The sequence below is a fragment of the Rattus norvegicus genome, chromosome 1 (genome assembly GCF_036323735.1).
Source record: "Rattus norvegicus strain BN/NHsdMcwi chromosome 1, GRCr8, whole genome shotgun sequence".
NCBI lineage: Eukaryota > Metazoa > Chordata > Mammalia > Rodentia > Muridae > Rattus > Rattus norvegicus.
The window spans coordinates 88,155,828-88,292,658 of NC_086019.1; the positions used below are offsets into that span (position 1 = coordinate 88,155,828).

At 52.9% G+C, this 136,831-nt stretch overlaps 8 protein-coding genes and 1 non-coding gene across 24 annotated transcripts in view; 6 read left to right on the plus strand and 3 right to left on the minus strand.

Moving 5' to 3' along the window:
• Ppp1r13l (protein phosphatase 1, regulatory subunit 13 like) overlaps positions 1-2,887 on the plus strand; it is a 19,715-nt gene extending 16,828 nt beyond the window's left edge. For 4 of the 6 annotated variants that reach the window (XM_063274161.1, XM_063274155.1, XM_063274166.1 and 1 more), the window contains one exon: positions 1,827-2,887. In XM_063274161.1, coding sequence (XP_063130231.1) covers positions 1,827-2,095 — 269 coding nt within the window. In that variant the 3' untranslated portion in view covers positions 2,096-2,887. The remainder of the gene's footprint in view (positions 1-1,826) is intronic. The other 2 variants (XM_006228495.4, NM_001427130.1) reach the window with 1 other exon arrangement.
• A 2,627-nt stretch (positions 2,888-5,514) lies between these two features.
• Positions 5,515-19,275, plus strand: Ercc2 (ERCC excision repair 2, TFIIH core complex helicase subunit). The gene is made up of 23 exons (NM_001172809.1): positions 5,515-5,549; positions 5,765-5,864; positions 8,453-8,530; positions 8,606-8,668; positions 8,807-8,920; positions 10,077-10,193; positions 10,281-10,397; positions 10,706-10,829; positions 10,929-11,025; positions 11,112-11,245; positions 11,323-11,491; positions 11,945-12,063; positions 13,683-13,752; positions 13,830-13,899; positions 13,982-14,083; positions 15,149-15,212; positions 15,566-15,687; positions 16,671-16,763; positions 16,848-16,920; positions 17,096-17,166; positions 17,332-17,475; positions 17,600-17,743; positions 17,948-19,275. Exons 1-23 carry the CDS (start codon positions 5,545-5,547, stop codon positions 18,038-18,040), a joined length of 2,283 nt encoding a protein of 760 aa, NP_001166280.1. The 5' UTR covers positions 5,515-5,544; the 3' UTR covers positions 18,041-19,275.
• Mir343 (microRNA 343) lies at positions 10,627-10,719 on the plus strand. The gene has a single exon (NR_031787.1). It is a non-coding gene; the product is annotated as a microRNA 343 (primary transcript).
• Positions 18,015-27,979, minus strand: Klc3 (kinesin light chain 3). 4 transcript variants are annotated; one of them, NM_138520.2, is made up of 13 exons: positions 27,567-27,595; positions 22,829-23,094; positions 21,583-21,813; positions 21,019-21,088; positions 20,493-20,712; positions 20,077-20,164; positions 19,878-19,979; positions 19,379-19,552; positions 18,977-19,067; positions 18,854-18,894; positions 18,664-18,770; positions 18,475-18,538; positions 18,015-18,313 (listed from the first exon to the last, which is right to left on the minus strand). In NM_138520.2, exons 2-13 carry the CDS (start codon positions 23,084-23,086, stop codon positions 18,242-18,244), a joined length of 1,518 nt encoding a protein of 505 aa, NP_612529.2. In that variant the 5' UTR covers positions 23,087-23,094; positions 27,567-27,595; the 3' UTR covers positions 18,015-18,241. The 4 variants fall into 4 exon arrangements, with proteins under 4 accessions (NP_612529.2, XP_006228440.2, XP_063133820.1 ...); XM_006228378.5 differs by lacking the exon at positions 27,567-27,595 and adding an exon at positions 27,832-27,979 and having other exon boundaries at positions 18,102-18,313; XM_063277750.1 differs by lacking the exon at positions 27,567-27,595 and adding an exon at positions 27,832-27,978 and having other exon boundaries at positions 18,102-18,894.
• A 5,575-nt stretch (positions 27,980-33,554) lies between these two features.
• On the plus strand, positions 33,555-43,890 carry Ckm (creatine kinase, M-type). Of its 2 annotated transcripts, NM_012530.2 has the most exons (8): positions 33,634-33,710; positions 36,984-37,195; positions 37,666-37,820; positions 38,284-38,416; positions 39,696-39,867; positions 41,234-41,357; positions 42,034-42,223; positions 43,516-43,890. In NM_012530.2, exons 2-8 carry the CDS (start codon positions 37,003-37,005, stop codon positions 43,692-43,694), a joined length of 1,146 nt encoding a protein of 381 aa, NP_036662.1. In that variant the 5' UTR covers positions 33,634-33,710; positions 36,984-37,002; the 3' UTR covers positions 43,695-43,890. The 2 variants fall into 2 exon arrangements, with proteins under 2 accessions (XP_017444265.1, NP_036662.1); XM_017588776.3 differs by lacking the exon at positions 36,984-37,195 and having other exon boundaries at positions 33,555-33,710.
• A 3,634-nt stretch (positions 43,891-47,524) lies between these two features.
• Mark4 (microtubule affinity regulating kinase 4) lies at positions 47,525-84,031 on the minus strand. Of its 3 annotated transcripts, XM_006228472.5 has the most exons (19): positions 83,882-84,031; positions 80,652-81,221; positions 74,184-74,384; positions 71,203-71,256; positions 71,020-71,068; positions 70,525-70,590; positions 67,261-67,331; positions 65,283-65,339; positions 62,951-63,187; positions 58,304-58,423; positions 57,845-57,944; positions 57,096-57,205; positions 56,836-56,995; positions 55,635-55,852; positions 54,313-54,416; positions 51,616-51,894; positions 51,403-51,482; positions 50,407-50,451; positions 47,525-48,836 (listed from the first exon to the last, which is right to left on the minus strand). In XM_006228472.5, the coding sequence occupies exons 2-19, from the start codon at positions 80,700-80,702 to the stop codon at positions 48,772-48,774; spliced, it is 2,067 nt and encodes a 688-aa protein (XP_006228534.1). In that variant the 5' UTR covers positions 80,703-81,221; positions 83,882-84,031; the 3' UTR covers positions 47,525-48,771. The 3 variants fall into 3 exon arrangements, with proteins under 3 accessions (XP_006228534.1, XP_063129714.1, NP_001178000.1); XM_063273644.1 differs by lacking the exon at positions 51,403-51,482 and having other exon boundaries at positions 83,882-84,030; NM_001191071.1 differs by lacking the exons at positions 51,403-51,482; positions 83,882-84,031 and having other exon boundaries at positions 47,566-48,836; positions 80,652-80,726.
• Positions 84,032-85,956: 1,925 nt separating this feature from the next.
• Exoc3l2 (exocyst complex component 3-like 2) lies at positions 85,957-117,525 on the plus strand. Its single transcript, XM_039100835.2, has 12 exons — positions 85,957-86,101; positions 91,537-92,073; positions 95,958-96,549; positions 100,628-100,739; positions 102,016-102,117; positions 102,208-102,308; positions 103,219-103,329; positions 106,424-106,559; positions 109,865-109,987; positions 110,390-110,545; positions 112,337-112,458; positions 115,725-117,525. The coding sequence occupies exons 2-12, from the start codon at positions 91,554-91,556 to the stop codon at positions 116,014-116,016; spliced, it is 2,367 nt and encodes a 788-aa protein (XP_038956763.1). The 5' UTR covers positions 85,957-86,101; positions 91,537-91,553; the 3' UTR covers positions 116,017-117,525.
• A 10,511-nt stretch (positions 117,526-128,036) lies between these two features.
• Bloc1s3 (biogenesis of lysosomal organelles complex-1, subunit 3) lies at positions 128,037-130,417 on the minus strand. Of its 2 annotated transcripts, none has more exons than NM_001401248.1 (2): positions 130,343-130,411; positions 128,037-129,519 (listed from the first exon to the last, which is right to left on the minus strand). In NM_001401248.1, the coding sequence occupies exon 2, from the start codon at positions 129,508-129,510 to the stop codon at positions 128,923-128,925; it is 588 nt and encodes a 195-aa protein (NP_001388177.1). In that variant the 5' UTR covers positions 129,511-129,519; positions 130,343-130,411; the 3' UTR covers positions 128,037-128,922. The 2 variants fall into 2 exon arrangements, with proteins under 2 accessions (NP_001388177.1, XP_017445491.1); XM_017590002.3 differs by having other exon boundaries at positions 128,289-129,519; positions 130,307-130,417.
• Positions 130,418-130,705: 288 nt separating this feature from the next.
• Positions 130,706-136,831, plus strand: part of Trappc6a (trafficking protein particle complex subunit 6A) — a 6,961-nt gene continuing 835 nt past the window's right edge. Inside the window, exons 1-5 of one of the 4 annotated variants that reach the window (XM_063273662.1) lie at positions 130,706-130,862; positions 135,824-135,891; positions 136,044-136,161; positions 136,573-136,656; positions 136,772-136,831. The exon at positions 136,772-136,831 is cut by the window's right edge and continues 830 nt beyond it. In XM_063273662.1, the coding sequence (XP_063129732.1) occupies positions 130,734-130,862; positions 135,824-135,891; positions 136,044-136,161; positions 136,573-136,656; positions 136,772-136,831 (459 nt within the window). In that variant the 5' untranslated portion in view covers positions 130,706-130,733. Of the gene's footprint in view, positions 130,863-135,823; positions 135,892-136,043; positions 136,162-136,572 lie in introns of all 4 variants that reach the window. The other 3 variants (NM_001109410.1, XM_063273658.1, XM_063273664.1) reach the window with 3 other exon arrangements.

Below are 136,831 nucleotides of genomic sequence, written 5' to 3' on the forward strand. Positions count from 1 at the left end.
GCTGGGGAGCTACTTAAGAGGCTGGGACACTCGTAGATATACCTGAGTTGTTGTCAGGTCTCTCCGGGCCCCAGGCTAACCTGCCGAGCTTTGCCCCAGAGGCTTGCCCATAGTTTCCACTGAACTTATGGAGAGGCAGATTGTATCATAGGTTAGCATTAGGGCTCATGGAGCAGGATTTAACATTGTATAGGTGGGGATGGGGGCCATTCCTGAGGCTGGATTGTGAGTTGGAGACCAGCTGGAGTTATGTATAAAGAACCTGTCTCCAGAGAAGGCCGTGGGGTGGACGCAGCTCAGCCATACAGTGCTTGCTTAGCAGGACTGCAGGAACTGGGTGTGGTGGTGCGCCCCTGTCATACCACAGCCTGAGAGATGGAGCCAGAAAGACCGAAAGCTCAGGGTTCTCCTTGGCCATATACCTAGCTTGAGGCCAGACTGAGATACATTAGGCCCTACCTATCTTTAAAAAAAGTTTCAAAAAAAAAAAAAAAAAGGGCTGGGGATTTAGCTCAGTGGTAGAGCGCTTGCCTACCAAGTGCAAGGCCCTGGGTTCGGTCCCCAGCTCCAAAAAAAAAAAAAAAAAAAAGAAAAAGAAAAAGAAAAAAGAAAAAAAAGTTTCTTGGGGCTGGAGAGATGGCTCAGTGGTTAAGAGCACTGACTACTCTTCCAGAGGTCCTGAGTTCAATTCCCAGTAACCACATGGTGGCTCACAACCATCTGTAATGGGATCTGATGCCCTCTTCTGGTGTGTCTGAAGACAGCTACCGTGTACTCATCATATAAATAAACAAACAAACTAACTAACTAACTAACTAAAAAAATTCCTTTTTTCAAAGAGGGAGATGAGGGTCAGGAGAGATCACTCGGCAGTAAAGAGCCCCGGCTACTCTTCCAGAGGTCCTGAGTTCAGTTCTCAGCACTGAGCTGGTGGCTCACACTCACACCTGTTTATAACTGGTTCCGTGGGATCCAATGTCCTCTTCTGGTGTGCAGATGTTCATGCAAAAAAAAAAAAAAAAAAAAACCCACCTATCTCACCTATCTACGTAAAACACAGAAATAAGCAAATCTTTCTGTTTTTGTTTTCCAAAACAGGGATTCTCTGTGTAGCCCTGGCTGTCCTAGAACTCACTTTGTAGACCAGGCTGGCCTTGAACTCAGAGATGCTCCTGCCTCTGCCTCCCGAGGTCTGGGATTAAAGTTGCCACCACATCTGGCTAATAAACAAATCATAAAGAAGAGGGAAGGGGCTGGAGAGATGGCTCAGAGGTTAAGAGCACTGACTGCTCTTCCAGAGGTCCTGAGTTCAATTCCCAGCAACCACATGGTGGCTCACAATCAGGTCTGGTGCCCTCTTCTGGCCTGCAGGTGCATACATGCAGGCAGAAAGCTGTATGATATATACATAATAAATAAATAAATGTTTAAAAAAAAAAAAAAAAAAAAAAGAAGAGGGAAAAAGAGGGGCTGGGTTGTAGTAGCGCAGGCCTTTAATTCCAGCCCTTGGGAGGCAGAGGCGGGTGGATCTCTGAGTTTGAGGGAATGTCTAGTTCCAGATTAGCCAGGGCCACATGGAGGGAGAAAAGGGGGATGGGTGACAGCCGGCCACCGAGTGAAGGTAGATTGCCCATTTTGACACACCAACAGTGCTCAAATGTTGGAGAGAGCTGGTACGAGCATCTCACGCTATCCACTGGCAGAGGCAAAGACACCGTTCCAGGTGTCTCAACTCTGCTGGAGCAGGGGCCATGCCTGACCTCATCCTCCATGTGGCTGTGTTCCTGGGCCCAGTCTGGACTACCATATTCTTCCTGTGTTTTCAGACGTCGAACAAAGCATGGGACTGATGCACAATGGCGTTGTGTATGCGCTCTGGGACTACAGCGCAGAGTTTGGGGATGAGCTGTCCTTCCGGGAGGGCGAGTCAGTCACTGTGCTGCGGAGAGACGGGCCAGAGGAGACCGACTGGTGGTGGGCTGCACTGCACGGCCAGGAAGGCTATGTGCCGCGCAACTACTTCGGGGTGAGCCCAGAGACTAACCAGTCGGAGTACCCTATTAATGGTTTGGGCCAAGTTGATCTGTTATTATAGCACTTTGGAGACTGAGACAGGAGGATTGCCAAGAGTTCAAGGCATGACAGCCACTTACAGGTTCCCGGACATCTTCCTGCTCCTTCTCTGGCTCGAGCTCATTCAGATGTTTTGATTGGTCATGGGTGTGGCTGGTAGTTAGATGGTAGCCCTCCTTCTTAGGGGTGGGATAAGCGGTGCTGGGTTGCTGGTGTCTGATAGTTCTCTTTCCTCAGCTCTTCCCTAGAGTGAAGTCTCAGCGGAGCAAAATCTAGTAGGAATGAAGGATGATCGTAAAGGAGAAAAGTGCACCGCCAGCCTGCCTTCCACCCAGACCTGCCCGATCCATCTAACTAATCTGCCGCTATTCTTCAGAGGTTCTGCCTGCACCGGAAATTCTCTGCTCAAGGGCGGCTCAAGGGAGGGCAGCCCCAGACTGAAGATTATGAAGCTGCCTTAAGCATTGGGGTGAGGTTGGGCTGGGGACATTTGGGGGCAGGAACTCCCACCCCACCCCCAACACACACACTTGCCAAATCAGATCTGGTTCTAAGTGCCTCCTACTGGCAGCAAGCCACTGCACTATCCCAGCTGAGCCTGGGAGGCTACCCACCCCTTCATTTCTCTCTGAGTCCTTTCTTCCTCTCACCTGGAAGTCCCCGTTCTTCCCAGCAGCCTCCATTTCTCCCAGAAGCCTTGGGGCCTGTGTGAGGCCCCCATCTCCCCAACCAAGTGCCTTCACACCATGTGGCTTACTGTTTATAATGACGCGGAAACTGTTTCCTTTATAAATAAAGGTCGTTTGCCCAGCAATGAGCATCACTTTGATTCTGTTCGGTCAAGATGAATACTGTCCGTGTTGGTTAGTTTTTGTCAACACAAACCTAGACAGGATAGTTCTCACAGATCCGTCTCATACATGTGTCCAATTCTTTAATTTTCTTGTTAGTTTTTTTGAGACAGGGTCTCAATATGTAGCTCTGGCTGACCTAGATCATTGCTATGTAGACCAAGAAATGTCTAGTCTCTTTGATTTTGAAACAGGATATTATGTTTGGTTTAGGCGAGCTTTAAACCTGTAGTTTGTGTCTCGGACCCTGGAGGAGCTTGAAGTGATGGATCTGTGCCACCGTGATCAGCTACTACTAATTAATTAATTAATTAATATAGAAAAAAATAAGAATAAAAAGGTCCTGTGAATAAATTTTTTTAAAGATTTATTCATTTATTATATATAAGTACACTGTAGCTGTCTTCAGACACACCAGAAGAGGGCGTTAGATCCCATTACAGATGGTTGTGAGCCACCATGTGGTTGCTGGGATTTGAACTCAGGACCTCTGGAAGAGCAGTCGGGTGCTCTTAACCGCTGAGTCATAACATTTTTTAAAGAGGGAAATAAAGAAAAATAAAAAAGTCTAGTTCCACTTCCCCCAAAGCCCATTTTTAGGGTCTTAACATGAGGTTTAAGTTTAGAGAGCAAGAGCTATGTATAACTAGCCAAGCAGTAGTGGCACACACCTTTAGTCTCAGCACTCAGGAGGCACAGGCAGGCAGATCTCTGTGAGTTCGAGGCCAGCCTGGTCTATAAACCAAGGTGCAGGACATTTGTAACATGGAATCCAAGAGCTGCGGAGATGGCTCAGCAGGTAAACACACTTGCCAAGCCTGACAGCCCTTGTTCAAGCCTCAGGAGCCAAGAAAGGATGGAGGGAAAGAAGCTATTCCTGCAGGTTGTTCTCTGACAAGCACGGAGAGTGCCCATGGAACAAATACATGAATAAAACAAGGTAATTTTAAAAAGAAAGAAAGTGGGGCTGGAGAGACAGCTCAGTGGTTAAGAGCACTGCTACTCTTGCAAAGAAAGGATCTGCATTTGATTTCCAGCCCCTGCATGGTGCCTCACAACCATCAATAGCTCCAGCACCAGGGGATCTGATGCCTTTTGACCTCTGTGGGTACCAGGTACACACTTGATGCACATACATGCATGAGGCAAAACGCACGCATCAAAAATAAAATAATTATTTTTTTTAAAAAAAAAAGAAAATAGCCAGATATTGTGGAAGCAGAGGCAGGAAGGTTTTTGTGAGTTCAAGGTCAACCTTGTGGATAGAGTAAGCTCTAGGACAGTGTCAGAACTAAATAGAGAGACTCTGTCTCAAAAAGAAAAAGAAAAGGAAGGAAGGAAGGAAGGAAGGAAGGAGCAAAGGAAGAAAGAAAAAGGTGAAGGTGACATTTGAGCAGGGATCCAGAGATAGGAAATAACGGACAGCATTGTCTAGCCTTGCTATCCTGACCCTCAGGAGTCTGAGGTGGGTGAGTCACGAGTAGGGGTGGGGGGTTGGGGGGAAGCCCAGGCTACAGAGTGAGCTCCTCCGGACCAGTTTGGGTTACATAGTGAGACAGTCTCAAAAGAGAGCAGGAGGGGGCTGGAGAGATGGCTCAGTGGTTAAGAGCAATGACTGCTCTTCCAGAGGTCCTGAGTTCAAATCCCAGCAACCACATGGTGGCTTATAACCATCTGTAATGGGATCCGATGCCCTCTTCTGGTGTGTCTGAAGGCAGTGACAGTGTACTCACATAAAATAAATAAATAAATCTTAAAAAAAAAAAAAAGAGAGCAGGAAGGGTTCATGAGAAGATTCATGAGGTAAACCGCCATTGTCTTTTGACCTGAGTTCAATTCCCACACATGGTGGAAGGAAAGAGCTGAACCAAATTCTGCAGATTTCCTCTTCCTTCCATAGGCCAGAGGTATTGGATTCCATGGAGCTAGTCCTAAAGGTGATCGATCGTAAGCTGCCTGATTTGGAGGTGGGGGGGTGGGGGCTGGAAACCCTAATCCTCTTCAAGATCAGAAAGTGCTTTTAACTACGGAGCGGTTCCTCCAGGCCCTTAATTAATGCATTTTTGTTTGTTTGTTTGTGAGCCTAAGCTTTAATATCTGAGTCATCTCTCCAGCCCATATTAATGAATGCTTAAAAAACACGTGGTAGAATCTTGCTAGAGTAAGAGTTCAATAAATAGGAGGAGCTGTTTTTAGGTTTCCTGTCTTAAGTTTGGATACCAGTATTTTATAAATCGTGCTTGTCTGGTACAATCTCGCCTTTGTAACTTAAAGGCTCCGAACAGCTTCCAATTCCTCTGTTATTTTCTCCTAAACTCTATTCCCGACTTGGACAACCAGGACAGAACCAGGAGGAGCAAACGTCAATGAACTGTAACGATTCTCTCGACATTCTACTTTCTGTGTTCTGTTCGAAGTCTTCGGCGATCCTCAGCGATGCCTTGGGCACCGCTTCTCTCCGGAGTCCGCCCTCTCACCGCTATGCGCACGCGCCAGTTTTCCGATTGGAGGAATGACGGGAAGACTCAGCCAATGGCATCGCGAGGAAGGTGGTGCTCTAGGTCACGCCCCCTCGTTGAATATTCAGGAGGCGGGCGAGTGGACGCCGGGACAAGCCGCCATGAAGTGAGATGGGGTCTCGGGAAGAGTGGTCGGCACTGCGGTGGGCGATGGGGCGGCCGGTGGGTGTAGCCGGGGCCAGGTCGCGGCGTGGAGAGGCTACGGAGACCGGTCCGGGTGGCTTCGGGGTCCGTGGCGGGGAGACGCCACGGAGGCGGGCGGGCGGCGCGGAGGCCGGGGCGGCTCGAGAGCACCAGGCACCGACGCCTCGTCGCCGCCAGGCTCAACGTGGATGGGCTGCTGGTCTACTTCCCGTACGACTACATCTACCCGGAGCAGTTCTCCTACATGCTGGAGCTCAAGCGCACGCTCGACGCCAAGGTGTGTGGTGAGGCCGTTCTCCTGGCACTCTGGTGGCTCCCGCAGGCTAACATCCTTGCTATCCCGCACCCTGAAAACCCAGGCAGGAGCATCGCTGCGAGTTTGGAGGCCAGCCGGGTCTGTACAGCGAGACTGTGTACTAAACAACAAATGTAATTAGCAGGACTAGGAGCCCAGTTGGTAGGGTCTTGCCTAGCTACCATGGATGAAACTCTGGGTTCCATTTTGGCACCGCATAAATTGAATGGGACAGTAATTACAATATGTTTGTAATTCCCGGAGCCGGGAGGCTCAGGAAAGATTTCTCGAGTTTGAAAGACAGCCTGAGTTTCATAGTGAGTTCCAGGCTAGCTAGGACTATATATAGGGAGACTGTTTCCAAAAACATTTAGCTAATAGGGGAGAGTCGGTTATAGCTCAGTTGGTAGAATACTTGCTTAGTGTGCCCAAATCCCAACACCAAATTAACACGGCATAAGATGATGCATACCTGGAACCCTAGCCCTGAGGAGGCTGAGGTGGGAGGAAAAGTGGAGGTTTGCAGCCAGTCTGGGTGAGTTCCAGGCTAGCCAGGGCTGTGTAGCCCGACCTTTAAAAAGATAAGGGCCATCAAGATGGCACAGCACTTCATCTTAGCAATCCTCCTGCCTTAGGTTCTTAGGTAGCTTGAGTGACAGGTTTTAATCACGCTGACGGGCAGAGGCTGATTGGTCTGTGTAGAGGTGTTCCTGGCAGTCACAGTAGTGGAGGGAAGGATTCCATATGTGGAGATCAGAGGGCAACTTTGTGGAGTTGGTTTTTCCTTCCACTTTTGTTTCGTTTTGGGTTTTGAGACAGGGTTTCCCTGGCTCTCCTGGAACTCAATGCATAGCCCAGGTTGACCTCAAACTCAGAGATCCACCTGACTCTGCCTCCCAAGTGCTGGGATCAAAGGCATGCACCAACACCACCCAGATATCCTCCACTTTAATGTGGGTTCTAGGGATCAAACTCAGGCTGTTAGGCTTGGTGGGAGCACCTTTACCTGCTGAGCTATTTCAACAGCCCTGAACACAAACTTATTTTTTTTTTTTTATTCTTTTTTTCAGAGCTGGGGACCAAACCCAGGGCCTTGTGCTTGCTAGGCAAGTGCTCTACCACTGAGCTAAATCCCCAACCCCAGAAACTTATTTTTTAAAAAAGTTTTTAATTATACTTACTTGGAATGTGTGTATACATGCTATGGTGTGCATGTGGAGGGTAGAGGAGTTGGTCTTGGGGATTGAACTCGGGTGATCAGGCTTGACCACAGGCGCCTTTACCAGCTAAGCCATATTGCTGGCCCACAAATGTATTCGTCCTCACAACCTTGCTCCAAGTAAGGCCTATAGAAGCAAGGATGTTGCAGTCCAGAGAGGTAAAGGTTCCTCCTGTCTGCTGCTCAGTAAACTCGTTAGCTGTGTCAGTAGGAGGGACACAGAAATAAGGTTCAGCCTGTAATCCCAGTACTCAGAAAGTGGAGGCAACAAGACTGCCAAACGTTTGCAGCCAGCCAGAGGTTCATAGTAAGTACTAGGCTAGCCAGGCCCTTGGGGTATAGGTGGGGATTAAGAATGAAAAATTTAGGGGCTGGGGATTTAGCTCAGTGGTAGAGCGCTTACCTAGGAAGCACAAGGTCCTGGGTTCGGTCCCCAGCTCCGAAAAAAAGAACCAAAAAAAAAAAAAAAAAAGAATGAAAAATTTAGGGCTTGGGGATTTAGCTCAGTGGTAGAGCGCTTGCCTAGCAAGTGCAAGGTCCTGGGTTCGGTCCCCAGCTCCGAAAAAAAAAATGAAAAATTTAGAAACATCCAGACCATGTCCAGTACAGAAGTCAGTGCTAGCAGCAGACCACTGAACTGAGAACAGGACCCCCTTGGGGGGAATTAGAAGAAGGAGATTGCAACCCCATAAGAACAACAATGCCGGGCTGGAGAGATGGCTCAGTGGTTAAGAGCACTGTCTGCTCTTCCAGAGGTCCTGAGTTCAATTCCCAGCAACCACATGGTGGCTCACAACCATCTGTAATGTGATCTTGGCGCCCTCTTCTGGAGTATATTCAGGCAGAACACTATATACACAATAAATAAACCTTAAAAAAATAAATAAATAAAAATAAAGAACAACAATGCCAACCAACTACATCTTTCAGGGACTAAACCACTACCCAAAGACTATACATGGACTGACCCAGGGCTCCAACTGCATATGTAGCAGAGAATAGCCTTGTTGGGGCACCAGTGGAAGGGGAAGCCCTTGCCAGAGTTGGACCCCCAGTTCAGGGGAATATGGGGGAGGTGGCAGTAAGGGGGATGGATGGGGAGAATACCCGTATGAGGGAGGCGGGGAGGGGATGGGGGTTTATGGATAGGAAACCGGGAAAGGGAATAACATTTGAAATGTAAGTAAAGTCCAGCAAAAAAGGAGGAGTGGGGATTGTCAGTCCTGGGGCTTTGACATCAGCTCCCTTTGCGTGTGCTGTTGTTGGGTGCTGGCACATCAGGGATGAATTCCCCAGAGTTTATGTCAATGGGGTTCTGAGAGCCCATGTCTTTTCTGTGCCCAACTTTTAGGGTCATGGAGTCCTGGAGATGCCCTCAGGCACTGGGAAGACAGTGTCCCTGTTGGCCCTGATCGTGGCCTATCAACGGGTGAGTGGCCTCCTAAGTGCCAGGAATGGGATGGGGAAGGGACTGGATGGGGCTGAGGCCACTTGTCACCCACAGGCTTATCCACTGGAGGTGACCAAACTCATCTACTGCTCACGGACCGTGCCGGAGATTGAGAAGGTGGGCAGTGCAGACAGAACCCATGCTCTGTCCCCTCCACTGGGCCTTGGTGATCCCGTCTCAGCCCTCGGTAGCCTGGTGGGCAGGAACTTGTGTTTGTCCTAAGGTCCCCACCTAATGCTCCCATCGTCTGTGCAGGTCATAGAAGAGCTTCGTAAGCTGCTCAGTTTCTACGAGCAGCAGGAGGGTGAGAAGCTGCCATTCTTAGGACTGGCTCTGAGCTCGAGAAAGAACCTGTGCATTCATCCCGAGGTGAGCCCTGGGCCACGCACCTCAGGCCCAGAGTAAACCCTTTGTCAGTGAGGCGACAGAGTGCGGCTTCCTTTTCAGTTGTTAAATCAGTGTTCATCCTTGGTGGCTAAGGGCGGCACCTGTGCCAAGATCAGAGGCTGCTCCCATGCCACATGGTATCTCAGACTCTCGCATTTGACCTTAGTAAGGGACAGGTCAAAATCTGAATGGTAGCTTACTCAAAGTCGTGGGTGTTTTTGTATACAGGCAAAAGAGGTTAATTCCATGGCAGCCTCAGGCTCTGCCTCACAGTGTCCATTATGTTTATGTGGGTAGTTCAGACCCACACACATCCCGAACCAAACGCTGCTGACCCAGTGCTTTCAGAGAAGGGCTGGCTACTCAAGGCATCTTCGTTTTCTGTTTGGGGGTTTTGCTTGTTTAGAGAGAAATTTAGGCATTTATTTCTTTAAAACCTTACATGTTTGTGTGTATGAGTGTGCATGTATGTATGTGTACATATGGGCATGGGGCAGTCAGAGGACAACTTGTGGGGGTCTGTTCTCCTTGCACTGTGTGGATCCCAGGGATTGAAATCAGGTTGTCTGGCTTGGCAGCAGCCATCCATACTCACTGAGCCATCCAGCTAGCCCTCTGGCTGGCTGGTTTTCTGGGATCTGGATTGTGCCTACGGCTTTGTGTGCTATCCTCTCGCTTCACCTGTCTGAGTAACTGGATCACAGGCCCCTGCTGCCATACCCAGCTCTCGTGGGATGATTTCAGCCAGGCTCCACCTTGACACCGATGCAACAAGTTCTTGTAACAAATATCAATCAGCCAGGCGTGGTGCTGATAATCCCAGTGCTGGCCTTAATCCCAGCACTCAGGATGCAGAGGCCGGCTGATCTCGCTGAGTTCAGTGCCAGCCTAGCCTATAAATGAGTCCAGGACAGCCAGGGCTATTACACTGAGAAACCCTGTCTTCAAACACCAAAAGCCAAACAAATAAAACAAAACAAAACAAAAAACAAATAGCAAATCAGGTGAAGGTTCCCTGTTGCCCCCAAGCCCCAGCTAACACACTACTCCTGTTGTCTGAGTTTGGAGACCCAGTTCAAATAGCTGATATGCACCCCTTCCTGTCTCTGTTTTAAATTGTCCACTAACTCCCTCCTAGGTGACACCACTGCGCTTCGGGAAGGACGTTGATGGGAAGTGTCACAGCCTGACAGCGTCATACGTGCGGGCACAGTACCAGCAGGATGCCAGCCTACCTCACTGCCGTTTCTATGAGGTACAGGGAGAGCCCAGACTGGGGAGCAGGGCTGGGGCACGACAGAGCACCTCTCCCTGACCTTGCCACCCTCTGACCTTGCCCCAGGAATTTGACACCCATGGACGCCAGGTGCCCCTCCCTGCGGGCATCTACAACCTGGATGACTTGAAGGCCCTGGGGCAGCGGCAGGGCTGGTGCCCCTACTTCCTGGCTCGATACTCGGTGAAGAGTCGTTTTGTTTTCTTCTGAGGCAGAATCTCATTTGTAGCCCAGGCTGGCCTCAAACTTGGACTAACCCTGCCTCAGGTTCCCAGCTGTTAGGGTGTAGGCATGAGACGCTGTGCCGTCCTTCTGTTGGCCCTTCTGTTTCCATCCTATTACCTCTGTGGTTTTGTGCCTTGCCTGGGTGGTCCTGTCCATCTTTCCACCCATTGCTGTGTCTGTCTTTGTGGCACCTTCATGGACCTGGAGTAGAGTGGGTGTGGCGGGGGGAGCAGGGCCCAGGGCAACCTCTCCCTCCGTGTGCCCAGATCCTGCATGCCAACGTGGTGGTTTACAGCTACCACTACCTCCTGGACCCCAAGATCGCAGACCTGGTATCCAAAGAGCTGGCCCGCAAGGCCGTTGTGGTCTTCGATGAAGCCCACAATATCGGTGAGGAGGGTATCAGGGTGTGCAGACGATGGCAGCCCTCTGTCCCCCACCCCCAAGCCTGACTGAGCCCAGCTCTCACCCCTTTTCTCTTTCTCCTAGACAATGTCTGCATCGACTCCATGAGTGTCAACCTCACCCGCAGGACTCTGGACCGTTGCCAAAGCAACTTAGACACCCTGCAGAAGACGGTGCTCAGGTGCCCTCTCCGCTCCCGCTGTTGTGTGCGCCTCAGTGGCCCTGGACCCCTGCCTCATTCCAGCTCCTGTCCCTTGTCCCCATCAGGATCAAGGAGACAGATGAGCAGCGGCTACGAGATGAGTACCGGCGCCTGGTGGAGGGCCTGCGGGAGGCCAGTGCAGCTCGGGAGACAGATGCCCACCTGGCCAACCCTGTGCTGCCCGATGAGGTGCTGCAGGGTGAGCTACACCTCACCCCACCCAGCCTCCGGCCCTCACACACTCCTCCTGTACCAACTGACTTGATCTCCCTGCAGAGGCCGTGCCAGGCTCCATCCGCACCGCCGAGCACTTCCTGGGCTTCCTGCGGCGGCTGCTGGAGTATGTCAAGTGGCGGCTGCGTGTGCAGCATGTGGTGCAGGAGAGTCCACCTGCCTTTCTGAGCGGCCTGGCCCAGCGTGTGTGCATCCAGCGCAAGCCCCTCAGGTGCGGCCTGCAGCGGGAGCCATGGGCCCATACCTTTTGCTGGTGATGGAGGGATCTGGACCATAGCTAAGGCTGTGGGTCAGGTCAGCTTTGGATGTGGAGGGAGTCTGTGGGACTGTGTGGTGGGCAGTGAGTACCACAACCACGTGTCCCTATGTTGGGGGATGAGCAGATGACATAGACTTTGTGAGCCTAAGAAAGCGTGTGGCTAGTCCTCTTTGTGTGTGGGGTGGGGCCCATGGCACTGGCTGGCCAGAAGCAGAGTGACTGTTGGCCATGAGTTTTGACAAGATACTGCAGTGAGTGGGGAGCTGTGCTCCAGCCTGGAGTGGTGACCCTGGGTGTCTTATACAGTATGGGGACAGCGTCACACAATGCCCAGATTCCCAGGGAAACATGTGGCGAGAGTTGGGCCTGTTGCTACTTCTCACTCCTGACCCCTTTGCTTCTCAGGTTCTGTGCCGAGCGCCTGCGCTCCCTGCTGCACACCCTGGAGATTGCTGATCTGGCCGACTTCTCCCCACTCACACTCCTTGCCAACTTCGCCACTCTCGTCAGCACTTATGCCAAGGGTAAGCTTCCCTCTCTACTGGGGCCCTGACAGCAGGACTCAGGAGCTCAGCTGTGTGGGACTGGGTATCAACAGGGGGATAAAGATTTGAGAATTTGAGCTGGTTTTAGGGCCTTGGGGAGCCATACCAAGCGCCTGACAGAGGAGCCTCATGTTCCGATGCTAGTGTTCAGGGGCTGCATCCGGCCGCAGGTGGAAAAGGTGCATTGGCAGGTGTGGCACTGACCAGAGGGATGCTGGGGGTCACCTCAGCATTGGCGGGTGAGGAGCCCTTGTGTGTGACTGAGGCACCAGGGGGCCATGGCAGGTTCTGGCCAAGGGATGCACTTGTCGAAGTTCATGTAGCAGGAAGGTACGGAGCCATAGACTGAGGCTGAACAGGAAAGTGGCTTGGGGGAGCTCTGGGAGGAGAAGCCAGGATGCAGAAGCATAGCACTGGACATGAAGAGCTCGCGGGAGACAGTGCACAGAGGCCTGCTCTCAGGACATTGTGGAGGCTGTCACTTGGTCTTGGGTCTGTCTGTCTCATCTCCTCTGCCCATGTGTTGTGTGTCCCCCACCCCCGCCAGCTTTACACTGAGTTTCAAGCTTATCCCTGGGGATTACTGCAGTATCCAGGAAACCAGGTCAGCTGGCATCCTGCAGCTGGGCCAACCTCAGAAGAATAGATTCCCCCCCACCCCCAACCCCATCAACCCCACTGCAGGGCAGTTGGCCTGCTTCCTTCAGCCCTCACTTAGCCCTCACTTAGCCCTTCTCTTGGCCCACCTTTGTTTTCTGCCTCCCACCATCTACAACCCACTGCAGTCGATTGAAAGCTCCTTCCCCTTCCCCCGTCTCCTGCATGCTGCATGCATCCTTAGCTCTCAGAAAGGCACCCTACCCACCCTCTGCTGGGCCTGCCCCTCCTCTATTCCAGATGTGTCTCAGGTCACTGCTCGCTAGGTAGCCGTCTCCCCTATACAAGGGAGCCCTTGTGGGTGGGACTGAGGCTGTGTTGGTCCCTGCTGTGTCCTTGGCAAGGGCTGGACACGTAAGACCTGGTCATTTGTTGCCAAGTGAAACAGAATCCATGAATGTATTCATTTGTTCAGTCAACAAATGGGCCAGGCCCAGCACTGTCGAAGCAAGAGGATCTAAAAACAGCCTCGTCCTCCCCTTCCAGGAGTCACAGCCTGGGGGAGAACGAGGAGCAAAGATGATTCCAGGTGCCTCTGGAAAGTATGGTGGTGCCAGCACCATAGCACTGGCCTCTGGGGCAGGGACTCAGTCAAGTGGAAACTGGCACAGCAGCTGGTGCAAGGGGTCCCTGCAGATCCATGGCACACCTCTGGGGTCATGGGAAGTGTGCACACTAGCAAACTCGGTTCCATGGCATGTCTCTGGTTGCTGTGTGGGGAGCAGGAGTGGGAGAAACTGGAGGACAGAGCTGCCTGGGGAGTGGGGGCTTGGTCTGTCTGTCTGCAGGGCCATGTAAGGAAGCCCCAACTCATCTGCTTCTGCACCCGAGTATCTGCATGACCCAGCTGTGCAGAAGTGGGCAGGCTGGGGCGGTTCCATCCCTGGATGGTGAGTGTCTGGGGTGATCACAGTGAGACTCCCTGGCTCCCCCTCCACCAGGCTTCACCATTATCATTGAACCCTTTGACGACAGGACCCCCACCATCACCAACCCCATTCTGCACTTCAGGTGAGATGCAGCCCTGCGTGGGTGGGACAGGCCTCGACCCTGCCCTCTGCTCTGTGTGACCCTGTATTGCCCCACAGCTGTATGGACGCCTCCTTGGCCATCAAGCCTGTGTTTGAACGCTTCCAGTCTGTCATCATCACGTCCGGGGTGAGGACTCTGTGCTGTTCCTCCATCAGGGTCCTGGTCTTTGGCCATCCTGCTGAGGTCTCCCTTGCTGTCTCTGTTACAGACACTGTCTCCACTGGACATCTACCCCAAGATCCTGGACTTCCACCCGGTTACAATGGCAACCTTCACCATGACACTGGCCCGAGTCTGCCTCTGCCCAATGGTGAGTGGGTGAGGCAGGTGAGGTCGCCTGCCTCCTGGCTTCAACTACGGCAGCCGGCTGCTCAGCTGAGGCTCAGACCTGGTGGATGCACCAAATTACTAAGTGCTGCCAACATGGGAGGGACCCTCAGGCCCCTTCCCAGCAACATGGCACTTAGACACGTGCGCGCAAAGAGTACGCTGGTGCGACGCAGGCCTGGGCAGCTGGTGTTTGGGCATCATCTTACTGAGGGTGGCTTTGTCATTTGACATCCAGCTGTTTCTTGGGTAATGAGCCTCCCTCTGAAGCCTGGGACAGAGCTGTCCCCTCAGCCTCATGACCTTTCCAGTTCAGAGCCCCACAGCTCTCTAGGCGTGTTCACCCCAGGGCCTCGAGTCACAGCAGCCAAGGGAAGCCTGGCACAGAATCACATGCCCTGGAAAACCTTACTGTGGGGAGGGCTTGTAGCTGGGTCACCTGCTTATTGAGCACAGGCGTTGTGGAGGGCCACGTCAGAGGCTGCCTGCCTGCAGGCCTCTCGTCTCTGCAGCAGGGTTGGCTGCAGAGGGTTGCTAATGGGATGTATGCTGTGGCGTGACCTGTGTCTGGAACTGCCCAAGGCTGGAATATAGCACTACTTAAAAGCACAGAAGTCCTTCCCCAGGGCTTGTTGCTGTGTGACTGTGTGAGTGGCTCATGGTTGAGCTCTAGGCATTTGTCCAAGCAGTGCCAACCATAGGCTTAGGCCACGTGACCTACTGTATCCATACAGAGACTTAGGCCATGTGATCTGCTGTCCCCGTACATAGGCTTCCCTGAACTCGGGCCTTATTTGATCCAGTGCTTGCCTATCATGCACGGGGCACTCATCTCAAATCTGGGAGAGGGGCAGGAGAACCAGGATCACCTTGGCTACACAGAACTTCAGGGGGTTGGAGAACAGCCTTCTCATGGGCTTGGGAGGATGGAGAGCCTTGGGGAGGCTCCTAATCTGAAGGCCAGCCTGGGCTACATGAGACACCATCTCAAGCAAGGGGGTTTTGACTGTCATTGTGTTTACACTGTCCTTAACTCTGACTCTTCCAGATCATTGGCCGTGGTAATGACCAGGTAGCAATCAGTTCCAAATTTGAGACCAGAGAAGATATCGGTGAGTCACCCGGAGGCTTGGTCGGGTGGGTCTCAGGTGGCCTAGGACCTGTGCCATCGCAAGACCCCAGTCTCTATGGCTAGCACAGGGGGCCTTCCCACCCTCAGCGCCCTGGGTCTCTTCATTTGGAGATCTGCACTACCACTGAGTTAAGCACATAGCACAGGGCCCCTGGGACTTTGGGCACTGGCTCCTGAGGGTCACATGGAAGAGACAACCACTCCACTTGTTTCTTGTGCTGTCATAAGTTTCATGGTCTTGATATCAGGGATGCTTGGGAGAATGAATTGGGAATATGGGTATGTGGCCTCAGTGGGAGGCAGGAGAGTCCAGTCTCTACCCTACTCTTATAGCTGTAATCCGCAACTATGGCAACCTCCTGCTGGAGATGTCTGCCGTGGTCCCTGATGGCATCGTGGCCTTCTTCACCAGCTACCAGTACATGGAAAGCACTGTAGCCTCCTGGTATGAGCAGGTAACGCCTGCCCACTGCCGCCCACACTCTCAGCTCTGCTCTTCCTGTGGCTTCACCCACTCTTTCTACTGGTGACGACATGTCACAGGGTGGGACAGTGATGCCAACAGCACCCCTACCCTGCCTGTCCCCACCACAGGGGACTATCCCACCTTTGGGGTTCGTGTGCTGCAGTGCTCCTGGGGTCACTGCAGACTACATCCTAGCAAGAAGGCTTGGTGCTAGGATGTGCAGATTCTGGAGGGCTAAGCTAGATCAGGAGCTCTCAAACCTGTGCGGTTGGATGGAGCCGTGGGGTTCTATGCCGCATGGGGATGCTCTTCTGTCTTGTGACTGCTGAGCCCAGCTTTCAGGCCTAGTTTGAGCAGGCACTGTAGACTGGGTGTGTCTCAGGCAGGGCGTGTCCCAGTGAGGGGCTGTAGAATGGTGGAGCAAGCATACGTGTAACATGTACAGGCCATTATCCCAGTCAGTCCCTGGTTCTGAGAACAGAAACCTGCCAGCCTGACTGTTGAAGCCAGAGTCTGTGTCTCTGAGACACAACAGTCTCACTGGGCTCGGTGAGATAGGGTCAGAGTTCATTTCTTCTCAAGTAAAACTCCCTCCCGTATTTAGCATCTTTGGTAGAGTGTGCTCACTGGGCTACACAGGTAACCCTGCCTGGTCTCTCTGAACCCAGAGTCTGTTCTGGTGGGCTGCCTGATTTTGTCTCTGTCCCTCGCTCACCACTGCAGTGACAGATTTGGTCTGAGGACGGCCTGGTTGGTCCTGCCGTGGTTGTCAGCAGACCCTCCACCAGTCACTTGCCACTCTGGGGCCTCTTGCCCACCTTGGGTGGTGATTGGCTCCCCACTTTAGGCTGCCAATGAGGTTGGACAGCTGGGGGCCTAGAGAAGGGTCTTCATGGAGGCCATAGCAGTGGGGCTGAAATTGGAGTGCTTGACTCTGTGTGGCTTGAGCCCTGACCTCCCTGTCACCCCCAGGGCATCCTTGAAAACATCCAGAGAAACAAACTGCTCTTCATTGAGACCCAGGATGGGGCTGAGACCAGTGTGGCCCTGGAGAAGTACCAAGAGGTGAGTGCCTGGGACAGGCAGGGGAAGGCCGGCAGCCAACAGGTGTGGGAGAGGGCTGAGAAGTGACTGTTTCCACCTCCCTAGGCATGTGAGAATGGCCGCGGGGCCATTCTGCTCTCAGTGGCTCGGGGCAAAGTATCAGAAGGGATTGACTTTGGTGAGTAGACCTGGCCGTTAGTCAAGGGGCCAGCCCACCCTACCACTGCTGCTCCCTTGGGGACCACTGGGCACACAGGGATTCTGTCCCCTTTCCACACCCTGGGGTGACCTAAGCACGTGCCTTAGCCCCAGCCAGCCCAGCGCGCACTGTAACCTTGCGTTCCTGCCCGCAGTGCACCACTATGGGCGGGCCGTGATCATGTTTGGCGTCCCCTATGTTTACACCCAGAGCCGAATTCTCAAGGTGAGTGGGGGAATCAGTGATGTCCTGGTGGTGGTGGTGGTGGTGGTGGTGGTGGTGGTGGTGGTGGTGGTGGTGGTGGTGGTGGTGGTGGTGGTGGTGGTGGTGGTGTCGTCGTCTTGTGGTGGGGAAGGGCAGGCTCTCCACCTCAACCTCCTTGTCCCCCAGGCCAGGCTAGAGTATCTGCGGGACCAGTTCCAGATCCGAGAGAATGACTTCCTCACCTTTGATGCCATGCGCCATGCAGCGCAGTGTGTGGGTCGCGCTATCAGGGGCAAGACAGACTATGGACTCATGGTCTTTGCTGACAAGGTGGGGTTCAGGGTTTTTGGGCACCCCAATCCAGCTAGCCCAACTTCTTCCTCACAGGGTACAGGGTAGTAGGCAGCCTGGGCTCCAACCTGGGGTCTAACATCCTTCCCCTCCCTCCTCACAGCGGTTTGCTCGAGCTGACAAGCGTGGGAAGCTGCCTCGATGGATCCAGGAGCATCTGACTGACTCCAACCTCAACCTGACCGTGGATGAGGGTGTACAGGTCGCCAAGTACTTCCTGCGGCAGATGGCACAGCCCTTCCACCGGGTAAGCCTGGGCCCCGCACGCTTCTCCCGCCACCAGGTGTGCACATGCTTCCTAGTCACCTCAGGCCCCATATTCAGGAGGTAAAGGACAGGTGAGAGCGCTAGTTCCCTTTTCCTAGTCTGGCCGTGTGCTCCAGCCACCGGACACTCTCAGTCACGTAGTTGGATGCGAGCTGACGCCTGTCCTTTGCCTCTGTCCCCTCAGGAGGATCAGTTGGGTCTGTCACTGCTCAGTCTGGAGCAGCTGCAGTCCGAGGAAACACTACAGCGAATTGAGCAGATTGCACAGCAGCTCTGAACACGGGACTGTGGCTCCCGGGAAGTGAGGGAAGGTCCCAGGGCCCCCGGCGAACACCCAGTGCCAGTGCACAGCCTTTAATTGCAGGGAGGATCACAGGGTCCCTCCCCATCCTCACATGCTGCCCAGGCAGGGTGCAGGGAGACCACCCACCCACCCTTCCTGATCCCTGAGAAGCTGTGACCACTGCAGCCAGTCCACTTAGCGCGGGCTCAAATCCTGCGTGCTGGCGCTGAGGGTCCGAGAGGCCTCATTCAGGTGCTGGGTTGAGAGCTGGGACAGGCACAGGTTAGAGTTCTTTTCCAGTTGACACTGGAGCCATTTCATGCCCTACCCACCAACTCACCCCTACATTGAGGCCCCAGGAGGCCGCCCCACCTTTCCCGTCTTGCTGAGCCTGCCAACAGCACCCTACTCCATCACTGGCTCCTCACCTGCATCCTGGCAGCCCTTGGACCATCGACGTTCAGCATATTGAGTGACATGGCTCTCTTCATCCTGAAGAGGAGCCCAAAAAGACAGGTGTGAGTTGGGAAGCTACAGGTCCCTGACTCTGACCAGTGTCACTGAGGCTGATGTCATGGAAGGTTCTTGGCAAGCTCCTGAGCTCACCCAGCACTCACCCTGCAGCCCCTGCCATGCTCTCCCCTCGGAGGCGGGAGACCAGCTTCTCACTTCCACGCCGGATGGACTCTCTGAGCTTAGAGAAGGAACTGCTCCTGCGTAGGACCTGGGGAGGGCACAGTGACCTGTGGCCATGGTGGAGGCCCACCCAGACCAGACCCAAAAGGACCTAAGGCACAGCCTGCTTACCTGCTGTTGTGCTTCACCTGCTGTGCCTCCCTGGGGGGCTCCTGAGGGACAGAAGGGACATGGAGGTGGGAGTGAGGAACGCCACACAGGAGGGTGTGCAGGAGGGTGCAGGGGTGGGCTCACCAAGCGGGGCAGGCAGGGCCTCCTGGCTGAGGATCTCCTTGTATAGCTCCTCTGCCTGCTGATACTTGTTCTGCTTCAGGTAGGCCGAGGCCTGCGGGGAGGGAGGGTAGGGGCAGGGCGTGGGCATCTTGTTTAGGCCTGGGAACTTCTCAGACCTGCCCGCCTTCCCCAGCATCCTGCCTCAGCTTACTACAGCGCAGAGCCAGTCCTGCATCTCTGCGCTGGTCTCCTACCTCAGTGGGTGAAATGTTTGGGGTCACCCCCCATGACCACAGTAAAATCTGACACAGGACTCTGAACTGGGGTTTGCTTCTGGTTTTTGTACTGAAGGGCCTGCAGGAGCCCGTGGTCTCTTCCCTCCCTACAGAACCCCCAGGACAGGACACACCCGACATGCCTTACCAGGTTGTTCTTGGTCTTAGCCACATTTGGGTCTTGTGGTCCCCCCAGGGCCTCGTAGATACTCAGGGCCCTTGCATAGTGCCGCTCCACATCCTGAAACTTGCCCTGGTTCTGGCACAGCAGGGCCAGGTTGTTGAGCTGCTTGGCCACATCAGGGTGGTCAGCACCCAGGACCTAGGGTACACAGAAGCCATCTGTCACATAGGGTAGCTGGTGAGATGCCACTGTCTTTCCAGGGTCCCGGGCTGGGAATATAGGAACAGAGTGGAAGTTAAGGGGGAGTGGAGATTAGTGAAGTTAGAGGTCATGGGGTACGGAGTCCGGCTAATCAGCAAAGATGTGAAAGGGTGCAGGGGTCAAAGTCAGGATTGGACTGTGAGCTCACTAAGGTCACAAGGTTGGGCGCTCTGGGCTCAAATGAGGTGGACTTGCCACCAAACGCAAGGCGTGGCAGGTAGCTTGAAGTACCAGTGATGGGGAGCAGGGCTGGGCACAGCACCTTCTCACGGATCTCCAGAGCACGCTGGCAGAGGGGTTCTGCCTCCCGGTAACGGCCACGTTTTCCGTAAAGGACTGCCAGGTTGTTGAGGGTGGCGGCCACCTGTAGGAAGACAGTTGTCGAAGGAGGAGGGCCCTGCAGCTCACCCTCCTGAGTCCATCTCCCCCCAAAACACACCCCCTCCCTGAACTCCGCTCACTGCAGGGTGTTCAGGACCCAGCGTCTGTTCCCGGATCTGCAGGGCGTCGTGAAGAAGCTCCGTGGCCTCCTTGTACTTGTTCTGGTCCCTGCAGGGCAGGGACGGAAGGCTGGGCTAAGCTGGTGTCACAGGCTGAACTGAGCCAGGAATGACTGGCATCCTTCAGGGGGCCCCCTTTCTCACACCTCTCAGGCCTCTAGCTCTGGGTCCCCACATTGCCAGCCCTGTTAAGCATCATGTCTCATGTCCCTTGCATTCTCTGGTGCCCAAATTCTAGATTCCGGCTTTCACTGCCTCTCTAGGTCTCTGTTCCTTTCACTTTCCTGTCCCCACCCTAGGTGCTTTACCTAGTCAGGGGGTTGCAGTGTCCCCCACTATCCCAGGTGGAGTCTGGCCCAATTAGCCACAGCCCTCACCTGTACACAAGTGCCAGGATGTTGAGCATGGTGGCCACGTCAGGGTGGCAGTGGCCTGAGCTCCGCTCCAGGTCCTCCAAGGCCTGGCGACACAGCGGAACTGCCACCTCATAGCGGCCCTGGCTAGCATACTGGATCACCAGGTTGTGCAGAGTCCGCAGACGAGCTGGGATCTCATAGCCACCCTGCTGCGCTGCTGCTGCTCCTGCTGCCTCAGGACCTGGGGGAGGTGGTGTAGAGTCAGCCACAGTGGGCCTCAGCCTGTACCCCACAGCCACCTCTCGGAGTATGGCCTTGTGCTGACAGGACACAGGGATTTCAGAAATCTAACCAGCCAGTGGCATGTTAGGTGCCAGAACCGAACATGACTGACTTCCAGCTTCCAATGTCCCTGCTCATCAGAGCCACTTGCTTCCCCTCCTCAGAGGCCTCAGTGTCCCTTAGGGCAAGGCTCTTGCCCCAGGCTTAGCCTATAGTCCTGCGTGGTTACCCTCTGATATCGTGCCCAGGGCTCCCACACACCCACCTTTCTTTTCCTCCTCTTCACTGGGGAAGAGAGAAGCCAGGCTGTCTCGGCGAGGCGGGGAATCCGGCCTCTGTGGTAAACAGGAAAGAGTATTTCTGAGAATGTCAAGTGTTGGAGGCTGAAGCCCTGAAGCTACATCAAGCCGGCCTGTGTAGCTTTCTGGTGTTTAGGACAGGGGCTCATTGCGTAGACTAGCTGGCCTGCCTCTGCCTTCAAAGTGCTGGGCTTAAAGGCATGCCACCATGCCTGGCTCCAGGACTGGTATATTTATGAGGCAAGAGTCTCACTACAATGTAGCCCAGGTTGGCCTAGAACTCACAGCATCCTCCCAGCCTCAGCCATAGTAGCTCTGAGCTTGACAAAGGCGTGGGATGAGAGCCTTAGAGGTTTCAGTGAGCTGGGAGAAGACCTGAAAGCCCTAGGGAGCATTGAGGGGATTTTGGAAGCTCACTTAGGTATGGGGATTTAGGGACCCCGTATGTACTTGAAGGGCTATGAGGCGATGAGTACTAAGGAAGACTCAAGGGCATCCTGGAGCTCCGTGGAGGACCCTGCCCCTGCTACCTGGCTCTCCTCGGGCGGGTCATACTGCCTCAGCTGCCCCAGGAACTGAAGGTGGCTTTTCTCCTCTTCCAGCTGGGCCACAGCCTCCTCACTGGCCCGCAGTCGCCTCTGTGTCTCCTCCAGCTCCTCTCGAAGCCATGTGTTCTCTTGGGCTAGCCTCCGTGCCTGTGCCCGTAGCCTCTGCTTCTCAGCCTCCAACACACCCACGTGTGCAGACAGGGCCAGCAGCACCTGCGGAGCACTGACCCATGAGTAGGAGTGGATTCGTCCAAGGACAGCCCCAGCCCCAGCCCAGGTTTTACATTAAGTCACACATACCCATTCTACACAGTTTCCCCCAGATTCTCAAGACACCCTGCTATGTGGCTCTGATAAAGTTAAGAGTTTCCCAGAAATTCCTGACTTCACCTAAATTACACATAGGACTAATTCCTATTCCAGCTATGAAAGCCAGCAGCACCTGCCTAACAGGAGCGTGGCTCAGTGTAGAGCCCCTGCCTAGAATCCCCCAGGGAGGGGCTGGGGGCGTGGCTCAGTGGTAGAGCCCCTGCCTAGGATCCCCCAGTGAGGGGCTGGGGGCGTGGCTCAGTGGTAGAGCCCCTGCCTAGGATCCCCCAGTGAGGGGCTGGGGGCGTGTCTCAGTGGTAGAGCCCCTGCCTAGAATCCCCCAGTGAGGGGCTGGGGGCGTGTCTCAGTGGTAGAGCCCCTGCCTAGAATCCCCCAGTGAGGGGCTGGGGGCGGGGCTCAGTGGTAGAGCCCCTGCCTAGAATCCCCCAGTGAGGGGCTGGGGGCGGGGCTCAGTGGTAGAGCCCCTGCCTAGAATCCCCCAGTGAGGGGCTGGGGGCGGGGCTCAGTGGTAGAGCCCCTGCCTAGAATCCCCCAGTGAGGGGCTAGGGGTAGGCAGGGGCCCTACCACTGAGCCACGCCCCAGCCCCTTACTAAGGTTCCATTTATAAGTAAAACCCCAAACTCCCTGCACGCCCAGGTTCAACCGGAGAATCACATCTGGTACACACAAAAGTTCATCCCTAATGCTTCTCAGGGATACAATCTCTGACCTGCAGTCCCTCTTTCTAGGCCTGTCTCCTTCAGACCTCCTACCTGACCCTGGGCCTCCCCTACCAAACCTGACTACACACACACACACACACACACACACACACACACACACACACACACACACACACCATCATCATCTCTGGTCCTCCTCCCTTCCAGACTTAAGCTCCCCCATAGCCCCGCATACCTGGGCCTCACCCAGTCCCAGCTCAATGGCCTCCAGGGAGTGGTTCACCACCTGTTGCTTCTCTTCCAGCAGTTCTACACCCGCTACAGGGCCTGGTCCAGCCAGGGCCTCCGCCAAGTGCCCAGCCAGACTATGGTGCTCGGCCCGCAGGGCCTCCAGTCCCTGTACAACCTGTCGCGTCTGCCGCACCAGCTCCTCCGGGTTCAGGCGTTCTGGGCCCAGCCCTGTGCTTCCAGGGGCTGCCACCTGCACAGACATGGCTGCTCCTGAGGGGCAGTGAGGTTGGGGGAGTCACCACCTGGGTCAGACAGACTCACAGCCTCTCTTCATTCCAGTCATCCTCTGTCCACCCATCTTGGCTAAGCTTTCTCTCTGCTCAAGCCCTTTCCATCACAGGCAGCCTTCATCGGGAATTTTCTACCTTCGTAAACCCGGAGGACAGCTCTTAACTGTGTGTGGTTAGCCAAGAGGACCAACAGATGGTTCCAGAGCTCCCTCCACCCCGCTGCACTCTGCTCACCTGGTCCAGCCCCCCCACCCAGGTCCCCAGACACCCCAGTTCAGAGCTTCCCAGCCTGCTAAGCGCCCTGGGACCGGAGGTGCCACCTCTGCCGGGCTGAGGGGCGGGGCGCTGAGGGGCGGAGCGTGTGGAGGCGGCAGGCTCCCAGTGAGATCATTCTTTGGGTGTTTTGTCAGGAACCAGTCAGGCCACTGGTGGGGGGGGGCAGAGGTGAGGGATGAGGGATGGAACCCTGAAAGCAGAGAAGCAGAGCAAAGGGCTGGGGAAAGGGTGGGTGGAGGTGTCTAGGAGGGGCCGACTGTTGGCTCGCCTCGCGCTTGGCAAAATCTTGATGGACAGACAGGACTAGGGGACCCAACCACCCCAGGGACCCAACCACCGCAGCTTGATGAGGCCGGCTGTGGCTCACAGTGTCCATGTGACCCCTGAGCACTGCTGGGGTCCACCAAATGGGTTTTTGTGTGTTTTCATGTGGGTAACCAAGTCAGAGGCTTAGAGGGGGAACCTCACCGACACACACTACTCGAGAGCACACCTCAGCAAACACACAAAACTCTCCCATCCTTCCTTCCTTCCTTTATTATTATTTTTAGACAGGGTCTCACTGTGTAGCCCAGGCTGGCTTGGAATTCACAGAAATCCACCTGTCTCTGTCTTTATCGTACCGGGACTAGAAGTATGTGTCACCTCCTAGCCTTTTAAATGGATTTTTTTTTTTTTTTTGGTTCTTTTTTTTCGGAGCTGGGGACGAACCCAGGGCCTTGCGCTTCCTAGGCAAGCGTTGTACCACTGAGCTAAATCCCCAACCCCTAAAAGGGATTTTTAATTAATTTTTTGAAGTTGGGTTTCATGTGCCCAGAGTGTCCTTAACCTTGCTATCTAGTTGAGGATGACCTTAAGCAACACACACTGCCACACTCCATTTATGGGGTGCCGGGGATGGACCCCAGGTCCTGGATATGCTAAACACACCTAGGATGGGCATTCTAAGCAAGCAGTCTTATCAACTGAGTCGCAGCCTAGGTCCTTCTTAAAGACCCAGTGGACGACAGATTCCCATCTCAGACCCAGCTCCACATACACTTTCCCTCCTTTCACACGCCCCGCCCCCACATCCTCTCCAAACACCAGGAGCATGCGTTACCTAATTAGAGACACAACACAAGAAAAGAAACAAAGAATACACAATCTCATCTTAGAAACACAAACCACACCACACTTTCTCCTTTTCAGAACACGGGTGTGGTAGCATACACTCGAAATTCTGGCACTGAAGGCTGAGGCAGGAGGATCAAAGGCCCAGTAGCTATGAACTCTGCTTTGAAAGAGAAAACCTAGGGTCTGGGGGCATGACCAGTGGTGAAGAGCCCTTACTGCTCTTGCAGAGGACGGAGCACCCACATGCTGACTTCCAACCAATTCAAGTTCCAGAGGATCTGACGCCCTCTTCTGGCCATGTGGGTATTGCACACACCTCCTGCACACACATGCTTGTAAGCAAACGCTCATGTACATAAAATAAAAATAAATCGTAGCAAGGGGTAGTGGCACGTTTTTAATCCCAACACGTGGGAGGCAGAGGCCTCTCTGAGTTCAGGCCAGCCTGGACTACAATTCGAGTTCCAGGATAGCCAGAGCTACACAGAAAAACTCTGCCTCAAAAAGAAAAAAATCTTAAAAGAAAAAGGAGACACTGGGAACACAGCTAGACAAACATTGCCAAGGCCCTGGATTCCATCCCTAATACCATAAGGGAAAAATAAAAAGTTGATGGATGGGCATATGGTACAAATCTGGGATCTGAGCTCTCAAATCGGGGTTCCAAGCCATCCTTGGCTAAACCTTCCTGTGCCGCCTCAAGCACTGGTACAGGCAGACAGCACTAGTCGAGGGCTTGTTTATTGTTTGTTTGGTTTCCAACACAGCGTTTCTCTGCGTAGCCCTAGCTGTCCTGGAACTCACTCTATAGACCCGGCTGGCCTTGAACTCAGAGATTCACCTGCCTCTACCTCCCAAGAGCTGGGATTAAAGGCATGAGCCACCTCTGTTGGGCTGAATACATGTAGTTTTTAAAGAGATAATCCTCTGCTCCACACAGAGTCCAGTGCCCACCCCACTTCCTCTGATGATTTTGGGACTGCCTGAAGCAGCGTTTTCTAAATCTCAGAGTAACAAGTAGGTGTGTGTGTGTATGCATGTGCGTGTGTATGCATGTGCGTGTGTGTGTGTGTGTGTGTGTGTGTGTGTGTGCTCCTGCAGCATTCCAGCCCAAAAAGAGACCCAACTTCAAACTCTGAAATACACTTTCTACTTTGTGAGCAGCTTTTCCAAAGGCTTTAAAAAGTCAAAACCTTGGGGTTGGGGATTTAGCTCAGTGGTAGAGCACTTGCCTAGCAAGCGCAAGGCCCTGGGTTCAGTCCCCAGCTCTGGAAAAAAAAAAAAAAAGTCAAAACCTTAATTCCAATGGTCTAACTGGGTACCACCAGGTTATGACTCTGGAGAGGAATGGTGGTCACACCTTTAAGCCCAGCAACTCAGGAGGCAGAGGCAGGAAGATTTCGTTGAGTCCAAAGCCAGCCTGGTCTACAGAGTGAGTTCTGTCTAAAAACCAAAACCAAAACAAAACCAAAAAATCATTTCAACTTCTCCCCAGATGTGGCCTCTCCCACCTGTCATCCCAATACTCAGAGTCAGAAATGGGAGGATCGGGGTTGGGGATTTAGCTCAGTGGTAGAGCGCTTGCCTAGCAAGCACAAGGCCCTGGGTTCGGTCCTCAGCTCCGGAAAAAAAAAAAAAAGAAAAGAAAAGAAATGGGAGGATCCGGTGTTCAGGGTCACTTCATCTCTACAAACAAAACCAAAACCATATATAGAGACACATAAATAAGGTCATGGTGAGAGCGTGTGGAACCCGAGTGGGCTCAACCTCACAAACCATGTAGTCAGTCTCTTTACCACACAAGCTCAGGGTGAGCCATCCTGACTCCAGTCATTCTGCCCCAGTGTGGCCAGGGTCACCACCCCATGGCACAATCTCAGACCCAAGGAAGCCTTTGCTCCATATGCAGCTTCCCACAGCTTGATACCCAGATCAACAATCATGGGACAGCCACAGCTCAGCTGCAGCCATCTGCCACTCGAGCTGTCCCCAGCATTCACAGGAGCCCCATGAGAGTTTCACCAGTCCACAGCAGGCACACAGCGTGCACGCACACACACACACCTATGCAAACCCCAGCTTGCAGACACAGTCACACTCATACCCCCCCACACACAGATCCCCACCCCAGGGATACACAACCAGAAAGTCAACAGTTAGTCAGTGACAGTCACATATCGCTGACACAATTCCACACACTCCACCCCAACTGTCACATAACACCTAGATCCAACCCCATTAGGCAGCCCATTCCCTGTCACCCATGGTCATACGTGTGAATCAGCCTCAAGTACAGAGCTGATCACAGACTCAGCATCTCAGTCGCACATGCTCAGTACTGTGCACAGTCCACATGTAACACACACACACACACACACACACACACACACACAGAGACAATTAGACAAGATCACCTACATTCACTCGGTCTGTCCCCATCAGAGTGACATGGTAACCTATCTCCCTTTTACACTCTTACACTCTTACCCACAATCTTTCTTACTTTAAAAAAGATATATAATTTACATATACATATGTATATATATGTATATATTGATACAGAGTTTCTTTAATATATAAACAGAGCTTCTCTATGTAGCCCTGGCTGTCCTGGAATTCCCTCAACCTGGCCTCAAATTCAGAAATCCATCTGCCTCTGTGCCCCCACCCCCCACCCCCAAGTGCTGTGATTAAAGGTGTGCATCATGATGCCTGGTCCTTATTTAATTTTTTTCCCTTTATGTATGGCAGAGGCACATGGAAGGTCAGAGGACAACTTGCAACTTAAGGGAGTCCATTCTTTTCTCCCACCTTGTGGATCCTGCAGACCAAACTCGAGAAATTGACAGTTTGGCAACAAGTGCTTTTACTCTCCTTGTTGGTTCTCTCCCCCTTTTCTTTTTCTTCCTCCCTTTGACACTTGTACCCACAATCCACCCTCCTGTCTCCCTTGAGTACGAAGCCTAGGCTCGCCTTCAACTCCGTTCTCCCCGCCTCAGTTTCCACAGTGTCCCTTGCCTTACTCCCTCTCTTTGCACACCCCCGCGCAGGCTCCCTCACCATGCACGTCTTGCACTCTCAGGCTGCAGCTGGGGACTCTCCAACAGCGCGCCAGCCTCTCCCCTGGCCGCGGAGACCCTGCACCGTACTTCGCGTCACAAGGCCCCGCCCCGCCCGCAGCTGTTTTTCTACCCGGCTAGGGGCGGGGCAGGGCCCCGCGGGGACCCCGAGGCTCATCCGAGCCGCCAGACCCATAGCCCCTTCTCTCCATCCCTGCGGCCCCCTCGGGAATCCCGAAGCAGCCGCCGCCGTCTCCCGTGCCCACCTGACGGCCGCCGGTCTGAACCGCCTCGCTGCGCGGAGACCCGACTGCTCCCGCTGCGAAGCCGCTGGTCCGGGAGGCTCCTGAGGGGGATGGGGCAGGGCAAGGCCACGCCCCCGCAGGTGCGCAGGCCACGCCCTCGGTCGACACACATTGAGAAATCCTCAGTCTAGGATCGGGGTGGGGCGGGGGCGGGTGGAGGCCACGCCCCTGTAGGTGCTCAGGGCACGCCCTACGCCGCTGCAGTAGGAGAAGCCTGCAGTTTAAGAACTTTTGTAAACTCTGTCTGGGGTCCTGCGAGAAGGCTCAGACAGTAAAGGTGCTTACCGCCAATCCTGAGGGGCTGAGTTCCATCCCTGAGACCCTCAGGGTGGACAGAGACGGGCTCTCACATGTTGTCTTCTGACTTCTACATGTGTACAGTCATACGTTCACACATATGAAGTAAACACATAAAAACGTAATTAAAACTTTCTTGGGTTGGGGATTTAGCTCAGTGGTAGAGCGCTTGCCTAGCAAGCGCAAGGCCTTGGGTTCGGTCCCCAGCTCCGAAAAAAAGAAAAAAGAAAAAAAGAACTTTCTTGAAGGGGCTGGAAGGATGGCTCCTAAGGTAAGAACGCTGGCTGCTTTTGCAGAGGACCCAGGTTCAATTCCCAGAACCCACACATGTTGCTCAAAATCATCTGTAACTCTAGTTCCGGGGGATTCAGCACCCTCTTCCAGGGCCTCCACAGACACAGCATGCACATAAAGATAAAAACCTCCAAAAATACTGTTTCAATAATTGCAACCTCAGAACCTTACACAACAGTTTCTTTCCGGCTGACAAGACGGTAGTAAAAACGCTATCTGCCATGCTTGAGAACCTGAGTTTCATCTCCAAGAACCAAATGGAGCCTGAAAACTGACTCCTGGGAATTGTTCAGGAGTCGTCCAAGGAGAGCCTGGCCTCCACATGCATGGATGGAACATGTGCAGACATACATGTGTGTTCGTGTATACGTACAGACATATAAACAAGAGGGGTTTGTTTATTTTGAAGATTTATTCCTTTTTTTTTTTTTTTTGGTTCTTTTTTTCGGAGCTGGGGACCGAACCCAGGGCCTTGCGCTTGCTAGGCAAGCGCTCTACCACTGAGCTAAATCCCCAACCCCGAGTGTGTGTGTATTTTTAAATTGTATTAATTCTTCCCCCTCCCTTTTTGAGGCAGGGTCTCACTGTGTATCTGAGTATGACCTCACAGTCATGAGGATTCTTAGTACCCTTAATGCTGAAAATACAGCCACTGTACCCTAGTTATCTTTATTTAACTGAGGGGGATAGTCTCCCTCTAAAGCTCAGCCGAACTCAAATTTACAATCCTACTGCTTATTCTACAACGCGTGTCTTGTGTCTCTCTGGTCATCCTCAAGGGCGAGGCCGTATCGCGGTACGATGTAGGTGCGCAGCAAATATTTACAGGGCGAACGGAAGTTTTGAAAGGTCCCTGCAGTGCGCGATGCCGCCGCCAGAGGGCAATGCGGGTCCACGGAGCCGCCTGAGCTGTGCTCACCCTCCAGAGCCCAGATGTCCTCCACCACGAAGCTCTCATTGGCTTCTCCTGTGACCCACCTCCTCCCCTCCCCAGGCTCGCAGCCTCTTGGCCTCCAGCGTCTTCTTCCCTGAACAGTCCAGGTCGCCACACTAGGGACAGGTGTCCGCCAAATTGAACTGTGAGTAACCAGTGCATAGCAACGTCCTGGAACCGGAGCGTGAATTGAATCCTAGACATAAACTCGTGTTGTAACGGTTCTAGCTATTTCTAGAATGAAGAGGAATGAAGAGGGCAGATAAGCTCCATGCCACCGCTTTGGTCTCAGGATACTAACGACGGATCTGCCGCATGTCCATCGTAAAGCAGACAGGGGCTGGTCAGGCGCACATCCCAGCTCTGTCATTTGCTGGCTGTGTGACCCCTTAGATGGAGACCAACCTCTCTGTCCTCCGGTTCCTGGTGTACAGAACCAGATTCAGGGAACCTACTCCCGGAGACCGTTATCCAGCAGTTCCTCCAAAGGTCTTTGGGTGGGTGAGATGGTTCATGGTTCAGCAGCTAAAGGCTCTTGTTGCTGGGCCTGAAAACTTGAGTTCTAGCCCTGGGACCAGCTGATGGAAGGATTGACCTTGCTAGGCATTCCCTCCGCTATGGCAAAAGGAAAATGGCTGCGCATGCGCAGGTGCCTGTGAGACCCAGACACCCTGGAGAGCCCCCCTCTCCTCATCTCCTCATCTCCTGGGCCCTGTAGCTCCCTCACCTGCCACCTTCTTCCTCATGTGACACGAGATATAGATTAGGAACAAAACTCGAGGAAGACAGCCATTGTTGCAGCACACTGCACACCCCAAAGCAGGACTGGGTTTCAGGGTACCCCTGTAACAGGGTCTAAACCAAATCCTCCATGCAAACGACTTCTGTTCATGCTCCCACCACGTGCATTTATTAGTCCATTGTATAGATGAGGACTATGCAGCCCAGAGAAGTTAGTGAGTTCTTTGAGATCACACAGCCAAAGAATGGAAGAACCCCTATGCCAGACAGCCACACCCGGAGGAGGCTCCTATGCCAGGCCACGTGAAGATGAGGAAACTGAGGCTCTGAGAGATGAAATTATTTGCGGAGACCTCAGATAAGAACATGGCAAATGCCTATAATCCCAGCAACTGGGAGACTGAGCTAGGACGATTGTCTAGGAACTTCGAGCTAGCCTGGGCTACATGGTAGGAAGACTTCAAAACAGCCGATGAGCAAAATACCGCATGGTGGGTCCTGCCTGTAGTGGTATTGCTCTGTAAACCAAGGCAGGAAGGACTCAGGTGTGAGGCCTGGGACAGCCTGAGCTAAATAGTGGTATTCCGTACAAAACAAAAAGGGCAGTTTGCGTCCCCGAATTCTCCATGACTTTCTTGAGGCCTTGGTCCCCAACCTTCTCAAGACTCTGGGCTGCTGAGTGAGCCCAGTTCCACCCTTACTAGCTCTCAGCACCCAGGAGAAGACAGTCAGGAGTGACACAGCAGACAGAGGGAGTATATGGAGACCTGGAAAGGGACTGGGGACACAGTTCAGCTTTGCCCAGAGGCCACCAAAGCTCTACACCCTCTGAGCTGCCCTATACCCCTATGATTGGCAGCTCTTCTCCTCCGAGCTGTTTGCCCTTGGGCTGGTAGCTTAACCTTTCTGTGCTCTGCCGTTGAGAGTGTTCACAGTCACAGTGTAAGCACTTGGAGCAGTACTTAGCATCAGCAGCCACACTAGCCTCCTGGTAGTTATGTCTCCTGGCAGGCAGAACCTGCTGTGAACTGGCTCATCCCAGGTCACATGATTAGCCTATGCTTGCAAACCATCCTGGAACGCTGAGTTCCCGAATTCAGCATCTCCAAAAGACAAAGGACTTAGAGCAAGGGCTGGCAAGATGGCTCAGTGAGTAAAGGTGCTTGCAGCCAAACTGACTTCAATCCTCAGGACCCACAGAGTGGAGGAAGAGAACTGATTACCACAGGATTGTCCTCTGATTTCCTCAGTGCCCCATCCCTGAAAATAAATAAATAAATAAATAAATAAATAAATAAATAAATGTAATCTTTTTAATGAAAAGAAGAGGCTGACCCAGGCATGGTGACCAGGGTCTTTAATCCTAGCACTGGGTAGGCAGAGACAGGAGGATTTCTATGAATTCAAGGCCATCCTGGTCTACAGAGAGAGTTCCAGGACAGCCAGGGCTACACAGAAACCCTATCTGGAAAGACAAACAAAATTGGATGGCCTAAGAGGGGTTCTCAGAGGGCAGCATGTGCTCCCTGGTGAGCCTCTGACATGGCCGGAGCCTGGTTCTCTCTGCCTCTAACCCTCGGGGGCTCCTATGAGCTCCTTGCCCAACAGTGTCTTCTGTGTGCCCTCCTTGGGCTGTTCCAGTCTTCCCTCAGCGTTCCTTCCTCCGGACCTTGGCACCTGCTCTTCTCTCTGCTCCCTCCCTGCACAACCGGCTCTGTCCACATCAGAGGTCACAGGAGGGGGAGGGCACCGTGTACCCTCTGTTTCCCCGGCAAGGGTTCAATAAACCAATGTTTTTCGAGACAGGGTTCCTCGGCATAGCCCTGGCTGTCCTGGAACTTGCTCTGTAAACCAGGTTGACCTTGAATTCTTGAAATCCAGTTGCTTTTACTTTCTTGGGCATCACCTTCTAAGACCCCAGGGAGGCCTTTGCTATCTGACCATGCTGGCAAGGAACATGGGGTGCCAGGATCAGAGGCTGAACATTTTAAACACTTCTTCCATTCTCTGCCCTCTAGAGCAGGCTCCCCTCACCAGCCTGGGCAGAGTGGAGTGAAGCCATGCTGACTACCTCAGACAGAATCAACGGAGGGAGCCTGGGGCAATCCTGGCTCCTCCCAGGCAGAGGAGGAAACTTCCTCCGTGTGTGTCTCACTTCCATGAATCCCTTCCTCGACCCCGAAGTCCTTGGTCACAGCTGAGGTACAAAAGGCTCCTGTCATACTATGTTCTGCTCTGGTCTGCCTTCCACAGTTTTGGGGCGACCTAGCCCCTCTCCCAAGGGATGAGAGCAGCCACCAGGGGTCTAGGCTATCCATGTAAGGAGGCAAGGCCTGGGGACATCCGAGATGCCTGGTTATAATTAACCTGGACACGTGGTTGCTCCCCCCAACACCTGCTGCCTGACCACCCCCACCCCCACCCCAGTGCCTGGGTCTTGGGCTCTGTAGACATGGAGAAGCTTGCTCTAAAAATAACTCTATCCCTGGTGGATCCAGGGCGAGGGGCAGGCTGAGGGTGGCCACGTCCCTCAGCTCCAGGTTTGTTTTCCCAAGAGTGGTTTTTCTGCTTCTGTAACTTTCTCTGTCCATTCCACTGTGGTAGGAGCAACCAGCACTGGGCTTCTGGGAGAAACTGAACCTGGTTCTCAAACTTCGGCTGCAGTCACTGTCATCCCTGCGGCTGGGTAGCTTCAGGCCCCTCTCTCTGGCTCCAGGATCCTCCCTGGGTCTGGGGCCCTTGGCCTTCACTGCAAAATTTCCCCCAGGTGCTGTAGGCTGGAGTCCTGGCTTTAAAGAACAACACTTGTCTGATATGCACGGTTCTGAGCCTATAACTGCAAAAAATGACACACAGCTTGACACTTGGGTGGCTGAGGCAGGGGGATTGCCATGATTGCAAAGCCAGACTGGGTGGCATAGTCTCAAAAAAGCAGAAACAACTAAATAACTAAAGACAGGCATATAATCCTACTCAGGAGGCCGAGGCAGGAGGATTGTCACAAATCTGAGGCCAGCCTGGACTATATAGCAGGTTCTAGGCTAGCCTTGGCTACAGATTAAGAAAGACCCTATTTCAAAAACACAAAGGAAACAAAGTGAAATGGTTCTCCCAGCTGCTGATGCTCAGCAAGTCATGAAGCTAAGGGAGGGTGCTGGCTACAATCGAGGCTGTGGGGGCTGAGGGCAGGCTGTAACAGGCTCAAGGGCCAGGGCTTATTACGTGCCTGGGACACCCAGAGTATTACTGACCCATGTTCCCGGCGGGGGGCCAGCTGTCCCCCGCCAGCTAGACTCAGCACTTGGTCTGGGAACCAGTGAGCTAGTCAGCCCCTGGGGCAGCCCATACAAGGCCATGGGGCTGGGCAAGCAGCACGCCTGGTTTCGGAGTGGGCACGGTGCCTGGGCAATGAGCTGAAAGCTCAGCTGCCCTCAGGGGCCCCTCCCTGGGGACAGCCCCTCCTGGCCAGTCACACCCTGCAGGCTCCTCTATATAACCCAGGGGCTGCAGGGGCTGCCCCCGGGTCACCACCACCTCCACAGCAAAGACAGACACTCAGGAGCCAGCCAGCCAGGTAGGGCCTGAGAGGAGTCACGGGGTGGGGGTAAGGGTGGGGTGCAGGCGTCCAAGGGTCCTCTCACCGGGTCGTGTTATGGTTGTGGATTTTGCAGCAGAAGTTGTGGGGACAAATGCCTGAGCCACCTAGGCATCAGTAGCAGCCAAGTGTCCCTTCCTTGCAAGGTAGGGTGGGCTGGGACTTTGTTCAGCAGAGTCAACTGTCCCCATACAGACAGCTGTCTCACTGGCATCTGTCAGTGGCCCTTTAACTTTGTAAGCATGTGGGTCTGTGTTGTATCTCTGTGACCTTGTGTCTCATTGTTCTGGACTTTCTCTCCTCTCCTCTCCTCTCCTCTTCTCTCTCTCTCTCTCTCTCTCTCTCTCTCTCTCTCTCTCTCTCGTTGTCAAATTTTAAGAATTATTACATTTCGTTTTGTGTGTGGAGTTGGGGGTAGACAATGTCACAGTGCACACGGGGCAGAGGTCACAGGACCACTTTGACCCTCTCGTGTGAGACTTGGGGACTCGCACCTTTACCTGATGAACTGTCTTGCAGGCTCTCCTTTGAGTCCTCTGACTGATTCTGGGATCTTGAAGGGTTGGGGCTACATGACTCAGTTTACCTGAGATCCTAGAGAATTTGTGATGAGTTCGGGGACTTGGAGGCTCTTTCTGCTTCTGCGTCCTGCTTGCCTCAGTGTCCTGTCTCCTGGGGTGCCACCAGTCTTGGAGGGGGGAGGACACAGAACCTTCTAAAGGGAGAGATCTGGGTTGGAAGCCCAGGGTGTCCTTGAGCCTTAGGGCCTGGCCGTGTGTCCTCCTGGCCACCCTAGCCCACCTGTCCCTATGCTGACTTAGTGCAAGGCGAGCCAGCAAGAAGGGAGGGACAGGTGGCAGTGGGGGGTGAGGAGCATCTAAAAATAGCCACAAAGTAGCAGCTTCAAGAGCTTTGGGTCTCTGTCCCGCCCCACCCTCTTCTCTCAGCTTGGTCCAGTCCTGATGGAGGCACAGTGCCCCACCCCCAACACACAGTCAGCGCTTCAGGGGTCTACTCGATAAAAGTTATAAAGAAAAACAATAGTAATAAAATACACATGATAGAACTGGAGAGGTGACTGGGGCAGCTTAGGGCTTGGCTCAAGCTACACACTCTCTCTCTCTCTCTATATATATATATATACATATATATATATATATATAGATAGATAGATAGATAGATAGATAGATAGATAGATAGATAGTGGGTTTCGATGGCCAGCCAGTCTAGCTCCAGGCCTGTGAGAGACCCTGCCTCAAAATAAAATAAAATATATAAAATAACAATGTTGCAGCACCTGAGGTCATCCTTTGCCACCACTGGAGTGTGCACACGTGTGCACATACACGAACCCACACGTACAAATGAGAGCATTAGCTGTCAGAATCCCTGCTGCAACCATGCTCATCAGGCATGGGCTGGAACTCAGGGATCTGCCCATCCCTCGGGGAAGCTTCAGTGTCACAGATACAAAGTCAGAGAAGCCCAGCCACAGCCTGGGGCCACAGAGCAGTGAGTGACTTAGGAGAGATGTGGGCCCTGTACACAGCCAGAGGTGGAGGGATTGGGAGCAGTGGCTAAAGCCTCCGGTCCTAATGTAGCAGGTACCTGAACGGATTTGGAGCAGAATCTTAGTGGAGCCTTTAATCCCTTTTCTCACATGTGCACATATAATCTTTACCAGGGTCCTCACTCAGAGCTTGTCGGAGTTCATTTTCTTTTTCTTTCTTTCTTTCTTTCTTTCTTTCTTTTTTTAAATAATTATTTATTATGTATACAACATTCTCCCTGCATGTATGCTTGCGTGCCAGAAGAGGGCATCGGATCCCATTACAGGTGGTTGTGAGCCACCATGTGGTTGCTGGGAATTGAACTCAGGACCTCTGGAAGAGCAGTCAGCGCTCTTAACCTCTGAGCCATCCCTCCAGCCCCGGAGTTCATTTTCAATTGGCCTGTGACAAACACCATGACCAAAGACAACTTTAAAAAGAGAAAGCATGGGGTTGGGGATTTAGCTCAGTGGTAGAGCGCTTGCCTAAGAAGTGCAAGGCCCTGAGTTCAGTCTCCAGCTCCGAAAAAAAGAACAAAAAAAAAAAAAAAAAAAAAAGAGAGAGAGAGAGAGAGAGAAAGCATTAATTCGGGGCTTACGGTTCCGGAGTGGCAGGCAGGTGGGCATGGTGCTGGAGCAGCAGCCGAGACCTCACATCTTTATCAACAACCAAGAGGCAGTGAGAGTTACTTGGGCATGGGGTGGATTTTTGAAACCTCAAAGCCCACAAGCAGTGACATGTCTCCTCCAACAAGGCCACACCTTCTAATCCTTCCCAGACAGTTCCACAGACTAGGGGTCCAAACAGTCAATGAAGTGAGTCTGTGAGGCCATTTTCATTCAAACCACCACAGACCCAAGAACAACAGCTGAATAAAATATCCATGTCATGTGCCAGGCACTGGCCAATGAGCCTTACCTGTCTTTAAACCCAGGAGGTAAGCACTGCCTCTGTGCATCTCCACTTTACAGAGAAGTAAACAGAGAAGTCAAACAGGTTCCTCAGAGACACACAGCTTAGTTTAAGTAACAAAGCCGAAATTCGAACCCAGACCCTCTGATTCCAGATCCTTGACTTCTTTTATTAATCTTATTGTTAATTTCTGGAGGCAGGGTTTCTGTAGCCCAGGCTAGCCTTGAGTTCACTGCAATCCTCCTGCCTCAGTTTCAGAGTGTTTGAATTACAAACATGGACCACCATGCCCAGCCGAGGCCTATATTCGGTTCCTCTGGGTTGAGATGGAGAATCCTGTAGCTCGGGTTGGCCCCCAGCTCTCTACGTAACTGAAGATGACCTCGAACTTTTGATACTCTGAGAGCTGGGATGACAGGCATGAGCAGCCACACCCAGACTTGCTGGGCACCAAACCCAGGGTTCTAAACTTGCTGGGCAGGCCAATGGAGCCCAGCCCCTGTCCCGTTTTTTTGTTTTTGTTTTTGTTTTTTTTAAATGTGGACTGTCCTTTCTGACTTTAGACAAAAGGTTTTGCCGTCCTTTCCCAGCTAGAGAGACTGGATCCCCAGCAGGGTCACATAGCCAGGATGTGTCCACATCAGGCAACTTGGGCTCCTGATATTTCCTCACAAGGCTGGAGTTCACAGAAGGGGACCCCCCCCCTTGTTTCAAGTCCACGGTCCGACGGACTGTAAGCCCCCAGCAACTGGGTTCTTGGGTCTGAGCTCAGCATCCTGTCTGATCGCAGGGTCCCAAAGGCCGTCACCATGCCGTTCGGCAACACCCACAACAAGTTCAAGCTGAACTACAAGTCGCAGGAGGAGTACCCAGACCTCAGCAAACACAACAACCACATGGCCAAGGTGCTGACTCCTGACCTCTACAATAAGCTTCGAGACAAGGAGACCCCATCCGGCTTCACTCTGGACGATGTCATCCAGACTGGGGTGGACAACCCGGGTGAGCCTGCAGCAGGACAGACAGACCAAAGGATTGGAGACCACTGGGCAGACAGATATCTGCCTGTTCCTGGGAGCCTCAGCTCCTTCCCCTCTCTACCTCTCTCTCCCTCTCTCTCCTTGAAAGATATGAAGATATCTAGAAACTCCTCCCTGCATGATAGGCAGGGGCTCTACCACTGAGCCACGCCCCCAGCCCCTCACTGGGGGATTCTAGGCAGGGGCTCTACCACTGAGCCACGCCCCCAGCCCCTCACTGGGGGATTCTAGGCAGGGGCTATACTTCTGAGTTTGCAGTCCGAGTCCTCTGTGGAAGTGGATTGTTTGAGTACCTGCTACAATTTGGGGTCTCCAAGGAGCTCTAATATCTTTGGCCCTGTTTACCTGGTCCCTGAAATGACCCTTTCCCCCATACTGAACACCTTCCTCCATCACAAACCTTCTAGTGCTGAACTTAGCCCCTCCCCACAGGTCACCCTTTCATCATGACGGTCGGCTGTGTGGCCGGCGATGAGGAGTCCTACACTGTTTTCAAGGACCTGTTTGACCCCATCATCCAGGACCGCCATGGTGGCTTCAAACCCACAGACAAGCATAAGACCGACCTCAACCACGAGAACCTCAAGGTTACTTGAGGTTACCCCAGGGGCAGGTGGTGGAGAGCAGAGAAGGCAGAGTCGCAGAGTAGACATGGGGATATGGGGAGACAGAGAAGACCCTTGAGACAGGATGAGATTTTTGAGTGTCCTGAGGACAGGTGGTGGGCAGTGGGTAGGGCGCAGGAAGAGCTCAGTACTAACATGGAGAATCTGGGGAAGATCCGAAAGCCTCTGGGGAGATCCTAGAAGACCTGGGGCAGATCCAGGAAGAAGTGGGCAGAACCCTCCAAGAGGACATGAGGGACACCTAGGAGGATGAGGGAGTCCCAGGAGGAAGTTAGGAGACCCCAGAGGACCCAGAGATCCCCATGAGGGGATACTCAGGAGGATTGGGGAGACCCTGAAAGAGCTGCAGTGAGAATCTTGGAAGATCTGGAGTGAGACCGGGGATGGCCAGGACTTCCTTCCCTGATACCCCAGTGCTCCCCAGGGTGGAGACGATCTGGACCCCAACTATGTGCTGAGCAGCCGCGTGCGCACTGGCCGCAGCATCAAGGGCTACACTCTGCCCCCGCACTGCTCCCGCGGAGAGCGCCGTGCTGTAGAGAAGCTGTCCGTGGAAGGTGAGATCCCAACCGCTGCACCGGGTTCAAGTTCCGGTTCCACCGGAGTTGGCCTTGGCATAAGAAGAATGGCTGCATTACCTGTGCTGTGCTGGAGGGTGGGGGGTCGGAGGGTCATAGCACACTGAGGCAACCTGGGAAGCCCTGCACTCAGCTGCCCCAAGATCTTCACACCCATTGCTGTCTCATTCACCGATTCATTGATTCAGTAAACATTACTCTGAGTGGGAAGCTGAGATTTCTCAGGTGAGGTGACACAGCCACGAATCAGGTGAGTGTGGCAGAGAACTGACAGAGGGTTATTTCTGTTAGTTGGCCTGAGCCTGGCACCCTATACTTGTAATCCCAGTACCTGGAAGGCTGAGACAGGAGGATCACCAAGAATTGAAGGGCCAGCCTTTAATCATATCCTCAAAAACAAGGAAAGAAAACAGACAATAACAGATGTTCCTAATGGCTGCAAATTTCTCTTTCTTTTCTTCCATTGAGACAGAGACTCCGTATGTAGCCTAGGCTGTCTGTCCTCCAACTAGTGATCCTCCTGTCTCAGCCTCCCAAATGCTGGGATTACAAGTATGTGCCCTTGGCTAATACAAGGTGTAAATTCTACAGTGGACAGTGGTTAATCTTTCAGAGGTAGGGAGTTGGGGGTTTTTGTTCTGGTTTTGTTTTGTCTTTCGGGGTTTTGTTTGTTTGTTTTTATTTTTTATTTTTTGCAGCATCTCTCTACATAGCCCTGGCTGCCCTAGACTCACTGTGTCGATCGAGCTGGTCTCAAAGTTAAAGAGATCCACTTGCCTCTGCCTCTGATCCCTGTAGTGGTCAATCTTTTTTTTTTTTTTTTTTTTTTTTTTCCGGAGCTGGGGATGGAACCCAGGGCCTTGCGCTTGCTAGGCAAGTGCTCTACCACTGAGCTAAATTCCCAACCTCTGTAGTGGTCAATCTTAAGCCCTCCATAATTATGTCACACATAGTGAGTTTGAGGCCAGCCTAGGCTACATGATAGGACCCAGTCTTGGTCCAGGAATCACACACTCTTGAGGGTGCACTTGGGGGAGGGTCTGCTTTATGTCCTTGGATGACATGGGGTCACAGAAGGGGGTCTCAGTAAAAGCTGGGAACGGGTCATGTGTTTGGGTTTAGACTTGGAGTTGTAGGTGGTTTGGAGACCTCTTTGATGTCTGGGTTCACAGTGTTAGGGCAAAATGGTGTGGGGTCCTCCAGCCTTGACACCTCAGTGGAAGTGAGGCTGCTGACTGCTCTCCTTGTGGCCCTTCAGCTCTCAACAGCCTGACAGGCGAGTTCAAGGGCAAATACTACCCTCTGAAGAGCATGACAGAGCAGGAGCAGCAGCAGCTCATTGATGACCACTTCCTGTTTGACAAGCCCGTGTCACCTCTGCTGCTGGCCTCAGGCATGGCCCGAGACTGGCCCGACGCCCGTGGCATCTGGTGAGTCTCTCCTTTTCCCAGCTCCTCCGGCTTCTTTCTGGCCCTCTGACCCTTCAATTGCAGGGGACAATGATCTTGCCTTCAAACCTTGCCTATCCTTGGTCAGGCATCATAGGTTAGGAAACTTGGACCAAAGAAGTAGAGTGAAATTACATTAGCCAGGACTATTGGCACAGGACTGGCAGGAGGTCCCAAGCTCGGGGCCAACCAGACTACAGTGAGTCTGAGGTCAGCTTGGTCTCAAAGTAAGAACTGAAAAGAGAGCTGGGGTGGGGCAAGGCTCAGTGGTAGAGCCCCTGCCTAGAATCCCCCTGTGAGGGGATGGGGTGTGGCTCAACTGTAGAGAATCTCCCTGGCATGCATAGTACTCAGATTTAATCCTTACTGTGGTAAATAAAATAAAATAGAACATTTATATTCCCTGAATTCAAATTCCAGCTATCACTAGGAGTATGGCCATACATCCCTGTATATCAGCTACTCGGGAGGCCTAAGCCAGGAGGGGTCCTTGATGGCAGGAACCACTCTGGTCAACAAAGGCCATCTTTATAAAATCCATTGTACAAGGCCAGGTGGTGGTGGCACACACATTTGATCTCAGCAGTCAGGATGCAGAAGCAGATGGATCTCTGAGTTTGAGGCCAGCCTGGTCTGCAGAGTGAGTTCCAGGATAGCCTGGGCTACACGGAGGAACTCTGTCCTGGAAACAACAACAAAATGCATCGTACAAAAAATACATATATGAAAATACAACAACAACAATGACAACAATAGTAATAGTAAAATAAATAAATAATAAATAAATAGATACTAAATCAGCTAGGCTGGTGGGTGGTGCATGCCTGCATTCATTATACTGCAGAGACCGAGGCAGGAGGATTACCACTTCAATGGCAGCCAAGGAATGCCCCCTCTTTCTGAATAAAAAAATCATTAAAATTGTTATATTAATGATAATTAAAAAAAACTGAACATGGTTGAACTCTGAGAACTCTGGGTTGCAAATCCGAATGGATAATCTTGGAATCCAAATGGATAAAACGTTGTCTGTAGGACCTGTGGTCACAGGAGGTAAACAAGGCCACTGTACCCCAAACTGACCTCAAACTCAAGATCTTCCTTCTTCTGGGTGCCAGGGCCACAGGCCAGTGCTTGCAAGGGGAGGAGGGAAGCTAAGCCTGAAGGTTTTGAGGGACTTGGGCACATGAAAGTCCTTATTCTCTCTGGTCTGGAGTTTTGCAGAGTTGTGACTGGGAAGCCGGTGTGCCGGAGTCTGTCCATAAAGGCTATGGACAAAGTCATGCGTTTACTTTCTTGGGCCATGGGGCTCCTGCTGACTTCTTGGCCTTGGGTCACTCCTTCTTAGGCACAACGACAACAAAAGCTTCCTGGTGTGGGTGAATGAGGAGGACCACCTTCGCGTGATCTCCATGGAGAAAGGAGGCAATATGAAGGAAGTTTTCCGCCGCTTCTGCGTGGGCCTGCAGAAGGTGGGTGTCTGCGTCTCACTGCTGATTCCTGTGTCCTGATTGCAACACCATGTTGTAAGGCCAAGCTTCTTCCAGAACCCAGCCCTGCCCTTCCAAACTCACCACACCCAGTTCCCAAGACTCCTCCCCTTCCACACTGACCAAGCCCCCAATCTCTGCCTCTTACACACTCACACACATGCGCATATACATGCATACACACTCATTCACGCACATGCATACAGACTCACACATATGCACACGCATGCATACACACTCATACACATATGAACACACATTCATACACACTCATACACACACGAACACACGCATGCATACACTCATACACGCACATGCATACAGACTCACACATATGCACACACACTCATACACACATGAACACACACAGCAAGCTCTGCCTTTTCTGACTTCACTCCCTAAGAGGGTCCTGACCATTCCCCCACCCTCACCCACTAACCCACCCTCACTTCCAATCCCCGCCCTAGCCTAAGCTTACCTTTCCGAACCCACCCGGATGCATTTTCCAAGCCCTATTCCCATCCCCAGGGTCGGAAACCAGCCCCATCTTTGCCATTGGGAGCCCCACCCCCACCTACGTCCTAACACCTGGCCCCTCAGAACCTCCCTGGCAGACTGCATTTGGAACCCAACTCCTGGTGCCCTCTCCCCTTCTCAGATTGAGGAGATCTTCAAGAAGGCTGGTCACCCCTTCATGTGGAACGAGCACCTGGGCTACGTGCTCACCTGCCCCTCCAACCTGGGCACCGGGCTGCGCGGAGGCGTGCACGTGAAGCTGGCGAACCTGAGCAAGCACCCCAAGTTTGAGGAGATTCTCACCCGCCTTCGTCTGCAGAAGCGCGGCACAGGTGCGTCCCGCCCTGCCCCGCAGCGTCCGTCCGGGGAGGGCTCTAAAGAGGAGGGGTGTCCCTGCAAGTTCCGGGGTCAAGACTAGTTGATGTGTGTTTTACATACATCCCTGATCCTCCACTGGCTCCTCAGAGTCTCCAACTGTAAATGGAATACGGCCATTCCATTCTGCAGGCTGCCACTCTCCCCCCCCCCGCCCCCCCGGAGCTGAGGACTGAACCCAGGGGCTTGCGCTTGCTAGGCAAGCGCTCTACCACTGAGCTAAATCCCCAACCCCCAGGCTGCCACTCTTAACCATAGTTTTCATTACTGCCTTCTCTCTCTCTCTCTGTCTCTCTCTCTCTCATATTTATATACATATACATACATACACGTAACAGTAAATTATATATAATATGTATAGTTTTGTTTGAGATAGAATGGGTCTCTATGTAGTCCTGAATGTCCCAGGATTCCCTATGTAGATCAAGCTGGCCTCAAACTCAAACTTACAGAGATCCTTCTGCCCTCAAACTCAAACTTACAGAGATCCTTCTGCCTCTGCCTCCTGAGTGCTGGGTTTAAAGTCATATGCCACCATACCCACACCTACTTTTCATTTCATTTCATTTCATTTCTTTTTTCTTTTCTTTTTTCTTTTTTCTTTTTTCTTTTTTCTTTTTTCTTTTTTCTTTCTTTCTTTCTTTCTTTCTTTCTTTCTCCTCCCTCTCCCCCTTCCTCTCCCCCTCCCCTCCCTTTCCTCCCCTTCCCCCCTCCTTCTCCTTCTTCTTCTCCTCCTCCAGACAGCATTTCTCTGTGTAGCTCTGGCTATCCTGGAACTCACTCTGTAGGCCAGGATGCCCTCGAACTCACAGAAGTCCTCCTGCCTCTGCCTCCCGAGTGCTGGGATTAAATATGTGCACCACCAATGCCTGGTATATATTTTTTTTTAAATTAAATTTATCTGTGTGAGAAGGGGCGCTCCCATTTCACTTGTGTGGATGTCAGAGGACAACTTTCCAAAGTCAGTTCTCGCCTTCCACCACGTGGGTCCTAGGAACTAAACCCCGGTCGTCAGGTTTAGCATTAAACTTCTTTACACACTCAGCCATTTCGCTGGCCTGTGCTATCTATAATTTCTTGTTGGACGGTTGAGCAGAGACCTCACCCTAAAGTCCAGGCATGCAGTGTCCAATAGTGAGAACCGGTGACTTGTGAACAGCGACTTTCCGAGGCGTTTGCAGTTGGGCACAAGGCGGTCCCTGCATCTCTGCTCTTGTTCAATGCCTCCGTGATGTCTGCTCCCGCGCAGGTGGCGTGGACACCGCTGCGGTGGGCGCCGTGTTCGACATCTCCAACGCCGATCGGCTGGGCTCTTCCGAGGTCGAACAGGTGCAGCTGGTGGTGGATGGCGTAAAGCTTATGGTGGAGATGGAGAAGAAGCTGGAAAAAGGCCAGTCCATCGACGACATGATCCCTGCGCAGAAGTAGGCGCCGCACAGAGCGCACCAGTCAGCGGCTTGCAGCTGGAGCCCCGCCCCCTGGAAGTCCAACCAACCGACTTTGCCCTCTGGGTTCTGGCCAATGAGAACCTGCCTCTCCGGGGCCCCGCCCGCCTGCTGGAACTCCTGCACTTGGGCGCTGCTTCCCCACGCCCTGCCTTAAATAAAAGTCCGTGGTGGTCTTAGCTTTGAGTGTACCAGCTACTGAGGGAGGGGTACCGGGGACTTCTCTCTTATGCGTCTCACTCGGCGGTCTGTCTGTTCTGTCTTCAGTCCTCTTTAGCTGCCGGGTTATTGCTGTTTTGAGACAGCCGCTCCTGTAACCGAGGATGGCCCTCAATTCCCTATGTAGCTGAGGATAGCCTTGAATTTCTAGTCCTTCTGCTTCCGCTTTCCAAGTTCTGGGATTAGAGGTGTGCGCCACCATGCTCCGCACAGATATGCACAGGTACACACACGTGTGACAGGCTAGAGGAGGGCTGTGGGTGTCTTCCTCTGTTGCTCTCAATTAATAATAATAATAATGATTATTATGATTATGATTATGATTATGATTATGATTATGATTATTATTATTATTATTTTACTGTGCACCCTGGCTGTCCTAGAACTTACTATGTAGACCAAGCTGGTCTCCAACTCATAGAGATCCACCTACTTCTGCCTACTGAATGCAGAGTCTAAGGGCGCGTGCTACCTCACCTGGCATCCACCTGTTTTGGGACAGTCTCTTCGCTGAACTTGACGCTCATTGTCTCAGCTCAGTGGAGGAACATCCAGGTCCCAGGGCCAGCCTGTTTCTGTCCACATGCTGGGGTCACAGGTGCACACAGCCATGCCTGGCATTTACTTGTATACCAACGACCCAAACTTGAGTTCTCTTGCTTGCATACAACAGGGCTGTCATCCACTCAGCCATCTCCCTTACCCCTTGTTAAACATGGGCTACCCTTATGTATTTTAGGTTGTCCTCAATCATTCTATGTAGCCCAGGCTGGCCTCAAACTTGCATTAGCCTCCCCAATCCTGGGATAGCAGGCGGATCCACCATGCCCAGCTTAGCTGGCAGTCGGTGGAGGCAGCTTCACCAAGTGAAAGACGGACCCTGCACTAACCTGATGTGTGTGGTCCCAGAACCTATGTCAAGGCAGAAGAGCCATCTCTCAAATCTGAGCTGCCTAATTTTAAAAATAGGCCACCGTTCCCATCTGTAGTTGGTGATCCTTCAAAGTCAGGGTCTCACGAAGCCCAGGTTGGCCCTCAAATACTATATAGCCAAGAAAAACCTTGAGGTTTTTTTTGTTTTTTTTTTTTTTTTTTTTTTTTTTTTTTTTTTTTTTTTTTGAAGACAGAGTCTCTCTACACAGCTGCTGTGGTCCTGGAAGCACTATGTTTAGGCTAGCCTTGAACTCACAGAGATCTGCCATTTTTGCCTCCTAAGTGCTGGGATTAAGTGCATGTGCCACCACACCTGTTTCTGACCATTTGGCGTTCATCTGGTGAATGCTGGGATTACAGATGTGTGCCACTGTGCCTGTGCTGGGGACCTAAACCAGGGCCTCCTGCATGCCAGGCTAGCCCTCCACCAAGTGAGCTTTGGATCTCTTGCTCTCCTTCCCAGCCACTCCCACGTTTGCTCCGTGTCTTTGCCAGTTTCTGCTTCCAGATGGATCACATGGGCTGGGCCATCACCAGGAAGGGATTAATTAGGGTTGGAGTCTTCTGTCCCGGGAAGGAGCCAGAGGGTGTGGGGGCTAGTTTTTGAGAGAGCAGTATGTAATGAGCCAATTACTGCCAGGTATGGAGGCTCACCCTCCCCGCTTAGCCTTAGCCTCAGCACTCAGGAGGCAGGTGCAGCTGGATCTCTGTGAGCTTAAGGCTAGCCCAGTCTACAAAGTGAGTGCCCTATATCTATAATCCAAGAACATGGGAGAATGCATGATTGGCAGTTCAAGGCCAGCCTTGGCTACATAGAGATCAGACGGGGCTATATGAAAACAAACCCAGGCACCATGACAAGTTTCTGTAACTGTGGCGAGGAGTTACGGTCAATGGGCCAGCAGAGAGAATATGGGTACACAGAAACCATCTCAACTGTCTCCACTCAAATCGTGAATCGTCAGAGGTGGGGACAGCAGCAACCTGTAACCCCGGCTCTCAGGAGGCTGAGGCAGGATAGTCAGAGACAAGCAGCAAGACCAGGTCTTAAAGATGGCTCAGTAGTTAGGTACACTTGCTGACCCAGCAGAGGACACGGGTTCAGTCCAGCACTCAAATCACAGCTCAAAGCTTTCTGGTACTCCAGCCCGAGGAGCCAACACCCTTGTCTGGCCTCCAGGGGCACCTGCATGCACAGAGCAGAAAAAACCCCAACCAACCAACCAGACTACCCACAGAGACACACAAAATAATAAATCTTCAAAAATCAAATGAAGTCATTAGAGGTCGAGAAGTTTATGTCCTGCTTTCAGTTTAACTGAGGTGCAGGGTTGTCCCCAAGAGCTTGCAGGATGACTAAGATAGATGTCAGGTGACAAAGGTGACTTGTCAGATACTGGGCACCCCTGTTTGAAGAAATCACTGCTGGTCCCAGCCCCACTTACAGCCATTACTTCAGATAGAGACTCAGAAAATGTAATCACCGTTGGTACCACAACTCCGGAGCTCCGCCCCATCCACCTGCTGCTAACCTGCCCCACCCCCTTCCTCTAGCCACCAAGCACTCATCCACTTGTTCTTTTGTTTGTTCCAGACAGGGTTTCTCTGTGTAGCCCTGGCTGTCCTAGAACTCGCTCTGTACCATCAGGCTGGCCTCAAACTCACAGGGATCCCCCTGCCTCTGCCTCCTGGGTGCTGGGATTAAAGGCGTGTGCCACCACTGCCTGCCATACCATGACTCCCTACTATCCAGCCAGCCCTCTTCTGGGATGCAGGTCCCACGAAGACAGGGCTGGGGCTGTCCTTACAGAGAATATTGTTTGCAAGTTCAAAGCTAGCCTGGGCTACAAAATGGTATGTGCCTGGTGCTTTCAAGAGTCTAAAGTCAGGCAGGTGGACGTCTGATGGGGCGAACCCAAAGCCTGCTCAGACTCTGTTCATAGCTGGTACGTTTCTATAGAAACAGTTTTTGAGGAGATGGCCATTTGTACTGGCTGGTTTTATGTGTCAACTTGACACAAGCTGGAGTTATCACAGAGAAAGGAGCCTCCCTTGAGAAAATGACTCCATGAGACCCATCTGTAAGGCATTTTCTCAACTAGTGATCAAGGCAGGAGGGCCCAGCCCATTGTGGGTGGTGCCATCCCTGGGCTGGTGGTCTTGGGTTCTGTAAGAAAGCTGAGCAAGCCAGCTGGGGAAGCAAGGCAGTAAGTAGCATCCCCCACGGCCTCAGCATCAGCTCCTGCTTCCTGCCCTGCTTGAGTTCCAGTCCTGACTTCCTTTGGTGATGAACAGCAATGTGGAAGTGTGAGCTGAATAAACCCTTTCCTCCCCAACTTGCTTCTTGGTCCTGCCGTTTGTGCAGGACTAGAAACCCTGACTAAGACACCGTTTCATGTATCTCAGGGCAGCCTCAGACGATATATATCCCAGCATGGCCCTGATCCTTCCTCTACTTCCTGTATGCTGGGATCACAGGCCGGAGGCACAAACGGTTTTTGCGGAAGTAGGAACCCCTCCACCAGGCAAGCACTGTACCAACGTTGCCACAGCCATAAACCATGGAATTTCTTCCTGAACCCTTAATTCTTTCCCCTGGGCCCTCCAGGGTTCTGGTCATCTCCAGCCCCTTTCCCATAGATGGGCTCTGTACGTCTCGTGTCCAGAACTGGGCCTAGTGTGGCGTCGGCACCAGTCATTGATTGTTTATTGAATACATGTATTATTGGAATAGGAAGAGGCTCTGGGTCCAGTGTAATACGGCAGAGGGGAGTAAGTGGCCAAGAGGAGGGTGTCACAGAAGGCTGGGGCCTCACGGAAGAGGCCGAATTCTGTTTTGCCCTCTTCCATGATCATCCTGGACCCACCCTCCAACCCCACTGTTCCCATTCTGCAGATGAGATAACGGAGGCTCAGCAAGCAGAACCACAGGTTGGGGTCAAGTCCCCAGCTCCCTGCTCACCTGCAGGCCAAGGGCTGGGAAGGAAGACCCCAGGTCGGCCAGGGGGTTGGGGGCTGGAGGGACTCCTACTGTTTATTGAGTAACAGGCTGCAGGTGAGGAGCTGACAGAAGGGGGGGCAATAACTTAAAAACTTGAGGCGACAGCGGTAGCTCCCCGAGAGACCTCTGCAGAGGGACAGGAGTATATACACGGATTTGTACAAAGTGCCCCGCGCCAGCCTGGGGCATGAAGGAGGTTCGAGCATAAGGAGGAGGGAGGGGAAGGTTTCTGCCTGTGACCCCCAACTCCCTGAACCCCCCGAGTTCTGTCTCCAGTCATTATGCCTGGAAGTTCTCCCCAAATGGGAGAATTTCCTCAGTTTCCCTTCTCACTCCTGTCCCCAAAGTCTCCTCAAGTGCCCTGCAGCAGAGCAAGATGGGGGGGTCCCCACTAGAGGCCCTAGGAGGGTGCCAGCTCCCCCCTGCTGAGCCCTCTTATCGTGTCATGTGTCCCCACACTGTCCACCAATCTAATCCAGGGAAGCTTCAGTCATGATACGGGGAACCCCCTCCTCTGTCCTGTTCCCCTTTTGGGGAAGTGAAAGGAACCAGAGAAAAGAAGGGACCCGGGGTGTGATGGTGGCTGTGGTGGTGATGGTGGTGGTGGTGGTGGTGGTGGTGGCGGTGGCGGTGGCTCAGAGTTCGAGGTCGTTGGAAATGCGGGTGACAAGGGTTCGGAAGGCCAGGGCGGTGCCCGCCACGCGGCGGAAGAGGACGCCCCTGAGGCCGGGCCGGGGCAGCTGGCACACCTCTACTTCGAAATGGGACAGGGGCTCGGGCCCGCCCGCACCCCCGTGCAGGCAGGCCAGCAGGAACGGCTGCGGCTGGCGGCACCGGCAGCGGGCGGCCGCTGTGGCCTGTCGCAGGGCAGCCATCAGGGCCTCAGGAGGTCGAGAGCTGGTCAGTTTCACACTCCAGGGGAATCTGAGCAGCCTGGGGGCGGTTTCCGCTTTATCCCAAGGTAGATGGCAACTGAGGAGGGGACAGCAGGGATCAGATAGGGTGGAGGAAGTGCATGCACCCGTACCCCACCACCTGCACAGGGACCCAAAAAGTGCTACTTGGGACTGCCTTCTCAGCTTCCCTTGCAGCTATCCCCCTCCCCATTCCTCCTCACCCCTGCCCCATCTGTGGGCATAAAGGACTAGAGAGATCCTTCCCAGGACCACATCAGCAACAGCACAGGCCAAATAGAAGAAAGTGGGCCACTAAAGGGCAGAGCTGTAAGAAAAGGATTCAGATGACAAACGACCCAGTCACCCTAGCTCTGTCCCATGTTTTTTGGGGAGGGAGTTTGTGTGGATGTGATGATCTCCCTAGAGCGGCTGAGCCTGTGTCCTAATAGAGCAAATTTCCCTAAGGGACCAAGAGCCTCACTTAGTCCAAGGGCTCTCTCTAGGATCAACAGGGTCAACTCACTATGTAGACCAGGCTGGTCTGGAACTCACAGAGATCTGCTTGCCTGCTTCTGCCTCTACGTAGCCCAGGCTTGCCTCAGCCTCCCTGGCCAGGACATGGCATCCCTGGTGTCTTATAGCAAAGAAGAGCTCTTCATCTCTCTTTCATTTGGAACAGTTAATGCTTTGACTAATAAATGTATGTCAGGTATGAGCACATGACCAAAGCTGACCAATCAGAGCCCTGAACTATTCTGATCACAGGCATTGGTTTAGATATGGATATGTGACCTACATTTCCCAGGGGATTCTAAACCGGAGAACTAAGCAGGGTAGAGCAAACTGTAACACAGCCAGTAGGGGCCAGAGTTGAGGGTCTCTGGCAAGCTGGCTAAACACTCACCACTGAGCCACGCCCCCAGCTCCTCACTGGGGGATTCTAGGCAGGGGCTCTATAACTGAGCCACACCCCCAGCCCCTCACTGGGGGATTCTAGGCAGGGGCTCCACAACTGAGCCACGCCCCCAGCCCCTCCCTCACTGGGGGATTCTAGGCAGGGGCTCTACCACTGAGCCACGCCCCCAGCCCCTCCCTCGCTGGGGGATTCTAGGCAGGGGCTCTGTACATCACAGCCCTCTTCCCCCTCATCCCAAATCTGAGATAGGATTATTTTACTAATTTGCCTAAGGCTGGCCTTGAGCTCTTTTAGCCTTGGCAGGCTTTGAACCTGCTTTCCTTCAGCCTCAGATCTCCACACAGGACTGGCAGACCTGTGCATCCCGCCAGAGCCAGCTTGGATAAGTTTTCACTACAACGCAGTGACACCTATTTGCTTCTACAGAGGCTACTGCTTCTTTTGGCAGAACCTAGTAGGAGTGACTTTGAAGAGCATTTACACGCGGGCGGGTCCCCGTGGCTAGGTTCGCCCACACCTCGAGTCAATGAATAAGAAGTGCTACAGGCATGGGAGGAACGCTGGGCAGTGGGCAGGACAGGGCTCAAATCACTGACAGCTATGGGAAGGTGCGCAATGTAGCAGAAATGAGTCTCAGTACAGGTGAAAAGGTTCTAGAATATTCCACCATGTTATGTTTAGAGCACCAGACAGGGTGTGCAGAGGCAGGCAGGGTGAGACCCTCACTCACCTTGTGACCTCAGGTCCCCCGATTCTCTCAGGTTCGTCTGTGACCCTAGCAGAGTGGGGAAGGAACAAAATGTAAATCTGGGCCTTAGCAACCCCCTCCCCCTCCCCACTGCCATGACTCTAGGCAGCCCCCGCTGCAGCTCCGCTCTCCCAACAGAGCTGTAGTCCGGATTTGATCCCTTCCATCCAGAGTGCGGTCCAGACAGAAATGGTTAGTGCAGGTTGGAGGAGAGATACTGAAGGATTGGAAGATGAGAAAAGGGGCAGGCAGACACACCTACACAGAAAAGGCACCAACACTCCCACATAGGCAGACGCATCCAGTGACGGAGGGGTCTTCAACTGCTGAGCCACGCCCCAGCCCCTCTCTGGGAGATCCTAGGCCTGGGATTTACAGCTGAGCCACGCCCTTCCCTTCCTCAGACACTCTGTCTGCTTTACTCTTTTTGAAAAATTCTTTCCATATCCTTCCTGCCTAGCCATGACCTTGAGAGCCTCCTGCCTCAGCCTGAGACTGCAGGACTTTTCCCGTTAGTACTCCACTGACTTGTGGCCTACGTCCTCGATTAGAAGGTTGGCTATGTGAGGGTAGACATATTTTACATTTTGCTAGCCATGCTAGGCACACTGAGGCTATCAATGTGTAACAGTCATACCAGATGACAAGTAGATGTCTAAGGAACACACTCAAAAGAATTCCCCACAGCAGTGACCTGAGCTGCCACGGTCACATGTAGATAGTTTCTGTGGTCCCTGGTTTCGAGGTGCAGAGAAGAACCAGAGACGCTCAATGGTTTGCTCAGCCTCACTTAGTAGAGCTGAAACCTGCTGCACCCGTCTGTAACGGGATATGCTTTTTGACACTCCACAGCCCCTACATGGACGCTGTTCCCACAGGGTCCCTTCCAAGGACACATACATGTAGCACACATGCGTGTTCACAGTCAGACATGCAGAGGACAGGCGGAGCATGGAGAACAGAGGAGATAGGACTTACTGATTTTGGATCCCTGGGGCAGAGAGGCGCCCGAGACACAGCGGTTAGAGTTCTGCCGTTTAGAGGGATCGAGGGTAACCCTGCAGGGTAAGGAGGTGGGAGTGGTGACAGGGGGTGCAGAGGACCAAGAGGTCAGGTGCAGGAGGAGAAGCAGAGAAGAAGGTTAGGCCCTGCCCGTCCACCACCCCATACCCCACATCCGGTGCAGCTCACCTTCGGGTCAGTTTGGAGGTCAGCTTGGTGAAGAGGTTGGTGGTGGGGCGGGGCCGCCCGGAGGGCAGGGGTGCGGCCTCATGGGCCAGCGTGGGTGAGGCCGGGGGTCCATTCTGCACACCCCCGCCACTCCCGCCCCCTGCCCGCCGGTCTCGGACCTGGCCCCCATGGAAGGTGCTGCGGATGGTGGAGCCCCGAGCCAGGCGGCTCCGCTCTCCCGATGGGGGAGCCAGGCTGTGACTGGAGGGTGAGGCAGGGGGCACCCGCGAGGTACCAGAGCTGTGGGCAGAGAAAGACAAGTCAGGGTGGGGCCGGAGGGCTGTCAGAGCATTATGGATCCTTGGAACCTCGAATTGTTTACTGGCTCAGTCTCCAGATTCTCCCATCCAAGTTCTAACCAAACCAGACCGTTTAGCTTCCAAGATGGATTACTTTCAGAGTGACGTGCTATAACACAGACCTCCAATATATACCTTCCCAGATCTCAGAGGCCACTAGGCCTCCCTTAAATCCACCTGTGCTTTCTCTCCTGGTATCCAAACCCTTAGGGCTAGTAGAAGTCATACACATAGCCTTGCAGCTGGAAACTACATTTCCCAGAATGCATTGCTGCAAGAAATCAGGTGGCCAGCCACCATCCAATATGTTGCCCCCTGCACTTTGTACCATTTCTAGGCTTAACTTCAGAGATTGCTGGGAGATTGGCAGCTGGCACAGAGGTCTCAGACCCTGAGCAGGGGTCTGCATGGGCAAGTTCAATGGAACCTGTTCTTGGATTCTGTCACAAAAATCAGAACCTCCATCATTTTGAAGCCATGGCCTTCTCTGCAGCTTCGCCTTGTTCCCTGTCTAGAACGTGAAGATCACATCTTCCAATGCTTACAGACAAGGATTCTAGAATCCTTGCTCTTTCACTCGCTGGCTGTGTAACTTTAGACAAGCTAATTAACTTCTCTGTGCCTCATTTCTGGACTAGGATCTACCCAGAATGCAGTTGCTAGTAATTTAGGCCACTGCTGGACACAGGCCAGCCAGAGGGCAGCTGCTTGATGAAGCATCCTTATTAGTTTTTATTTAGTAACTACTGAACAATTTCCTTATCATTGAATGTCATCTGTGGATTAAACTCTGGGTAAAGGTTGATGAGACCCAGGAACAGTTAGCATCCGTCCCAGTTAGAGCAGAGAAGCTTGGTGGGGGGCCATGCCTGGACCAGGTGGAGCCGCCTCAAGCTCCCCATTTTCTCCCTTCATATTTTTACGATATTTTTTACGTGCATGGGTGTTTTGCCCACACGTATGGCTGGGATCATGTGTACCTGGTGCCTGAAGGTCAGAAGTGGGCATCGGATGTTCTGGGACTGGACTTGAGAGAGAGAGATGGCAGCCATGTGGGTGCTAGGAATTAAACCTGAGCTGTCTGTAAGAGCAGCCAGTGCTCTTACCCGCTGACCAGCTCCAGCCCGTACCCTTTTATACTAGACAGGGTCTCACATAGCCCCGGTTGGCCTTAAACTTCTGCTCCTCCTGCATTCACCGTCCAGTGCGGCGTTACAGGTACTCCGCACCTCCCCGGCGTAGGACAGGCCAGATCCAAGGCTTTGCGCACGCCAGGTAAGAGGGCTACCAACTTAGCCACCACCCGGAACTCAATGTTTGGGGGAAGAGGGGGTAGTTTGAGACAAGGTTTCTCTGTGTAGCCTTGGATGTCCTGGAACTCACTCTGTAGACCAAGCTGGCCTTGAACTCACAGAGATCCACCTGCCATCACCTCTCAAGTGCTGGAATTCAAAGTGTGTCTCACTACTGCCTGGCTTAAAAATAAAAAGGGTTTCTTGTAGCTCAGGCTAGCCTTAACCTAGCTATGTAATCAAGATTGACCCTGGACTCTGATCCCTTTCCCGGAGCTTGGCGCCATGCCAAGGGATGGCGGGATCACTCATTACCTATGCAATTGCCCCACTGCAGCTGAGAGGTGCTTCCTCCCCAGGCCACCCAGCCCAGATGACGCAGGGCTCTGGGCCTTCTCTAGTTCTAAGTTGCATCATTCAAGGACTCCACTTGGTTCCCAGGCTCACGGGTGGAGGACCCGGCAGCTCCCCTTCCTAGCACCGCTGGCTGGTTGTTACCAGGTGGGAGCACTGTCAGGGACAAGATCTAACCAGGATGGGGTACAGCACATGCTGCAGGGCATATCCACCCTGCCATGTGTCCTCTGTGATCATCAGTGTGTATGTGTGTGTGTGTGTCTGTCTGTGGGAGATGTGTATGTGTGTGTGAGTGTGTGTGTGTACGTATATGTATGTGTTTATGTGTATCTGTGTGTGTGTGTCTGTCTGTGGGAGATGTGTATGTGTGTGTGAGTGTGTGTGTATACATATATGTATGTGTTTATGTGTATGTGCATGTGGAGGTATGTCTGTGTATTTATGTGTGTGTATGTATGTGTATATGTATGTGTATGGAGGTACATGTGGGTGTGTGTATATGTGGGTATGTGTGTGTGCTATGTATATATGTATTATGTATGTGTGTGTGTTATGTGTGTATATAGTGTGTGTATGTGTGTGTTATGTGTGTATGTCTCTGTGTGTGTTATGTGTGTATGTCTGTGTGTGTGTGTGTGTGTGTGTGTGTGTGTGTGTGTGTAGTCACCCCCACCCTCTATGTCCCCTCATCCCAGCCCTGCCTCACATACCTATTTTCTTTGCCATTTGGCAACAAGGACTGGCGCTCAGACCCTGGCCGCTCTGTGCACACGTAGGTGTTTCTTCGGGTCATCATGCTGGGGGGGAGGTTGTTCTGTGGGAGACACACCAAGAGGGGGCAAGAGGTGAGAAGACACCCCTCAGCCTCCCTCCACCCTGCTGCATTCTGCCACAATACACTTTTCTTTTTCTTCCAAAGATTTGTTATTATTTCACTGCACGGGTGTGTGTCTGCATGTGCACCCCTGCATCAGGTGTGTGCTCAGTGCTCCAAGAGGCCAGAGGAGGGCATTAGGTCTCCCGAGACTGGAGTTACAGCCAGTTGTTAGTTACCATGTAAGTACTGAGATTCGAACCCAGGTCCTCTGGAAGAACTGTCAGTGCTCTGAACCTCTGAGTTATTTTTTCATTTTAAAAGATTTGTTTTTATGTGTACTAGTCTTTTGCTTGGAACATATACCTGTGTACCACCTGCATGCATGCAAGAGGCCAGAAGAGGAAGTTGGCTCCCTGGAATTGGAGATATGGACGGTTGCAAGACACCATGTGGGTTCTAGGAACCAAACCCGGATCCTATGCAGGTGCAGCCAGTGCTCTTAACCACTGAGCTCCTGGCTGCTCAGTCCTTCCTGGCTTCTTTGTGTGACACTGGGTCTCATGTATCCCAGGCTGATTTCAAACCAACTATGTAGATGAGAATACAATTCTGATCCTTCTGCCTCTAAAAGAGGTCTGCACACGGCACTGGCACACTGGGCAAGCATCTACCTGCTGAGCCACTCCAATCCTCTTTCCCTTTTCTCCTTTCTCCTCCAGGCTCCCATGGGCTGCTCACAATTGCAATTAACTCCAGCTCCATGGGGGAGGGCACACACCCTTTCCTGGCCTCTTTGGGTACTAGAGGGATGGGCTCTGCCTGGAGCTAAGCTCTCAGCCCGAGGTTAATTCTATAAAGTTAGTAAGAATTCCTTATTCTTCTTTACCTTTTCTAAGGCAGATTTCTCTAGCCCTGGCTGGCCTGGAACCCAAGAGTTTTCTGCTCAGGCTCCTGAGAGCTGGAATTACAGACATGCACTGTGCCTGGCTTGGGGGATGATTTCTGTGGGTTGGGGCAAGCATATGTGTGGGGGAGGGGGAGCGAGTGAGTGCTGTACATGTATGGTGCCCTTTGTGTGTGGTGTAGGCACACGTGTTAAATGCTCGTTAAATAAATGAACTATCACAGGGGCCCAGAGAGTGCTTTGGGGATGAGCGTGGGATCTCAGTAATGGGGTGGGGACAGCATCCATTCCCTCCTGCCCAAGCCACTCACTGGGGTACTAGTGCTGTCCTTCCGCCGCTCGGGGATCTCTGCCTTGTTGGGGTTGTGGGCACTGCTGACCATGGGGCTGGAGGGGGGCAAGCCTCGACTCCCGCTGCCCGCTGCACTGCAGCTTGCTTTCCGACCCGGCAGCCGCTCTTCTTTGAGCTCCGTGTCCCCCGTGCTGGTTGGGCTGCGCTTCGGGTGCAGCGGGGCAGGGGACGGGCCACCTGGTGGAAAAATGGGACCAGTGAGAGCTGGGGTCACTTCCCAATAGCTGCAGTCTCTTCCCAGTCAAGCGTGGTCTATACAGAGAGTGACCAGACAAGCCAGGGCTACACAGTGAGTAACTGTAATGGTCAGTGCTGCCCACAACCTCGAATCACCTGGAGAGTATCAGTGAGGGGCGGTCTAGATTAGGTTGCTTGGGGGCATGCGGGTGTTTGTAAGGGTCAGCTTCACTATGTTAATTGGGGTGAGAAGTCGCACCCCCTGTGGGCAGCACCAATCCCTAGGCTGAATATTGAACTGTATAAGAGCGGGGAAAGTGAGCCTACCACTAATGCCCACTCACCCATGCATTCACTGCTCTGTCTCCTGACTGGATACAATGTGACCAGCTCCTGCAGCTGTGACTTCTCCTCCAGGACAGCAACCCCTGAGCTAAATAAACCCACCCTTTCTTAAACTGCTCTCCTGAATTCTCAGGAACATTCTCCCACAGCAACAGTAAAGAAACTAAGTACTAGACGTCCATGGAAAGCCACTCCCCACATCAGTGTGGAGTTGACAAGAAGGCAGGCTCTCAGCAGCCACATTGTACATGGAGTCCTGTGCCCTAGCTTTTCCAGAGGCCAACCCTTTCTGAGCCTGCCTCAGTATCCAGGTTGTGTGTGAGGCAAGCTCTCAAGCAGTCCAAGCTGTTTGGGTACTAAAGAGTTGGCTCAGTGGACCCAGGTTCAATTCCCAGAACCCACATAGTACCTAGCATCCCTCCCTGGGTGAGTCATTTCCTCTCTAGCCAGCGTATGTGCCAACCTGTCTTCCCAGCACCTGGAAGGCCGAGGCAGGAGGACAATGAATTTGAGGTTGTTCTGAATTATCTCTACTCCACTGCCATAATTATTTATTTCCCTGGCCTCTGTAGTTAGCTCCAGCTAGCGTCTGACTGCCAATCAAGGCTGGGTCATACTTCCGGGATGGGGACACTCACAGAAGTCGCTGTGCCGACGCTGGCGGTGGTAGGTGGAGGAAGAAGTCCGCTGCCCTTTGTTGTGGCTGCTGCCTTTGCTGGAGCTTGTCCCATTGGTGGTGTCGCTGGGCGCCCGCACCCGTGCCAGGGCCAGCCCTGGGGCACCCCGGTCCCCACCCTCCTACAAAAGAAAATATGCCAGGTACCTCAGCCCTATGTCCAAGTAGTTGGCCCCCAAGTCCCTCCACCCTTGCAAGGCCCAAGGCCTCACGACTTCTGACCTCAGTCTTCCTGCCCAGCAGGAGGTAGGTGGCGGTCACCTCGTTGTACTTCTGGTTGGTCAAGGCCTCTTTGATTTCTTCCCGTGTGTAGCCCATACCCACCATCACCTCTAGGAGATGGATGAAGAGAAGGGTCAGTCTCCTTCCCAAGGCTGTCCCTTCCACCCCTTGTGTCTCTCAATAGTGTCTGCCCTTCTCACTCTGCCAGCAGATATGAGTTGTCTTCCAAGAATATTCCTTCCCTAATAAGACCAGTTTGCTAACCCCTGCCTGCTCCTACCCAGGGTTAGCATGTGACTCAGGTCAGGACAATCACTGTTCAAAACGCAAAGGCTCACTGGATGGATCAAGACACACACACCACCAAGTTTTGACAAATTAGTAAGTTCCATCCCTAAGGCCACACTGATAGCATCGGAATAGCCAAAAGATGCCACGCCCCCAGCCCCTCACTGGGGGAGTCTAGGCTTAAGTACATATGTAGATCAGCTTCCTCCCCTAGTTTATACAGCTTTGAGCTGGCCTGTGTGAATATTGTTCTTTCCTAGATAAAGACCTAGACACAGAGAGAGGGAAAACACTCGCTCAGGGTCACGAAGCTCGAACATGAGACATTCCTCAACTACTCTCCCTAGCTTGGTGGTGAGCTATGACAAGACGCTGACCCACAAGAGCAGAGGCAATGGCCACCAGCCTCGGCTCAGGCACTGCACCCCTGAGCCTGAAGCACCTGCTTCCTTGTCCCTCACCAATTCTCTTGGTGTCCCCGAAGTCCTCCTCGGGTTCCGTGTATGGCTTCAGCTCCTCACCCTCATAGCCAATGTTGATCCATTTGTCTTTCATGATTTGCTGGGGACAAGGGAGACAGACATGAGAAGGAAGGAAAGGCACCAGAAACAGGACACAGCTTCCCCTCCTCCAAGAGGGACTCCCCGCTGAGCCTACCACCCCCAAACTGACAGCTTGTGGAGACCTAGCCAGCCGTTGCACCCCCTGCCACAGCCTTTCCTACACCCTCCTCCTCCACATCATCTGGGCCCCCAGCACCCTGTAATCATCCTAAGAGCTCATTAGCTTAATTACTGACATGGCGAAGACCATCCGGGAACCTCCTCCTTGCTGTCGTCTGCACTCAGAGCTGAACCCAGCCCCAGGCAGGAGGAACGGAGCCACAGGGAGGGCACAGAGGGTCCTGGGAGAGGGCTCACCTCCAGGGTACAGCGTTTTGCGGGGTTCAGCACCAGAAATCTCCGCAGAATGCTCTCGCAGTCTGTAGACATGTAGAAGGGGACTCGGTACTTGCCCCTGAGGACTCGCTCCCGCAGCTCCTGCAAGCACAAGGCCCGGATGCTTGCCTCTGTAGACAGGGCTCAGCACCCCTGCACCCACCCCACCTCACCCCTGCAGGCAGGGCTCATCAACACCCATGTCCAGACCTTCTGGGAGAACAGAGATGATGGAAATCCCAGCCCAGATATAGTAAGAAACTTAGCCCTACTTTCCTGACCACACCTTCATCTGTGGGAAGGGGGCGCCCTAGAGCTAGCAAGTTTAAAGTCTTCCTCCCCTCCCCTGCTTTGAGACAGGGTCCAACAGAAACAGGCCTCCACCTGCCTGGTACTTCACTTCAAGAATCCTGGGGTGCCAGCGTGAGCCCCCACGCCCAGGTCATATGGTGCTTGGGGAAGGAATGGAAGGATCTCCATTGGCTTCACAGGCAATCAACCAAGCATGTTCCTAGGACCTTAAAACTTCTAGTTTTCCTTTTTTTTTTTTTTAATTGAAAGAAAAATTTTGAGACAGGGTCTCACTGCATAGCCCTGGCTGTCCCAGAATTCGCTCTGTAGACCAGGCTAGCCTCAAACTCACGAGATCTGCCTGCCTCTGCTTCTGCCTCCCTAATCCTAACTGTAACCCTGCCCAGCCTGAAGTTTCTTTTAATAGACTAACTTTTCCTCCTGCCTTCAGATTTGGAGGACAGAGTCTCACATAGCCCAGGCTGGCCCACCCCAAACCTGTTGTATAGCCAAAGAAGACCTTGAACTCGACCACTTTGCCTCTGTCTCTGGAGTGCTGGGATTGGAGAGGTGAGACACCATACCCCATTAATGCATTGGTGGGGATTGAACCTAGGGCTTCCTGCGGAGCCAGGCACCCTACTAAGAAAGGTACACGATGCATTCTACCTAAGAAAGGCACAGGCTTATAGTAACTAGTATGTAAAGACCAGGTTTTCAATGGGAAGGGTCCCTGCCACTGTCCCCCACCAGTGTCTTTCTCCCAAGCAGCCATGTTGTTCCAAAAAGGATCTTCATGTGTTTGCTTACCTTGGGGTTTGGGAGAAAGGATCTCGTTATACAGATGGGGCTACCTGTGAACTCATAATTCTCCAAGCTCGGCCTCCCAGAGCTATGTACCACTGTACCTGATTCAAGGGGGTACTTCTTTATTGTTATTTTTATTTCTTTCACGTGCACTGGTGTTTTGCTTGCATGAATGTCTGTGTAAGGGTGTCAGATCCTGTAGAACTGGGGGTCTAGACAGTTATAAGCTACCCTGTGGGTGCTGGGAACTAAACCCGGGTCCTCTGGAAGAGCAGACATCACTTTCAACCACTGGGCCATCTCTCCAGCCTGGGATACTCTTTTTTTTTTTTTTCTTTTTTTCGGAGCTGGGGACCAAACCCAGGGCCTTGTGCTTGCTAGGCAAGTGCTCTACCACTGAGCTAAATCCCCAACCCCTGGGATACTCTTTTTTTATAAACATTTTTAAAAGTTCTATGTCTGAGTATCTGGGCTTGTGTGTGTACTGCCCACAGAAGGCAAAAGAGGGCGCTAGATCCCCTGCAACTGGGGTTAACGGGAGGTTGGGAGCTATCAGTCCTGGGAATCAGGCTCGAGTTTTCTGGGAAAACAGCAAGTGCTCTTAGCTACCTTGCAGTCCCTCAAATGGACACTGTCAATGTCCACCTGTACCCCCACAGATTAGAGACACAGGCTCAAAGAGGGACTCGCCTGAGGTACTCACAGAGAACATGTGAGCCCACAGAGAACTGGTTGCTCACCAGGCATGCATTAGAACAGGAATTCAGATGCCTAAATCCCACCAACTGCTGGGTGAGCATGGTGGACTCCTCTTGGTCCACCCCTGAAAACAGAGATAGGGTCCCCAAGGCAAGCGGGTCAGCAAGTCCAGGCACATCAGTGAACTGTGTGTGACTGAGACCTCCAACTGCAACCTCGGGCCTCTCCATGCATCCACACACCAGAGGATACAGGGCTGGAGAGATGGGCTCAGTGGCCTGGCAGCAGCTACTGCTTTTATAAGGGACCTGAGTTCGATTCCCGGCACCCACGTTAGGCAGCTCAGAACCTTCCTTCCTTAACTCCAGGGAATCCAATGCCCTCTTCTGGCTTCTTCGAGCCCCCACACAAATGTGAACAAACACATACACATAAATAATTAACCACGCATGTGTGGGTACACACACACACACACACACACACACACACACACACACATGCTCGTGCATGCAAACTGAAAACAACAAGACTGGATTGCAGACGCTAGCACAACAGGGTACAGCAAGAGCCTGGGGCAGTGGGGCTATCAGCCTGACCCTTTGACAAGGTCTTAGCTTCATCCTGGAAGTTTACAAAGGTTATTCCACTGTGAGAGCCACTCTCTCTGTACTAAAGGACACCACAAGTGCCTCCCAGGTTAGCCTCCGCAAGCATGAGGGCTGCTGTTATACAGAAGGGACTGTCAGGGTCTTGAACGAAAGGATGGGTTGATACAAGGTCAAAGGGCTCAGCCTTCATTCTGGTACAAGAAGGAAAAGGCATTTCCCGCCCTGTTGGTAGCCAAGTACTTCCTGACATAGGGAGCTGCTGAGGAATTCCTCTAGAATCTACACACAGGGCACGGGGAGCCAATCAGACTGAGGGACACTCTAGAAAGTTAAGTGACCTGAAGTCAGCCACAGGTCAAATCACTGAGTCCCCTAGTGAGGGGCTGGGGACGTGGCTCAATATTCCCGAGACAAATGTCTAACTGTGGCCTAGGGTGGAGGCCATCAGTGTTCCAACGTTGCGTTTCCTGTGTGTGACCGGTCACAGGAAAAATGTCTCTAGTCTCAGGAGATAACCACCGCAGTGTTTAGGGACCAAGGGACACAGTGTCCACAGTGAACTGTCTGGTGGCCCATCAATAAAGACAGGGCTTCGTGCATAGGGAGCCAGCCCTGGGGCTGGATGTCAGCCAGCGTGGGCCTCCTGAGAGGTGCTGGGTGTCTCTATTCTATCCCTGCAGCTTTTCCGTGCACTGGCAATGTTTCAAAGCAAGAACATCAAAGGGAAAAAAACAATAAAAAAAAAACCACCTTCCAATCAAGCTGATGACACACCCCCCACACTTCCCAGTAACTCCCAGTTATCTGCTTCTGTGTTGCTCTGGAGGGAGCATGAGCCCGGGCAGAGACTGATAAAGACGTTCTATTTGCCTCACTCCCTTTGTTTTCTGGATCCACCATAGACAAGTCAAGCAAATGCGGATGCAATCTTTTTTGGGCCTTTTCTTCATTTGGTGGTGCCGAAGGAAAAACCCAGGGCTTCCTGCCCACTGAGCTACAGCCCCAGCCCCCTTGGATTTTCCTTTTGAGACAGGCAGTCACTAAGAGGCCCACATGGGCCTTGAATGTGTTCTCTCCCTGACTCAGCCTCTTCAGTGCTGGAATGGCAGGCACGTCCCATTCAATACGGTGTAGGAACAAAAGAAAAAAATTAAATGTACAATTTTTAGGAGTTTGAGTAAGTCTGGTGAGTACACAATTATTACTACTACTAGTTTCAGAACTTTGTTTTATCATTTTAAAAGAATACCTCAGGGGCTGGAGAGATGGCTCAGCGGTTAAGAGCACCCGACTGCTCTTCCAGAGGTCATGAGTTCAAATCCCAGCAACCACATGGTGGCTCACAACCATCTGTAAAGAGATCTGATGCCCTCTTCTGGTGTATCTGAAGACAGCTACAGTGTACTTATATATAATAAATGAATAAATAAAAAAAAATAAATTAAAAAAAAAAAAAGAATACCTCAGAAAGCTGGGGGCATGGCTCAGTGGTAGAGTCCCTGCCTAGAATCCCCCAGTGAGGGGCTGGGGGTGTGGCTCAGTGGTAGAGCCCCTGCCTAGAATCCCCCAGGGAGGGGCTGGGGGCGTGGCTCAGTGGTAGAGCCCCTGCCTAGAATCCCCCAGGGAGGGGCTGGGGGCGTGGCTCAGTGGTAGAGCCCCTGCCTAGAATCCCCCAGGGAGGGGCTGGGGGCGTGGCTCAGTGGTAGAGCCCCTGCCTAGAATCCCCCAGGGAGGGGCTGGGGGCGTGGCTCAGTGGTAGAGTACTGGCTTGGCCCTTAGTTCCATCCCCATCAGCAAAATCCCTAAGCCCTTTACCTGAACCCAGCTCTCCCTCCCCCATCCTAATGTTAACCAACCACTAGTCTGCTCCTACTTTCTGTGGCTTTCCCTAATCTGGGCACTGCACAGAAATGAAACCCTGCCTTCTGTCCCTTCTGTCACTGCTTGTGAGGCTCACCCCTCACGCCATGTTTCTGCCTCTCTTATGCACACTGGATTTGAAAAGCCTTAAATGGGGCATGACCTAGAAATTTCTAATGATTTTCCCCTAGAGCAGGTCACTATTAGAACTGAAATCCACCAGCCATACAGCTCACAGCATGGGCCCCAACAGTACCGGCCATACCAGCTGGCCTTCCGGCCGTGGGCACCCGAATCACCCCTGTTCCTCATCTGGCCATGTGACCTCAGGCCCACCTGACCCGGCCCACCCCATCGCTGGCACCTTGAGGTTGTGCCCGTCGAAGGGCAGGGAGCCGCTGACCAGTGTGTACAGGATAACGCCCAGGCTCCAGATGTCCACCTCTGGCCCATCATACTTCTTGCCCTGGAACAGTTCCGGGGCGGCGTACGGGGGGCTCCCACAGAAGGTGTCCAGCTTGGAGCCGAGCGTGAACTCGTTGCTGAAGCCGAAGTCGGCGATTTTGATGTTGGCCTCGGCATCCAGCAACAGGTTCTCAGCCTGAGAAGGAAAGAGAAGCCAGAGAGTGAAGGCAGAGTCGTGCCGCTGCCTACCAGCGCTGGAATTACAGGTCCGCACCATCACACCATGTTTGTGGGAGGCTGGTAAAACCACCCATGGCCTTGTGCATCCTAGGCTAGTACTCCTCAGTGTGAGCTACATCTGAAGTCTGCTGACATTTTCCCCCCTGATATTTGAGGCTCCACAGTTGGGCCTTAGTTCTGATGGTCTCCATCTGGACTTGGGAAACCATTTTTGGTCAATTCCAGTCTCCTCCACTAGGTGGCGCACAACCTCCAGGTTAATTCTCCCCGGCAGCCTAGCTGAAAATGTTGGCAAAGTGCCTGCCTCTTAGAGCAAGTATCCATAAGCTTCCGCAGCCATTCCATGGCGGGCTTCACTACATAGCCCAGGCTATCCTCCATCTCATGGAAATTACCCCCTGAGTGCTTGTACCCCTATCCCTGACATGAGGCTTGCGGCTTGCTATTGAAAAGCACGGCTTACTTCAAACTCATAGCAAGTCCCCTGCCTCATCTTCCCGTGGGCTGGGATTACAGGTGAGACCTGCACATCCAACTCTCCCACCCCGTCCCCATCTCCCCCCACTCCGCCCCCGGAGGTTATGCTTGCTTTTGTTGTTGCAATTTTGAGGCATGGTCCCATCTAGCTGAGATCGGCCTTAAACTTCCAAGTGGTCCCCTTTTGTCCCCTGTGGTTGAGACTTGAACCCGAGGCCTTGCACACATCAAAAGAGCACTCAATTACACATTACATGTGTTAGCCCTTGGCCTCGAACTCCTAATCAGCATGCCTGAGCCACCCAATGACTGGGATTGAGGGATTACATAAACCACACTGGGCTCACAGACATGTTTATGTCTGGGGAGTGGGATGGGAGTTGCAATCACATGGAGGTCAGAGGCTAACCCTGTAGAGCCAGTTCTCTCCTTCCCCCATGTGGGTCCCCAGGGAGTGAACTCAGGTTTATGGGAGAGTGTAGTGGGTGCCTTTATCCTCTAAAACCACCTCAGGACCCTTCCCTAGGGCTCTGAAAAACATGAAACATCTCTAGTCCTCAGGCTCAGTCTGTCTTTAAAGCCCTCAGTGCCAATAAAATAAAGTAAAAATAAATAAATAAATAAATAAATAAATAAATAAATAAATAAATAAATAAATAAATGGAAGGTGGGCGGTGATGGCATACACCAGCCCTCAGGAGGCAGAGGCAGGTAGATCTCTGTGAGTTCAAGGGCAGCCTGGTCTACAGAGTGAGTTCCGGGACAGCTAGGGCTACACAGAGAAATTGAAAAATCGAGATAAATAAGTAAATTAATATAAAAATAAAATAAAGGGCTGGAGAGATGGCTCAGTGGTTAAGAGCACTGTCTGCTCTTCCAGAGGTCCTGAGTTCAAATCCCACCAACCACATGGTGGCTCACAACCACCTGTAATGGGGATCCAATGTCCTCTTCTGGTGTGTCTGAAGACAGCTGTAGTGTGCTCACATATGTTAAATGAATAGATAAATAAAATGTATATTTAAAAAAAGGAAAAAAATAAAATAAAATAAAAATAAAATAAAGCCCCTAGTGCGCAGCCCAGCACACAGTAGGTGCTCTGGAAGGCTTGCATGGTGCCCACTGGGCTGTCTGGTCATGGATTTCCGTGGTTCTTTGACAGGGATGCAGGGGGTGGGGGTGACCTAAGAGGCTGTGGAACTTGGTTGCAGCAGGAACGTGAGTTGGGCCCTAGGGGTCTCTTTCCCATCCTCGTTGCCTGCCCTGGACCTCTGGGCATCCTAGGACTCTGGGCTCCCAAGACGCTGGAGTAACTCAGGCCTGAAAGCCAAGTTCTCAGGGATTCCAGAAGGTTCGCACGTCAGAGGCACAGCAAGCTGAAGGCCGAGTACAGATAGCCTATCTCTTCCCCGTGGCCATCCTGAGGCCATGCCAGGACACGAGCTCCCACCGCCGTCCCCCCACACCCATTGCGTCATAAATGCCTGGGAAAGAACTCGGGCACTGCAGCTAAGGAAAGTCAAAGGGAGGAGCAGGGGCTAAGGCACAGCTGGGGTCATGGTGGAGGGGCTTACCTTCAGATCCCTGTGTACAATGTTCTTCTGGTGACAGTAGTGCACGGCTGACACGATCTATGGTTGAAGACACGTCATGTGTGAGGCCAGAGTCTTCTGTGTCCCTTGCAGCCCATGAAGCCACAAAGCACAGCTGACCTCCATGCCCAGTGCTTCTCTGGGCACAAGCTGAGGCCCTGGGGACTCAGCCAGGTTCAGCGAGCATTGAACACCCTGACATCTAATAATCTCACAGGCAGATCTCTGTCACACACACACACACACACACACACACACACACACGCACAGACACACACACATATGCACACACACAATGCACGCACATGCACATACATGCATGCACCTGGACACATGCATGCACACTCACACACATGCATGTACGATGTGCATACATGCAGGTACACACATATGCATATCCTTGGTTGTAGTAACAAGACCTTGGGACTAGTCCATGTTTGGAAACTCCCAAAGTGTCCCAGGCTGGGAAACAGGTATGTGGCCCCAACTCACCAGGGCTACAATCCTTGTCCCTAAAGGTGCTTACCCTACACAAAGGGTACCCTCACACCAGTCCTAAATACGGTGGTGCCCACTCACAGGCCACACACCCTGAAATGCTTCTCACACCTCTCATTTCATACCTCTGAACTTCTCACCCGGAATCTGTTCTCCTGCACATCCTCTCACCTCACACCTGGGCCTCACACCTGCATGTCCAGTCACCCCATGCCTGGGCCTCACACTGCATGTCCAGTCACCTCACACCTGGGCCTCACACCTGCATGTCCAGTCACCCCATGCCTGGGCCTCACACTGCATGTCCAGTCACCTCACACCTGGTCCTCACACCTGCATGTCCAGTCGCCTCACACCTGGGCCTCACACCTGCATGTCCAGTCACCTCACACCTGGGCCTCACACCTGGGCCTCACACCTGCATGTCCAGTCACCCCATGCCTGGGCCTCACACCTGCATGTCCAGTTACCTCCACCTGCATGTTGTCCAGTCATCTCATCACACCTGGTCCTCACACCTGTATGTCCAGTCACCTGACCCCAAGCCTCACACCTGCATGTCCACTAACGTCACATCTGGCTTTACACTGGGTGTCCTCTAACTTCCATATACACTCCCACCCACCAATGTCCACACCTAGGTGAGAGTGGGTGAACCCTCCACACCTCGGCCCTACCATGACACACCCGATACCAAGCACCTGCAGGTCCTGCCACCCAGCAGCCCCACCTCCATCTTGCCAAGCCAATGCATTCAGCTACCTCACACCTACACACACTCCTTCAAGGACCCACATACCTTTCTGTGCATCTCTCTGAGTTTGTGTATGCCTGTGTTTCTACAAGCTCCCACATGTGTTGAGTGCATGCGTGCATAGGGACAGAAGTTGACACCGGTGTGCTTCTCAATTGCTCTCCCGATTTATTTACCAGGGAGGGCGTCTCTCACTGAACCAGCAGCTGACAATCCAGTGTAGCTACCCAGCCGCCGTGAGCCCTGCTGCCTCCTGAGTGCTGGGACGGAAGCTGCCACCACATCTACCCCGCCGGGGTCAGGGAACTAAACTCTAGACCTCTGGCTTGCTTAGCAGGTCTGTATCCACTGAGCCATCTCCCCAGCCTTCCTTTTTATGGCCTGTCCTTCTCTCTCTGTCTCTGTCTCTCTTTTGTGACAGAATCTTGAGGCTGAAGCTCGATGTGGCTCAGGATGACCTTGAGCCCGATTCCCCTGCCTGATCCACCCCAGCCTTGCATACTCCAGCACTTTACCACCCCCACCCCACCCAACCCCCAGCTTCCACTCGCCTGTACACCCACCTCCATCACTTGAACCCCAGGCCCCAAACAGCCTCCTCCCACCTGGGTCCCTGTGCATCCTCACCCCGTTCATGTCCACATGCATGGCACACGACTCACCTACCCAGACCCTCTTCCCGGGGAGTCAGAGCACCCTGTCTCTCACCTGCCGAAACTTGGCTCGAGCCTCCTTCTCCTTCATGCGGCCGTGCGACACGAGGTAGTCAAACACTTCTCCTGCAGAGAGCCAGAGGGGTGAAAGCTGGAGCCAGAGGGCACAATAGGGGAGGTACTGTGAGAGCAAGGTGTAGTGGGGTGTGTGAGCAGGGTGTGGGGTCTGGGGTGTGTGTGAGCAGGGTGTGGGGGTCTGGGGGGTGTGAGAGCAGGTTATGGGGTCTGGGGTGTGTGTGAGCAGGGTGTGGGGTCTGGGGTGTGTGTGAGCAGGGTGTGGGGTCTGGGGGATGTGAGAGCAGGGTGTGGGGTCTGGGGGGTGTGAGAGCAGGTTATGGGGTCTGGGGTGTGTGTGAGCAGGGTGTGGGGTCTGGGGTGTGTGTGAGCAGGGTGTGGGGTCTGGGGTGTGTGTGAGCAGGGTGTGGGGTCTGGGGTGTGTGTGAGCAGGGTGTGGGGGTCTGGGGGATGTGAGAGAAGGGTGTGGGGGTCTGGGGGGTGTGAGAGCAGGTTATGGGGTCTGGGGTGTGTGTGAGCAGGGTGTGGGGGTCTGGGGAATGTGAGAGCAGGGTGTGGGGTCTGGGGGGTGTGAGAGCAGGGTGTGGGGTCTGGGGGGTGTGAGAGCAGGGTGTGGGGTCTGGGGGGTGTGAGAGCAGGGTGTGGGGTCTGGGGTGTGTGTGAGCAGGGTGTGGGGTCTGGGGTGTGTGTGAGCAGGGTGTGGGGTCTGGGGTGTGTGTGAGCAGGGTGTGGGGTCTGGGGTGTGTGTGAGCAGGGTGTGGGGTCTGGGGTGTGTGTGAGCAGGGTGTGGGGTCTGGGGTGTGTGTGAGCAGGGTGTGGGGGTCTGGGGGGTGTGAGAGCAGGTTATGGGGTCTGGGGTGTGTGTGAGCAGGGTGTGGGGTCTGGGGTGTGTGTGAGCAGGGTGTGGGGTCTGGGGTGTGTGTGAGCAGGGTGTGGGGGTCTGGGGGGTGTGAGAGCAGGTTATGGGGTCTGGGGTGTGTGTGAGCAGGGTGTGGGGTCTGGGGTGTGTGTGAGCAGGGTGTGGGGTCTGGGGGGTGTGAGAGCAGGTTATGGGGTCTGGGGTGTGTGTGAGCAGGGTGTGGGGTCTGGGGTGTGTGTGAGCAGGGTGTGGGGTCTGGGGTGTGTGTGAGCAGGGTGTGGGGGTCTGGGGGGTGTGAGAGCAGGTTATGGGGTCTGGGGTGTGTGTGAGCAGGGTGTGGGGTCTGGGGTGTGTGTGAGCAGGGTGTGGGGTCTGGGGTGTGTGTGAGCAGGGTGTGGGGGTCTGGGGGGTGTGAGAGCAGGTTATGGGGTCTGGGGTGTGTGTGAGCAGGGTGTGGGGTCTGGGGGGTGTGAGAGCAGGGTGTGGGGTCTGGGGGGTGTGAGAGCAGGGTGTGGGGTCTGGGGGGTGTGAGAGCAGGGTGTGGAGGTCTGGGGTGTGTGTGAGCAGGGTGTGGGGGTCTGGGGGATGTGAGAGCAGGGTGTGGGGGTCTGGGGGATGTGAGAGCAGGGTGTGGGGTCTGGGGGATGTGAGAGCAGGGTGTGGGGTCTGGGGGGGTGTGAGAGCAGGGTGTGGGGTCTGGGGGGTGTGAGAGCAGGGTGTGGGGTCTGGGGGGTGTGAGAGCAGGGTGTGGGGTCTGGGGGATGTGTGAGCAGGGTGTGGAGGTCTGGGGGATGTAAGAGCAGGTTATGGGGTCTGAGGGATGTGTGAGCAGGGTCTGGGGTCTGGGGGATGTGAGAGAAGGGTGTGGGGTCTGGGGGATGTGAGAGCAGGTTATGGGGTCTGGGGTGTGTGTGAGCAGGGTGTGGGGTCTGGGGGGTGTGAGAGCAGGGTGTGGGGTCTGGGGGGTGTGAGAGAGGGTGTGGGGTCTGGGGTGTGTGAGAGCAGGGTGTGGGGTCTGGGGGGTGTGAGAGCAGGATGTGGGGTCTGGGGGGTGTGTGAGCAGGGTGTGGGGTCTGGGGGATGTGAGAGCAGGGTGTGGGGTCTGGGGGGTGTGAGAGCAGGGTGTGGGGTCTGGGGGGTGTGAGAGCAGGGTGTGGGGGTCTGGGGTGTGTGTGAGCAGGGTGTGGGGGTCTGGGGGATGTGAGAGCAGGGTGTGGGGGTCTGGGGGATGTGAGAGCAGGGTGTGGGGTCTGGGGGATGTGAGAGCAGGGTGTGGGGTCTGGGGGGTGTGAGAGCAGGGTGTGGGGTCTGGGGGGTGTGAGAGCAGGGTGTGGGGTCTGGGGGGTGTGAGAGCAGGGTGTGGGGTCTGGGGGATGTGTGAGCAGGGTGTGGGGGTCTGGGGGATGTAAGAGCAGGTTATGGGGTCTGAGGGATGTGTGAGCAGGGTCTGGGGTCTGGGGGATGTGAGAGAAGGGTGTGGGGTCTGGGGGATGTTATGGGGTCTGGGGGGTGTGTGAGCAGGGTGTGGGAGTCTGGGGGGTGTGAGAGCAGGTTATGGGGTCTGGGGTGTGTGTGAGCAGGGTGTGGGGTCTGGGGTGTGTGTGAGCAGGGTGTGGGGTCTGGGGGATGTGAGAGCAGGGTGTGGGGTCTGGGGGGTGTGAGAGCAGGGTGTGGGGTCTGGGGGGTGTGAGAGCAGGGTGTGGGGTCTGGGGGGTGTGAGAGCAGGGTGTGGGGTCTGGGGGGTGTGAGAGCAGGGTGTGGGGGTCTGGGGTGTGTGTGAGCAGGTTATGGGGTCTGAGGGATGTGTGAGCAGGGTCTGGGGTCTGGGGGATGTGAGAGAAGGGTGTGGGGTCTGGGGGATGTGAGAGCAGGTTATGGGGTCTGGGGTGTGTGAGAGCAGGGTGTGGGGGTCTGGGGGATGTGAGAGAAGGGTGTGGGGTCTGGGGTGTGTGTGAGCAGGGTGTGGGGGTCTGAGGGATGTGAGAGCAGGGTGTGGGGTCTGGGGGATGTGAGAGAAGGGTGTGGGGTCTGGGGGGTGTGAGAGCAGAGTGTGGGGTCTGGGGGATGTGTGAGCAGGGTCTGGGGTCTGGGGGATGTGAGAGCAGGTTATGGGGTCTGGGGTGTGTGAGAGCAGGTTATGGGGTCTGGGGGATGTGAGAGAAGGGTGTGGGGTCTGGGGGATGTGAGAGAAGAGTGTGGGGTCTGGGGGATGTGAGAGCAGAGTGTGGGGTCTGGGGGATGTGAGAGAAGGGTGTGGGGTCTGGGGGATGTGTGAGCAGGGTCTGGGGTCTGGGGGATGTGAGAGAAGGGTGTGGGGTCTGGGGGATGTGAGAGCAGAGTGTGGGGTCTGGGGGATGTGAGAGCAGGGTGTGGGCGGAGCCTCACCTGCGCTAGCATATTCCATCACCAGGTATAACGTCTTCTCCGTCTCTATCACCTCAAAAAGCTTCACTGGGGGGGAGGGGGAGGTGTTAGGTCAGCATGAAGAGCCCGCCATTCTCCACCCAGATGCTGCAGCCATCGGCCAGTCATGAGTGCCTCCCACCAGAACCCTCAGCGGCTCCCTACACACGGCCAGGTTTTCCATGCTGCTCAGCTTTCTCTACAGGAGAGTCTGGGCGGTGAAGCCTAGGACCTGTGCCCATGTTGCTGGCAATTGGCAGTTACACAGTCAGCACGAAGGCCATCACCACATCCAGGCGGGGCTACACTGTTCCCCTCTGCTGATGAGCACGGACCCGGAACAGGCTAATCTCACCCAGTCATTGCAACCTTCCTACAGATCGGAGGCCAGGACAACTGGAGGCCAGGTCTCTCCAATACAGTCCCACCTCCCTTCCCAAGGGTTCCACCCACGGCCATCTCCCATCCTCTCCTCACCGATGTTGGGGTGATTGAGTCCCTTCATAATTCGAACTTCTCTGAACAGCTGGGCAAGCCAGAAAGGAAGAACAGAGAGTTGTAAGTGGGGAATGGGGGGATCCCTTCCCCCTCCAGGACTCGTCAGGTCCCAGCTCTCACTGGGGACTCTGTTCCCACTCTGTTCCCTTCTCTGGGTCTCACCTTCTGTAAGCTACTGGGGTTCAGCTGGGTTTTATCAATGATCTTGATAGCGACCTATAGGAAGAAGAAGGTGGGAGGTCAAACCCCCAGTCCAGATCCCACAGCACATTTGGGGCCAGCCTGGAGAGATGAGTCATATGAGACATATGTCAAAAAGAAATTTTTTAAATACTGAATATTAAATGTTAATTGAGCCACGTATAGTGGTCCAGGCCTATAGAGCCAACAACTGGGAGGCAGAGTGAGTCAGAGAGCAGCCTGGTCAACATGGCAGGTCGTAGACTAGCAAGGGGCTGGGGAGATATTAAACACAGTGACTGAGTGCACAGCCCCCTGCAGAGTTCAGTTCCCAGAATCCACCTGGTGGCTCCCAACCATCAGTAACTCCAGTTACAAGACACCCAATGTTGTCTTCTGGCTTCCTACACACATGTACACATGCCCATGGACAGAAACACAGACACACAATTTAAATAAGTGAATCTTATTGTGTGGTGAAGCACTTAGGAAGCAGAGGCAGGAGGATCTCAGTGAGTTCTGGGTCAACCTGGTCTACATGGTGAGTTCCAGGATCGCCAGACAAGATTACATAGACAGACTCTGTCTCGAAAGGGGTGGGGGGGCTAAAAATTAAAATTGAAAATAACAAATCTTAAAAAAAAAAAAAGCAACCCCTGGAATGGAGTCGTCCCCACATATGGGGTGCAGCCTGTGCTCGGTGGGGAGCAGGCCCTGTGCCCTGGCCGGGTTCTCCTTTCCTTGAGAATTTTGTCAGGCACGTGCGATGCCAGCATTGAGACAATCATATGGTTCCTTTCATCTGTGAACGTGACAAAGCACAGGACTAAATCTCGGAAAGAAAAACAGCTCCACATTCCTGGGAGGGGCCCAGCACTGCAACCGAGGATGGTGGATGGTGCCGGTTCCATACTTGACACTGTGTTTGAGATGGGGGTGGTGAGGTGGCAAAGGCCACAAGCCTGACACCCCAAGTCTGAGCCTCGAACCGATGGGGTGAGGGGAGACAGGAAACTCTTGCAAGTTGTCCTTTAACCTCTTTACATATGCACACTCCCAAAATAAATGGAGAAAGACGAAATCAAAACGAGTTTTGGTTCGAGCCTTAGTCTATCTAGCAAAATCCTATCTCAAAAAAGGAAAGGGCTTTAATTTATGTTTACACTGCTGAGTAATACCAGCCTGCCATTCTGACGCTTAAGATGTGTTTTGCTTTGATTTTTAAATGGACTGGAACTCACTCTGTAGACCAGAGAACTCACAGAGATCCTCCTGCCTCCACCTCCTGAGTGCTGACATTAAAAGCATATACCACCATGTCTGGTTCTTACGAGTTCTGGGTTGTGTTGTGCTCCTGGGTGTCAAACCTAAGGCCTTGTACAAGCCAGGAAGGAACCCCTCTACTGCTGAGCCACGCCCCCAGCCCCTCCCTGGGGGATTCTAGGCAGGGGCTCTACCACGGAGCCACACCCCCAGCCTCTCACTGGGGGATTCTAGGCAGGGGCTCTACCACTGCTAGAGGATTCTAGGCAAGCTTTGCGCAGTAGACCTACTGCTTTTGTGGCCAAATAAATGCAGAAAACAGGCAATGGGTATGAGTGTGCTGCAGACATGTACTCAGAGTCAGGAAGCAGAGAAGAGGATGAGAGTTTGAGGCCACAGAGTCACTTCTTTCTTAAAACACAAACAGGTTCTGGAGAGATGGCTCAGTGGTTAAGAGCACTGACTGCCCTTCCAGAGGACCTGGGTTCAATTCCCAGTACCCACATGACAGCTCACACCTGTCTGTAGCTCCAGTTCCGGGGTGTCTGACACCTTCACACAGACACACAAAGAAAAACCAATGAACGTAAAAAAAAAAAATTGTAAAAAACAAAATAATTTTAAAATAACAATCAAGGCATAGCGGCACACACCTTTAATCCCATGATTCAGGAGGCAGAGGCAGGCAGGTCTCTGGGTGTTCAAAGGCTAGCCTGGTGTGTGTGACAATTTCCAGGTTACCCAGGACTATATAGTGAAACCCTGTCTCACAAGAACACAGCAACCACAAAAAAAAAAAAAAAACAAAAAAAAAAAAACAAAAAACGAGCAAACAGAATATATTATATACATGTAGGAAACTATCAAATAACAAAATTGACCAATAAAATAATTGGGGAGAGAAAGGAAGCAGGCAGGCTGGACCTAAGGTAAAGCACCTACTTCGTAAACTTTAGGAACTAGGTCTTAACTCTCAGTACTCCTGTTAAGAAAGCTAGGCATGGCCATGAGAGCCCAGAAGCCCGGGGGCAGGGCGGGGATGTAGAGGCCAGACCTGATGCCCAGCCAACCTCGCTGAAGCCACAGGCTCCCAGTTTAGTGAGAGAACCCATCACAAGGCAAACATGTCCCAGTCTGGTCTCTCTCTCTCACATACCCAGTAAAAAACAAACAAACAATAAAAATACACAAAAGAGGAAGGCGGGCGGGAAGGCGACACCTGTGACCTGGGACTTCCCGACAGTTCAAGAACCCTTCTAACTGGTTTTCTTTTCCTACTGGGACTATTCTGGAAAGTTTTGAGCACGTAGAGAATGGAGAGACGGCTCGGCACTTCAGAGCGCTTGCTGCTCTTCCACAGGACCCTGCTTGGTTCCCGGCACCCATGTCAGACCCAGAGAACCTGTAACTCAAGCCCCAAAAGAGCTGGAGCCTTCTGGCCTCTGTGGGCCTTGCAGATGGATCTCTGAGTCCGAAGGCAGCCTGGTCTAGAGAGCAAGTTCTAGGAAAGCTAGGGCTACACAGAGCGGCGTGTCCAAACAAAACAACAAAACAAAACCACCTTTAAATTCTGAGCAAGTTGGGCAATTTTCTGAGATAAGAAGGCCAGCCAGGACCAACCTTGACCTCACGTCACACCGCCTCTTGATCTCCCCACTCCCCTGCCCACCAACCTCAGCCCCTCGGTCACCCCCACTCACCTCCCGGCCCGTGAGGATATGCCGAGCCAGCTTGACTTTAGCAAAGTTGCCCTTCCCGATGGTCCTGAGCAGCCTGTAGTTGCCCACATGGGGTTGCTCCTCAGGGCAGGAAGCGATAGAGTTCCGGCAACGAGCACCCAGGGAACGGCTGGACCAGGACGGTCCTTTGTCCGAAGATCGTCCGCTGCCCAAGGTGCCATGCTGTGTGGAGAGAAACAAGTGAGACACCCAGTTCCTTCTCACCGCAGTGACACCTCCGGGCCAGGCTGGTTCTCTAGAGCTCTGGCCACTCGCCCTGGTGTTCCTTTACAAACTTGGGCCAGGGAAAGAGAATCGTTTTAGGTCCACCCCATCCCACACAGGTCTGCCGCTGGGGCTACAGCTGCCTTGGGTTCCTTCCTAACACAAAATAAACTGGTCGTGACACACACTTGGAAGTAGAAGCAGGAGGATCAGAAGTACAGGGCCATCCTCCGCTACACAGAGTTCCAGGTTAGCCTGGGCTACATAGCAAGCTACAACTTTTGTTTTGTTGAGGCAGGTCCCTTTGAAGCCCAGGTTGGCTTTGAACCGACTGCGTAGCTGAGGGCGGCCTTAACGCTCCATCTTCTCGGCTCCACTTCTCAATGGCTGGGATGACAACCGGACCACACTGGGCTCCTCCACACAGTCCCATCTCAAGAAGAACCAAGAGCTAGGGAACATTCGCGGTGGTGGGTGGGGCACTTGCATACAATGGGGGCCTCTGAGATGGACCACTGAGGTCTCAGATACGCCTGCCTGCCTGCCAGCATGTCCAGACTACAATCTTCTAAAGCTGCTGACCTCAACCTCTAGCAAGTGTCAACCTTCATGCAGATCCAACACCCTGACCGGGCAAGCACAAATCCCAACACCCGAGCCCTCATCTGCCAATGCTCCTGGGCCAGCCACAAGTTCTTGGGGTGGGCTAATGGGGAGGGTAGAAAAGGGTCTCTAGTAGCTCAGGCTACCCCTATGTAGCCAAGGATAACCTTGAACTCCTGATATGCTCTAAGACCCTCCCAGAAGCTCCCGAGAGATGACGATTCCAAGCTCTGTTTCTTTCTCTTTCCTTGTAGACATGAGCTCATGAGGATGATAAACTAGGTAGGAACTGGGCATGGCGGCTTGGCCAACCCAGTGTGGGATGACAGGCCTGTGTCACTGATGTTTGCAGCCCCTCAACTCTACACTGTGTGAGCATGTATGTCCCTAGTTCATTCCCAGGTCGCTGTCTCCACATTTCGCAGTCTTCCTCGATACCCACGTCTCAGCTTTCCATGGATTAAAAACGTGACAATGCATTTTCTGGACAGGGCCTCTGTAGTCCAGGCTAGCCTTGAACATACTATGCAACTGAAGGTGGCCTTAAACTCCCTCTCGCTGGTCTTCCTCTATTTCAGCATGTTGTTAATCGCTGTGCTGTCCTATTTATGGACATTATTTAGTATTAATTTTTTGATTCTGAGTCTCACTCTGGAGCCCAAGTTGGGCCAGAACATGTAACAATCCTCCTGCCTCAGCCTTCCAAGAGCTGGAATTACATGTATGTCAGGCTTTATGTCACAGATGAGACAGGATCTCATGTAGCCCAGGCTGGCCCTGAATTACTGATACTCCTGCCCCAGCCTCCCAAGTGCAGAATTAGCAGGCCTGCGCTGCCATGCCCGGTTTGTACCTAATTTAGAATTAACCTCATCAGTTCATGTCTACAAGAAAAGAGAAAAACAGAGCTTGGAATAGTCACATCTTGGGAGCTTCTAGGAAGGTCTTAGGTCATATTCCCAGATTGGAGGAGCACTGACCCCCATCACTGTTGCCCCAGATTCTCCAGTAAACAGCAGAACTTTTTATCCTGCCCCAACATCTTGCCCTGGCCACTCTGTCCACCTCTCCACGAAACACTGTTTCATCCTGACTGCCGCCCTTCCTGACAGTGACACAGGCCCTGTCCTGCCGTCTCCCACGCCATCAGCTCCTCTGTCCCTGCCGCCTGTCCCTCCCCAGCCTCCCTAATGAGGTGACCTGCTCAGGCCCAGCTGCCCTGTCCGATTGGGAACCTCCAGGGACTGGGCCTTCCTTTCTTGGCTGCAGCTCGGAGAGCCAGAAGCCCTGGCTGATCTCCCTCCGTGCCCTCCTCATGGCTGGGAAAACAGGACAAAGAACATGAGGAAGGGAGAAGGCTGGACACACAGCAGGCTGAGGCCTGGACAGACAGCAGGCCGAGGCCTGAGCTGCCTGAGGCACGGAGTCCTGCCCGGCCACTCCTCAGCAACCACCGCATCTCACAAGCACGGAACGCCAATGAAGCCTGTCCTTATTTTACAGAAGGGAAAACTGAGGCCTAGAGCTGGCATCTGAACGCAGCCATTTTAGCAAACAGAAGTTCCTTATAAGTATCCCATTAGACTGACTCATGCTCCTACACCTGTTTTTGTCTTTTGTGTATGTGTGCAGTTCTCATATACTAGAGAAATGCTCCTCCTCTGAGCCACGCCCCCAGCTCCCCACTGGGGGATTCTAGGCAGGGGCTCTACCACTGAGCCCCGCCCCCAGCCCCTCACTGGGGGGTTCTAGGCAGGGGCTCTACCACTGAGCCCTGCCCCCAGCCCCTCACTGGGGGATTCTAGGCAGGGGCTCTACCACTGAGCCCTGCCCCCAGCCCCTCACTGGGGGATTCTAGGCAGGGTCTCTACCACTGAGCCACGCCCCCAGCCCTTCAATGGGGGATTCTAGGCAGGGGCTCTATCACTGCATTATGTCCCCAGTACCCACTTCTTTCTTGCTCTCCTATGGAGGTCAGAGGTCAGTTTTGAGCATCTCCCTCTATTACCCTCCACTGAAACACTCTCCTCACTGAACCTAGAGTCTGTCGTGTCAGTTAGACTGGTTGGCCCTAAGCACCTGGTATCGGCCTAGCTCTACTTGCCCCACCCCCCACCCAACACAGGCGTGTCCCACCATGCCCAGCTTTTACGTGGGTGCTGGAATCTGAACCCAGGTCTTCTTACTTGCATAGTAAGCACTTTACCCAGTGAGCCATCTCCCCATCCCAACTCCCAGCCCTCATTCTAATTTAAATTTTGAGATAAGATCTTGAAAACTTGAAATCCTCCTGCCTCGGTTTCCCCAGTAGCTCACAGGCTTACTCCGCTACCCCTACTTCCCATGTGGCTTTCACTGGGAGGATGATACCATTGCCAGGTCATGTACAAACAGGTCTCTCACCTACACTCTGTTCCCAGCCGAGGCCAGGGAGGGAGGCCCTGAACACACACAGGCTAGGGAAAAACAAAGGCTAGGATAGACAGGTGCCAGCTTCCTCACAAGGACGAAGCCCAACAGGCATGTCATCCCAGCTACTTGGGAATCAGAGGCAATCTTTTAAACTCAAGGTCCATCAGAACAATGTAGTGAGTTCAAGGTCAGCCTAAGCAACTCAGTGAGATACTGCCTGAGACAAAAAAAAAAAAGAACTGAGGAGATAGTTCAGCAGTAGAGAACTTGTTAATTAGGGGCTGGGGGCGTGGCTCAGTGGTAGAGCCCCTGCCTAGAATCCCCCAGTGAGGGGCTGGGGGCGTGGCTCAGTGGTAGAGCCCTGCCCAGAATCCCCCAGTGAGGGGCTGGGGGCGTGGCTCAGTGGTAGAACCCCCCCCCCCCCCCCCCCCCCCCCCCGCCTAACTCTCAGTACTGTGCTGTGGATATGGTGGGCAGAGCCCTAGCCCATGGTACATCCCTAGCACAGCCAATAAAAATAGGATTACCCCGGGCTGGTACCTCACCCTCACCTGTCCCCGGCACATGCCACTCGTACCCCAACTCCTGTGGGTCCAGCTAATGTAATCATTCTCAACCCCAGACTTGGAAGGATTCCCCAAGGCTCAAGCAGGGAAAGTGCTCCAGGCTCCTGAGCATTGATCCCCCCAGATGCCACCACTTCAGCTCATGGCTCAGGGCCCCAGGAGCAGCAGGCTGGTGGTAGAGATGGAAGATAAGGTCTCTGATCCCTGCGGAGTTAGGAGCCTGGAGAAGAACCCCTGTTGGGTGCTGACAGGGGGCTCCCTCAGAAGCAGGAAGGCACTGCACTGAAGGCTGCAGGGCTGAGGGACCCCTGCAAGGGGGTAGCTGGGGCAGGGGATGACGAAACCCCCTGGGGTCAGGGGCAGAAGCTAAAATTGGCCCGCACCACCAGCTGGCCCGGATCCCTCCTGACCGACAGACTGGTGCCTGAACACTGCGCCTGTTGCTAGGGAACATAGGGAAGCCGGCCCGGTCTCCACAGCTCTATTAGTTGGTGTAGAAGAATGTGACCTTTTGTGGGTATCACAACGGTCAGCAGGTAGCAGGGGAGGGGTCTATAACCTCAGACTGCAGAAAGAGACCGATGTCACTCCAGACGAGACAAAGTTATCTTCATAGACTGGAGTCAAAAGACACAACGAATCACCTCAGTACCCTCACTACACCCCAACAATCTCAGGAACGCAGGGGAGAGGCTCAGAGAGGTGAGGTCACTGGCCTGAGGTCACACAGCAGTGCGATGTGAATCTGAGTTTATTTGAATAATTAAGGTAGCGATAATCACAACATGTGACCTGAAGAAGTCCCTGTCAGGGAGGTGCCCCCATCAACCCACTGACAAGGAAACTGAGGCTGGAGCAGACTCTGGGAGCTTGTCTGACGACTAAAGACAGCTGTAGTTGAGAACACACCGCCTTCTGACTCAGATCCCCAGTCATGCCAGCAGCCAACAGCCATGAGCGCCGCCTATGTACCAGCCTTCACCCACATGTCTCCGGTAATTCTTTGGGGGACTCAAGTCGTTACCCCCCAACCCCTCCAACACACACACACACATACTTTCCAAGGCCGGAATCAGGCTCAGAGAAGGAAGCCTCTTCAGGCTTTACAATGTAATCTGGCCCATGGAGGCAGCATTCGAATCCAAGACTCAGAAACCGGGTTCCTCTCTGGAATGACTGGGGAAACCATAGTGGGTGGGCCTGAGTGAAACCTCCAACTTGAAACCTAGGCCAACAGGGTACAGGGGCAGAGGGGCAGAGAGGCATTATCTAATAGCTACCATGTGCATTAGAAACAGGAAAAGCTTCAGGGTGTACTCAGGAGGCAGAGGCAAGTGGATCTTTTTGAGTTCAAGGCCAACCTGGTCTACATAGAGGAACTCTGTCCAAAAACAAAAGTGTGTGGCTGGGCTGTGTTGAAGGTTGGTGAGAGGGTGGCCGGTAGAGGAACCAGCATAAGCGAGAATGGATCGGTGGGCTGACTTAGACACCTGGAAAACTGTCAGAATTGTGGGAAATGCAGGATGGGGAGCGGGGTCCTGCCTTGCCTCCATGAAGGAAGACCCTGGCATGGGAAACGGTGCAGCCAGGAGTCCCCAAACCAGAGGATCTGGGCTCAGTAAACTCCCAGATGTCAGGGCTAAAGACCCAGGCAGGAGGAGGTCAAAGGCATGGGCAGAATGAAGGGAGAAGGGAAGGCCTAGGGTCTGGGGGTGGTGGGGTGGTGGTGGTGGTGGTGGTGGTGGTGGTGGTGGTGGTGGTGGTGGTGGTGTTTCCTCCAGAAAGCCCAACATCCAGGAAGGAAAGGGGCTCTAGTTAGAAGGGAGTTGTGGGGAGGGGATGAGGAGGTGAAATTGGGGAGAGTCTCAGGAGGAGCCAGAGTCAGTCTGGCCTGGGGCCTGGAACCCTAGCACAGGATTGGAGCCTGCAGGTTAGAAACCAAGGTTTTCCTTAGGAAGACTGGACGCGCCTGGGTCGCATCTAGGGGACCCCAGAGGCGACAAGGATCCAAGGACAGAGTAGCCTGGCACAGCAGGGTCAGGCTAGGGAGTAGAGACACCTTGAAGGAAGCGGGCAGGGCCCTGGGCCCAGGTGCCATTTGGCTTCCTGGGGAGGCAGCTCTCAGGAGCCCAAACAGATCTGGGGACTGGCCAGGGGTAGCAGGGAGAGCCAGCACCCCGACTCGACAAGAGGCAGGGAGGACAGCAGGGCCAGGCCGGGTCGGGCCTTGCGAGGGGGATGGGGTAGGGGGGAGACAGGGCTGCGCCTCGGGGAACAGGGGCCCATGCCATCCGGGAAGAGTCGAGGCCAGACTGCGGGCGAGCGAGCGAGCCGGGGACTACGGGGCAGCTGAGGAAGGGAGGGGCTGCCGGTGGGCAGGGGAGGGGGCTTCCTGGAGGGAAGAGACCAGGCGGAAGCGCTCTGCAGAGGGACCGGAGAAGGGTCCAAAGACAGGGGCGCCCCTAGGGGTCGGGCTGGGCTGGGGCTGTCGGGAGGAGGGAGCGGAGAGGCCTCAAAGTCATGGGAAGCGTCGGTCTGGGATGTGGAGCCGGGAAAGGAGTCAAGACTGGCGGGGTCAGTGGTCCGGGAGGGGTTCTATGGCTGGACTCAGCCAGGGTTCCCCAAGGGGCTGGGCCCCACTCACCGTGTCCGAGTTCCGATCGTTGCCCGGGGCCAGCGCCGTCCTCGAAGACATCTTCTTTGGGGTCCCAGGAGGGAAAGGGACAGGGGCGGCCGGGTGGGGGGGGGTGGGGATCTCGGGGTCCCCTCTCTTCCCCTCCCCCCCCAGCCGACCTGGGGACGCGAGCTCAAAAGCTGGGCGCCTTGGACGCCCGAGTCCTCGCTGAGCGAGAGCGAGAGAGGGCAGGACGGGGGAGGGGAGAAGACACAGAGGGTCCTAGTGGCCCCGTGCAAGGGGAACCCGGGGCGCCATCTGGGCAGCGGGCAGACAGGAGGGTGCACGGGCGGGGGCCGGGGAGGGGGCGCGGAGCCGGCCCGGGGCGGCGGCGGAGGGAGGCGACCGAGGGGCTGGGGAGGAAGGGACGTCAGGGGGAGGGGCGCGGTGGGCGGGGTCAGTTGAGACTCCGCCCCTGCCGCCGGCTCTTAAAGGCACAGGCCTGGGCTGGCTCCCCGGTTCTGGGGGCGGAGGCAGGTCTGGGCGTGCCGGTCTCCAGCAAGTTCTCACAAGAGAATCAGAGTCAGCGGCAGAGAGTTGCTGAGGAGAGAGTAGAGGGAGATGTTGAGAGATGGGAGAGGGGACACACAGACGCGAGGTGGGAAGAAGCAAAGTCACAAAGAGGGACAGAGAAGCCAAGGGCAGAGACAAAAGGATCAGGACAGAAAGGGGACAGAGACAGGGACCGGGGAGACACACACACACACACACACACACACACACACACACACACACACCCCAGAGAGAGAGAGAGAGAGAGAGAGAGACAGAGACAGAGACAGAGACAGAGACAGAGACACAGAGACACAGAGACACAGAGACAAAGACAGAACGGAGATAATCAGGCGCCAAGGCAGAGGGAACTAAAGAGACAAAGAGAAACTCCAGGACTGGAAGTCTGCCGAGGAAAGGAATAAAGGAGTGGCAGCAAGAAAGGAGAGAGAGAGAGAGAGAGAGAGAGAGAGAGAGAGAGAGAGAGAGAGAGAGAGAGAGGCAGGCCTGTGTGCCTGTCATCCCGATTGAGAGAATGGGTTGCAGTGAGTTCTAGACCATACACAGCAAGACCCTATCTCAGAAAAGAAAAACCAAAATTGGAGGCAGTCCCTGGGGTGAAGAAGATCAGGGGTTCAAGGACATCCTGAGCTTCAGCCCTGGGTGCAGCAAGGGTAGATAACTGGCCAGCAGCCCCGGCTGTCTCACTTTCCCAGTCTGTACAATGAAGGAGAGAGAGCCTCACTTGCCTGCCAAGATAGCTGGAAGCCCAAACAGGTGTTGACTTGCAGGGGCATACAGACCCGGGTGTGGGGGGTGGGGGTGGGGTGAGACTGTGCTGAGAACACACAGTGCCTTGTGGGAGGAAAGGGGGGGGATGCATCACCCTGGCCCAGAGCCCATTGTCTCGCTGTCTTAGAAAGTCTTCCTGAGCCTCAGTTTCCCTTTGTGAAAATTAGATGTTACAAGCATGGTGGTATCCTGGAAGGTTTGAAGTTCCAGATCATCCTCAACTCCATAGTGAGTTCAAGACTAGCCTGGTCTATATGAGACCCTATCAGACAGAATAAAAGCCACAAGAGACAAAGGATAGCAGCCATGTGCTGGAGCTAGCTCGAGCAAGCTGGTTATAGGACTGGCTACTAAGCATAAACACTTTTAAAAGTTAAAAATGGGGGCTGGGGATTTAGCTCAGTGGTAGAGCGCTTGCCTAGCAAGCACAAGGCCCTGGGTTCGGTCCCCAGCTCCGAAAAAAAGAAAAAAAAAAGTTAAAAATGAGGTGACACAGTGGTTAAGAACACTGACTGCTCTTCCAGAGGTCCTCAGTTCAAATCCCAGCAACCACATGGTGACTCACAACCATCTGTAATAGGGATCTAATGCCCTCTTCTGGTGTGTCTGAAGATAGCAACAGTGTACTCAGAATAAATAAATGAATCTTTTGTAAAAAGTTAAATCATGCAAACATGCAAGGAAGCGAATTGTATTGAACTGGGGCAGGGTGCACTAAAGATGTGGCTCAGCAGTTAGGAGCACTGGCTGCTCTTCCAGAGGACCTGGGCCCAGTTCCCAGCGCCCCCATGGTGGCTCATGACCATCTGTAACTCCAGGTCTAGGGGACCTGACACCTTCTCTGGCTTCTCCAATAACTACAGATGCGTGCACATGCTTGTGTGTGTGTGAGTGTGTGGTGTGTGTGTGTGTGTGTGTGTGTGTGTGTGTGTGTGTGTGTACAAATTTGGAAGTCAGTTGTCTCCTCTCTCTGTGAGTCCCCAGGATCAAACTCCGGTCACCCACCTTAAAGGCAAGCACCTTCACCGCACCCCGCCACACAGCTAACCCTACTCATTTATTGATTTTGAGACCAGTTATCATATAACCCAGGTTCTCCTCCGTTGAGGTTGGCCTTGATCCTCCTACCTCCACCCCGGAGGCCTGAGACTGCAGGCGCGAGCACCACACCCAGTTATAACTCTGGGAGTTGTTTGTTTTTCTTTTGTTTTAACTGAGGAGTTTGAGATCACAAGTCTCCGCTACCACAAATTATGCGGTCAATTTCACATTGGGGAAATCGAGGGGTCAGCAATCCGAAGAAGCCTCGCCCACAGAAATCCACCTTTCAGTCACAGTAACTCCCCTGCCAGTTAAGTGTTTTTTGAGACAGGGTCTCCTTCTGTAGCCCAGACTGACCTTGAACTTCAGGCCAACCTCTTGTCTCCACTTGCCAAATCCCCACAGGCATGAGACAAACATGATCTCAATATATAGCACAGGCTCACCTCTAGCTTTCAATCCTCCTGCTTCAGACTCACAAGTGCTAGGAATTTGAACCCTCATCTCTCTCTCTTTTAAATATTTATTTATGTATTTATTTTATGTACATGTGTACACTGTATCTATCTTCAAACACACCAGAAGAGGGCATCGGATCCCATTACAGATGGTTGTGAGCCACCATGTGGTTGCTGGGAATTGAACTCAGGACCTCTGGAAGAGCAGTCAGTGCTATTAACCGCTGAGCCATTTCTCCAGCCCAGAACCCTCATCTCTAAACTGCAGTGATCTCTTTTTTCTCGGTGATAGTGCAGCCAAGGTGTAACCATAAACCAAAGCGCATATACAGATGTCTTAGCGATGTACTTACTACTGTGGACACTGTGACCAAGGCAACTCTTATAAAGGACAACATTTAATTGGGGCTGGCTTACAGGTTCAGAGGTTCAGTCCATCATCATCAAGGCAGGAGCAGGGCAGCATCCAGGCAGGCATGGTGCAGGAGGAGCTGAGAGTTCTACATCTTCATCTGAAGGCTGCTAGCAGAAGACTGGTTTCCAGGCAGCTAGGGTGAGGATCTTAAGTCCACACCCATAGTGACACACCTACTCCAACAAGGCCACACCTCCTAATAGTGCCACTCTCTGGGTCAAGCACATACAAACCATCACAATAGATAAAATACTTCAAGCCACCAGGCTGGTGACACATGCCCCGCATCCCAGCACTTGGGAAGCAGCGGCAGGCTGATCTCTAAATTTGAGGTCAGCCTGGTCTACAGAGTGAGTTCTAGGGTAGCCTGGGCTGTATAGTGAGACCCTGTTTTCAAATAAACGAAAGTGGGAACTAGAAAGTATTAAGGAAAGAGCTCTGGGTGTGTTTCTAGGAGCTTTGTAGGAATAAGATGGGGTCCCTGAGGTGGAATGGTCCAACTCTGACAGCTGCAGTACTCACAATTACCACCAGGGGGCAGATGGTAGCCTTTCTACTCACTCGGGGTCCTTCTGTTCTCCAAAGATTCCTAAACTCCATTTCCAAGGGGTGGAGACTGAGGCTCACAAAGTGGATGGAGCTTGAAAACGTTACATTTAGTAAAAGGAGCCGGACACAAAAGGTCACACCATACAATATGGTTCCTACGAAATGTTCAAAAGCGGGGAACTTGGCTGAGAAACAGGAGTCCTGGATTCCTGGTTTCCCGGGACTTTGGGAAGGGGGAGGGGGGCTACGGGAGTCCATGGATTCTCTTCAAGGAGACGGAGATGTTCTGGAATCGGATGCTAGCCCTTTCTGCTGCAACCCTGTAAGTGCACAAAATCCATTAAACTGCAAGGCATAACCGTATGCATTTGGGGCTGGGGGATGGATGGGTCAGCAGTTAGAAGCACTGCCTGCTCTTACAAAGGACCAGGGTTCAATTCTCAGCAACCACAGGGCAGTGGGCCAGCATCTGTAACTCCAGGTCCAGGGGAACTCTCTCCTTCTAATCAGTGTGGCCCTGCATGTATGTGATATTTGCAGTCACAAATAAATAAAGATTACACTTTTAAAAAAGTCAGATTTACGGCACCCGCATTGGAGTGGGCAGGTTGGGGAGTCTGTAAAGAATACAAATATGGGGGGTTGGGGATTTAGCTCAGTGGTACAGCGCTTGCCTAGCAAGCACAAGGCCCTGGGTTCGGTCCCCAGCCCCGAAAAAAAAAAAGAAAAAAAAAAGAATACAAATATGGACAGGGGAACATGGCCATCGTGCACAGGGCCCTGAGTTCAATTCCCCAGCACCCCACAACACACACATACAAAAGAGAGTCAGGCATGGTGACCCGTGCCTTCAATCCCAGAATTTGGGAGGCAGGATCTTTGTGAGTTCCAGGCCAGCCTAGGCTACATAGTAAGACCCTGGTCTCAAAGGGAGGAAAAAAAAAAAAAAAGACAAACGCAGTTGAGTATATCATCTGATCATAAGCCCACAGAAGAGGCAGAAGAATGACAGAATCCTGCTACAGAGGCTCTAGCTGTACTGGAATTCGCTCTGTAGACCATGTTGTCCTCGAACTCAGAGATCCTACCTAACTCTGCCTCCCCAGTGCTGGGATTAAATGGGTGAGCCACCACCGCTGGCTAAGAGTTACATTTTAAAAGCCATGCCAGGGCTGTCCCACTGGGTCCCCAGCTCTAGCCTCTGGGATCAGTGGAGTTTCCCTTGAGTCCTGTCCCACAGCAGAGGACACAAGAGGAACACACGCTCCCTTGAGACACCAGCTACACCTCCATTACTCTAGCGCACAGTTGTGGGCCCATGTCCAGCTCAGGGTGTCTCCCCTGGGTACACAGGATGATGTTGTTACCTTGGGAGGCGTGAAAAGCAGGCAGGAGGGCGGCGGGCGGATTCCGGCAAAGCTGGGAGGGGGGGTGAGGGCGGGGACAGGGGTCTGTGGCCCTTGTCACAGCAGGGCCCAACCACAGCCTGACCTAGAAGGGCAGACAGATAATGGGGCCTTCCAGCCCCTGGCCCCAGAGAGGGAGGGGCTTCCTGACAGGAAATTGTCCTCCTCCAACCCCCCCCCCCTCAGATCCAAGCTCTCAGCATTCCTAGCCCAAGTAGTCTGGGGACTGGACAGCAAGAAGGACAGAAGGACAGGCACAGACGGAAGGTGAGTGTCGGGTTGAAGAATGCATGGCCCCAACTTCTTCCAAAGATGGGGTGCCCAGAACCCAGAACCCAGCAAGAGAGCTGGGTAAGCAGAGGCGAGCGGGAGGCTGGGTTTGGTGAGTGCTGTGCAGAAGGCAGAGGACCGGTGAGGCCTGGAGGTGTCTGGGGTTTCAGAGAGGTAGGAAGACCTTGTAGAGATCTGGGGACCACTCATGGCTGAGGAGATAGGGGATGTTAGGTCTAATGCACGCTGACACTCTGATGCTGGATAGGGGACATCCCCCTCGAGTAGGCTGCCTCCAGTGAGGACGGTTGCACCAACCAGAAAGCCTGGCTACAGGCTCACACCTGCAGGGCCAGTGAGGGCTCGGAGCCGAGGCTGAGGCAGGAGGCTGGCCAGTTTTAACAAGCTTGGATTATAGATTGAGACTCTAAATAAACAAATAAATAGAAAGAAAGAAAGGAAGGAAGAAAGAAAAGAAGGAAGGACTGTCAAAATGGCTCAGCAGATAAAGACGCCTGCTGCCCTGAGGAGCTGGGTTCCATCCCTGAGACCCACAAGTCAGAGAGAACTGACTACTGCAAGTTCACAACTGACCTCCACATATGGACCACGGTACCTGTGTCCACACATAAAACTGATTAATTAATCAATTAGATTAAAATGAAGGGAGAGAGTGAGCTACCGAGGGTAGGATTAGATATAGAGGCTGCTTGCCCCAACTGGCGATGCTGCTGTTGGAGACAGGCTTAAGGATGCTTAGCCTAAAAGGGTCAGTTTCCGAACACAGACCTTGGGACTTTTAAAATAATTTTTTCAGCTGGGCAGTGGTGGCGCACACCTTTGATCCCAGCGCTCAAGATGCATAGGCGGGTGGATATGTGAATTAGGGCTGGCCTGGTCTGCAGAGTGAGTTCCAGAACATCGGAGACTACAAGAGAAATCCTGTCTAGGGAGGGGAACATTCCCACAGTCTCATGTTGCTCAGGCTGCCCTCAAATTTCTATATGTCCGAGGATGATCCTGATGCTCTGGTCTTGCCCTCCTCTCCACAGTGTGTGGATTATAGGCCTGCATGGCTGCTGGGGTGGGAATCCAGGGTCTCTTGCAAGCCAGACAAGCACTCTACCAACTGAACCACATCCCCTGCCTTGGCTTTTGATGTTTTGATCACACGTGACTCAGGTTGACCTCCAGAGTTGCCAGGATTAAAGGCATAGTCTTCCCATTCGGGGTTTGTCTGTACACAGGGTCTCACTATGGAACCCAGTCCTCAAAAATCTCAAAAGCATGTGGTCTCCGGCTCCAGCTTCCCGGGCACTGGGGTTACAGGAGGCTTCGCCACCACACCCGGCTCCATGCTGGGGCTTGAGGGGTGTCAGGAATTCTGAGGAGGAGGGTTTGGGGAAAGGCTGGCAGCGAGGAAGAGGAGGAGGGGCCGGGAGAGGGAAACGCTGGTGGCCTAGACATCCTGCAGAAGCGGGAGGCTGGGGGCTTGAGCGAGGCTCGGAAGTGAGTCAGGGGCCTGGGCACCGGGAGGCAGTGGAGGGTGTTGGAGAGGGCAGGATGTCGGAGCCAGGTTGCAGAGGGAGGTGTCGGAGCCAGGAAGGGGAAGGAGAGGGGGGAGGTTTGGGGAAAATGCTGCCAGTTCAGGAGTGTGCTGGGAATGTGCTGGGAACAGTTGGATGGGTACCACAGCCAGCTTTGGAGGTGGGGGTTAGACTGAGTGAGTGGCAGAGAAAGTCTGGGCAGGAGTAGATCCGGTTGGATCCAGCAGTTTAGGAGGTAGTTTGTGAGACTATGATAGCCATTAGTGGGGGAGAGGGAGGGGGGGAGGGAAGGGGGAGGGGGGAGGGAGGGGAGGGAGGGGGAGGGGGGAGGGAGGGAGGGAACCAGGTTCATTACAGTTTGTGTGCGGTGTGGCCTCACGTGCCACAGCTTCTGTAGTTCATTCAGACCTTCTACCTTATGGGTTCTAGTGACGAAACGCAGGCTGTCAGGCTTGAGGGCAAGCGCTTCTACCCACTGAGCCACCCCGCCGTTCTCTCTCCTTCAACTCCCCTTCCCTCCCCAGCCATTTTTGACTGAGAAGCATACGAAGCCTTCCAGAAAAGGGACGACTAATAAATCGGTGTGTGTGCGTAGTGTGTGCGCACGGGAGGGGGGGTGTGCACGTGGATTTTACACCCCCATAGGGGCTCCAAGCAAAGCGTCGCTATGGTGACTGCCTCACTGGGGCTAGGGGACCGAGGAGACTGGAGGTTGACAACAGTATGTCTTAGAAACAGAAGGAGGTTTAGAGTCTGGAAGCTGGAAGATTCCCCCTCCCCCAGCCAGCCTCTCTTCCTCCAAGGCATCCCATCCACAGGTTCAGACCACTCCAGTCTCCCCTTCACTTGCTAATCTCAAAACCACCCACGGGTCTGTCCCATGGGGCAGAAAAAGTGCACATTTGGGTTGGGGATTTAGCTCAGTGGTAGAGCACTTGCCTAGCAAGCACAAGGCCCTGGGTTCGGTCCCCAGCTCCGGAAAAAAAAAAAAAAAGAAAAGAAAAGAAAAAAAGAAAGAAAAAGTGCACATTTAGTGGTTTGTTTACCCAATTAGGTCTGGAATACTACGCAGCCCTTAAACCAAGTGAACCAGAGCGGGTGCGGCTACGCATACACATCCGTAAGGATCATGAGTCGCGACCTAAGCGAAGGGAAAGGGAAGTGCCAAATGGCAAAATACAGCCGCTGAAGGCCACGCCCTCTTTTTCATTTTAATTTTCTTATGTGTGCTCATGTCCTGCCTGCATGTATGTCTGTACACCACTTGCATGCCTGGGGCCCAAAGAGTCCAGATTAGGGCTGTTGAATCCCCTACGGCTGCAGTGAGCTGCCATGGGGGTGGTGGGAATCGAACCCAGGTCCTTAGCTAGTCCTCTTGACCACTTAGCTGCCTCTGCAGCCTCCAGCTTTGTTGTTTTGTGAGACAAGATCTCACTCTGAGTCTCACATTATCCTAGACATCACAGCATCTTTGGCTTTCACCTCAGGGTGACGCTCTCTCCTCGGCTTCCTAATCTCTGAGAGCTCCTATGTGAGCTAGTGCACCGGGACATTAACTTTGTTTTTAATACTTTTCTAAACATTTGATTAAGATAGGTACTTACTTACCACTAAGCTCAACCACCTGAGTTAGACCCACGTTAGAAGGTGAGAACTGACGACCATAGTTGTCCTTTGACCTCTACATGAGTGCTGTGGCACTCCAGTGGCTATGTTCACACACACACACACACACACACACACAGACACACTCACACAGACACACACACATAGACACACACTCACACACACAGATACACAGACACACTCACACACACAGATACACAGACACACACACATAGACACACACACACAGATACACAGACACACACAGACACACACACATAGACACACACTCACACACACAGATACACAGATACACTCACACAGACACACACTCACACACACACTCACACATACACTCACACACACACACACTACTGATAAAATGGTGACACAAGGCTGAGCTATACCTCAGTGCTCACACGGGCCCAGCATTCGCTAGGCCCCTGAGTCCTATACACAATACTGAAAATCAGTCAACATGAAGGGTCTCTGTGGCTCACCAATGCCCTTGGGAAACAATCCAAGTCCCTTGTCACAGAGTTCAGGTCCTGTGCGACCTGCTCCTCATGACCTCCTCCCCCCCAAGGAATGAACTGTCTGCCTCCTTCCTTCCTTTGTTTCCTGTCAGCACCCATTCCACAGTGCCTGAGCCATGCTCCTCCAAGCCAGGGAAGCAGGCATGAATGACACAGGCCAGTCCTGCCCTCACTAGACTCTCAGGCCGGATCAGACCTGTCCCTAGGCAGGGACAGAAACAGAGAACTCAGGGAGCCCAAGGGATATAAGAGACCCAGCAGTCAGGGGGACTTCCTGGAGGAGGCAGCCTTGGGACTGAGATCCGAATCGTGGAGAACTGGGTCCGTGTGGGGGGATAGGCAGACGTGAGACCCAGAGAAAAGGAACCAAAGGATTTATTAGTTCCAGTGAGGTGTACAGCTGGCCAACCCCTGGGCTATGATCGGGGAGCAGCCTGAACAATGCACCAGGTGCTGTGGGGAGCTATAGAAAGTTTGGGAGAGGGAGTTCAGGTTGATGCTGTGTGAAGTCTTCAAAGCTGAGCTGCAAGAGCCAAGAAGCTGAAAGGGCACAGTGATGCACTGCCGTGATCCAGGAAGCAGAGGCAGGAGGATCAGGAGTGCGAGGCTAGCCTCAGGTAAATGAATTCTGCCTCAAAAATTAAAAGACCCTTACAGCTGTAGTCACACGAGGAGAGTGAGGCAGGAGGATCACCTCATAGGCTACATAACAAGTTTCAGGCCAGCCTGTACTACAGTCTGAAAAAAACCTGAGTGTGGGGCAGAGAAGTGGTCACAGGCTCCAACTGTGAGGTGGACATAGGGATGGATAAAGGACCAGAGAGGGAGCTTAGAGGACAGGACTTGGGATGGTGTGAACCCTGTGAGGGCGGAGTCTGGTATAATAGTCGCAGCTGTGTTCCCAATGCCTGCACAGAGTAGATCTTGAGACCTAGGAAGATTTTTTGTTTTTGTTTTTGTTTTTTTTGACAGTGTCTAATATCACATTCAGAGTCTTGTTCATGCTGGGCAGGGGCTCTACCACTGAGCCACGCCCCCAGCCCCTCACTGGGGGATTCTAGGCAGGGGCTCTACCGCTGAGACACGCCCCCAACCCTTCACTGGAGGATCCTAGGTAGAGGCTCTACCACTGAGCCACGCCCCCAGCCTCCATTATATATTTTTTTGTTTCTCTCATAATTGTTTGTTTGTCAGTCCTCCTGTTCTGTCTCCTGAGTGCCGGGATTATAGGGATATATAACTACACACTTCCCTTTTGTCTTAATAGCATCAGCGCTCTCTCTCTCTCCCCCCTCCTTCTGTGTGTGTGTGTGTGTGGTGTGTTTGTGTGTGTGTGTGTGTGTGTGTGTAAGAGAGAGAGAGAGAGAGAGAGAGAGAGAGAGAGAGAGAGAGAGAGAGAGTGTGTTTAGTTCAATCTGGCTTTAAAAAATCTTAACAGTGTAGCCAAGTCTGGCTGGTCCTCCTGCCTCCCCCTCCCCAGTGCTGGGATTGCAGAGGGCTACCGCCACAACCAGCTTTGTCTTCCTAATTTTGAGACTCAATACCATCCCTGGTTTACCCGGAGCGAGCTCTCAATTCCCCTGCCTCAGCTCCATACGCTGGAATTTAGGGTGTGCCAGGATGCCTGGCTTGAAGCCCCTAATGTTTCTAAGTGTGAAGACCTGTGCCTGGCACCGTCTATTTGGAGTCCTCCGCACACAGGGAAAATGTCACTAACATCACCTCGGTCATTCTTTTTCTGCAGGTGCCAGTCTGTCAAAAATGCCAATCCTGAAGAGCCTGGGGGTGGGCGACCCTAAGGTGCCGAGAGCAGGGACTCTGCCCCTGCGGTCCTCTCGCAACCCCTTTGAAGAGACTCCAACGCTGGAAGAAGAGGATGGGGAACTGGGGACACTCCCCAATGGGACATCGTGCCGCCGCCGGGCCACACTGGAGAAGCTGGCTGGTCTGGCCCCCTTCCGGCTGGGCTGGACTTCAGGCCGGCGGGCAGGCAGCCCCGGGGACCGGCAAGTCCGCTCTTTCTTGGGCCGCGTGCTGGCACCGGGCATACGGAGGAGCTCAGCAGATTTCGGCCTCTTAAACCGGCTTCAGGGGTTCCGAACCCATGGCGACGAGGAGCCAGCTGGGGAAGCCGCTCGAAGACTGGCTTTCCTGAGACTCGGACGTGGGCCCAAGCCCAGGCGGGCATCCCTGGCAGAAAGACTGGTGCCTGCAGGCGAGGCAGCCCCTGAGCCCCCACCCAAAGTCCCGGAGCCGCCCAAAATAAAAGAACCACTGTCAGGTGAGTGGGGACTCCTGATGCAGACCCGGGGTGGGGGCGCATCGCCTCACCGTTGTATCTATCAACTCTAGGGGTAGTGTCTCGATACGGCTCATGCACGCGCGCGTGCGCGCACACATCATACATACACACAGAGAAGAGCACACATTCCCCAATACACACATAATAGTAATAAGTAAGAAGTTTATTAATAAATCACATAAGCAAAGCAAGAAAGAGAGAGAAAGGAAAGGAAAGAAAGGAGGCCAGCGAGATGCCTCAGCTGATGAAAGTCCTTACCAGTGGAGCCTGATGACTTGGGTTTGATCTAGTGGTGGAAGGAGAGAACTGACTCTCCTGGGGTGACTTCTGACGCCCCTCCCCCCAGTGCATACCCACACACTAAATAAGTGTTAACAACAACTACAAAGGCCCTTGTCACCCTGTCATGTCTTACACCCATTTAAACCACAGCTAGCATGCACCCCATGTTCTGAAACTCAGTGAAGCTGGGTTTGCCCTCACCCCAGACTTAAACAGCCCGGCCCTGAGCTGAGTTCAGACCCCCACCCCCACCCCAGTCTAAGCTCAGGTCACACAGCCCCATCCCCGCCCCTTTTCTGAAGCTCACATCCGTCCTCCACCTTCAACCTCACTTCAATCTCATGTCCAGGCTTGCTTTTCAAAAACACGCACTCCCAGCCACTCAGGCAACCTGCAGGGGACCCTTCCATGTCCCTTCCCAGCTCTGGTTGGCAATTGGGCATCTGGGCACCTTGGAATTGTAGATTTATCCTTTGGATCTTCCATCGTTGTGTGGGATCGTCCCTGTGACTCCTCTCATTCCTCTGTCTGTCTCTGTCTGTCTGTCTCTGGAGGGGGGTAGACAGAGAACTTGTCAGAGTCAATTCTCTATTTCCAGGTGTAAATTCAGGGAGATTGGTGGCAAGTGCCTTTACCTGTGGAGCTGACTCCCTGACCCTCAATTTTCTGTTCTCAGAGGACACGAGTCTTTGGGTTAGGACCAATTCCCTTGACTCCTAAAAAGAGTTTATTTCCAACTGAGGTCACACTTGGAATACTGGAACATTGGAAGCCACATGTTTGCTCAGGGAGACACAGCCAACCTATTACCCTACCCTCTCTCCATCCTCAACCGCACTCCCATGTCATACCCCAATGCTTCTTCAGCATCTCTCTCTTCCTGACGTCATCATCACGTTGTTCTTAGTTCCTGGGGCCTGTGAGACAGCCTAGCTGTGAAATCCGGGAAATCAGATTTCCATCTCCAAAATCCAGAGGGAAACAAGGTTTGGAGAGATGGCTCCATCACTAAACCGTAGGCTTGCAGCCAAAAATGTAAAGCTATGAACTCAATTATCTTTCTTTTTTTTTTTTCCTGTTTTTGTTTTGTTTTTCTAGACAGGGTTTTTCCTTATACCCCTGGCTGTCCTGGAACTCACTCTGTAGACCAGGCTGTCCTCAAACTCCGCCTACCTCTGTCTCTGCCCCCTCAGTGCTGTGACTAAAGGAGAGCGCCACCACTGCCCAGCCCTCCGTTCTGTCTGCAGTGCAGGAGGTGAATCTATGGCTCTCTATCTTTTTGTGATTAGAGATTTTATTATTATTGTTAATTATTAATTATATTGTTACTATTATATGAGCTTGCCTACATGGATGTCTGTGCACCCCGTGTATACAGCGCCCCCAGAGGCCAAAGAGGGCATTGGCTCCCCTGGAGCTGAAGTTTCAGACAGTTGTGAGGCACCATGCCGGTGCTGGGAACTGATCCTGAGTCTTCCCCAAGAGCAGCCAGTGCTTTTAACCCCAATGGTCTCTCTGGCCCCTGTTTAGCTCTGGCTGGCCTGGAGCTCACACTGTGAATGAGGATAGCCTTCAGCTCAGGGGTGATCCTCCTGCCTCTGCCTCCCGAGTCCTGGGTCCTGGGATTATAGGTGTGGACCACCACACTTGGATCTTTTTTTTTCCCCACATTTTGAGATAGGGTCTCACAAAGTAGCTCAGGCTGGCCTTGAGTTTAGGTTTCCTCCTGCCTCAGCTTCCCCAGTAGACAGGATTATGTATCTGCTCCCATGGACTCTGGCTTTCTTGTTCAGTCTGCAAATCCCAAGAGCAAGTTCACTCCGTTGTTAAAACCCCATCACTCTGCCTTCTCCCCAAACTCCATCCTACTCCCCAGCCCTGTGCCAACACCCCCTTAGTTTCAGCCCCACCCCCACTTCATGCATCAGAGTTGGGGGAGGGGACCTTCCTGGAGCCTCTTCTGTCCTCTGATGCCCTCCACATCCTGGACAGAGGCTATTTCAGCTCTGTCTCCCTGGGGACTGGGAGGGCACTGCAGAGAGGTGAGGAGGGGGTGACTGGAGCCCCCGCCTTCTGGAAACGGATGGGCAGAAATAGCCCAGCTCAGGAAATAGCTTCTCTGCCAGGGAGGAAGCGGAGGGGGGGGGAGGTGTTGAGGGTAACTCTTGGCCAACGGGACCCTCCTCCCCCTTGGCCTCTACCTAAGGCCTGTCAAACTTATGCCTTCCCTTTCTGCCGAGAGACCCATATTCCTAGAGCGTGTGTGACCTTGCGTTCACAGCCATCTCATTCCAAAGACCCCATTTCTGCTCAGTATAGATTGTTCCCTGACCAGCCTGTCCCTTGCCCCCTCTCCAGTGGCTCTCTCTATCCCTTTACTTTCTCTCACACCCCACCAAGCCACAGTGAAGACCCTTCTCTGTGTCCCAGCCACTTCCTCCACCCTAGTGTCTTTTCCCTTCTTGTGTTGGAACACTCCTACTCCTCCATCCCTGACCACTTCTATAACTGTTCCCTTCTTCCTCACCCCGTCCCCCTAGCTCCCTCACCTCCTGTTTCCTCCCTCCGTGGCTCAGCCTAGGCTGGCGATCAGAACATAGCCCAGGATAGCCTAGAATTCAAGACAAACCTCCTGCCTCAGCCTCCCAAATGCCAGCATGACAGATTCAAGACCACATCATCCAGCTTTGCCCGGCCTTCTTCTCGCTCCGTGTCGCTGCTGTTCTTGTAGTCTCTTTCCCCACCCTGCACCGGCAGTTCATCTCCAAAGCCTCTGGCCTCGATCCTCCATCTTCTCCCTTCCAACTTCGACTTCTTTCATTTTATTCTCTTCTGGGGATGCTCGCTCTTCGTTGCTGTTTGTTTGTTTGTTTGTTTGTTTATTTTTTGGTTCCTTTTTTCGGAGCTGGGGACCGAACCCAGGGCCTTGCGCTTCCTAGGCAAGTGCTCTACCACTGAGCTTAATCCCCAACCCCTAATTTATTTTTGAGACAAAGACTTGTATTTCCTAGAACGACCTCGAACTTGCTATGTAGCCAAGATAGACTACATTTTCCTGCATCCACCTCCCCAGAGCTGGGACTGTAAACAGACCCTTTCCTTTCTTTCTCCCTCCTTCTTCCCTCTGTGCACGTGTGCGTGTGCGTGTGCGTGAGTGCGTGTGTGTGTGTGTGTGCGCGCGCGCGCGCGCGGCACAGCGCACACATGTGTGGAGGTTAGAGGAACCCTTGCAGGAATCAGTTCTACCTGTCGGTCTTGGGAATGGGGATGGAACTCGGGCTGTTAAACTTGACAGCATGCACTTTTGTCCGCTGAACCATCTCACCTGTTTATTTGTTTGTATTTGGTGACATGTCCTCAACTTTGTAGCCCAGGCTGCTCTTTTGGGTGTAATTGCTGAGGTCAAAGGCAAGCATCGCCCTTACTCTCTCATGTTGGGGGGAACTAGTGGACCTGTCCCAAGCTCTGAAACCCTCTCATTTTGGATTTCCTGACTCTCCTCATCCTCTGTTTCTCATTTTGCGGGTACTGAGGCATGTGCCTCGCTTCCCGACATCCTTTCTCTTCCACCCCCTGCACAGTGCTGGAGATCCTGGGCCTGATCCAGAGGCGCGAGCTGGCGCGAGCGGACGAGCACATCCTGGAGCTGGAGGCGGAGGCGCCCGCGGAGGCTGAGGCGGGCGCGGGGCGGCGCGCGCGGGACGTGGCGCTGCTGTACGAGGCGCTGCAGCGCGAGCTCTGGGCGCTGGTGCGCGAGTCGCTGGCGGCCCCCGGACCCGGCACGGGCGCGGTGGCGCAGCTGGGCCTCGTGCTGCTGCAGGAGGAGGAGGCGGACGCGCGCCGCGGCCCCGGGGCGGCCCGCAAGCTACGCGCGCACTGGGCCGAGGCGGTGGCGCGCGCGGCGCGCGAACGGCTGGAGGAGGCGGCGGCCCCGGGCGCGCGCGGGACGCTGTCTGGGCAGCTGGAGGCGCTACGCGCGCGCCTGCTGGAAGACGTGGCCGCTGTGCGCGGACGCCTGGCGCCCGCCTACCCTGCGGGGCTGCGCGCCGGTGCTGTCTACCTGCGCGGCTACCACGAGGCGCTGGCCGAGTGGCTCGGCGCGGCCGCGCGCCGCAGGCTCCCTCTGGCCGATCGTTACGCATTGCTGCACTGGCACAATCAGGTGTACCCCAGGTGAGCCCGGGGCGTCTCGGGCCGCGCTCACCTTAACCCCAGGCACTTTGTTCAAGGCATTGGCTTTAGGGATAGGGTCTCATGTAGCCCAGGCTGGTTTGGTTTTCTGAGACAGGGTTCTTTCTGCTATGTAGACTAAACTGGCGCTGAACTCAGAGATTCGCTTGCTTTTGCCTTTTGAGGGCTCCTATAAAAGCGAACACTGCCGCACCCAGACTTTTTTCTTTTTTCTTTTTTCCCTTTCCTTTCTTCCTTCCTTCCTTCCTTTCTTCCTTCCTTCCTTTCTTTCTTTCTTCCTTTTCTTTTTCTTTTGTAAGTTTTGTTTATATGCATGTGTATCTGGGCATATGTATCTCCCCAGGCATGCGGTGCCTGAAGAGCCTAGAGCTGGAGTTACAGCCCGGTGTAAGGTTCTCAATGTGGGTGCTAGGAACCTCTGCAAAAACAAAACAAAAATTAAAAAAAAAAAAAGCCCATAGCAAGTGCATTTAACCACTGAGCCATCGCCCCAGTTCACCCTCCTCTTCTCTGTCCCCCAATTAACAACTTGGCTGCAGTACTGACACCTCAGAGAGCTCACCTGGAAAAGATCCTCCTCTACTTCCCTTATTCCTTAATTCATTTTGTTGTGACCAAAAAACAAAAAAACAAAGACAAAAACAAAAACAAAACAAAACAAAACAAAGAAAATCCACACTGACCATAAACATAAAGGAGAAAAGGGTTTATTTATTTCAGCTCACAGATCCCACTGTCCCTCACTGAGGGAAACCAGGGCAGGAACTCAAGCAGGAACTTAAAGGCAGACTGGTGAACTGTTCCTCACATGCAGCCTGATCTCTGACCAAGGAACTCATACTCAAGGAAGTCGGGGAGACACTATGGAGAAATGCTGCTTTCAGCCTGGCAGGCTGTGTCTCCGCTAACTAATTATGTAACTCAGGACCAGCTGCCTAGGGTATGGGGCCACCCACCGTGGACTGGGCTCTCCTGTGTCAGTTAACAAGACAGTCCCTCAGAGACTGGTCTGACAAGTTCCTTAGCAGAGGAGTCTTCTCTCTGGTTCAAGTTTTGTTGATTGGTAGTTAAGGCTAACTAGGTCATGCCCAGTGCTGGGATTACAGGTGTGACACTGTAACGCTTGACTTATTAGACCCTAGCAAATATGGACCTTCTATATGACGTTGACCTTCATTGACCTTACCTGACTCACATCCACCCTTACACCAGCGTTGTTGGTTGTCCTAGTCTTGGAACCTTGATGGACTATGCTGATGGCCTTGGGGTCCCCTTCCTGGCTTTTCATTATTCCCTGCATCTGAGCCACATTTTCCCCCAGGCCCCGGGGTATTAGCACTTTCTGTACACTGTGACTCTCTGTGCCCCAGTGCTTTGCCTCTCGGGGACCTCAAATCTTAGCATTGTGGTCCTTGCAGACCTAGACCTAGACCACCATGGTTTGCTCTCATTCTGAGTTCTCAGCTCCATTGTGCACAGCACACCTAGTAGCTCAGTGCTGTGGACCCTTCTGGTCCCTGATGAACTAAATATTCATGACGTGAATGGGACTAGCTGTCCACCATACCAGTCCCAAGATTTTAGCATTGTAAATCTCTGTCCCATTAACTCTCAGATTCAGGACTACTGAGCCTTAGAATTCTAGAATGCAGCAGGCTGTGATGGCCCCCTGCCTGCATTCCAGGCACTGGGGAGGTAGAGGCAGATAGACTTCAGGACAGCCTGGTCAGTGTAGTGAGTCCTAGAACATCCAAGGCTATAAGAAAGATCCTGCCTCAAATAAAAATAAAACGGTAAGGATGAGCGAGATGTCACAGGGGTAAAGACTTTTGCCATGCAAGCCTGAGTTGGAACGCTAGGATGCTTGTAAGGGTGAAAGGAGAGAACAGACGTCACAGAGGTGGGTCGTGACTTCCACATGCACTTGGCATGCCTGTCCTTTTTGACCATGAGCACATGCAATGGTTTTTAAAATATATAAATCTCATGGAGCTACAAGGTGCCCAATGCCTTTAATGCCATCCCTCGGCAGGCAGAGGCAGGCAATCTCTGAGTTTGAGGCTAGCCAGGGCTACACAGAGGAACCTTGTCTCAAAAACAAAACAAATCAAACAAAAATAGTATCTCTCTGTGTGTCTGTCTCTCTGTGTCTCTCTCTGTGTCTCTCCATGTCTGTGTTTCTCTCTGTCTCTCTGTGTCAATCTCTCTCTCTCTCTCTCTCTCTCTCTCTCTCTCTCTCTCTCTGTCTCTCTCTGTCTCTCTGTCTCTCTTTGTGCGTGTCTCTCTCTCTGTCTCTCTGTCTCTCTTTGTGCATGTCTCTCTCTGTCTCTGTGTCTCTCTCTGCTCTGAGAATTAGGTTAGAGCCTTTCATGCTCTCACAGACTAAACAAGCAATCTACACTGAGCTACAACCTCAGCTTTTGTATTTGTATTTTATTTTTATGTAAGGCAGGGCCTCAGTCTGTAGCCCAGGTTGGATTTGAACTCACTCTGTATGTCAGGCAAGTCTTGCACTTCCAGTTTTCTCTTTTCAGCCTTCCAAGTATCTAGAGAGACAAACCTGTTAGGTAGATTTTTGTTTTGTTCTGTTTTATTTTTCGAGACAGGGTTTCTTCGTGTAGCCCTGGCTGTCCTAGAACTCAGTCCGTGGACCAGACTGGCCTCCAATTCACAGAGATCCACCTGCCTCTGCCTCCCAAGTGCCAGGATCAAAGGTGTGTGCCACCATACCTGGCTAAGCAGACCTTTTTCTATAATTCTCTCTCTCTCTCTCTCTCTCTCTCTCTCTCTCTCTCTGTATGTGTGTGCATGCGTGTGCATGGGTGTGTATGTGCATGTGTACGCTAGTGGCAGTCAGAAGTGTGTGTCGGACCCTGTGAAACTGGCATGCAGTTGTGGTCTGCCCAGTGTGGGTGCTGGGAACTGGACAGAAGTCCTCTGCAGCAGACTTACAACCCTTTCAGCCACGCACGGTAGTGCTAAGGACCCCTGAGCTACTACACTCCCTTTGTACCCTTGGGCTTCATCCATATTGACTGCCCCACACTGTTGAGTTCTGTTCCTGCACTGTGGGTCCTTTCTCCCAGTTCTAGAGTCTGGTGTCCATTAAGCCTCTGAATCTCCACATGGACCACACTTGTGAGGGATTGGAGGGTATGATCCGGAGATAACCCCATGCACGAGGTTATGCTTTATACCTCCCCTGGGAAGAAAGAAGTTAGCCATGTCCAAATCAAACCTCAGAGGATGAAAGGCTGTGACAAAGGGAGGTCCCTGAAGCCCAGCATCATCCCACGCATTTACAATCTCGAAGAGGCAGGAGATTCAAGACTTCAAAGGGGGCCTGGGCTATGTAGTGAAATCCAGGGTAGCCTGGGCTACACGGGCCCTTTAAAAGAGTAAAAGATCAGAACACTGTCGTGAAAAGAATAGGAAGGAAAAGCTGGTAGCCTTTAGAATTCTCGGCAGTGAAGTCTCAGACCATCCAGGACAGGTAGAGACAGGATGTGGGTCCGGAAAGCTCCTGGAAGCGATAAGGAAGGCCTGGGCTAAGAATCAGAGGAAGATGGCAGTTCTGAGAAGGCATCCCACAAGGAAAAGCCCTCTGAGAGTGCGTGACAGGGAGGTGTGAAGCGGGTGAAGAGGATGCTCAGCTTGCCTGAAAGGGGCGAGTTTGGAGCTGGGTTGGCAAGCCCCGCCCCCGCCAGCCCCCACTCCCTAGCCCCACCCTCATCCCCAGTCTGGTGAGACAGTGGGGGAAGGGAGCCTCCTCCTGGCAAAGCTGGTCCTGGACAAGACTTCCCCGTCAGCTCGTCAGGCCCCAACTTGACAGCTGCGTCTTGCCCGGACGCCATCCATCAGAGGATCTGACTCAGAGTGCTGGAGCCAAGGGAAACATAATTCTAAACACTTCCTTTGAGAGATGAGGAAGGCTGGCCCGAGAGAGGAAGGGAGTGGCCCAGGGTCGCCAACACGGTGGCTGTGGGGCACGTGGAGGGGCCCAGGGCCCAGCCCCACCTCTCACAGACCTTTCTCTCTGTCTCTTACTTCCCCATCCCAGGGAGATCCTGGGCCTGGTAGACGTGGTTGCCTTGGAGAACGGGGAGCTGGGGCCCCTCCTGTCTGCTGGCACCCTTCGAGGTCTGGAAGATGAATGTGTCACAGATGTGAAGGTACCCTCCAAAGTGGCCACTAGGAATGGGGAGGGGCTCTGTAGAAAGAGGGAGGTCACAATGGGTTTGGAAGGCAGCCCCTTACCCACTGGCTATTTCCCTTTCCCTGTGGTGACCTGAGTTCTGCTAATGGCCATTAACACACAAATCCATAGCAGACTGACCTCCCTCCCTCCCTCCCTCCCTCCCTCCCTCCCTCCCTCCTTTCCTTCCTTCCTACCATCCATCTTCTCTCCCTCCCTCCCTTCATCTCTCATCTCTCTTTCTCCCTTCTCCCTTGTGTCCCTGTCTTTCTCTTTTGTTTTCTCTTGTCTCTTTATTCTTAACTTTTTTCTTTTGACACAGAGTCTCACTGTAGGACTCTGACTGGCCTTGAACTCATCAATCTCCTGTCTCAGCCTCTGAGATCACTGCCTGCACCACCATGCCTGCTGTTTCTACATTCTGTGTCACCTCTCCAGCATACCCCGCAACACAAAGAAATTTGATAAGTTCAGACATTTCAACCCTTGTAGCAAGAGAAAGCCAGGCCCAGCATCTCACTGCAAGGCCCGGATGCTCACAGAGCCCAGCATCTACATAAAATGATCACACACCTGAGCCAAGACTGCTGGCACACCTTTAATCCTAACCCCCAGGAAGCAGAGAGAGGCCAGCCTGATCCACTTAGGGAGATCCAGACCATCCAGGGCTACACAGTGGGATTCTATTTAAAAATAAATACAAAAACAAAAACAAAAACAAAAACAAAAACAAAAACAAAAAAAGCCAAGTAGTTAATAATGGGTCTGTTGGAATCATATGTCAAGGTACTCTCACTTGTTGAGTTAAAGACACTCTACCAGATCAGGGAATCAGATATACAAATCTCTGGAGCTCTTTTTGTGTCCCCCACATATTGCTGCAATGAAAAGGGCCTTCTGCAAGTGTTGTACCACAGAGCCACGCCCCCAGCCCCTCACTGGGGGATTCTAGGCAGGGGCTCTACCACTGAGCCATGCCCCCAGCCCCTTACTGGGGGATTCTAGGCAGGGGCTCTACCATTGAGCCATGCATGCCCCCAGCCTTTTAGTCTTTTAACCTTTGGCTTTTTTTGTTGTTGTTTTGAAACAGGGTTTCTCTGTGTAGCCCTGGCTGTCCTAGAACTCACTCTGTAGACCAGGCTGGCCTCAAACTCAGAAGTATGCCTGCCTCTGTGTCTCAAGTGCTGGGATTAAAAGCATATACTACTACCATGTCTGCGCCTGACTTGTGCTGGTCCATCCCCCTGTTGCAGGCTCAGACCCGAGCAGCCCTTCTTCGAGTGTTGCAGGAAGATGAGGAGCAGTGGGGCAGCATGGACTACCGACCCAGCAATCTAGCCCAGGATGTTTGTGAGGTGGGAGGAAGAAGGTAGGCTCGCCCAGGCCCTGAGAGGGGAGGAAGACAACCTACAACGTGTCTCCTTTCCTCCTCCTGGTCCACGCAGCTGCTAGAAGAGCACACAGAGCGAGCACCGCACATCAGTCAGGAGTTCGTGGAGAGGATGGCCTACTGCTGCCTGGGAGGGCTGGCGGAGTTCCTGCAGAGGTGAGGGGCAGCAGGGAGAGGACGGTCTGAGGGGGCTGACCATCGGGATCGGGTTCACACTGAGGCGGTCAGGATAAATGGCAGCAAGAGGGCTCAGTAAGCATGCGGTCCAGAGGCCTCCAGTCTAATCCCAGTACCCACCATTAGGTAGCTTGCAATGACCTGTGACTCCAGCTCCAGGGGTGTCTAACGTCCATTATGGTCTTCCTTGGGCACAGAGACACATTCATATGCATAACTAAAATGAAATGAATCTTTAAGAAGTAAAAGGAAGGGGTTGGGGATTTAGCTCAGTGGTAGAGTGCTTGCCTAGCAAGCACAAGACCCTGGGTTCGGTCCCCAGCTCCGAAAAAAAAAAAAAGAAGTAGAAAGAACAGAAAGGAAACAATAATCTTGGGAGGTGTGGTTCAGCGCTTGAACGAACACTTGCATAGAATCCCCCAGTGAGGAGCTGGGGGCGTGGCTCAATGGTATATATATATATATATATATATATATATATATATATGTGTGTGTGTGTGTGTGTGTGTGTGTGTGTGTGAATATATATATGTATGTATCATATAGATATAGATATAGATATATGATGCAATTAGGGTCTGGGGGTGTTGCTCAGTTCTTTTTTTTTTTTTTTTTCCGGAGCTGGGGACCAAACCCAGGGCCTTGCGCTTGCTAGAAGCGCTCTACCACTGAGCTAAATCCCCAACCTGTTGCTCAGTTCTAAACGGGTTGCCTGGCATGTAAGAATCTTGGGTTCTATCTCCAGCACTTGGGGTGGGTGATTGGAAATAAAAAAAGGAAGTTCAGAGACGCAGGGAGCAGGATCCTCTTTAATTGATAGTCTGAGTACGGGGCATGGACCCTGACCAGCAGGCTGTCTCACCTGTGTCATTGCCCTCTCTCCTGTCAGCTTCCAGCAACGAGTGGAGCGATTTCACGAGAACCCAGGGGTCCGCGAGCTGCCCTCCGACACCTACATCAGCAGGACAATCTCGATGGTCAACTGTGGGCCCCCCCTGAGGTGAGAACTTCCACGGGTGACAGTGAATTGAGGGAGGCCCCTGGGTGGGTAACATTAGGCTTGAGAAGGAGCATGGGTAGAACTATAGAGGGGCTGGTATCTGGGGGAACCTTGGGGAAAGCCATGGCTGCCCAGATTGCGGCACTCATCCGTGTAAGGAGAACATTGATGTGTTAGAATTGGAGACATATAGAAACTATGCTCAAAGAATGATGACAATATCGCTCGTGAAGGCCTGAGTGTGGATCTCCAGCAGTCACTGTAAAAGCCGGGCATGGGGACGCACATCTATAATGCAGTGCTGGGATGGCCCAGCAGAGTCCAGAAACTCTTGTCTCAAATGATAAGACCGGGGCTGGAGAGGTGGCTCAGCTGTTTTCCCAAGGGACCAAGGTTCGATTCCTAGTACCCACGTTCCCAGCTTCCAGATCCAAGGAATCTGACGCCTTCTTCTGGCCTCCAAAGGCACAAGACACAGAGGCAGCCATGGATATCCATGCAGGCAAAACACCCATACACAAAAAAATCTTTTTTTTTTTTGGTTCTTTTTTTCGGAGCTGGGGACCGAACCCAGGGCCTTGCGCTTCCTAGGTAAGCGCTCTACCACTGAGCTAAATCCCCAGCCCCCAAAAAAATCTTTCTAAGCAATAGAAGAAGACAGAAGACACCTGACAATCACCTCTGGTCCCCATATATGCAAAGAGGCAGACAAAGAAACACACACACACACACACACACACACACACACAGTATACATATTGTATAAATGTTATATGTCTTATATATAGTATATGTTGTATATATATACTTTGTGTGTATGTATGTTCATATATATACACATACCACCTTTATTTTCTATTAACTTGCTTTAAATTTAATTTTAATTTGCATTTAATTTTGAGACAGAGTCTCTTTATAACTCTGACTGTCCTGGAATTTACTATGTAGACCAGGCTGGTCTCAAACTCACAGAGATCTACTCTCCTCCACCTCCCAATGCTCCGACTAAACAGATGTGACCCAATGCCCAGTCACATATAATTTTAAATTATTCACTTGTAGATTAGGTTTAGTACAGGGGTCTCGTGTGTCCCTGAAAACAACCTTAAATTTCTGATCTGCGGGGTTGGGGATTTAGCTCAGTGGTAGAGCGCTTGCCTAGGAAGCGCAAGGCCCTGGGTTCGGTCCCCAGCTCCAAAAAAAAGAACCAAAAAAAAAAAAAAAAAATCTGATCTGCCCGCCTCTGCCTCGAGGCGAGTCCCACCTTACGGGCATTGGTTATCTATGATCACACCTGGGATAAAACCCAGAGCCCAGAGCCTGTGTTCTTAGTACACACGGCCACTGAGTTGCGCTTCTTACATGACTTTTATGAAATTGGGGATTCAGATCAGTGAGATGGATTCTCAGTGGAGAAAATCACTTGGAGCCAAACCTGGTGACCCAGAGTTCTGTCCCTGGGACCTACATGGTGGAAGGAGAGAACTGACTCTTTCGGGACGTTCTCTGACCTTCACACATGCACGGTGGCAGACACGCCCCTACAAAGGATGGTAATGATGATGATGGTGGTGATGGTGATGGTGGTGGTGATGATGGTGATGGTGGTGATGATGGTGATGGTGGTGATGATGATGATGGTGGTGATGGTGGTGATGATGGTGATGGTGATGATGATGGTAGCGGTGATGGTAATGAATGAACAAGCAATGAGAAGCCTCTTTACCCATCCTGGCCCCTTTGGAAGAAATCAATATCATTAGTATTACCTGCATGTATTCTGACAGATAGGTACATTTTCCGTGCGCTGAGAAACATAAGTGGAGCTGGTTGTGGTAGCTCACACTTTTAATCCCAGCACTCAGGAGGAGACGCAGGTGGATCTACACAGTGAGTTCCGTACCAGCTCGGGATAGAGAAACCCTGTCTGAGTGAAGAACCGTCTGGAGACAGTTCACCCTGGGAGAATCGGGCAGATGAATGAGGCAGACTAAAGGCTCCTGGAGTGGTCATCTTCATTCAGAGCATCAGCATTTTAACTTCTGAGGGCTAAGGGGAATCACAGGAATAAAGTCTCCAACCACAAGGACAAGCCACATGCGTGGTCAAAGCCTGTTTTTCTAGAGGCACAGTAGTGTATATCAATAGCCAGGTGTGGGAAATCCCAAGTGGACTCTGTATTCCCACTGCACCTGGGAGGGGCATGAAAGCACAATCCAGAACAATGCCGTGCTGGTTTTTATTTGTTTTTTTTTGTTTTGTTTTTTTTTTTTTTTTTTTGTGCTGGTTTTTAAAGACACCGAGGTCACAAGACCCTTGTCCTGGTTTCCTAGAGCTCTCTCACATTCTCCTCCACAGCATATGGAATTAAATAGTTTACTGTGTGCACACATCTATTGCTTCTTGTCTGTTTTTTCCCACGGATGGCAATCCAGTACAAACCGAAGCAGGCTAGACAAGAGTTTTGCCCTCGGATTGGATGGACCTTTAATCTCTTTCTGTCTTACAGAAAAAGATTTACTTCACTCCTTATGTGCATATGCCTGTGTGTGTTTGCATGTGTGTATATACGTGTGGGTGCATGTGTGTGTGCATCTGTGTATGTATGTGTGTGTATGTGTGTGCATGTGTATGTGTGCATGAGTGTGTGTATGAATGTGTGTATACCTATGTTTGTTTGTGTGTGTATGCATGTCCATATGCACATGTATGCATATGCACGTGTATGTGTGTATGAGTGTGTGTATACATGTGTATGTGTGTGTATGAGTGTGTGTATGCATGTGTGTGTTTGTGTTCACACATGTGCATGTGAGTACAGTCCTCTCAGTGGTCAGAAGAAGATGTGGGGTTCCCTGGAACTGGAGTTACAGATGCTTGTTATCTGCCATGTGGGTGCTGGGAACCAAACCTGGGTTCTCTTTACCACTGAGCCACCTCTCCAGCCCTGTTGAAGCTAGTCTTAAGTCATTCTGTAGCCCAGGCTGACTTTGAACTTTGCATCCCCATGCCTCAGCCTCTTCTGTAACTGAGATCACAGCATGGGTGTTCAGGTTTTAGAAAACCTTGACCCTGAGCCTGTTGGTCTTCACAGGTCTCTGGCTGAGCGACTGGCCAGGGTGGGGCCCCCTGAAAGTGAACCGGCCCGGGAAGCTTCAGCCATCGCTCTGGACCGTGTGACCCGACTCTGCCATCGTGTTCTTGCTGAATTGTTGTTCCAGGAACTACAGGTGACGGGGGAACTGGGGTGCTGTGCCAGGGTGGGTTGACATCACTCTCCACGCACCCCCAGTTCCTTCTAACCCCACGACTCAGTGTTCGGGAAGCAGGAAGGACTGGGGATGATGCCGTGTTAGAACTGCTTAAGGGGAGAAAAGGGGGGCACAGGAAGGAAGAGGTGGGAGGGTGTGGCTGAATGGAGTGGACAGAGAGCTGCCAACATGATGGTTTGAGTAGTGCGTTGCCTTCCGAGGTCCCACAGATTCATGACCCTATGCCCCCGGGGCTTCTTTAAATGCCGTGGTGGGAGGTGAGGTAATAAGATGGGTAAGATCCCCTGTTGGCAGCAGGGAGGAAAAGCCATTCCCTAGGTGGTATGGACAGACCCTGTGACCCCATCTCCACTGACAAGTCATCCTAGGCTCCCGGTTCCCTGATAGAAAAAGCCAGAAGCCTTGCCATGGCCCCCAGCCACCCTGGTCAGCTGTTCTGAGACCTCATGTCCTCCCATCGCAGAGCCTCCATACCACTTACACCAGAACACCTGCTCCTGAACACATTCCTGCCTCGGGGCCCCAGGCCTCGGGGGTCCTCTGCTTGGGTGCCACCCCTGCCTCAGAACTTGTGGCTCCTCCTCCTTGATTTTTTCAAATATTTAACTCAAAAGCATCTGATTGTCCCACTTAAAATACAGTACCCTGGCTACCCGGCCATAGTGCCATACACTTTTAATCTCAGCATTTGGGAGGCAGTTTAAGGCCAGGGTAGTCTACAAAGTGAGTTCCAGGCCAGCCAGAGCTATGGAATGAGACCCTTTCTCTGCATGCATACATACATACATACATACATACATACATACATACATACATACATGCACACATACATACACACATGCATAACACACTCATACATACATACATACATACATACATACATACATACATACACACATACATACAACAGGCTGGTGACTTGTCACGGGGTGTGCTTGTGTAAACTTGTACTTCCAGCTACTAGGAAGGCTGAGGCAGGAGGATGCCTTGAATCTAGGAATTCTGAGTCAACCTACCCCACGTAGCTCCACCCGATCTGCTGCAGAAGGGGAAGGAAGAAGGTGAGGAAGGAGTCCAGGAGAGTCTAGTACTGATTCCCTGTTTGTTTCTCTCCCAAAGCACCTGACGCAGCAGGATATGCCAGACCTTTGCCTTCCTGCCCCTTTAAGGAGCTAGGGACCAAGTTCAGAGTTTCCCATGCTAGGCTGGTGTTCCGCCACTGAGCCACGCCCCCAGCCCCTCCCTGGGGATTCTAGGCAGGGGCTCTACCACTGAGCCACGCCCCCAGCCCCTCCCTGGGGAATTCTAGGCAGGGGCTCTACCACTGAGCCACACCCCCAGCCCCTCACTGGGGGATTCTAGGCAGGGGCTCTACCACTGAGACACGCCCCCAGCCCCTCCCTGGGGATTCTAGGCAGGGGCTCTACCACTGAGACACGCCCCCAGCCCCTCCCTGGGGGATTCTAGGCAGAGGCTCTACCACTGAGCCACACCCCCAGCCCCTCACTGGGGGATTCTAGGCAGGGTCTCTACCACTGAGCCACACCCCAGCCCCTCCCTGGGGATTCTAGGCAGGGGCTCTACCACTGAGACACGCCCCCAGCCCCTCCCTGGGGATTCTAGGCAGGGGCTCTACCACTGAGACACGCCTCCAGCCCCTCACTGGGGGATTCTAGGCAGGGGCTCTACCACTGAGACACGCCCCCAGGCCCTCCCTCGCTGGGGGTTCTTGGCAGGGGCTCTACCACTGAGACATACCCCCAGCCCCTCCCTGGGGATTCTAGGCAGAGGCTCTACCACTGAGCCACACCCCCAGCCCCTCACTAGGGGATTCTAGGCAGGGTCTCTACCACTGAGCCACACTCCAGCCCCTCCCTGGGGATTCTAGGCAGGGGCTCTGCTACTGAGCCACACCCCAGCCCCTCACTGGGGGATTCTAGGCAGGGGCTCTACCACTGAGCCACATCTCCAACTCCCCCACCCCATCCTGCACCCCCTTCCTCCCCACATCCCCAACTGAATCCCTGTCTCATTGTGTTGACCAGGCTTGGAACTCAGAAAAATCTACTTGCATCTGCTTCCTCAGGGCAGGATTAAAAGTGTACATCACCATGCCAAGCTTGATTCCTTTTTTGATGTTGTGGGTAGTTGGGATAGGGTCTCACTATGTAGCCCTGGTTAGCCTGGAACTCACCATGTAGCCCAGGCTGGCCTCGCCCTTCCCAGTGTCAGCCTTCTAGACATGAGTCTGTGTTCCCAGAGAGGTCCTTGGCCTTCGAGTTACTCAGTTTTGAGATAGGAAATGAAAGGCACAGCAGGTCTGAGAATGCTGATAGACAAGAGGGGAAGGGAAGGAGCGGGGTTAGGAGATAAGACTGGCGTGTGGTCTCCGAGGAGGCAGAGCAGAGAAGGAGACCCATGGAGTCAGACAGAGCAGATGTGACAACTTAGCCTGTACAGGTGACTGAGTGGATATGTGTGTGTGAGTGTGCCTGTGCGTGCACATGCACAAACGCTGGTATATGCCAGACATGGTGGGAACCTGACCCTCTCCCTCCCCTACTTATAACCTACTGTGGTCCCCTGTTTGGCCAAGGGGAAGCCTACCCCCCACACTCCGGGAGGCCAGCCTCACCCATTCTGTTGTGCAGCAGTCAGGACTTGGGGGTCACACAGCTCCCCAGAACACATGTATGAAAGGCAAGGCAAGGCCTAATTCTTCATTATCACATGGTGTAAAGCCCTCATGAGGACATTGAGGGGCTGAGGCAGGAGGATTCTAAAATGGAGACTAGATGCAAATGGTCTCTCTGGCCACATTTGATCTCTGGCCCAGTTTGTACAAGCTCATGGCTATCGGAACTCTACGCCTTTGAGGGCTCCTGGCCCTCCTCTTCCAGCCTCTGTCTAATATCCTTAGTCCTGAACTGTGCATTTACCCCTCCAGGAAGCCGTTTCTGACACTGTGCCCTGACGGTCTGTAAATCCCAGCAGTTCAGGAGCTAGGTCCTCAACCACCACGAGGGCCTTTGATTTCCCTCGGGAAAAGTCTAAATAAAGTGCCCTCAGCCCATCGTGGCGGCACTTTTAATCCCAGGATTTGGGAGATGGAGGCCAGGAGATCAAGAGTTCAAGGCCAGCCTGTACTAAACTCATCAAAGTCGGGAGTGAGGGGTGGGGGGAGGTGGGGAGAAGAGATTTTCCTAAGTGTGGGAGGGTAGAGGGAGGAGGCTGAAACCTCCCTTCCGCACTGTCCTACCCAGCCTCATTTCAACAAGCTGATGCGCAGGAAGTGGCTTAGCAGTTCGGAAGCTCTGGATGGCATCGTGGGCACGCTCGGCGCCCAGGCCCTGGCCCTGCGCAGGATGCAGGATGAACCATACCAGGTACGCTGATGGGAGGGGATGGAGGTGCCCAGAGACCCTACCAAGTGGAGGGTCGCTTTTCTGGAAGCACATAGGTGGCTCCTTCTCCGGGTCTGCAGAAGGAGGCATGGCCCTGGAAACGGGTGCAGGAATAGTTTGGGACCTCTGCAAGGAAGAGTTTGGGAAAGCCTGGGGTGTGGCACACCTTAGGGCGGGTGGCGTGTGTCGGATCTCATTAAGGGTTTGGTAGGATGAGGGGATCGGAGTCTGACTTTATTGGACGGGGCACTCCGTGAGGAGGGGAGAGTTCCCATCGCGTCAGGAGTGTCCCGCCTGTGTGGTCAGAGCGTGAAACGGGGGTCCCCTGAGAGCCTGTTGGGTGGGAGCGATCTAGAGCGTTTCCGGGTCTCCCACTGTCCCCAGGTTCTGGTGGCTGAGCTGCACCGGCGGGCGCTGGTGGAGTACGTGCGGCCACTGCTCCGCGGGCGCCTGCGCTGTCGTTCTGCGAGGACCCGCAGCCGCATGGCCGGGAGGCTCCGTGAGGACGCGGCACAGTTGCAGCGGTTGTTTCGGCGGCTGGTGAGTGCCAGGCTGGGCTTGGTAAACCAGGGGGTGGGGAGGGAGGGCAGGGGGTGGGGCTGCCAGGAGTGGGGAGGTCGCTTGGCTTCCAAAGCAGGACAGGGAGGGTTCTTGGAGAGAGACGGTCCACAAAAGCTGGGTTCGTGATGATGCACACCTGACACCCAGTACTAGGGATGCTGAGGCAGAAGGATTGCTAAGTTCAAGACAAAGAAGACCGAAGGGGGTGGTAGCGCTGGAGAGCCCTAGCCACTCGGGTTCAATTCCCAGCCCTCACACCGCAGCTCACAACTGTCCTTAACTCACCCAACACTGCATTCTGACTTCTTGGGCTCCAGGCATTCACACAGTGCACAGAGAACACCCATCCATTGAAAAAAGTTTTGTTTTGTTTTTGAGATGGTCTCCCTATGCACCCCTGGCTGTCCTGGAATTCGCTATGTAGACCAAATTTACCTCAGATTCAGAAATCTGTCTCCTGAGTACTGGGATTGAAGGTGTACAACCACTATAACCAGCTAAAGTGTTTTTAAAGAAAAAAATAATGCCAGCTATGGTAATCCTGTAATCACAGAACTGGGAAACATGTGGCAGGAGGATCATGATTTAGAGGTCAACCCGGTTTCCATATTGAGGTCCAGGTCAGTCAGAACTATGCAGTGGGGCTATCCCAAAAGCAAACAAACAAACCCCAAATCTTTCTGAATCCAAGTGTCACCAAATCTAAGAATTTGAAGTCCCAAATCTTTCTTGTCTCACTGTCATGGGCAGGGCTGCAAGGGTGGCCCGGAACTCACCAGCGGCTGCTGTAGGGATTCCTAGCCTGTGTGTCCTTGGGAGTTTACAGTCTCACTTATTGAAACATTTTCAAGATAATTGTTGGGAACTTACAGGCAGCCTAGGGAAGAGAACAGGACATTTTAGCCATGCTTTCTGAATCATGACACCACCACCACCACCCGGACCGAGAACCCTGCACAAGCTGGCCCTCAATCCCCACCCGGAAGAGCTCTATTTTACACCCCCCCCCCAATGAGGAGCTAACCCAGGGCCTCAGTTTATCAAGTGTCTGTGCCCTAGTTCTTGTTTCTCTCTCCCCCCTGCACCCTCCCACACCCCTCCCCATCCCCGGAGCTGAGAACCGAACCCAGGGCCTTGCGCTTGCTCGGCAAGTGCTCTACCACTGAGCTAAATCCCCAACCCCTAGCTCTTGTTTCTTGAGAGAGCCTCTGACTACGTAGCCAGTCCCAAATGCCTCTGCCTCTGTCTCCTTAGTGTGGGCATTTTTGTTTAAGTTTGTTTGGTTTTGGCTTTTGGAGACAAGGTCTCACGCAGACTGGCTTCAAACTCCTTATGGCTGAAGATGGCGAGCTCCAGATCCCCCTGCCTCCACCTCCCACACACTAGGATAGGTGTTTGCTACTAAACCTGGATGGAATAGCTTAGGGTTTTGTCGTTGTTTGTTTGCTTGTTTTGGAAGACCTGTGGCTCTGTAGACCAAGTTGGCCTCGAACTCACAGAGATCCACCTGCCTCTGCCTCCCCCGAGCTGGGATTAAAGGGCCATTGCCCAGCCAACTGGCAGATTTTAAGTCCTTTACCCAGTCTAGGATTAGATTATATAATGGGTTCTCCGTTATGCGAGCAAAGGTTGTACCTAATACCTTGCCGGTCTGCCGTCTGAGCCCTTTTATTCATGGGGAAGACTACAGAGCTAGGCATAGCTCAGCACGCACAGAGTCCTGGGAGAAGGGGCTTGCACTGGGTGACCCTGAAGCCCTTGTTCCCACAGGAGTCCCAGGCTTATTGGCTTGACCAGGTGGTGCCACACTTGGCCGAGATCCTGCAGTTGGAGGACACTCCGAGCATCCAGGTGGAGGTCGGGGTGCTGGTGCGGGACTACCCAGACATCAGGTGAGGTGCAGCCAGCCCCGGTCTCCTTGGCATCCGTCCCAGCGTTTCCTGGCCCGCGCCAAGGCAGGGTGGCGGCGGAGAGCGTGTCTGACGGCTGTTTCCTGCTGGGACCAGGGCATTCTTAATACGATTTCCCTCCTTCTGCCGCCGCCGCCACCGCCATCAGGGCTCGCAAACAAACAAGCGGCCACAGGAAGCCGGGGCAAGGGGGGCGCAGGCCGCCCGGCGGCAGGAAGGGCTGGCCCTGCAGGGAACCGCCGGGGACGCGGGGGGTGGGGGTGGGGGGGACACACGGGCATGTGGGCGCAAGCTAGGAGGACAGCAGCGGGCACGTCCAAATCTAGGTGGGCCACTTCCTTTTGACCAGACCTTCCCTGTCTGCTGCCCAGGGATGGTAATACCCTGATTGTGAGCTGGTTGTGGGAATTGCACCTTCATCATTATCTAGGACAGTTTGACTGTAAGAGCTGCAGTCCAGCCAGGGTGTGGTGGCACACGCGCCTTTAATCCCAGCACTCTGGAGGCAAGAATGAGGTGGATCTCTGAGTTCTAGGACAGCCTAGTCTATATTATCAAGTTCAGGACAGCCAGGGCTACATAGAGATCGGGGGGGGGGGGGGGGGGAGAACTGACTGACTTTGATAAAACTTAATGATAGCTAGTTAATGTGGCTAATAGGCAGTACAGCACCTTCCTAAAACCCCCAGGGAGGGGCTGGATGGCTCAGTGGTAGATCACTCATCATACACAAGATGCTGCGTCCCATCTGCAGTCCCACAGGGGGATTGTGAAATGGTAAAAGTGGTTTTTGTTGTTGGTGGTGGTGGTTTTTTTTTGTTTTGTTTTGTTTTGTTTTGATTTTGATTTTTAAACATGTAAACTAGCTTACCTGTAGAATGCAGGGTCTCACAATTGTCAAGTGACACAGTCTGGGACTTGAACCCAGGCCAGCAGACCTGATTTCAAATCCAGGACAGGACACTGTCACCTGAGATTGAGTGACAGACAATGGTGTAAGGAGGTACCCATGGGACGAGTGGTTCCTGACACTGTGGTGCTGTAGGGGCAGTAGACGCACAAGAGCAAGGCCTAAGTGCCAGCTTTGGAGACGTGGAGTCAAGGGAGAGGATCTGTCCTGGAAGTATACGGGATTACAAGGGTTCCCAGCGTTCTGGGGGGGGGGATGTCTGAAGTTGAGTTAGAGTTCAAATGTAGGCTAAGTGAATGGTCCAGTGAATGGAACCTGGCTAAGCTGCTCTTATCGATAGCTGTGTGTGTGTGTGTGTGTGTGTGTGTGTGTGTGTGTGTGTGTTGTTGTTTTTTTTTTTTTCTTTTCTTTTTTTTCGGAGCTGGGGACCGAACCCAGGGCCTTGCGTTTGCTAGGCAAGCGCTCTACCGCTGAGCTAAATCCCCAACCCTGTGTGTATTTTTTTATTTCATTTTTCTTTCTTTCTTTTTTTTTTAAAGATTTATTTATTCTCTATAAGTACACTGTAGCTGTCTTCAGACACACCAGAAGAGGGCATCAGATCTCATTACAGATGGTTGTGAGTCACCATGTGGTTGCTGGGAACCGGACTCAGGACCTCTGGAAGAGCGGTCAGTGCTCTTAACCACTGAGCCATCTCTCCAGCCCTTGTTTCATTTTTCTAAGACAAGGTTTCTCTGTGTAGCCCTGGCAGTCCTGGATCCCATTCTGTAGACCAGGCTGGCCTCGAACTTGCAGAGTTCTGCTTCCACCATGCCTTGCCTCTTTATTCTTATTTATTACTTGGGGAGGGGGAGCATGTGTGCCACAGTGCATATGTGGGAGGGCAGGGGACACCTTGCAAGAGGTCAGTTCTCTCCTTCCACCATGTAAGTCCCTGGGACTGAACTTGGGCCTTCAAGCTTGGCAGCAAGCACCTGGAGACATCTTGCCAGCCCTGGTTGGGGATTTATTTGTTTGGAGGCAGCCTGGATCGTCCTCCAGTGATCCTCCTGCCTCAGGGCTGGGATCACAGGTGGGGTCTATCGCAGCAGCTCTGGAGGTTCGTTGTGCTTCAGGGATGTAGAACTGAGGTGGTATTGCTGGGGAAAGTAATAGCTTGGATTTAGGGCAAGGTCTTGTGGAGTAGAGGTGCTTTTGAGCACAAAGATGATTAGACTGTCATGGAATTTCCAGAGGTGCCCCCGTTGGCAGGCTGTGTTAGGAGTGGAGAGAGTATTCTAGGGGCTGAAAGCTGGAGAATGATCTAAATGAAGAGACGGTGAGGTTTGGATGTCAGTGGTGGGGAAGCCTCCAAACCAGACCTGCAGAAGGAGAGGGTTAGGATTTAATGGGGTGATGCTCTTGGGCTGAGTGAGGCCACTGGGAGGAAAGGGATAAGGTTTGCTGCAGCATCTGCCAAGTGGGAGAACATCTGGACCAAAATTAGGAAGTAGCAGCTCGCGTGTGTAAATCTACCTACTCAGGAGACTGAGACGAGTGAATTAGAAGCTCAAGGCCGGTCTGGACAATTTAGTGAGAACTATCTGAAAATAAAACTTTAAAAAAGGGGGCTAGACGGGGCTGGGGATTTAGCTCAGTGGTAGAGCGCTTACCTAGGAAGCGCAAGGCCCTGGGTTCGGTCCCCAGCTCCGAAAAAAAGAACCAAAAAAAAAAAAAGGGGGGGGGCTAGAGATAAGGTTCAGAGGTAGAGCCCCTGCCTAGAATCCCCAGGGAGGGGCTGGGGGCGTGACTCGGTGGTAGAGCCCCTGCCCAGAATCCCCCAGTGAGGGGCTGGGGGCGTGGCTCAGTAGTAGAGCCTCTGCCTAGAATCCCCCAGTGAGGGGCTGGGGGCGTGGCTCAGTGGTAGAGCCCCTGCCTAGAATCCCCCAGTGAGGGGCTGGGGGCGTGGCTCAGTGGTAGAGCCCCTGCCTAGAATCCCCCAGTGAGGGGCTGGGGGCGTGGCTCAGTGGTAGAGCCCCTGCCTAGAACCTCTTAGGTGTGAGATTCTTGCTTCAGTCTCCACTACTGTAAATGTTCTATGAAAGGAGACTCAGGGTGAAGATTGAAAGCTAAATTAATGAGGAAAACAAAAAAAGTTTTATCACTGAGCTTGGAGGTGAGGGTTCTAGACGATTCTACATGGAAATTTTGGAAATGTCTGCAAACGATAGGGACAAGATGACACCAGGAAATGAGACAAAGTTCCAGAGTTCAAGCGGGGTACGCTGATGGGCTGCGTACCTGTCTGGGTCCCAGGATCCTCATGTACCTTGGTCCTTCTCTCCTCTCCCAACAGGCGGAAGCATGTGGCAGCCCTCCTTGACATCAGAGGTCTTCGAAACACAGCTGCCCGTCAGGAGATCCTGGCGGTGGCCCGGGACCTGGAACTATCTGAAGGTGGTGCCCTATCACCCTCTAGGGACCGTGCCTTCTTTGCCGACATCCCTGTGCCCCGCACATCTTTCTGCCTCGGTCTCCCTCTCTTCTTGGGACGCCTCCCAGTGTCCCGGCTGGCCAGGCCCAATCTGGCTTGTCTGCCCCTGCGGCCTCGTCCTCCATCACCAGTTAGAGCCCGAGCTGATCGCTGAGGGGCCCAGTGCCCATGTTGCTGCTGATACACCCTCCTCCCTTCCACGTGATTCCCTGCCTGAGACACCGATCTCTGAGATGGGAGGGTCCTTAGATATCCCACCCAGCCCGGAGCATCCCCTCCAGAAGGGAAACTGAGGCCAGAACGAGCAAAGAGCTCCCCAAGGCTTCCAGGGTCATTCCCGCACCCTCCTCCCTCATAGGCCAGCATGGCGAGGAGCCTTCTGGAAGGCTCTACAGAAATATCCCAGCCCCACCTCCTTTCCCCTCACCTCAAGGTCTGGCCCCAATCCAACGTATTAAGGAATGGTAGATACTTAGAATAAAGAGGTTTTTATTTAACACTAGGAAGGGCTGAGTCCCAAGTGCAGGGGCGGGAAAACAGGGCCCAAGGCCAAGCACTCTTTTGCACACACCCAAGGCCACCAGGGCTGGGGTCCAACTCCTAGGGAAGCCACAAATGACCAGATACTCCTTAGTTGCCCGTTGATACCAAGTCCTTGAGCTGTGGCTCTGAGGCCGGCCCTTGTCTGTTCTGAGTCAGATAACACTGTTTTATCCATCCCAGTGTCTGATGTTCTGGGTCTCCTGTTGCCACCTTGACACAGCCCTCCCACCCATGCTTAAGGAGTGGGGGGAACCTTGCCCAGAGAGGAAGGAGCTGGGGGGTTGGGCTGGCGGCATCCAGGGCGCCCTCCTGGATTGATGCAGGAAAATCTCAGGGTGGGAAATTTTCCAGCCTCTCAAGCCGGAGCCCAGCCGGATCCGAATCCCCACAGAGCCCTTGAGGTCACCTCCCTGCTGACCTCTGCCCCTCCGGCCTCAGCTGGACAGCTCGTGATGGATGCTTCCTGGTCCAGATTATGTTTTATTTTATTTTTTCCTTAAGAAGTCAGAAAGAGGAGGCAGCCAGGGGTCAGCACAGGGGCCGGGGTTGGAACCTCACGCACGCCTGGACATTGGCAACAACATGGCGGCTGTAAGGCTCTAGACCCTGAGCCTCCTGGTGCCCTCAGTCTCTGTGCTGTGCTTCCTGTCCCTCCTGGGAAGTTGCTTAACTTGTCTTTGCCCAATGCTCCTCCTCCTTCCTTGACCTTCTGAGAGTGTCACTGACGAGCAGGAGAGGGGAACTGACTGCTTTTGTGGGCACTTACACAATTACACATGTATTTAATCTCGGTGTGGTTATGCCCTGTCATTTTCTGACTTGTTATCCCCGTCACTCAAAAGCAACTTTCTCGTCAGGCTTGGCCACAGAAGGGCTGTCATCCCAGCAGTCAGGGGCTGAGGCACTTAACTTCTGTTCAGTGTTGGGTTAGACTGCCTACATCTCAAGACCCCACCCCACAACAAAAGTGTGGGGGATCGGGCAGGGGAAAGGCCACGTTGCCTGCCGCCACGCTTAATAGACTAAGCCTGATCCCAGGACCCACATGGTGGAGAAAACGAGGTCCTAAATGTCTTCTGACCGACACCCCCCCCCAAAATAAAATGGAATAACAAAGCAACGTACAGTCCCAGTGCCCTTTTTTGAGTAAGGTCTCTCTCTGTAGACCAGGCTTGCCTTGAACTCAGAGATCCACCTGCCTCTGCCTCCTGAGTGCTGGGATTAAAACCCTGCATCCCCATGCCTGGTTTCTGTGTCTTATGTATTTACAATCAGACCCCTCCCTGTCTCCCAGACCAAGCGTATTTTAGCTTTGGTTTTGTTTTTTCTTTCTTTTTTTTTTTTTTCTTTTTTTGGTTCTTTTTTTTGGAGCTGGGGACCGAACCCAGGGCCTTGCGCTTCCTAGGCAAGCGCTCTACCACTGAGCTAAATCCCCAACCCCGGTTTTGTTTTTTCAACTGGAGTCTCAGGTAGCCTCTGCTGGGTTTGAACCCACTAAATCAATGAGGGTATCCTTGAACTTGAGCCCCCCCTCTCTAATTTATTCTTTTATGAGTACACTGTAGCTGTCTTGGACACACAGAAGAGGGCATCAGATCTCATTACAGATGGTTGTGAGCCACCATGTGGTTGCTGGGAATTGAACTCAGGATCTCTGGAGGAGCAGTTAGTGCTCTTAACCACTGAGTCATCTCTCCAGCCCCAAACTTGATCCTCTTACAAGTGCTTGAATTACTAGTGTGTGCCAACACACCTTGTGTAGGGCTTTATATACTAGGTAAGTAAGTACTCTCTCTCTCCTGAGCCCTAGAAAATACTGATTTTTTTTTTCTTTTTGAGACAGAGTCTATGTAGCCATGGCTGTCCTGGAACTCTCTGTGTTAACTAGGCTGGCCTCAAATTCAGAGATCCACCTGCTTCTGCCTCCCAAGTGGGTATTAAGGGTGCCCACCACCACCACACCCAGCTAGAGTGTGGTCTATGCTATGTAGCCTAAGCTAGTGTAACTCAATTCTCCTGCCTCAGGCTCCCAAGTGCTGGAATTATGGACATGAAGCCCCTCTCCCTTTTGAGACAACCCCATATGTGGCCTTGGCTAGCCTGGAGCTCTTCAGCCACTGTCTGTGAGGCCCAGCTCTGTGCAGCCAGCCCACTGTACTCAAAGTTGAAACCGCCTAAAGGTCCAGTAACTGACATACGGGTAAACAGAATGGGCACATATGTGCGCCATGGAGCACCATTTGTCTAAGAGAAGTGACAAACCAGGGGTGAGCATAGCAGCACGTGTTTAAATATCCAACTTGAGGTGTTTCAGCAGGATTACGAGTTGGGAGCCAACCTGATCTACATAATGAGTTCCAAGCCAGCCTGGGCTACAAGCTAGACCCTTTCTCAAAACAGAAAAGGGGCTGGGAAAGGATTCAGGGTTAAGGGCCTTCGCCACTGTTTCAGAGGATCAGAGTTCGGTTCCCAGCACGTACACTGGGCAGCTTGCCGCTGTCTGTTACTCCTGGTCTAGAGGATCCAGAGCTCACACACACAGACAGAACACAAATATACACAACGTAAGATTACATAATCATTTTTTAATTGTCTGGAAAGATGGCTTGGTGGTTAAGAGCATTTCTTGCTCTTCCAGAGGACCTGGCTTTGGTTCCAAGCACCCATGTGGTGGGTCAGAACTGCCAGTAACTCCAGTTCCAGGGGACGGACCCAGCTTTCGAACCTCCTCAGACACTGGGCACGCATGTGGTAAATCTGTACTTGCTGGCCCAACACATAAAACGGAATGAATGAATCTTAAAAATTTTAAATGATCCCTGGGCCATGGCAGCGCACACCTTTAACCCCAGCCCTTGGGAGACAGAGGCAGGCAGATCTCTGAGTTCGAGGCCAGCCTGGAATGTGAGTTCCAGGACAGCCAGGGCTACACAGAGAAACCCAGTCTCAAAAACAAGCAAACGACGACAAAAACCTGTTAAATAACAAGTAAATCGTTGGGGTTGGGGATTTAACTCAGTGGTAGAGTGCTTGCCTAGCAAGCGCAAGGCCCTGGGTTTGGTCCCCAGCTCCGAAAAAAAACAAAAAAAACAAAAAAACAAGTAAATCGTTGGGCTGGGGAGATGATGGCTCAGTGGTTAAGAGCACTGACTGCTTTTCCAGAGGTCCTGAGTTCAAATCCGAGCAACCACATAGTGGCTCACAACCATCTGTAATGGGATCTGATGCCCTCTTCTGGTGTGTCCAAGACAGCTACAGCGTACTTATAAATAATAAATGAATGAATGAATAAATATATAAATCTTAAAAAAAAAGAGTTCTTTAAAAAAAAAAAACCAAGTAAATCATTAAAGAGAGAGACTGAGAGAGATCAGTACCAGATACAATTAGGATTAGCCTTGAAACTATCACACCAAGAGAATGAAACTGAAGAAACCAGACAGAAGCCTGGGTTTTGGCTCACAGGGACCCGACCAAGGCTGTCAGACTAAGCGGAAGGGGGAAGACGTTGGCCTCTCAGCCTTCCTCTCTGACTGGGTTTCAGATCACAATCATTCACTCTGTCAACAAACTGGAGCCAGCATCCAAAGACAGCTGGGGGCCAGATGTACCATGGTGCCGGAGGCTGAGGTGCTCCGGAGTTGAAGGCCAGCAAGTTCAGTGGGTACACCCTGACCTCAGATCTCCCAGGGAGGGGCTGGGGGTTGTGACCAGGGTTGAACCCCTGGGTTAACATCATGGTTGCTGGAGGGAATCACAAAACACCAGCAGGCAAAAGGTACAGTGGGGGGTCTGAAGGGGTCCTAAAGGGAATACTGCGTAAGTGTTTAAAGATTAGAGACCAGGGCCTGACGGAGGCCCTTGCTGCCTCCTGACAACCAGCGTTTGGTCCTCAGGATTTGACAGGCAGGACGGAACCCTCACCAGGTTCTGTGCTTTCTATTGGAACATCCAACAAGCCAAGCTACTTCCATAGCCAGGCAGGGCAGACACGAAACATCACCACAGCTGGGGTACTTGAACGCTAGCCTTCCCTTACAGAGGAAAGGTAATGGGACCCCCACCCCCACCCCGAGAGGCCAGCAGCCCCTCCCAGCCAGTTGTATACAATTCTGTCCTAAATGCTTTGGCCTCAGAGAGACACGTATGGCTGGAAAGGGCTAGGGGGTGGGGCTCCATCTACACCAAGCTGCTGCCCGCCTCTCACCCCTCACCCCTGCTCCGCAAGGAAGCCTTATATCTATCTGGTTCCCCAGGTGAACTTTGGCAAAATGTGCCTCAGTTTGTCACTGGGACCTTGGTAGGAAGTAGGCATGGTTTACGATTCCCTTACGGAAGAAATTTTAGAAACACCTCCACTTGTGTGCTTTCACTAAATAAACAAACAAACACCCTTTCCCCACAAGAAGATTGGAAGTGGCCTTGCTGGGTTTTTGTTTTGTTTTGTTTGTTGTTGTTTTCTATATATGTGAATGCACTGTCTCTATCTTCAGACACACCAGAAGAGGGCATCAGGTCCCATTACAGATGGTTGCGAGTCACCATGTGGTCGTTGGGATTTGAACTCAGGACCTCTGGAAGAACAGTCAGTGCTCCTAAATACTGAGCCATCTCTTCAGCCTTCCTGTTTTGATCTAGAATGTTCACCAACTTCCCATCTGAGGGGAAAGTGCGTATGTCACTGTTTAAGTCCACAGAACCCTAAAGACACTCCCCGATGTTTGCCCTCGGTGCCCTTCAGCACACGGGCGGAAGGAGGGGGGAGACCACCTTTCAGGTCGTGAGGTGAGTTTGGATTCAGAATCTTTGGTGATCCATACCCGGGTGAGGCTGGCCTCGAACCTTCTGATTCTCTGGCCTCACCCTTCCTCAGTTCACTGCCTGGCTTCTGCTGTCTGGTTTGTTTTTCATTTATTTATTCGTTATATATCGGCTGAGATCAGAAATGGTTTCCTGTGGGCAGCTCTCTCTTTAATCGTGTGGGTCCCAGGAATCAAACTCTGAACATCAGGTTTGGCTCTGCCTTTACCCACCAAGCATCTCAACATGCTGCCCCCCAGCACAGCACCCCCCCTGCCATCTCACACACACACCCAGCCACCTCTCACACACACACACACCCCAGCCATCTCATACACACACCCCACCCATCTCACACACACACACCCCACCCATCTCACACACCCACAGCCATCTCAAACACACCCCACCCGACTGCAAGGCCCCCCATCAAGCCACCTCAGCCCCCTCCCCACCCCCCACCAAGTCATCTCCCAGCTCCACCACCCTCCTCATCCCCACTCCCCCCTCCATCCATCTCAAACCCTCCTCTAACCCCTCCACCGCCCCCTCCACCAAACTATCTCAACAGCCCTCCCCCTCACCCCTCCGCTGTATCATGCCTCCCACCCCACCAAGCTGTCTCACCACCCTCCAACAAGCCCTCCCCTACCCCCTCCCCTGAGCCATCTCACCCCAAGCCCCCCTCTTCCTCTTTTCTTTCTCATTTAGTTTTATATAATTTCTTTCTTTCTTTCTTTCTTTCTTTCTTTCTTTCTTTTTTTTTTTTTAACTTCCTTTTTGACCTCTGGGCTATTTACTTTGCAAATACTTGCGGTGTTTTGAGATATCCTCTTGATTTTGATTTCCGCTTTGGTAAGAGAAAATACTTCATGATATTGCAATCTTATAAACAGTATCTAGAGCCACCGCTTGCTCCCCCCGCCCCCGTCTTCCAACTCTGCCCTTTACATATTTGTGTTACATTTTTATTTATTTGTGTGTGTGCAGGAGTGTATGCCACAGCTCATGTAGGGCGGAAGTCAGAGAGCGGGAGTTGGTTCTCTGTTTCCACCACGTGGGATCCGAGGATCCTGCTCAGGCCTGGCGTGCTGGCAGGCGCCTTTACTTACTGAACCATCTCGATGACCCAGTTAAACTATTTTTTAAAAGCGGGAGACAAAATAGGATGTTCAGACATAACAAAGGGTTGGGAACATATCTGCAGCTATAGCTCATAGAATGCCACAGGAAGGCCTAAGGCAGGGGGAAGTGCTACCAGATGGGAATGGGGGCGCCCAAGACACGACAGCCCTGTGAAGACACACAAGCCCATCTTCAGTCTTCGATTTACTTACATTTCTTTATACAAAATTGATTATTTACTGAGAAACTCACGCCTGTTGCCCGGCACTCAGGGGCTGAAGTGGGGTGAAGGGGAGAAGCACTTGAGGAGGCCCAGAGCCCACGCAGGGAGACTGCAGCCTCGGTGTCCTGAGGTTCCCCTCCCCTGTGTGAGTCACCGCTATGTCCCTGTGGGTCGGTCATCTTGGATCAGTCATAGACAGAGGCTATGAACTCCAAAGGAGCGTCTAGAAGGTCAGACCAAGGGCCCTAGCGGGTGAGTCACAAGTGTGAGGACCTGAGTTTGAATCCTCCCAAGAAAGTACATACAACCAGGCATGGGGCATCTGTGAGCAATACTCCTTTAGTGAGACCTGAGACTCCCCGGGACTTTTGGTTCAGCTAGCCTGATGTCCGCAGCAGTGAACTAGAGACCCTGTCGAAAACAAGGTAGAAAAAAACCAACACCCAAGGCTGTCCTCTGCCCGCTACACAGGCACAGAGGCACAGAAAGTACCAGCACATTCACAGATAGACACAATATCACACACACACACACACACACACACACACACACACACACACGCTCACACAATCACACACACATATTCACACACACACAACCACTCATACTCATACACACTCCCACACACAACCACACACATTCACATTCACACACATTCACACAGACTGATACATACATTCACATACACTCACACACACAACCACACACACAAATGTATATATATATATATACATGCAAACACATATACATACACATACATACAGTAACACACATGCACATACATACACATTCACAAACACAGAGATACAGTAACATATACAAACAGAATACATACAAATACACACACACATACACACATACTAAATCTTTTTATTTCTTTTTTTTTTCTTTTTTTTTTCTCTTTTCGGAGCTGGGGACCGAACCCAGGGCCTTGCGCTTGCTAGGCAAACACTCTACCACTGAGCTAAATCCCCAACCCCTACTAAATCTTTTTAAAAACAGATAGGTAGTTTTCTAGTTGCCTCCAGCTGCTGCTCTCAGTAGTAAACTAGTTTAAAACATAAATATCCTCCTGGGGCTGGAGAGGTGAGTCAGCAATGAAGAGCATTGGCTGCTCTTCCAAAGGACACTGGTTCAAGTCCCAGCAATCCATGGACATTTACAACATTTACAACCTCTGTAAATTCCAGTCTCAGGAGATCTGATGTTCTTTTCTGGTCTCCTCAGTCATCAGGCAAGCATGTGGAACGAACACACACACACACACACACACACACACACACACACACACACACAGAGAGAGAGAGAGAGAGAGAGAGAGAGAGAGAGAGAGAGAACATTTTAAAAACTGAAGTAAGACCCAGGAGTGGTGGTGCCACCTCTAATTCTAGCTCTCGGGAGGCAGAGGCAGGCGGATCTCTGAGTTTGAGGCCAGCCTGGTCTACAGAGTGAGTTTCAGGGTAGCCTGGGCTATACAGAGAACCCTGTCTCAAAAAACCAAGCATATATGCATGTAGATAGATAGATAGATAGATAGATAGATAGATAGATAGATAGGGTATATACCCATGTGTTATGTTATGTATGCATGCATGTATGTGAGATATATATATATTAGAATAGATATAATAAAAATAAACTGAGATTTGTGGTGGCACAGGTCTATAATCCCAGAAAACAGGGAGTGAATGACAAGGATCCTGGCCAGCATGGAACATGAGACCCTGCCCTTGCCCCCTCCAAAAAAAATTCCAATAAAAATTTACATCCTCCATAAACTCCAGGTGGCAGTACTGTCCCCCACCCCAGGTAAGTAATTCTTGAAAAATTGGAACCAGAGACTATGGAAGGGTCAGAACCAAGGTAAACTGTCCCGGTGATTTTCCCACTGGCAGCAACAGTGTGTCTTCTCAGGATTTCCAACAGAGGGCAGCAGAGAGCCAGGGAGCAGTGCAGATAGCTGGGAACTTTGAGGTTAGTATCACTGGGTACTGGCTTAATCACACCTTGGAATCTACGGACATGCCTAGGGTGCTTGCTGTGCTCACTGTGCAAGCGAGGCATGCTGGGTCACCGAAGCCACCCAAGGAAGATCAACTCAGAGCACTGTGCCCACTCAGGAGACTGGCATGGCATGAGATGGAGCTAGCTCAGGGCCTCTGAGAGATGTGGACATAGATCTCCAAGTACCAGATGAAGTCAGCAAGTACTTTGAGTAGAAGGGATAGAAGCGGGAGGTTCAGGCCCTGGACCCCACCCCTGTCTCCACCTAGTACCTACCCCTAGCCTCTGGCCCCAGTTACATTCCTGCACTGATAAGGGGTTCTGCCTGTGGCCAAGCTCACCCCTGACCTGGATGTACCCAGGTCCTGGATGGAGACAATGTCTGGCCTCAACCTCTGTATGTGTGTGTGTGCACACACATGTGCGCACCGTGTATGGACAAGGTGTGCATGCCCACATGTGCACACGTGGATGTCAGAGCTGACTGCTGAGGTCCCCTTCTGTTGCCCTGCATTGCCCTTAGCCATACTGTTTTGAGATGGGGTCCACTGAACCAGACACTTGCCTTTGCTGCTAGGCTGGCTGGCCACAAGCTCTCAGGATCTGCCCGTCTCTGCCGCCCCCAATTTGGGTTGCAGGCACGCACGGCTGTGCCTGCCTTTTTCTCTTGTGCATTGCGGGATTGGAACCCAGCTTCACACGTATCCAAAGCAAGAGCTCTGAGCCACGGAACCACTGTCTCAGGCCCCTGCCTCACCTTTGTCCTTGAGCAAATGAGCACCCTAGCTTTTGACTATCTCCTGGAGCGGTCATGCCTGTTATCAATCCAGCACTTGGGAGGCCGAGGCAGGAGGACTGCTGAGAGTCTGAGGTCAGTTAGGCTACACAGTGTATTGGAAGGCTACACAGTAACATACACAGTAACATACCAGGACCCTGTCTCAAAGCCAAACAAGGAGCTGGAGAGATGGCTCAGTGGTTAAGAGCACCGACTGCTCTTCCAGAGGTCCTGAGTTCAAATCCCAGCAACCACATGGTGGCTCACAACCATCTGTAAAGAGATCCGATGCCCTCTTCTGGTGTATCTGAAGACAGCTACAGTGTATTTACATATAATAAATGAATAAATCTTTAAAAAAAAAAAAAGCCAAACAAGACTCCACGGCCTCTCTCCATGGCGCTCATGTGTATGCTGTGGAAGGAAGACAATATAAACAAGGTAAGTGCTATGGTGGCAACTGTCGTCATTTCTTTTCCTCCAATAAAATGCCTGGGGGCTGTTGTTTGGTTTCCGACCCGGGGACCAGGGACTGATACTCATATTTTACCAAAGCAGAGCTGGCCTCCTACTTTTCCCAGCATCCCTCAGTCCCTACCTGGCACACTCCGCCCTCTACCCTGAACTTCCCAGCCTGGGGGCTGGGCTGCCCTTCCTCCAGAGTCTCCCCCCTATATAACCCAGATATTTTGGTCCCTCCTTCTCTCTCTTCCTGTTTTCTCCCGTCCCCTTCTCCTCCCGCTCTCTCCATGGTAACTTCCCTTGCCTTAATCTCTTGGGCCCTTGGACTCACCCTAGAGCAACCTCTCCCGGTAAACCTGCCTTTGAAATAATCTAGTTTGGTTTGGATTGGCTCTCGGTTTGAGGGTGCAGTCCCACATGGGGGAAAAAGTCCAGGTGAGCGGAGCTTGAAGTAGTCGGTCACATCCGGTCCACGACAGGAGGCAGAGAAAGATGAGGGCAAGGTGCCACTCAGCTCCTTCTCTAATGGAGCAGAGGGAAGTAGGCAGATGGTCCTGCTTCGGCTGAGGAGATGAGCCAATCCCCTCAGCCATGCCCAGAGGCGAGTCTCTGGTTCATCCCAAATGTTGTCAACCAACTGCAACTCTTAGGGAAACCCACAGGCATGCTCCTGCCCGTGCTTTCTCTCACCATCACGCTTATGCTCTAGACTGGGATTCCTTCGATAAGTGAACTGGGGAGTTGCCTAAGCTTGAGTTCAGGTCCCCAGCGCTCATGTAAAGCTGGGTGGAGTGATGCATGCCTGTAACCCCCTGATCCCAGAGGGATGGAAATGAGAATCCCAGGGACTCTTGGATGGCTGGTTGGTCCAGCTAAAACAAGGAGCTGCGTGCTCCCAGAGCCGCAGCCCTGTGAGGCAGAGACAGGAGGAGCCAGGGGCTGCCTGACCTGCAGCATTGTCTGGCTTTCCTGAGAGGGCTCCCAGCTCAGCCAGTCCAGCAGGAACCCTGAGCACTGGGCTTGGTGAGAGACCGTCTCAAGTAATAATGATAACGACAATTAATAACACCAATAACATGCAGACTGAGGATGGTGTCCCTGTCAACCCTATGCTCAAAGTCCTCCCTTGGGGAGATGAATCAATGTCGGCCCCTCCCCTACAGCCCCAGTGACAAACCCAGACACTGGTCCACCATAGTTAATCCAGGGGAACCAGAGGCTTAGTTACAGAGCAAGGGTTGGGGGTTGGGGGTTGGGGGTTGGGGGTTGGGGATTTAGCTCAGTGGTAGGGCGCTTGCCTAGCAACCGCAAGGCCCTGGGTTCGGTCCCCAGCTCTGAAAAAAAGAAAAAGAAAAAAAAAAGGAGAGCAAGGGTTGGGGGGTTACAAACAGGAGTGGCTCCACTGGAAGTTATACACGCAGTAGGGATGGCTGCATACACGGAGTCCCCTCCCTAGTCCTTTCCGGGCCTGTAGACCTCTACCCGCTCCTCTTTGTCCCCCCTCCTTCTAGGGACCTCAAAGGCCAGCAAGCCTCTCTGTGGTGGTCTTTTCCCCGAAGCTCAGCAGAGTGAGCTTCTGGAGAGGGCAGCCTTGCACATCACCTCTGTCATATACAGGCCCTCTCATACATGAGCACGGCTGCTTACATATGCACACAGGTCTGCACACCCAGGCACACCTACCTGAGCACACAATACAGGCACACCTGCTTAGACACAGAACATCTACACAGGTGCAGGCACACCACACCTGTTTACATACACATGGACACACCTGAACGCGTAGGCACACCTACACATAGCACACGTACTGGGTAAGCATGCCTGCCAATACACACACACACACACACACACACACACACACACACAAACTACAATCTTTTTTCTTTTTTTTTTAAATTGATTGTAGCCCTGGCTATTCTGGAACTTGCTCTGGAGAACAGGCTGGCCTCAAACTCAGATCTGCCTGCCTCTGTGCCAGCCGGTGCTGAGACTGAGGTGTGGGCCACCACTGCCTGATACACAACAGTTATAGGTTTTGTTTTTGAGGAGGGGAGATGTCTGGGTTTTGTGTTTGTTTGTCTGTCTGTCTGTTTTCGAGCTGAGGACCAAACCCAGGGCCTTGCGCTTACTAGGTAAGTGCTATATCACTGAACTAAATCCCCAACTTCCACCCCTAATTTTCAATAAAAACCCTGACTCTAGTTGACTTAAGAACAAAATAGCATGTCAGCAGGTAGTGAGAAGTAAGAGGGTACGTTTTTAAAGGGGACAGAGATATCTAAGGATGTGCTAGTTTCTTTGTTTCTTTTGGAGAAGGGTGGTACTAGGACTTGAACCCAGGGCTGCCCACACTAGGCATGCACAATACCACTCACTGAGCTAACGGCTCACCCCACCACCCAAGTCCCTTCCACATACGGTCAGAGAATCCTCATTAAGACGGAGACAAAGGGAGTGGCCAAAAGAGTAAAAAACCAAGACCCAAAGAAACTATTATCCTTGGTGCCCATAGAGGTCAGAAATCCAAGTCCTTTTACCATCCAGAAACAGACAAAGTGAGTGGTAAATTTGTATCTGTGGAGTCATCTCCTATAACGATCAAAACACGAGGGGGCGCTGCCCCAGACCCAAACGCCTGAGAGTTAGGGTCACTACCCAGGCCTAGGTTGGTCTGCATCTGGCCACAGTGGTCTGTGTGTAAGAGGGGTGTGTAAAATGAAAGTATCCTCGGATCAGGGGTGATCATCATTTAGGGATGGAAACTAGAGGGACGCCCCCCCCCCAAAAAAAGCCTAGACTAGAGAGGTTCAAGAAAAGGAAGCAAACCCCAGCCTTGCCTAGGAGAGAAGCTCAATTTAGGAAATAGGACCAAAATGAAGGGGTGGGGGCTAAACCACTTGATAGCCACAGAACCTGGGCCGAGTCTTGGGTTGGGGATCCCAGAATTGTGCTAAGAATTTAATCGGGCCAAACCAACGAAGATGCTTCGGTTGGCGTTAACCAAACGTTAGTACGAATTGGAGGCCTCGGTGATCCAAGAACAAAGACAGAGTCAGATGCCACAGGTGGTACTAATGTCCACCAAGAGGCAGAGTCAGGTGGGGGGGACACAGAGTAACAGCCTAGGCTCTCGGTCCCGGGTCCTGCTCGGGCTCGATGCCCGGCACCCCTCGTATGTCCGGCAGCAGGCGACAACCAGCCACAATATCCAGGCGCTCCGCAAGCGCGCAGAGGTCTCCGCGCGCCAGGCGCACGCTGTGGGCGGCCGCCAGCCCGATGGCCTGGGCAGCTGCCAGCCTCCCGGCCAGGGCGGCCACATCGCGACCCGCACGGCGGTACACGCCGCTCACCGCAGCCGCTACGTCGTGGTCCAGGCGCGTCTGGCTCTCAGCCAACCTGAGCTGCAGCAGAGAGCGCGCAGGCGCTAGGACAGGGGTCTCCTCGGTGCCCCACGCCTCCACTGCATCCCGTTGCACCACGAGGGGGGGCAGGTCTCCCGGCGCGACCCTGGGCTCCGGCTCAGGCTCGGAGTCGGTCTCCGCCGCCTCCCCGGCCACCCGCAACCCAGTGGGGCGGCCGCGTGTCGGGCCCGAGGGACCCAGGTATAGCTCCTCCTCGGATGATGATGCAGACAGCTCCGAGTCGGTCTCCGCCGCTTCCCCGGGCACCACTGTTCCCGGCCTTCTCCGCCGACCTTGGGACGACGCCATGGCACGGAGCTGGAGAAGAGGAGTTGAGCAGACGTGAGGTCCTGAGTCCCAGCCCCTTTACCACCACCCCAGCCAGTCCTGGCTCGGCCTCAGTTTCCTCTTGTATACACATGGGTTAGAATTGTGCGTCTCGGGGTTGGGGATTTAGCTCAGCGGTAGAGCGCTTGCTTAGCGAGCGCAAAGCCCTGGGTTCGATCCCCAGCTCCGAAAAAAAGAAAAGAGACAAAGAAGAAGAAGAAGAAAAGAAAAAAAAAAAGAATTGTGCGTCTCTGTCATTCGTGTGCACGCCGGGGAAACCGAGGACCGGCTAGGAAAAGCCTTGGAACTAGGTCCCGCGACATAGTTCAGCCGGGGAAAGGCTCTTGCAGCCAAGTCTGACGCCAAGTGTTTGAACCTAGGACCCACATGGTGGAAGGAGCGAACTGGAGCCCGCAAAGTTGTCCTCTGACTTCTACACGCGTGCTGTGGGACGCATGCGCACATATGCATTAAATAATGTAAAATAATAATAAGGCCTTTAATTCCCAGCACCGGAGGAAAGACAGGGAGATCTCTGTGAGTTCGAGATCAGCCCGATCTATAATAGTGCTAGGCCATCCAGCACTACATACATAGTGAGACCTTGTCTCAAATTAATGCTGACAATAATAAGTTTTAAAAAGCTTTGCAACCAAGAGTTCCCCGAGTCCGCCAGCACAGGCCACACCCTCCACTGTCCTCCCGGCCAGCTAGCACTAGGCCGCATCGGCACCGGGGTGAACACCGAAAGGACGACCGCTCGAGGGGGACACTTAACTAGAGCCACCGACACCAGAGTCTCGGAAGGCCATACCCGGTCTCCGAAGCTCCGAGCCCGAGGGATCCGCCGCCTGGCGGAAGTGAGGCGTTCTCTTCGCGTAGCGTCACGTGAGTCGAGGTCTGGCCAATAAGGAAGCGGCTAGACAAGTCGCTTCCGTGTTGTGGTCCTATTTATTTGTTTGTTTATTTAGGAAAATTTTGTGTAACGCGTGAATTTATTTTTTTAAACCTGGATCCTCACACGAATCAGGGGCTCAGCCAATCGGGTGTCCAAAGACTGAAACAGGGAGGGGAGCGAAGTAAGGGCGGAAGACGTTAACAAGTGGGGCCAAGGAAGGGGCTCGGTGGACCCGCCCCCTCATTTCCAAGGAGGCGGGGCTAAATCAAAGCACCAGTCATATCGGGCCTGCCTCCCGAGCTGACCAATGGGAGGCAAGTGTTGGCCAGGTGCGAGGGGCGAGAGGTGGCGCATGGCGGACGCAGTACTGTTCGAGTTTCTGCACACCGAGATGGTGGCGGAGCTGTGGGCCCCAGACCCGGACCCTGGCTCGGGGGTGAGCGGCACGCCGTGGCCTTGGGGTGGAGAAGTGGAGTGTGATCGAGCCTTTTGGCAGGTCACTGCTGAGGCGTAGCGAGATGACTCGGGGCAAGGCGCTCAGTTCCAGGCCTCGTCCTGGGGCACCGTTGATAATTAGGGTAATTGGCTATTGGGCACGGATGAGGACTCGCCTCACCACCCACTTCGTGCGCAACTCAACGTCTTAATCTTCCTATCCTTCCGTCTCCTCCTTAGAAAATGCACCCTAACCGTACCCCGTGTCGTCTGTCCCCGCTGCCTGGGTGCTGGGATAAAGTGCGTGCTTATCGCGCTACACCCCAGCACACAGTGAGGTTTCTTTTAGTATGGATTTGTCCCAGTAATGAGTAAAGGCCCCACCTGGTAATGTGGAAGGTGGCGCTGGGATCACTGAAATTTGTAACTCATAATAGTTCCTACCACTTAGGTGTTCCTTTGTGCCTTCCTGTGTGTCGTACTCCCATCGTCCTCCCATTGTCTTCGATCCCATCCCAGGGAGGTCAGAAAGAGGCTGCTTTGCGCTGAGGCACAGGCTCTGGGAAGGGGAGAGCTTACTTCCTCTCTGCTCGGTGTCACCCTGACTCTCAATAAAGAGCTTAAAATAGCGTTCTGGGAGCCTGCACAGATATGAGTTTGCCGGGGGCTCTCCTGGTACCTCCTAACTGCTGCCACTGACTGTGTCTTACAGCTGAGATAACAGAGTTGGTGGGAGTGTGGCCTGAGCATCAGGTCTCAGGAAATTCCCTGACTTTATAGGCTACATGGCAGCTTGAACTCCCATGACTGCGTGGGAGTTCAAGACCTACTGTAGAGACTGCTCTGCTCCCTCTTTTCTCCCTGAGTATCCCCTACCCCAACCGGACTCCAGTGGTTCTTGAAGTTGGTTTTCGCTGTATAGTCCAGGCTGGCTTGTGATTCTCCTACCTCTGCCTGGAAAGTACTAGGCTTATGGGCCCTCCTTGTGTCTGGTTTGCATGCTGTGCCCCCAGTGTGGTACATACAGGTCGGCCTCAGCATCCCAGAGTGCTGCATCTCTGGAGTCTCTCTCATCTATATACTGTTCTACTCTCAAACACATGATCCTGCTGCCCACACTTCCCAAGTGCTGGAATTGGAGGCAGAGATATCTTTTTGGTTAATTACACCTCTAATGATTATTTACAAACTTTTAAAACTTTAACTCAACAGTATGGTAATTACATTATATCCGAATTATAATCATCTAGAGAGGGTTTATAGTCTATAAGAAAGCTAGGGGGCGTGGCTCAGCGGTAGATCCCCTGCCTAGACTCCCCCAGTGAGCGGTTGGGGGCGTGGCCCAGCGGACTAGCACCTGCTTGGAATTGCATGGCGATAAGCTATGTTTTATCCTTAACACAACAGAATACAGCAAAACCCGTGGGAGAATGTGTGTGGGCTCTCTGCAAACATTCCATTCCATAAAAGGACTTTTGCAATTTTACCTGTAGAGGTCAAGTGCTCAGGTCCTCTGAACAACTCCTGAGGCAAACGACTTGTCTTGGAACTGTTCCGAACTGGAGTTTTGGAAGCTGTACAGGCCCCGGGAAGAATCAAAAGAAAAACCCTCAGCCCCTCGCCTCCAGAGTTTGTCCCTGGGTAGGGGTCTGCCCAACCCAATTGATCTTTGCTTTTTACTGTGTGTCATTCGTCTCAGCTTGGATCACATTTCTCCCAGCATGCTCTCTTTATGTATGTCCTCTGTTTTTCCTACCCGTGATCATGTGACCAGTACGTCCTGCCCTCGAAATGGAGAGACAGGCGGCTCTGGTCTGTTCTTAGGGGCAGTAGGGTCCCTGCTTTGACTGGAAACATCCAAGAGCCTTTCCCTTGTCAGTGAGATGGCTGGGCTAGGGGCTTCTTCCTCTGCCTGCTGTCCCTGCCTCTTCCCCCACTGCATTCTGTTGTGCCCTCACCCCTGACCCTGCCACTCCAGTCCTTTCAGCTCAGCAGATACTTAATTGACCCTTGCCCAGGGACAGGCAGAGGGAAGCATGCACTGACCTCAGCTGTGTCTCTGTCACCATCACTGTGAGTAGGTAGTGCCCGAGTGGGAAACTGAGACCGCTGTATTCACCCAAGAGCGTGTTCGGTCTGTAGAAGGAAATTTGAGCTTGCTGGTGACCCTTCTGACCCCTTTGCTCTCTTGGCTGGGCTGGTAGGCCTGCCCTGTATCTGCAACCAGTGTGTCTGGGGTATCTGTCACTGTTGTAGTAAATATGTAATATTGGGGGTTTCTACCTCACCTTGGATTATGTTGTTCCCAGATAGAAGATACTTTTATATTTATAATAAGCCTTAAATCAGCAGAAGAGCTGGGCAGACGTCTACACTCTAGCAGTAGAGCTTCTGGAGAATATTCAGAAAGTTTGAGCCACAGAGCATCGGATTTTCCTTGTTTGTCACTGTAGGGAACACGGGCACAGGTGTGTTCCTTTGTGGTAGAACTGGTGTGAACTCTGAGGGAAATAGTGGCCCCTAGGTACCCCAGGCTCGCTGACCACCAGGCAATTCTAGGTTCTTGAGCCTTAGAACACAGCCACCTCCTTTATGGGGTTCTTTCTCCAGCTAATGGCTTCACACTGGCCAGGGGCTGTCACCTCCTTTGATGGACACAGATGCTGTGCAGGGTGTCACAGTAAGATAAGTTGAATTGTGGCTTGAATTCCCCTGAGGATCCCAAGGGACAGTTACTAGGGCTGCCTTCCTTTTGCACACAAAGAAACTAAGACTAAGACATTTAGTGTCACCCCATTTTCCTGACAGACCCCCTACATGTGGGAGGTATCAGGGTATATCTCAACCCAGGCACTCAGAACACCAGATAACACCAGCACAAAGGTGACTGATTCAACAGGGGTCTCCCAGGTGCAAGTCATGGCGGTGTGTGTGTGTGTGTGTGTGTGTGTGTGTGTGTGTGTGTGCATCCTTATCTGTCTTCCAAACATGATCTCCCATCAAAGCCCTTTCCACCCCTTTCCTCCTCACTGGTGCTGGAGAAAGCTAACAGAGCCCCCCCTCACCATCTTCCTGGGGAAGCCTTGTCTCTGCCTGTTTGGGAGAGGCCTGGCTCCTTGGTGATGTGACTTTAGTGACATTTGTTTATTCTGTAAGGAATGGGCCACAGCATGAATATGAAGGCCAGGGGCAGCTTGTTGTTGAAACAGGGTTTCTTTTTCTTTCTTTCTTTCTTTCTTTCTTTCTTTCTTTCTTTCTTTCTTTTTTCTTTTTTTTTTTTTCTTTTTTTTTTCCGGAGCTGGGGACCGAACCCAGGGCCTTGGGCTTTCTAGGCAAGCGCTCTACCACTGAGCTAAATCCCCAACCCCGAAACAGGGTTTCTTGATGCAGCCCTGGCTGGCCTGGAATTCACTCTGAGGACCAGGCTAGCCTCAAACTCAGAGCCATCGGCTCTGCCTCCTGGGTACTGGGATTAAAGGTGGGCTCCACCACCACACCTGGCCAGAGGACTACTTTTTTTTTTTTTCTTTTCTTTTCTTTTTTTCTTTTCTTTTTTTCGGAGCTGGGGACTGAACCCAGGGCCTTGCGCTTGCTAGTCAAGCGCTCTACCACTGAGCTAAATACCCAACCCCCAGAGGACTACTTCTGGTGGTCACTTCTCCCCTACCATGTGAGACCCCAGAATGTGACTCGGGTCTTCTGGCTCGGGAGCCAGCATCTTCACCACTGAGCCATCTTGCTGGCTGGCCTCCTTGGTTTCTTTGCTTTATTCTTATCATTTTTGTTCTAGGTGTCCTGGAACTCACTATGTAGACCAAGCTGGCCTTAAACTCACAGAGGTCTGTCCACCTGCCTCTGCCTCCAGAGTGATTGGGTGTCTCAGTGTGTAGCCCCAGCTGGCCTGAGTTTATGATTCCTCTGCCTCAGTCTCCCAAGCAGTGTGCTCATAGGCCTGTAACCCTGAGCCTGGCTAATTAACACCTTGATTCGAAATGTAGATGCCCTTCACCCAGCCCCCCACTCCCAACCCCTTACTCCCTCCCCGCACCCCCACCCTACCCCACCCCCGTCTGAGCTGGCATTTCCTTTGAACTCGGTGGTGCTGGGGTTAGACTGAACTTAGACTGAACACAAGGTCTCAGGCATTACTAGCTGAATACCTAACTGCTGAGCAATGTCCCTAACCCTTCTGTAACTGTGAGACAGGGCCTCTTACAGCCCAGGCTGGCCTTAGCTCACTGTGGCTGAGGATGACCTCGTCGTCCCCGTCCCCCCTCCTCCCACCTCCAACTCCCTGATGTTGGGGTTATAGGGATAGCCTATAGTCTTGTGTTTTTGTTTTTTTTCTTTTTTTCTTTTTTTTTTTTTCAGAGCTGGGGACCGAACCCAGGGCCTTGCGCTCGCTAGGCAAGCGCTCTACCGCTGAGCTAAATCCCCAACCCCATGTTTTTGTTTTTAAAGATAGGTTTTGGCCTTGTTGCCCATGCTGGCCACAGATACACTCTGTAATCAGGCACACATGACCTTCCTGCCTCAGCCTCCCAGAGAGTAGGAGTGACAGGTGACAGGTCTGCAGTGCCACTGTGACAACTTCTTAACCCTTCTCAAGCCCCCTGGCCTTAGTTGGCCATCCATCCCCCCACCCTCCCATCCGCCATTCTCATTAGCATCTGCAACCCTGGACCTGCTCAGCCCCTGACTCCCTGCTTCTCTGGTTGGGTGTTTGCACTGGCCACTGATGGCCTAGGTGAACTTGGCAGTTAGGCCCCAACCTCCCAGGACAGCATGGGTTTGGGGTAGGTGAGAGGGACCAGGCTCAGGGACCAAACTGCAGGAGACCAGCAGTGCTTCCAGGGATCTGATGGAAGGATCTGGAAGGTGAACTTTCCTGACCAAGGGAATTGAGAACTGGGGAGAAACCTGTGCAGTGTCCTCCTGAGCCTCCCTCTCTTGGCCTTCTAGGGAAAGAAGAAGAGCTTGTCAGTCCTGGAGGGCCTGGGCTTCCGCGTGGGGCAGGCTCTGGGTGAGAGGTGAGAGCCAGACCCACCTGCCTTCCTCTGCGGCTTGGAAGGGTGGGCAGACCTGAAGTGGGGTTCCTGCTGATAAGACGGAGGGTGGGGAAGGTTTCATGGGCCCACACATGTACCATATGGGCCAGACTTCATTCCACATCCTCATCCAGGCTGCCCCGGGAGACGCTGGCCGTTAGGGAGGAGCTAGATGCCCTCAAGTTCCTGTGCAAAGATCTGTGGGCGGCCATGTTCCAAAAGCATATGGACGGACTCCGCACCAACCACCAGGTGGGTGTGCGAGCCCAGCTCCAGCCTGGCTTCTGGGTGATACCTAGACTGGTATCACTGTCTACCCCTGCTCCTTGGAGCCCTAAGGGAAGCCAGGACTGCAGTGAGTGGCAGGGCTATTTCTTCAACTTCAACCTGCCCCTCAGGAGTGATCCCTGCAGTGGCCTCAGCATGACGGTTCTTGTCCCAGGCAAGTCCCAGTAGTCCCCTTTGAATACCCACGCTGTGCTCATTCCCTGCCACCACATCAAGGGCCAGAGAGTCAGCTTCTCCCAGCCCCCCTGCCAGGCAGGACTCCTTCCTAATGCCACATGGCCACAGGGTGTCCCACCTGTCTCGGAAGGATTGGCTGCTGGGTTTGTGGGTTCCCTGCTGCTAATACCCAGTCCCCACATTCTTTTCTGTTGACAGGGGACCTATGTGCTGCAGGACAACAGCTTCCCCCTCCTCATCCCCATGGGCTCGGGGCCACAGTACCTAGAGGAAGCCCCCAAGGTATTGGGAGAAACAGGATATGACCATCTGCCCACCCCGCTAGGCCTCTCCTGGGGCTGGGGCCTGGCCTCTCCTCTTCCCACACACAGTGTTCTGTCCCCCACCCCCACCCCAGTTCCTGGCCTTCACCTGCGGCCTCCTGTGCGGCGCCCTCCATACTCTGGGCTTCCAGAGC

Excerpts from the sequence above, each read along its gene's own strand:
- Ercc2 (NM_001172809.1), top strand. Across the intron at positions 12,064-13,682 it reads CGTCAGCACTTATGCCAAGG|GCTTCACCATTATCATTGAA; the intron begins GTAAGCTTCCCT and ends CCCCTCCACCAG. Across the intron at positions 13,900-13,981 it reads CTGTCATCATCACGTCCGGG|ACACTGTCTCCACTGGACAT; the intron begins GTGAGGACTCTG and ends TCTCTGTTACAG.
- Klc3 (XM_063277750.1), bottom strand. The coding sequence starts at position 23,086 with ATGTCTGTGCAGGTGGCAGCCCCTGGAAGCACAGGGCTGGGCCCAGAA. Across the intron at positions 20,165-20,492 it reads ATCCTGGCACTTGTGTACAG|GGACCAGAACAAGTACAAGG; the intron begins GTGAGGGCTGTG and ends CCTGCCCTGCAG. Across the intron at positions 19,553-19,877 it reads CTCTGGAGATCCGTGAGAAG|GTCCTGGGTGCTGACCACCC; the intron begins GTGCTGTGCCCA and ends TGTGTACCCTAG.
- Ckm (NM_012530.2), top strand. The coding sequence starts at position 37,003 with ATGCCGTTCGGCAACACCCACAACAAGTTCAAGCTGAACTACAAGTCG. Across the intron at positions 39,868-41,233 it reads CCCGACGCCCGTGGCATCTG|GCACAACGACAACAAAAGCT; the intron begins GTGAGTCTCTCC and ends ACTCCTTCTTAG. Across the intron at positions 41,358-42,033 it reads TCTGCGTGGGCCTGCAGAAG|ATTGAGGAGATCTTCAAGAA; the intron begins GTGGGTGTCTGC and ends TCCCCTTCTCAG.
- Mark4 (XM_063273644.1), bottom strand. The coding sequence starts at position 80,702 with ATGTCTTCGAGGACGGCGCTGGCCCCGGGCAACGATCGGAACTCGGAC. Across the intron at positions 63,188-65,282 it reads TTGTACACAGGGATCTGAAG|GCTGAGAACCTGTTGCTGGA; the intron begins GTAAGCCCCTCC and ends TTTCCTTCTCAG. Across the intron at positions 48,837-50,406 it reads GGGGGACCTGAGGTCACAAG|TTGCCATCTACCTTGGGATA; the intron begins GTGAGTGAGGGT and ends TCCCCTCCTCAG.
- Exoc3l2 (XM_039100835.2), top strand. The coding sequence starts at position 91,554 with ATGCCAATCCTGAAGAGCCTGGGGGTGGGCGACCCTAAGGTGCCGAGA. Across the intron at positions 96,550-100,627 it reads CACAATCAGGTGTACCCCAG|GGAGATCCTGGGCCTGGTAG; the intron begins GTGAGCCCGGGG and ends TCCCCATCCCAG. Across the intron at positions 103,330-106,423 it reads AACTGTGGGCCCCCCCTGAG|GTCTCTGGCTGAGCGACTGG; the intron begins GTGAGAACTTCC and ends TGGTCTTCACAG.
- Bloc1s3 (NM_001401248.1), bottom strand. The coding sequence starts at position 129,510 with ATGGCGTCGTCCCAAGGTCGGCGGAGAAGGCCGGGAACAGTGGTGCCC.